The following is a 141135-nucleotide window of genomic DNA, read 5'->3' as shown; positions in this document are numbered from 1 at the left end:
GTCAGTATTAGGACTGTGACTGTCAGTATTAGGGCTGTAGCTGTCAGTAATAGGGCTGTGACTGTCAGTATTAGGGCTGTGTCTGTCAGTATTAGGACTGTGGCTGTCAGTATTAGGGCTGTGGCTGTCAGTATTAGGGCTGTGGCTGTCAGTATTAGGGCTGTGTCAGTATTAGGACTGTGTCAGTATTAGGGCTGTAGCTGTTAGGATTAGGGCTGTAGCTGTTAGGATTAGGACTGTGGCTGTCAGTATTAGGGCTGTGGCTGTCAGTATTAGGACTGTGACTGTCAGTATTAGGGCTGTGGCTGTCAGTATTAGGGCTGTGGCTGTCAGTATTAGGGCTGTGTCAGTATTAGGGCTGTGACTGTCAGTATTAGGGCTGTGTCAGTATTAGGACTGTGTCAGTATTAGGGCTGTGTCAGTATTAGGGCTGTGGCTGTCAGTATTAGGGCTGTGTCAGTATTAGGGCTGTGGCTGTCAGTATTAGGGCTGTAGCTGTCAGTATTAGGGCTGTGTCAGTATTAGGGCTGTGACTGTCAGTATTAGGGCTGTGTCAGTATTAGGGCTGTGTCAGTATTAGGGCTGTGGCTGTCAGTATTAGGGCTGTGTCAGTATTAGGGCTGTAGCTGTCAGTATTAGGGCTGTGTCAGTATTAGGGCTGTGACTGTCAGTATTAGGGCTGTGTCAGTATTAGGGCTGTGTCAGTATTAGGGCTGTGTCAGTATTAGGGCTGTGTCAGTATTAGGGCTGTGTCAGTATTAGGGCTGTGTCAGTATTAGGGCTGTGTCAGTATTAGGGCTGTGTCAGTATTAGGGCTGTAGCTGTCAGTATTAGGGCTGAGGCTGTCAGTATTAGGGCTGTGGCTGTCAGTATTAGGACTGTGGCTGTCAGTATTAGGGCTGTGGCTGTCAGTATTAGGGCTGTGGCTGTCAGTATTAGGGCTGTGGCTGTCAGTATTAGGACTGTGGCTGTCAGTATTAGGGCTGTGTCAGTATTAGGGCTGTAGCTGTCAGTATTAGGGCTGTGTCAGTATTAGGACTGTGTCAGTATTAGGGCTGTGTCAGTATTAGGGCTGTGGCTGTCAGTATTAGGGCTGTGTCAGTATTAGGGCTGTGTCAGTATTAGGGCTGTGGCTTTCAGTATTAGGGCTGTAGCTGTCAGTAATAGGGCTGTGGCTGTCAGTATTAGGGCTGTGGCTGTCAGTATTAGGACTGTGGCTGTCAGTATTAGGACTGTGGCTGTCAGTATTAGGGCTGTGTCAGTATTAGGGCTGTGGCTGTCAGTATTAGGGCTGTGGCAGTATTAGGGCTGTGGCTGTCAGTATTAGGGCTGTGTCAGTATTAGGGCTGTGTCAGTATTAGGGCTGTGTCAGTATTAGGGCTGTGGCTGTCAGTATTAGGGCTGTGTCAGTATTAGGGCTGTGACTGTCAGTATTAGGGCTGTGTCAGTATTAGGGCTGTGTCAGTATTAGGGCTGTGGCTGTCAGTATTAGGGCTGTGGCTGTATTAGGGCTGTGTCAGTATTAGGGCTGTGTCAGTATTAGGGCTGTGGCTGTCAGTATTAGGGCTGTGACTGTCAGTATTAGGGCTGTGTCAGTATTAGGGCTGTGTCAGTATTAGGGCTGTGTCAGTATTAGGGCTGTGGCTGTCAGTATTAGGGCTGTGGCTGTCAGTATTAGGGCTGTGGCAGTATTAGGGCTGTGGTTGTCAGTATTAGGGCTGTGGCTGTCAGTATTAGGGCTATGGCTGTCAGTATTAGGGCTGTGGCTGTCAGTATTAGGGCTGTGGCTGTCAGTATTAGGGCTTTGGCTGTCAGTATTAGGGCTGTGGCTGTTAGTATTAGGGCTGTGGCTGTCAGTATTAGGGCTGTGGCTGTCAGTATTAGGACTGTGGCTGTCAGTATTAGGACTGTGGCTGTCAGTATTAGGGCTGTGTCAGTATTAGGACTGTGACTGTCAGTATTAGGGCTGTAGCTGTCAGTAATAGGGCTGTGACTGTCAGTATTAGGGCTGTGTCTGTCAGTATTAGGGCTGTGGCTGTCAGTATTAGGGCTGTGACTGTCAGTATTAGGGCTGTGGCTGTCAGTATTAGGGCTGTGTCAGTATTAGGACTGTGTCAGTATTAGGGCTGTAGCTGTTAGGATTAGGGCTGTAGCTGTTAGGATTAGGACTGTGGCTGTCAGTATTAGGGCTGTGGCTGTCAGTATTAGGGCTGTGTCAGTATTAGGGCTGTGACTGTCAGTATTAGGACTGTGTCAGTATTAGGGCTGTGTCAGTATTAGGGCTGTGTCAGTATTAGGGCTGTGGCTGTCAGTATTAGGGCTGTAGCTGTCAGTATTAGGGCTGTGTCAGTATTAGGGCTGTGACTGTCGGTATTAGGGCTGTGTCAGTATTAGGACTGTGTCAGTATTAGGGCTGTGTCAGTATTAGGGCTGTGGCTGTCAGTATTAGGGCTGTAGCTGTCAGTATTAGGGCTGTGGCTGTCAGTATTAGGGCTGTGGCTGTCAGTATTAGGACTGTGGCTGTCAGTATTAGGGCTGTGGCTGTCTGTATTAGGGCTGTGACTGTCAGAATTAGGGCTGTGTCAGTATTAGGGCTGTAGCTGTTAGTATTAGGGCTGTGTCAGTATTAGGACTGTGTCAGTATTAGGGCTGTGTCAGTATTAGGGCTGTGGCTGTCAGTATTAGGGCTGTGTCAGTATCAGGGCTGTGTCAGTATTAGGGCTGTGGCTGTCAGTATTAGGGCTGTACCTGTCAGTATTAGGGTTGTGGCTGTCAGTATTAGGGCTGTGGCTGTCAGTATTAGGGCTGTGGCTGTCAGTATTAGGACTGTGGCTGTCAGTATTAGGACTGTGGCTGTTAGTATTAGGGCTGTGTCAGTGTTAGGGCTGTGGCTGTCAGTATTAGGGCTGTGTCAGTATTAGGGCTGTAGGTGTCAGTATTAGGGCTGTGACTGTCAGTAATAGGGCTGTGGCTGTCAGTAATAGGGCTGTGGCTGTCAGTATTAGGACTGTGGCTGTCAGTATTAGGACTGTGGCTGTCAGTATTAGGACTGTGGCTGTCAGTATTAGGGCTGTGGCTGTCAGTATTAGGACTGTGACTGTCAGTATTAGGGCTGTGGCTGTCAGTATTAGGGCTGTGGCTGTCAGTATTAGGGCTGTGTCAGTATTAGGGCTGTGACTGTCAGTATTAGGGCTGTGTCAGTATTAGGACTGTGTCAGTATTAGGGCTGTGTCAGTATTAGGGCTGTGGCTGTCAGTATTAGGGCTGTGTCAGTATTAGGGCTGTGGCTGTCAGTATTAGGGCTGTGGCTGTCAGTATTAGGGCTTTGTCAGTATTAGGGCTGTAGCTGTCAGTATTAGGGCTGTGTCAGTATTAGGGCTGTGACTGTCAGTATTAGGGCTGTGTCAGTATTAGGACTGTGTCAGTATTAGGGCTGTGTCAGTATTAGGGCTGTGGCTGTCAGTATTAGGGCTGTGTCAGTATTAGGGCTGTGTCAGTATTAGGGCTGTGGCTGTCAGTATTAGGGCTGTAGCTGTCAGTATTAGGGCTGTGGCTGTCAGTATTAGGGCTGTGGCTGTCAGTATTAGGACTGTGGCTGTCAGTATTAGGGCTGTGGCTGTCAGTATTAGGGCTGTGGCTGTCAGTATTAGGACTGTGGCTGTCAGTATTAGGGCTGTGTCAGTATTAGGGCTGTAGCTGTCAGTATTAGGGCTGTGTCAGTATTAGGACTGTGTCAGTATTAGGGCTGTGTCAGTATTAGGGCTGTGGCTGTCAGTATTAGGGCTGTGTCAGTATTAGGGCTGTGTCAGTATTAGGGCTGTGGCTGTCAGTATTAGGGCTGTAGCTGTCAGTATTAGGGCTGTGGCTGTCAGTATTAGGGCTGTGGCTGTCAGTATTAGGACTGTGGCTGTCAGTATTAGGACTGTGGCTGTCAGTATTAGGGCTGTGTCAGTATTAGGGCTGTGGCTGTCAGTATTAGGGCTGTGGCAGTATTAGGGCTGTGGCTGTCAGTATTAGGGCTGTGTCAGTATTAGGGCTGTGTCAGTATTAGGGCTGTGTCAGTATTAGGGCTGTGACTGTCAGTATTAGGGCTGTGTCAGTATTAGGGCTCTGTCAGTATTAGGGCTGTGTCAGTATTAGGGCTGTGGCTGTCAGTATTAGGGCTGTGGCTGTATTAGGGCTGTGTCAGTATTAGGGCTGTGTCAGTATTAGGGCTGTGGCTGTCAGTATTAGGGCTGTGACTGTCAGTATTAGGGCTGTGTCAGTATTAGGGCTGTGTCAGTATTAGGGCTGTGGCTGTCAGTATTAGGGCTGTGGCTGTCAGTATTAGGGCTGTGGCAGTATTAGGGCTGTGGTTGTCAGTATTAGGGCTGTGGCTGTCAGTATTCGGGCTATGGCTGTCAGTATTAGGGCTGTGGCTGTCAGTATCAGGGCTGTGGCTGTCAGTATTAGGGCTTTGGCTGTCAGTATTAGGGCTGTGGCTGTCAGTATTAGGGCTGTGGCTGTCAGTATTAGGGCTGTGGCTGTCAGTATTAGGACTGTGGCTGTCAGTATTAGGGCTGTGTCAGTATTAGGACTGTGACTGTCAGTATTAGGGCTGTAGCTGTCAGTAATAGTGCTGTGACTGTCAGTATTAGGGCTGTGTCTGTCAGTATTAGGACTGTGGCTGTCAGTATTAGGGCTGTGGCTGTCAGTATTAGGGCTGTGACTGTCAGTATTTGGGCTGTGGCTGTCAGTATTAGGGCTGTGTCAGTATTAGGACTGTGTCAGTATTAGGGCTGTAGCTGTTAGGATTAGGGCTGTAGCTGTTAGGATTAGGACTGTGGCTGTCAGTATTAGGGCTGTGGCTGTCAGTATTAGGGCTGTGGCTGTCAGTATTAGGGCTGTGTCAGTATTAGGGCTGTGACTGTCAGTATTAGGAATGTGTCAGTATTAGGGCTGTGTCAGTATTAGGGCTGTGGCTGTCAGTATTAGGGCTGTGGCTGTCAGTATTAGGGCTGTAGCTGTCAGTATTAGGGCTGTGTCAGTATTAGGGCTGTGACTGTCGGTATTAGGGCTGTGTCAGTATTAGGACTGTGTCAGTATTAGGGCTGTGTCAGTATTAGGGCTGTGGCTGTCAGTATTAGGGCTGTAGCTGTCAGTATTAGGGCTGTGGCTGTCAGTATTAGGGCTGTGGCTGTCAGTATTAGGACTGTGGCTGTCAGTATTAGGGCTGTGGCTGTCTGTATTAGGGCTGTGACTGTCAGAATTAGGGCTGGGTCAGTATTAGGGCTGTAGCTGTTAGTATTAGGGCTGTGTCAGTATTAGGACTGTGTCAGTATTAGGGCTGTGTCAGTATTAGGGCTGTGGCTGTCAGTATTAGGGCTGTGTCAGTATTAGGGCTGTGTCAGTATTAGGGCTGTGGCTGTCAGTATTAGGGCTGTACCTGTCAGTATTAGGGCTGTGGCTGTCAGTATTAGGGCTGTGGCTGTCAGTATTAGGGCTGTGGCTGTCAGTATTAGGACTGTGGCTGTCAGTATTAGGGCTGTGTCAGTGTTAGGGCTGTGGCTGTCAGTATTAGGGCTGTGTCAGTATTAGGGCTGTAGGTGTCAGTATTAGGGCTGTGACTGTCAGTAATAGGGCTGTGGCTGTCAGTAATAGGGCTGTGGCTGTCAGTATTAGGACTGTGGCTGTCAGTATTAGGACTGTGGCTGTCAGTATTAGGACTGTGGCTGTCAGTATTAGGGCTGTGGCTGTCAGTATTAGGGCTGTGTCAGTATTAGGACTGTGACTGTCAGTATTAGGGCTGTAGCTGTCAGTATTAGGGCTGTGTCTGTATTAGGGCTGTGGCTGTCAGTATTAGGACTGTGACTGTCAGTATTAGGGCTGTGTCAGTAATAGGGCTGTGGCTGTCAGTATTAGGGCTGTGTCAGTATTAGGGCTGTGTCAGTATTAGGACTGTGGCTGTCAGTATTAGGGCTGTGGCTGTCAGTATTATGGCTGTGGCTGTCAGTATTAGGGCTGTGTCAGTATTAGGGCTGTGTCTGTCAGTATTAGGGCTGTGGCTGTCAGTATTAGGGCTGTGACTGTCAGTATTAGGGCTGTGGCTGTCAGTATTAGGGTTGTGGCTGTCAGTATTAGGGCTGTGGCAGTATTAGGGCTGTGGCTGTCAGTATTAGGGCTGTGGCTGTCAGTATTAGGGCTGTGGCTGTCAGTATTAGGGCTGTGGCTGTCAGTATTAGGGCTGTGTCAGTATTAGGGCTGTGACTGTCAGTATTAGGGCTGTGGCTGTCAGTATTAGGGCTGTGACTGTCAGTATTAGGGCTGTGTCAGTATTAGGGCTGTGTCAGTATTAGGGCTGTGTCAGTATTAGGGCTGTGACTGTCAGTATTAGGGCTGTGGCTGTCAGTATTAGGGCTGTGGCTGTCAGTATTAAGGCTGTGTCAGTATTAGGGCTGTGACTGTCAGTATTAGGGCTGTGGCTGTCAGTATTAGGGCTGTGACTGTCAGTATTAGGGCTGTGTCAGTATTAGGGCTGTGTCAGTATTAGGGCTGTGACTGTCAGTATTAGGACTGTGACTGTCAGTATTAGGGCTGTGGCTGTCAGTATTAGGGCTGTGGCTGTCAGTATTAGGGCTGTGACTGTCAGTATTAGGGCTGTGTCAGTATTAGGGCTGAGTCAGTATTAGGGCTGTGTCAGTATTAGGGCTGTGACTGTCAGTATTAGGACTGTGACTGTCAGTATTAGGGCTGTGGCTGTCAGAATTAGGACTGTGACTGTCAGTATTAGGGCTGTGACTGTCAGTATTAGGACTGTGACTGTCAGTATTAGGGCTGTGTCTGTCAGTATTAGGGCTGTGTCTGTCAGTATTAGGACTGCGGCTGTCAGTATTAGGACTGTGGCTGTCAGTATTAGGGCTGTGGCTGTCAGTATTAGGGCTGTGTCAGTATTAGGGCTGTGACTGTCAGTAATAGGGCTGTGGCTGTCAGTATTAGGGCTGTGTCAGTATTAGGACTGTGACTGTCAGTATTAGGGCTGTAGCTGTCAGTAATAGGGCTGTGGCTGTCAGTATTAGGGCTGTGGCTGTCAGTATTAGGACTGTGACTGTCAGTATTAGGGCTGTGTCAGTAATAGGGCTGTGGCTGTCAGTATTAGGGCTGTGGCTGTCAGTATTAGGACTGTGGCTGTCAGTATTAGCGCTGTGGCTGTCAGTATTAGGACTGTGGCTGTCAGTATTAGGGCTGTGGCTGTCAGTATTAGGCCTGTGTCAGTATTAGGGCTGTGGCTGTCAGTATTAGGGCTGTGACTGTCAGTATTAGGGCTATGGCTGTCAGTATTAGGGCTGTGGCTGTCAGTATTAGGGCTGTGTCAGTATTAGGGCTGTGGCTGTCAGTATTAGGGCTGTGACTGTCAGTATTAGGGCTATGGCTGTCAGTATTAGGGCTGTGGCTGTCAGTATTAGGGCTGTGGCGGTCAGTATTAGGGCTGTGGCTGTCAGTATTAGGGCTGTGTCAGTATTAGGGCTGTGGCTGTCAGTATTAGGGCTGTAGCTGTCAGTATTAGGGCTGTTGCTGTCAGTATTAGGGCTGTGGCTGTCAGTATTAGGACTGTGGCTGTAAGTATTAGGGCTGTGTCAGTATTAGGGCTGTGGCTGTCAGTATTAGGGCTGTGGCAGTATTAGGGCTGTGACTGTCAGTATTAGGGCTGTGACTGTCAGTATTAGGGCTGTGTCAGTATTAGGGCTGTGTCAGTATTAGGGCTGTGTCAGTATTAGGGCTGTGGCTGTCAGTATTAGGGCTGTGACTGTCAGTATTAGGGCTATGGCTGTCAGTATTAGGGCTGTGGCTGTCAGTATTAGGGCTGTGGCGGTCAGTATTAGGGCTGTGGCTGTCAGTATTAGGGCTGTGTCAGTATTAGGGCTGTGTCAGTATTAGGGCTTTGGCTGTCAGTATTAGGGCTGTAGCTGTCAGTATTAGGGCTGTTGCTGTCAGTATTAGGGCTGTTGCTGTCAGTATTAGGGCTGTGGCTGTCAGTATTAGGGCTGTGTCAGTATTAGGGCTGTGGCTGTCAGTATTAGGGCTGTGGCAGTATTAGGGCTGTGACTGTCAGTATTAGGGCTGTGACTGTCAGTATTAGGGCTGTGTCAGTGTTAGGGCTGTGTCAGTATTAGGGCTGTGTCAGTATTAGGGCTGGGGCTGTGTCAGTATTAGGGCTGTGGCTGTCAGTATTAGGGCTGTGTCAGTATTAGGGCTGTGACTGTCAGTATTAGGGCTGTGTCAGTATTAGGGCTGTGTCAGTATTAGGGCTGTGTCAGTATTAGGGCTGTGGCTGTCATTATTAGGGCTGTGGCAGTATTAGGGCTGTGGCTGTCAGTATTAGGGCTGTGGCTGTCAGTATTAGGGCTGTGGCTGTCAGTATTAGGGCTGTGGCTGTCAGTATTAGGGCTGTGGCTGTCAGTATTAGGACTGTGGCTGTCAGTATTAGGGCTGTGGCTGTCAGTATTAGGACTGTGTCAGTATTAGGACTGTAGCTGTCAGTATTAGGGCTGTGTCAGTATTAGGGCTGTGGCTGTCAGTATTAGGACTGTGGCTGTCAGTATTAGGACTGTGGCTGTCAGTATTAGGGCTGTGTCAGTATTAGGACTGTGACTGTCAGTATTAGGGCTGTAGCTGTCAGTAATAGGGCTGTGACTGTCAGTATTAGGGCTGTGTCTGTCAGTATTAGGACTGTGGCTGTCAGTATTAGGGCTGTGGCTGTCAGTATTAGGGCTGTGACTGTCAGTATTAGGGCTGTGGCTGTCAGTATTAGGGCTGTGGCTGTCAGTATTAGGACTGTGTCAGTATTAGGGCTGTAGCTGTTAGGATTAGTGCTGTAGCTGTTAGGATTAGGACTGTGGCTGTCAGTATTAGGGCTGTGGCTGTCAGTATTAAGACTGTGGCTGTCAGTATTAGGGCTGTGGCTGTCAGTATTAGGACTGTGACTGTCAGTATTAGGGCTGTGGCTGTCAGTATTAGGGCTGTGGCTGTCAGTATTAGGGCTGTGTCAGTATTAGGGCTGTGTCAGTATTAGGACTGTGTCAGTATTAGGGCTGTGTCAGTATTAGGGCTGTGGCTGTCAGTATTAGGGCTGTAGCTGTCAGTATTAGGGCTGTGGCTGTCAATATTAGGGCTGTGGCTGTCAGTATTAGGGCTGTGTCAGTATTAGGGCTGTAGCTGTCAGTATTAGGGCTGTGTCAGTATTAGGACTGTGTCAGTATTAGGGCTGTGTCAGTATTAGGACTGCGGCTGTCAGTATTAGGGCTGTGGCTGTCAGTATTAGGGCTGTGGCTGTCAGTATTAGGGCTGTGTCAGTATTAGGGCTGTGTCAGTATTAGGGCTGTGGCTGTCAGTATTAGGACTGTGTCAGTATTAGGACTGTGTCAGTATTAGGGCTGTGTCAGTATTAGGGCTGTGGCTGTCAGTATTAGGGCTGTGTCAGTATTAGGACTGTGTCAGTATTAGGGCTGTGTCAGTATTAGGGCTGTGGCTGTCAGTATTAGGGCTGTGTCAGTATTAGGACTGTGTCAGTATTAGGGCTGTGTCAGTATTAGGGCTGTGTCAGTATTAGGGCTGTGGCTGTCAGTATTAGGGCTGTGTCAGTATTAGGGCTGTGTCAGTATTAGGGCTGTGTCAGTATTAGGGCTGTGGCTGTCAGTATTAGGGCTGTGGCTGTCAGTATTAGGGCTGTGTCAGTATTAGGACTGTGTCAGTATTAGGGCTGTGTCAGTATTAGGGCTGTGGCTGTATTAGGGCTGTGGCTGTATTAGGGCTGTGACTGTCAGTATTAGGGCTGTGTCAGTATCAGGACTGTGTCAGTATTAGGGCTGTGTCAGTATTAGGGCTGTGGCTGTCAGTATTAGGGCTGTGTCAGTATTAGGGCTGTAGCTGTCAGTATTAGGGCTGTGTCAGTATTAGGGCTGTGGCTGTCAGTATTAGGGCTGTGTCAGTATTAGGACTGTGTCAGTATTAGGGCTGTGTCAGTATTAGGGCTGTGGCTGTATTAGGGCTGTGACTGTCAGTATTAGGGCTGTGTCAGTATCAGGACTGTGTCAGTATTAGGGCTGTGTCAGTATTAGGGCTGTGGCTGTCAGTATTAGGGCTGTGTCAGTATCAGGACTGTGTCAGTATTAGGGCTGTGTCAGTATTAGGGCTGTGGCTGTCAGTATTAGGGCTGTGGCTGTCAGTATTAGGGCTGTGTCAGTATTAGGGCTGTGGCTGTCAGTATTAGGACTGTGGCTGTCAGTATTAGGGCTGTGTCAGTATTAGGACTGTGTCAGTATTAGGGCTGTGTCAGTATTAGGGCTGTGGCTGTCAGTATTAGGACTGTGGCTGTCAGTATTAGGACTGTGTCAGTATTAGGACTGTGTCAGTATTAGGGCTGTGTCAGTATTAGGGCTGTGGCTGTCAGTATTAGGGCTGTGTCAGTATTAGGACTGTGTCAGTATTAGGGCTGTGTCAGTATTAGGGCTGTGTCAGTATTAGGGCTGTGGCTGTCAGTATTAGGGCTGTGTCAGTATTAGGGCTGTGTCAGTATTAGGGCTGTGGCTGTCAGTATTAGGGCTGTGGCTGTCAGTATTAGGGCTGTGTCAGTATTAGGGCTATGGCTGTCAGTATTAGGGCTGTGGCTGTCAGTATTAGGGCTGTGTCAGTATTAGGACTGTGTCAGTATTAGGGCTGTGTCAGTATTAGGGCTGTGGCTGTATTAGGGCTGTGACTGTCAGTATTAGGGCTGTGTCAGTATCAGGACTGTGTCAGTATTAGGGCTGTGTCAGTATTAGGGCTGTGGCTGTCAGTATTAGGGCTGTGTCAGTATTAGGACTGTGTCAGTATTAGGGCTGTGGCTGTATTAGGGCTGTGGCTGTCAGTATTAGGACTGTGGCTGTCAGTATTAGGGCTGTGTTAGTATTAGGGCTGTAGCTGTCAGTATTAGGGCTGTGGCTGTCAGTATTAGGGCTGTGACTGTCAGTATTAGGGCTGTGACTGTCAGTATTAGGGCTGTGGCTGTCAGTATTAGGGCTGTGGCTGTCAGTATTAGGGCTGTGTCAGTATTAGGGCTGTGGCTGTCAGTATTAGGGCTGTGGCTGTCAGTATTAGGGCTGTGTCAGTATTAGGACTGTGGCTGTCAGTATTAGGGCTGTGTCAGTATTAGGGCTGTGTCAGTATTAGGGCTGTGGCTGTCAGTATTAGGACTGTGGCTGTCAGTATTAGGGCTGTGGCTGTCAGTATTAGGACTGTGTCAGTATTAGGGCTGTGTCAGTATTAGGGCTGTGGCTGTCAGTATTAGGGCTGTGGCTGTCAGTATTAGGGCTGTGGCTGTCAGTATTAGGACTGTGTCAGTATTAGGGCTGTGTCAGTATTAGGGCTGTGGCTGTCAGTATTAGGGCTGTGGCTGTCAGTATTAGGGCTGTGGCTGTCAGTATTAGGACTGTGTCAGTATTAGGGCTGTGTCAGTATTAGGGCTGTGGCTGTCAGTATTAGGGCTGTTGCTGTCAGTATTAGGGCTGTGGCTGTCAGTATTAGGACTGTGTCAGTATTAGGGCTGTGTCAGTATTAGGGCTGTGGCTGTCAGTATTAGGGCTGTGACTGTCAGTATTAGGGCTGTGGCTGTCAGTATTAGGGCTGTGGCTGTCAGTATTAGGACTGTGTCAGTATTAGGGCTGTGTCAGTATTAGGGCTGTGGCTGTCAGTATTAGGGCTGTGTCAGTATTAGGGCTGTGGCTGTCAGTATTAGGGCTGTGTCAGTATTAGGGCTGTGGCTGTCAGTATTAGGACTGTGGCTGTCAGTATTAGGGCTGTGTCAGTATTAGGACTGTGTCAGTATTAGGGCTGTGGCTGTATTAGGGCTGTGGCTGTCAGTATTAGGACTGTGGCTGTCAGTATTAGGGCTGTGTTAGTATTAGGGCTGTAGCTGTCAGTATTAGGGCTGTGGCTGTCAGTATTAGGGCTGTGACTGTCAGTATTAGGGCTGTGACTGTCAGTATTAGGGCTGTGACTGTCAGTATTAGGGCTGTGGCTGTCAGTATTAGGGCTGTGGCTGTCAGTATTAGGGCTGTGTCAGTATTAGGGCTGTGGCTGTCAGTATTAGGGCTGTGGTTGTCAGTATTAGGGCTGTGTCAGTATTAGGACTGTGGCTGTCAGTATTAGGGCTGTGTCAGTATTAGGGCTGTGTCAGTATTAGGACTGTGGCTGTCAGTATTAGGGCTGTGGCTGTCAGTATTAGGACTGTGTCAGTATTAGGGCTGTGTCAGTATTAGGGCTGTGGCTGTCAGTATTAGGGCTGTGGCTGTCAGTATTAGGGCTGTGTCAGTATTAGGACTGTGACAGTATTAGGACTGTGACTGTCAGTATTAGGGCTGTGTCAGTATTAGGACTGTGTCAGTATTAGGGCTGTGACTGTCAGTATTAGGGCTGTGTCAGTATTAGGACTGTGTCAGTATTAGGGCTGTGACTGTCAGTACTGGGGAGGGGGGGGGTGTCTGCCCCTGTTATGTTGCCCTTGTTATGTTGCCCTTGTTATGTTGCCCTTGTTATGTTGCCCTTGTTATGTTGCCCTTGTTATGTTGCCCTTGTTATGTTGCCCCTTATATCCTATTTCCCTTCCACTCCAGCTCAGTAATACACGGATATCTCTCTAACCAATCATGCAGCAGCATCTGAAAACGCACTAAGGCTTAAGACAAAGTCAGGCAAAAAGCAAAAAAGAGAAACCGGAAACGTCACTGAGGTGGAACGCAAGCTACGAGGCGCTGTACCGCAAACCCGGAAGTATGGGCGGAGTTACACGCGCTGACTAGGAAGTGGCGTCGCGTCCTGGGCTCTGCTGCGAAATGTCATAGGAAAGAAGTGTCTGCAGGTTAGTGGGGTCTTCGGAGTGACAGCGATGTGCGGGCACTGCTGTGTGTGACACTGATGTATGGGCACTGCTGTGTGTGACACTGATGTATGGGCACTGCTGTGTGTGACACTGATGTGCGGGCACTGCTGTGTGTGACACTGATGTATGGGCACTGCTGTGTGTGACACTGATGTATGGGCACTGCTGTGTGTGACACTGATGTATGGGCACCCCCTAAAATATTTTTTTTGGTACTATTCCGTTATCGGGCCAGCAGCAGCGCATTTCAGCACCAGCTTTCGGGACAGCAGTTCAGTTCAGCAGCGGGAATTACAATGACATCCGAGGACTGCTGGCCCGATGCTTGTGCCCAGTAGCCAGTACATCAATGACCCCCCCTCCATCTCCTCCTCCTTCCAGTGCTGCCCCCCAGCTCTCCTTACATCTACCCCGTACCCTCTCCCCGCCACATGACTAAGCCGATGCTGGCCCGATGATAGAGGCCGTGCTTGTGTGTAGTAGGCAGTACATCGATCGATGCCCTCATCCTCCTCTTCCTTCCAGTGCTGCCCCCCAGCTCTTCTTACATCTGCCCCGTACCCTCTCCCTGTAATAGGCCTCACCGTAAATCTTGAGCAATGAATGCTACTAGATAGCCGCCGGACGCTGCAGAAAGTTTGTCCCTCCGGCTCGCTGTAGCTCACCGTTCCTATAGTCGGCGTGTTTCTTGTCAGGGCCTGGATTGAGCCCCGGTGTCTTTCCTTTCGGTCTCGGTACTAGCGCTGAGGTGAGGCCTAGTCGTGTGGCGGGGAGAGGGTACGGGGAAGATGTAAGGAGAGCTGGGGGGCAGCACTGGCAGGAGGAGAAGGATGGGGGAGGGGGGTCATCGATGTACTGGTTACTGGGCACAAGCATCGGGCCAGCAGTCCTCGGATGTCATTGTAATTCCCGCTGCTGAACTGCTGTCCCGAAAGCTGCTGCTGAACTGCGCTGCTGCTGGCCCGATAACGGAATAGTACCTTTTTTTTTTTAAAAATAGTAAAACAAAAATTTTTTACAAGTATGTTACAAAAATTACATAAATATAAAGTTCCCCTTTTCCCTCATACAGTATAAAATGCGACATATTTTGTATTGCGGCGTCCGTAGCAAACTGTGCAATAAATCTAATCCATCAAATAATAATCAATCTAATCCATACAATAAACATCCACCGTTCTGCAGAAATCCCGGTTTTCCTTGGTATGCAAATGAGTTCTCTTGCAGCACTGGGGGCGGTCCCTATCACTGAAACAGCACTGGGGGCGTCCCCAATGCAGTGAGAGAAATCTCCAGCGCCGCCTCCATCTTCGTCTAGGACGGCCTCTCCCTGTTGGCTTCAAATTTCTAGGCCTCGGGCAGAGCGGACTGCGCATGCCCGCCTGGTGTAAGCGGCCATTTTCTTGTGGCCACTTACACAGTAAGCGTGTGTGAAATACTTGGAGTACCAAAGTACTCCTGTTAGTGGACGTCTTGGCTATCACGTGGCGTTATTTGGCGGTCAGAGGAAGCCTTCTCCTTCTGGGGTCACCTTAGATAACGACTATATCTGAGAAGGCCACGATCAGAGGTAACGATGGCCGTACATTACAGCAATAAGAAATACCGCCATATATAACGCGCTCGCCCCCTCCGTATATGGTGAGACGTCTCCTGAGTATTGGTTCTGCCTCTCACTATGACTCGATCTTGTTCCCAGATGATCCAGAATGCGGAAGCAGAAGAATGACATTTCCGAAAAGATATTAAGTATCGCCCTGGAGATCATCTCACTGCTGACCGGAGAGGTGAGGGAACCTTACAAGACGTAGGACATGACATGGCAGCGGATCACACTAAACATGACGTAAGGATGTGTCTTTTATCATATAGACCTACGGGCCAGTGAAGGGGTCACCAGCCGGCAGCGGCCATGTTGTTTCAGAAGAACAGAACTCCGTCCCAAAGACTTCGCTTCAGTTACTGATACGGGAGGAAAGAACCAATGAGAAGATCCTGGAGCTCACCAACAAGATCATTGAGCTGCTGGGCGGAGAGGTGAGCGCTGCTGCCGGGGTGTTACATAGAAGTGGACGCCATTGTAGCGCCATTAGTAGGACACGGAGGTCTTCTTTACATGATGTGTATCCTCTCATGTTCTGTAGGACACAAACCAGACAGACGTTCTACAAGAACCTGAAGAAGTTGTGGACACGACTACACTTAGCGCGCGCACAGAGGAGATCGGTGAGTCTGTCGTAGTCTCTTCCTCTTTTGTTCTTCCTGTCACCTCCCTCAGTGTTATTATCTTCTCATTCTCCTGATTTGTGTCTTGTTTTCTTCTCGTCCTCCTTCTCTTATCTTTGCTTTTCCTTCTATGATCTTCTTTCTTCTCTTTCACTTCTTACTTGTTCTCTTTCTCCTTCGGTTTTATTTCCTCGTGCTGATTCTCCTGTTACCTTCCATCTTTCTTCCTCTCGTTGTCACTTTGCTCCCCTTTCATTGTTCTCTTTGCTCTTGTTCTTCCTCTCGGCGTCCTTAGTTTCTTTCTCTGTACGTTTCTCCTTGTCTCTTCTTTCTCCTTACAGTACACTTCTCACCTTTCTTCTTGCTAGACCTTTTCTGCACACCATTATTCATGTCATTCTCCTTGGTATCTTTCTTCTTGTTTTCTTTCTCCTTGGTTCCCTCTTTCTGTTTGTTTTCACTGTTTGGTTTCTTCTTCTGTTTCTCCACTTGTATGATATTCTTCTCCTTCACCTTGTTCCCTTCCTTTGTGTCCTGCTTTTGTCTCATTTTTATATTCCTTGTTTCTCTTCCTTGGCATCCTTCTTCTCTACCTCCTTACTCTCCTCCTTGGTATCCTTCTTCTCCACCTCCTTACTCTCCTCCTTGGTATCCTTCTTCTCCACCTCCTTACTCTCCTCCTTGGTATCCTTCTTCTCCACCTCCTTACTCTCCTCCTTGGTATCCTTCTTCTCCACCTCCTTACTCTCCTCCTTGGTATCCTTCTTCTCTACCTCCTTACTCTCCTCCTTGGTATCCTTCTTCTCTACCTCCTTACTCTCCTCCTTGGTATCCTTCTTCTCCACCTCCTTACTCTCCTCCTTGGTATCCTTCTTCTCTACCTCCTTACTCTCCTCCTTGGTATCCTTCTTCTCCACCTCCTTACTCTCCTCCTTGGTATCCTTCTTCTCCACCTCCTTACTCTCCTCCTTGGTCTCCTTCTTCTCTACCTCCTTACTCTCCTCCTTGGTATCCTTCTTCTCTACCTCCTTACTCTCCTCCTTGGTATCCTTCTTCTCCACCTCCTTACTCTCCTCCTTGGTATCCTTCTTCTCCACCTCCTTACTCTCCTCCTTGGTATCCTTCTTCTCCACCTCCTTACTCTCCTCCTTGGTATCCTTCTTCTCTACCTCCTTACTCTCCTCCTTGGTATCCTTCTTCTCTACCTCCTTACTCTCCTCCTTGGTATCCTTCTTCTCTACCTCCTTACTCTCCTCCTTGGTATCCTTCTTCTCTACCTCCTTACTCTCCTCCTTGGTATCCTTCTTCTCTACCTCCTTACTCTCCTCCTTGGTATCCTTCTTCTCCACCTCCTTGGTATCTTTCTTCTCTACCTCCTTACTCTCCTCCTTGGTATCCTTCTTCTCCACCTCCTTACTCTCCTCCTTGGTATCCTTCTTCTCTACCTCCTTACTCTCCTCCTTGGTATCCTTCTTCTCCACCTCGTTACTCTCCTCCTTGGTATCCTTCTTCTCCACCTCCTTACTCTCCTCCTTGGTATCCTTCTTCTCCACCTCCTTACTCCCCTCCTTGGCATCCTTCTTCTCTACCTCCTTACTCTCCTCCTTGGTATCCTTCTTCTCCACCTCGTTACTCTCCTCCTTGGTATCCTTCTTCTCCACCTCCTTACTCTCCTCCTTGGTATCCTTCTTCTCCACCTCCTTACTCTCCTCCTTGGTATCCTTCTTCTCCACCTCCTTACTCTCCTCCTTGGTATCCTTCTTCTCCACCTCCTTACTCTCCTCCTTGGTATCCTTCTTCTCTACCTCCTTACTCTCCTCCTTGGTATCCTTCTTCTCCACCTCCTTACTCTCCTCCTTGGTATCCTTCTTCTCCACCTCCTTACTCTCCTCCTTGGTATCTTTCTTCTCTACCTCCTTACTCTCCTCCTTGGTATCCTTCTTCTCCTTCTTGGTATCCTTCTTCTCTACCTCCTCACTCTCCTCCTTGGTCTCCTTCTTCTGTACCTCCTTACTCTCCTCCTTGGTATCCTTCTTCTCCACCTCCTTACTCTCCTCCTTGGTATTCTTCTTCTCCACCTCGTTACTCTCCTCCTTTGTATTCTTCTTCTCCACCTCCTTACTCTCCTCCTTGGTATCCTTCTTCTCCACCTCCTTACTCTCCTCCTTGCTATCCTTCTTCTCCACCTCCTTACTCTCCTCCTTGGTCTCCTTCTTCTCTAGCTCCTTACTTTCCTCCTTGGTATCCTTCTTCTCTACCTCCTTACTCTCCTCCTTGGTATCCTTCTTCTCCACCTCCTTACTCTCCTCCTTGGTATCCTTCTTCCCTACCTCCTTACTCTCCTCCTTGGTCTCCTTCTTCTCTACCTCCTTACTCTCCTCCTTGGCATCCTTCTTCCCTACCTCCTTACTCTCCTCCTTGGTCTCCTTCTTCTCTACCTCCTTACTCTCCTCCTTGGTCTCCTTCTTCTCCACCTCCTTACTCTCCTCCTTGATATCCTTCTTTTCTACCTCCTTACTCTCCTCCTTGGTATTCTTCTTCTCTACCTCCTTACTCTCCCCCTTGGTATCCTTCTTCTCTACCTCCTTGGTATCCTTCTTCTCTAGCTCCTTACTCTCCTCCTTGGTATCCTTCTTCTCTAGCTCCTTACTTTCCTCCTTGGTATCTTTCTTCTCCACCTCCTTACTCTCCTCCTTGGTATCCTTCTTCTCCACCTCCTTACTCCCCTCCTTGGTATCCTTCTTCTCTAGCTCCTTACTCTCCTCCATGGTCTCCTTCTTCTCCACCTCCTTACTCTCCTCCTTGGTATCCTTCTTCTCTACCTCCTTACTTTCCTCCTTGGTCTCCTTCTTCCCTACCTCCTTACTCTCCTCCTTGATATCCTTCTTCTCTACCTCCTTACTCTGCTCCTTCTCCCGTCCTACTCCTGCTTCTTTCTTTCTCCTTGTTCTACTCTTTCATCTCCTCTTCATCTTACTTTTCTTATTCTTCTCCTTTTTCGCTCTCCCACTCCTCACCACTTTATACGTTGGATACAAATATATATTATTTCAGGGTTTAGACGGAACTTCTTGTATTTCTGCCATCACATTAGTAGAATACATTGATTGATATTCCTCAAGTTTCTTTTTGTCCTTTGAGCCAAGGTGGCACCGTAATGACATGACACATAAGCTCGACAAGGTTGAGAATCTCTGGGTTACATTGAACCTAAACTGTTACAACTTTTTAAAAATTATTTCATAGATCAGTAATTCAGGCAATAATTGTAAACTTTGCAATAGATTTTTCTGCCATAAAAGCGCCTGTTTCCTTTGTATGAATTTCATCAGCTCAGCAACAGGCAATAGAAGACTATGGAGAGGTGTCGGGGGAGGAGGAGGAGGGCAGCTGGTGGAGACTGAGAGACAGCAGAGGAATAAACAACCCCTCTGTGTGATACAGTGATGGTTTTCTGTCACAGCACAGCAGGATTATATGGTTTTGTTGTGAGAGAAATGTCTCACTAGGTGCTGTAGATGGTCTCATTTCTCCTCTACTTTCCTTCTCCATAGACTTCAATGTACTCTGTACTCTCTAAACCATGTAGTATTCTGTCCATTAGGTTTCAGAGAGAGATTGGAATTTTTTGTCAATTTTCCATATTCTTTGGTCCTTGAATTTTCCAGGCCAACGCTCAGAAGAGAACAACGACACCCCCGAATGTGACCAAATTGTGCAACCTCAACCCAACGACAGCCTTACTTCAGAAGAACCAGCTGTAAATGACAGTGACTGCGCCCGTGCCGGTTCCCCAGAGAACAACGACAACACCGGCTCCGTCTCAAATCCTGAAAGCGCTAAAGTAAATTCTAAGAAAAGAAGGAAGCACACGTGTAGCGAATGCGGCAAAGCTTTTCTGCGCATCGCTCACCTCGTTGTGCACCAGAGAACACACACGGGCGAGAAGCCGTTCTCCTGCTCCTCGTGTGGAAAATCTTTCATCAGCAAATCGCGTCTCGACCGACATTGGAAGACTCACACGGGAGAGAAACGTTACTTCTGTGAAGAGTGCGGGAAAAGTTTTTTCAATAATTCTCATTTCCAAATCCACCAAAGGATCCACAAGGGAGAGAAACCGTTCGTATGTTCCGACTGCGGTAAATCTTTCACCGAGCGCTCCAACTACACCCGTCATCTGAAGATCCACACGGGGGAGAAGCCGTATACGTGTTCTGTGTGCGGCCAAAGCTTCGTGCAACTCGTTCACCTCCTGGTGCACCAAAAAAAACACAAAGTGCAAAACCAGTTTTCGTGCCCGAAGTGTAAAGTGTTCTTTCCTTCCGAAGAAGCCTTCCTCACGCACCAGAAGGTCCTCGACCACAAGCTGTACTCTTGCCCCGAATGCAGAAAGTGTTTTCTGAATGTCGTCAGCTGCCTCAGACATCAAAGACTCCATACGGGCGAGAAGTTGTATACCTGCCCCGACTGCAAGAAGCAGTTCATCAACAAATCCCACCTGAAAACGCACAAGAGAACCCACACCGGGGAGAAACCCTTCGCCTGTTCTGAATGTCAGAAGCATTTCAGCGATAAGTCAGGGTTAACTAAGCATATGGCGACTCACCAGGGGGAAACTCCCTTTAAGTGCAGCGAGTGCCATAAGGGCTTTAAGCAGAAGATCAGCCTTTTCCTACATCAGCAGCTGCATAAAGGCAACAAAGTCTTCTCTTGCGCTCGGTGTCGGAAGTATTTTTCCAATGAGTTTGATCTGGTGACCCATCAGAAGATTCACGAAGGCGACAGCCCGATATCCTGCCCAGAGTGCCAGAAAGTGTTTGCCAGCAGAGTCAGCTTAGTCGCCCATCAGAAGCGTCACATCGGGGAGAAGCCATTCTCTTGCATCGATTGCGGCAAAACCTTTAACAACAAGTCGAGTCTGGTGGCCCATCGGCGAGTCCACACGGGAGAGAAACCATACGCTTGCGCCGACTGCGGCAAAGTGTTTTCCGTCAAGTCCAACATGGTCCGACATCAAAGGCCGGGAGAGGAGTCCTTCATATGCGCCCACTGCGGCGAAAGCTTTAGATCCAAGTCATGTTTTGAGTTCCATGGAAAAAATCATACAGGGGCGAAATATTATTCGTGTTCCAAATGCGAAGAAAAATTCACGAATAGAACAAGCTGGCGGAAGCATCGGCAGGTTCACAGAGAAGAAGAAATCTGCGCCGAACTGCAGAAGCGACCGAACTTGTACGAATGCGCCACTTGCAAAAAGACCTTCAACAAAAAGTCCAACTTGGCGAGACACATGAAGATCCATGACAGGAAGTAGGATTAGGAGAATACCAAATGCAATATGTGGGGGGGCTTATTTACATAAAGTAACGGAACGGCGGGGAGAATCGAAAAAAAGAAGGTGGTAGCGGAAGAGGCTTCATAAACGGTATCCAAGAACCACTGACACCAATGATGGGATCTAAAGATGAGCGAGTATTATTCTCGAAGAGCACGCTCCCATAGGAATGAATGGACGCAGCCGGCGTCCTGCTGCCTAACCCCCTGCACGCAGGCCGCTCCCATTCATTCCTATGGGAGCGTGCTATTCGAGAATAATACTCGCTCATCTCTAATGGAATCCCGTTCTCTTTTCTTTATTCGCGTCATTTTCTTAATCGATCAACATAAACTATTAACCCTTCCATTTCCAAAAGAGTGCCCCCCCCAGGTGATGCATCCTAGAGATCATGTGACTGCTGTAAAGCGTATTCCTGAATGTCGCAGCCCAGACAAGATGGCCGCTGCCATAATCCGATGAGGAAACAAATATGGATCAGGCGATAAAGCCCCTTTAAGGAGGGCAGATTTCCTCACATGGTCTCAGCAACTGTTTTATAGTTTGTGCCTCGCTCTTTAGGGCTTATTTTTTGTGGATTGAGTTGAATTTGATTGAGTTTAGAAATTATTTTGAGTTGGAAATAAGAGTTAATTACAGTTTTTCATAATGTTATTTAAGACGACCTGTCATGTCCGCGGGCACATGCGGGATTATATATATAGCGCTAGAAAGCTGATATTCAGTATATAAGACCGCAGATGCCCAAGGACACATAAACTGGATACAGGACTACCAATGATTGGTGTATACAGATTGGGCGCACGCCCTTGGAGGGTCACCGTCTCTCTAATAACAGATTCTTGGATGGTAGCACATCTCTACTCTTCAGGTTTGGGAAGAAATAATCTCTATGTTTTTTACTATGAAGTAATTTTTCCTTAATAAAAGTTATTTATCTATAAGTGACTCGGAGTCTCTGGGATTGCTGCGGAGCCTAACGCTCCCGGGGGGGGGGGGGGGGGCAACGGTAAGTCCAGGACTACCAGGCGGCCAGGAGAAAGAAATGGAAGGCTGGGAGAATACTCCGGGCGCTGTCATCATGGGCCTCACAAAAGCAATCAGGATCCATTCACATGGAGGATAATGGCGCTTTATTTGGCCAGTTGACCTAAGTGGCGGCCGCTGGTTCTTTTATCCACTAGCAGAGTTGAAGTCAATAAGAGGCTTTTTTTTTTTCAGCGTGGAAAATTTTGCACCATTTTCCTCCGTGTGAATGGACCCCAACCCCTGGTGCACATTATTGATTGTATTCATCAGGAAGGAGTCCGCATGGAGACCCCTGAATGGGATACAAGTGCACAAACCCCATAGACTATAATGGGGTCCGTGTGCTTGCCGCATGCTGCCTGCACGAATCAGGTCCGCTGGGGGGGCCATTATACTGGGGGGAGGGGGCACTGGGGTTCCACTATACTGGGGGGGGGGAATCCATTATACTGGGGGGGGGGGTTTACTGGGGGGTCCATTATACTGTGGGGGGGGGGGGGTCACTGGGTCCATTATACTGTGTGTGTGTGTGGGGGAGTCCATTATACTGTTGGGTGTGGCACTGGGGGGGGTCCATTATACTTTGGGGGGTCACTGGTGGGTCCATTATACTGTGGGCGGTCACTGGTGGGTCCATTATACTGTGGGGGGTCCATTATACTGTGGGGGGGTCACAGGGGGGTCCATTATACTGTCGGGGGTCACTGGGGGGGTCCATTATACTGTGGAGGGGGCACTGAGGGGGACCATTATACTGTGGGGGGGGGCACTGGGGGGTCCATTATACTGTGGGGGGGGGCACTGAGGGGGGCCATTATACTGTGGGGGGGTCACTGGGGGGTCCATTATACTGTGGAGGGGGGGCACTGAGGGTGCCATTATACTACGGGGGGTCACTGGGGGGTCCATTATACTGTGGGGGGTCCATTATACTGTGGGAAGGGTCACTGGGGGGTCCATTATACTGTCGGGGGTCACTGGGGGGTCCATTATAGTGTGTGTGTGGGGGTCCATTATACTGTGGAGGGGGCACTGAGGGGCCATTATAGTGTGTGTGTGGGGGGTCCATTATACTGGGGGGGGCACTTAGGGGGCCATTATAGTACACATGGGGTCACAATAAAGCCTTAGTCTATGAGCAGTCCCCATTGGTCAGCACTTTGGGGTCCCTGTTGGGGTACAGCAGCAGCACATGAGGCCTCACATCACTACCAGTCTGTGAGGACACGGTCACATGATCAAGACACAACCACATGAAGCTCCTCCTACAGCACACAAGCTAGAGCCTGACTCCTCCCACAGGTGACTGATCACATGCTCGTGACGTCAACTAAGGTCCTTTACGTCCTCCCAGAGAACAGTCTGTAGTCTGACTCCTCCCACACATCGCTAATCACATGATCATGACGTCATCTCAGGTCCTTTAGTCCACTAGAATTTCTTGTCTCCGGCAGCCGATCCCTGGATTATGGAACGCAAAGCAATGGAGGACGCGAGTCCCGGCAGTGGCCGCTAGGAGAGGAGGACGTGCGGGTGTGAGGAGTCAGGGGCTGCCGAGGGGGGAGGGAAGGTAAGTGATGGCATTGTGTCCGGGGGCGGCAGCAGCAGCAGCAGCCCTCATATACAGTACTAGGTGTGTATAGAATGTGTATACATGGATCCTCTATCTATAGATAGTGACATCTCCTGATATATATCTATGGACACTGCTGTCCCTATAGATGTATATACAATCCTATATATATACAGCAGGACTGGAGACGTCACTATGGAGGTATATACTGTATATACACTGACTATGGATATATATATATATACTGTATATACACAGCGCTGCAGAATGTTCAGTCTCTCTGATTTCTCTCCATTGCTTTTGTTCTTTTATTCTATAAATTACTGATAACGGCTCTGAGATTCAAAGCGAAAAATTTTGTATTTATTTGCAGCAAATGAGAAATTGTCAAAATAATAAAAAAAAATCTAAAAGCGTCATCGGCCGCCGCGCTGTCAGCCCTGAAATACTGCAGAGAAAACCAGATCATCTTCATGTAGAGACAACAAGACTAATATCTCAGGGAGGTCAGAGATCGGTGTCTGGTGGAAGAACCCGGATTATCAATCCCAGCTCTCCTGCGTCTCGGCTTTCCCCCTAGTCTGTCTCGCGGCGTTCCCCGCCAGTCTGTCTCGCGGCGTTCCCCGCCAGTCTGTCTCGCGGCGTTCCCCGCCAGTCTGTCTCGCGGCGTTCCCCGCCAGTCTGTCTCGCGGCGTTCCCCGCCAGTCTGTCTCGCGGCGTTCCCCGCCAGTCTGTCTCGCGGCGTTCCCCGCCAGTCTGTCTCGCGGCGTTCCCCGCCAGTCTGTCTCGCGGCGTTCCCCGCCAGTCTGTCTCGCGGCGTTCCCCGCCAGTCTGTCTGTCTTTTGGGTGACCTTATGCCACTCCTGCACAAATAATGAAGCAGTTCTTCTTGGTTTGATGGCTTGTGACTTTCCATCTTCCTCCTGATTACGTTCCAGAGGTTTTCCATGCGGTTCCGGTTTGGAGATTGGGCTGCTGTGACCGGCTCCTTAATCCCCACATTGATGGAATTGGGGAAAAATCCAGCATTTCTTACAGGTTTAGTTTTTATGGCATTCACTGTGCAGAAATGGCAATGCTTTCACCTGTAGGTACAAAAGTGCCCCCTCTCCGGGTTAGCACTGCAGCCTTGCAGCGCTGGAGTCCTGGGTTTGCATCCCACCAGGGACAACATCTGCAAGGAGTTTGTATGTTCTCCCCGTGTTTGTGTGGATTTCCTCCCATTCTATCATATATCCCTATACGGGGCTCACAATCTACATAAAAAGTGCCCCCTCTCCTTATATCAGTAGATACAGCCCCCTCCTCCATTTCCCCTTTGCATATGGTCATGCTGCACGTTGTCTCTGAATAGAGATCAGGTATCAGTACAAGGTGAACACCTCGTTGCGTCAGTTCCCCTACAAGAAGTAGGATCATTCCTCATCGCCCCCGTATGTTACATTGGTACTGGCACTTCCCAATAAACTAAAGATCACTGAAAATCGGCTTCTCTCTCACTTCAGGTCTCTAGACTTCTGGTCCCGAGCTGTAGGACCTAAGCTCAGCCTTCAGGATGGACAAGGAGAAGAGTCACGTAACTGAGCAAATCCTAAGCCTGACCCTGGAGATCATCTATCTGCTGACTGGAGAGGTGAGGGCTTTCAGGAACTATGTCACTTGAGATTAGAAAGACAACCCAAGGTGTGTGTCCAAACAAGAAGGTCTCCAGAGTCCACCATAAAGATCATGTTCCTTATTGACCTTCACTTTGTTTAGGATTATGGCCCCTTGAAGAAGACTCCAAGTAGTCAACTTCATGTCTCAGGAAAGTTGGGCAGAACCCTGAGCCCTAAGACGTTGCCTTCATCTCACCCCATACTCAAGATGAACAACGAGCAGAAGATTCTGGACATCACCAACAAGATCATAGAGCTGCTGAGCGGAGAGGTGAGCGCTGCGGGGAAGGCCGGGGCGTCAGACAGGAACACGAGGGGGGATGGGTCTGGGGATGACGGTATCATTGTGTTGTCAGGTTCCTATAAGGTGTCAGGATGTCACCGTCTACTTCTCCATGGAGGAGTGGGAGTATATAGAAGGACACAAGGACCTGTACAAGGAGGTGATGAAGGAGACTCATCAGCGCCTCAAGTCACGGGGTGAAGGTAAGTTTGACAGTCCCCATCATCTCCCCAGCACATATACGCTATATACTCATGCACTGTGTTTATATCCCCAGATGGGTCCAGTAGGAGGAATCCACAGGAGAGATGTCCCAGCCCTCTCGGGTCACTGGATCATACAGAGGAAAACCAAAGTGTCATTCTGGATTGTATCATGGAGCCGAACCAAGACTACAGCAAGAAGCGGAGCGAGGTAACTGGCGGAGCTGTGGTTTAGGAGAACTTGGCCTTACATCAGAGCTTAGGATGCTACTGCTAGGTGGTTAGTCGAAGAGAGACTTCCAAACCCCTGATCTATACCTACCCCAGTAACTAAATACAGACCCCCGACTGGACTCTCTAAATACATGCACAGGGCAGACCCCCGACTGGACTCTCTAAATACATGCACAGGGCAGACCCCCGACCGGACTCTCTAAATACATGCACAGGGCAGACCCCCGACCGGACTCTCTAAATACATGCACAGGGCAGACCCCCGACCGGACTCTAAATACATGCACAGGGCTGACCCCCGACCGGACTCTCTAAATACATGCACAGGGCAGACCCCCGACCGGACTCTCTAAATACATGCCCAGGGCAGACCCCCGAGTCCCTCCAGATGATACAGAGCCTAGACTCCATAGGAACCGATCTAAATAAATCCGGACCCCAGACCCCATACACTTATAGACGGCAGCTCACGGTTTCCTCCTCTCCCTACTTGCTGTCTTGGGGTTCCTCAGAAGCGGGGTGACCCGTTCTGCTCGGGGCGGCTGCTGCGGATCGTTGTACATTATGTCTTGGTTTTTACAGCATTTTCCAGCTAAAACCAAGTTAAAATTGCAATGTGCAAACCTGTTAGCACTTTGTGAGCCCTGGTGGCCGCCCAAACTGGCCATGTTCTCCTAATCTGCCATTGCTAGTGATCCCTCACAATGGCGTCATCCAATGAAGGACAAGTCTCGAGCCCCGATCGATCTTCTCTTCTATTCCTGAGGTCCTTGACCAACCGACCTAATAGGATATTCACGCTGACCTGCGTGTGGTTATATCTGCTCATTTCCACCCAGCAGATGGTAGTATCCATTGTGTTAGTCCCTACAAGTCCCTGACCGAGGATACATACAACAGTCTGGGAAACCCAGTTCCAGAAGGAGATCGATTACGCGGCTTCCATGTTACCCCAAATCGGTAATAAGGTTGGGGCTATTGGGGTTACGGACCTCGGACCTACGTCGTAAAGACTCTTATTTTCTTGCAACGTTTAGGATGAAGACGTAAATATGTGGCGAGTCGAAGTTCTGCCCCAAAAGAAAGGAGAGGGGTTCCATGCTGTAAGTAGACAGCAGCAGATGGAGGCGGTGATAGACCTCACCCCAGGTGAGTACGAGGCAATGAAGAGTGAGCCCCCTTGTACTGACATTGGAAGATCTGCCCCAATTGTAGCCGAACCAACAGAAGCCAAGAATGGTGCACAACCTCATCATTTTCCGTAGTGTTTCTGATCACGTCCATGTACAATGTCGCCTACAGATGTCTCCAGCGACTCCCCAGAAAGATGCCCTAGTCCTCCTTATCCGTCTCCTTATGTACTGAATGAGAAAGCCTTCAAAAAACAGAATGAGGTACGGTAATCCTAGTCACATTGCTTCCATCTTACCCTGAAGGATCGGCCCCAATCTCTGAACGCATCCGATCTACTGTAGTGATGTGTATACACCCGTCAGCCAGAACATTAAAACCAGACAAACGAGACAGGTCACATCGCCAAAATGCAACATTACCAGTGTGCAGGGGTTGTGCCTACCCAACATGGTCCATGGGAAAAGAGAACTGGCCCAGGCTCAGGGACAGGCATTAGGACTGAACGCCAGCTTGTACTGGCTATGGTAGAAAGGTGTCCATACACAGGGACCACTGGGACCCCCACCAATTATAAGAATGGGGTCCCAATGGAACAGAAGCTGCTACTCCATTGTGGCGGCTGCCAGAGATCACTGTAGGAATATGAATGGAGGAACGGCCACATGACACGTGTCAGACACCGATCAGAGGGGTCCCATTGCTGGAGCCCTCCTGGTGCCGCAGTGATAACCATTCAAGTGGGTAGGGGATAAATTGTAACTGCTTTAAAGGGTCTGCGGAAGATGAAGACGTCTTCTGAGACGTAGAGGAGTCCCTGCCCTGATGTGTTAGAGATGTTTGGCTGGAATGAAGGGACCTACACTATATTAGGCAGGTGATTCAGTGTTCTGGCTGATCGGCGTATGTGCCTGAGAATGGACATAACTAAGGTCTGTGGGCCAATCATGTCTTTCTCACACTTATTCTATTTAGGATCAAAACCTGAATATTGTCATAATTGATATTGAAGAAGATGATGAGGAATATGTAGGGGCCGACCAGCAGCACAAGATGGAAGGACAGGACTCTAGCGGGATCAGTACAGGTGAGTTGTGGGTTGTCCTCTGCTATAACCCCTTAATACCCGCACTCTGGGGCCTTTACAGAGTATGGTTCACCATCTCCAACAAGTCCGGCTCTTTCCAGCTGCCGCTCCTCTGCCACAGTTGGAATTTTTTCTCTCTGGCCCCACCATTCCTGAGCCATCACTGCTGTTAGTTTTGTATCCTGATTTTCTATTTAGCACTGTCAGGGGTGTGGCTCTGAGCCCTGACACTGGCTGCTGGAGCTCTCAATCACGCCCCCCTGCCTGACACCGCCCACCTGATATTACAGAGATCAAATAGCACATCAGGCACCAAAACTACCTGTGCACTTGTTACTCAGGAATGGTGAGGACTAAAGAAAAACTGTGCTAAGGCGCTAAGAGCTGGTGGAGACGGTGAAAGGTCCTCTGTAAGGAGAATGGTGCAGTAATGGGTCATACGTTTCATTTCCTCATAGTTTGGAAAGAATGTGCCACGTAATCTACACCCTCATGCTTAACCCCGCCCCCAACCACACCCCTCCCGCCCCCTCCGAGCCATAGAAAAATTGTCTCACTGAAACTGGTCCCTGGTGGAAAAACAGGTTGGGAACTACTGATTTAGCTGAGCCGCGTTCCCAAAGTCCCTTTACCCGGTGTCCTTCTTCAAACTATCTTCTTCTTCTTCCCACAGACCTTGAAGATAGACAGATGTCAGGAATCCATCACTGCCCTACCCCAGAGCACAATGAGATTTACCCAGATTTTCACCCTGGTGGCGTCAACTATAACCCTGAAATGCGTCATTTTCCTCAAAGCCCCATTTTGAACTCTTTCCATTACAAAAACGACCAATATTTTCAAGACCCCAGGGTTAAAATCCCACCAAAAGTGGGAATCAAAGAACACGTATGTACAGAATGCGGGAAATGTTTCCCTCGGAATAACGACCTGGTCATGCACAAGCGATTGCACCGCGGGAAGGTTCCTCTCGTCTGCTCCGTGTGCGGTAAATGCTTCCCCAGTAATTCCCATCTCCTCATCCATATGAGGATCCACGCCGGAGAGAAGCCCTTCACATGTCCAGAATGCGGCAAGAGCTTTAAGAGTAACTCTCACCTGGTCACTCACCTGAGGATCCACCGCGGCGAAAAGCCCTTCGTCTGTCTGGATTGCGGCAAAAGCTTCAACGACAAATCCAACTTTGGAAGACACAAGCGAATCCACACGGGGGAGAAACCGTTCACGTGCAGCGAGTGCGGAAAAGGCTTTAATCGGAAAGCCAATCTTCTGATTCACCAGAGAACCCACACGGGGGAGAAGCCCTTCGCCTGCTGCGACTGCGGGAAGCGATACACCAGCAAAGCCGAACTGGTCCGCCATAAAGTCTTCCACATGGAAGGAAAGCAGTTTTCATGTATGGAGTGCAACGAAAAATTCAACGAGAAATCCAGTCTGGCCATCCACCAAATGATTCACAAAGGAGAGAAACCGTTCTCTTGTGCGGACTGCGGCAAATGTTTCGCCAATAACTCCCAGCTGGTAACGCACGAGCGCATCCACAAAGGAGAGAAGCCATTCGTATGTCCGGAGTGCGGCAAAAGCTTTAACGACAAGTCCAATTTCATCAGGCATAAGAAGATTCACACCGGCGAGAAGCCCTTCGCTTGTTTCGAGTGCGGCAAAGTCTTTAACCGGAGAGCGAATCTCATATTACATCAAAGAACTCACACAGGAGAGAAGCCATATTCCTGTTCGCAGTGCGGCAAGTGTTTCACAAGTAATTCAGGGCTCGTCGTACATCAGAGACTTCACTTTCTGTGATTGTTTTTAGGTAATATTAAAAAAGTAATCAGGAGATTTGCCCGGTGGTGAGAGCGGGGGGCAAGATGGACGTCTTAGCCTGATGTGGGAGGACCTTCCGTAACCATCTCAGGCCTCGAAGAAAACTCTGAATTTGCCTCCAGAAGTGTTCATTGGCGTTACGGGGAAATATTTGAGAATACTTGTAGTCAAAACTGGTTACCCAAAGTAGGTAGATGGGTCCTGGCCGAGAGGGGTCACGTGTCATGTCAGTAGAGTATGGATGCCATGAGTACATTTCTCTTCTATAAAGAATTTTTAAGGGGTACAATATTTTATTTTTTTCTTAAATTTCACTGTGAACATTTCAATTTCACAATTTCGGTCATCCATTGCCATTTCGTTGGGAGAAAGTAAGTTTATAAGAAGCTGTGAATGGGTTCGTCCCGTTCCCGCCTCGTCTCCCTTGTACCCTCCTGTATGTATCTGAAGAGAAATAAAGGGCTTGTGTTGTCTGGAGTTTGGCGCGCCTCGGCTATCGGGTCGGCTACCGGCACAGCCGTCCTACACACGAGTGGTCGTCTTTATTGGGGTGTATTCATGCTGAAGATGACGCCATGCCTTTTCAAAGGTGACTTGCAGGCGGTTTAGGGTTCAGAGCTTTTCACTTGGACTTGCCCCATTTTTAAAGTATTAACCCAGGAGGGGCGAAACTAGACAACCACCATACAGAGAGGTATATGCGAGCGGATACAAGCTTATACAGTTACAGAAAGGTATGTAACAGTACAGTAAGAATAAAAGAATAGAAACTGAAACCTAATACCTGATTGGGTCTTCCGAATTCCACTCACGAAATCTAAGGCACACAGATTGTTGGGAGAGTGACTACCCAATCTCAGATCAGTCCTTAGGCACATGGCACTGCTGCAGCCTGCGCGTGATATCCGTGTCCATGGTAGTGCGACATAAGCCCACCACATAACATATAGCAATACCGGTACATCAATCCATAAGAATTCATCATAGTCCATGATCAGATCAGAGTCCATAAGGCACATGGCTTCTTAGTCCCCGCCCTTCCCCCTCTCCCTCAGGGGAGAGACCAGAGAGCACCAGCCGCTCACATGGTGTGTCCTGATGCAGGGCCAGAGAAGAGAGAGCCATGCCCCATTTTTATAGCACCACCCATTTGGGAGCGCAGTGTTCCCCTTTAATGACATGGGCACGTGCCTGTTTTTTTCATGACGTGACTGCTACATAATATGCCCATGTGGGAACCTTCCCCTGAGTCTGGGAGATTCGCCCGCTCTTCTGGGATGCCGGCAGGTCCCCCCCTGTTTGCCTGAGCCCCCTGAATACAGCAGGAGAGGTGTCAGGTATAACTGACCCTAATACAGAGCAGATGCCCATTGGGACCAAGATGAGGTCCATTGGCCCTAATAATCTCAGACAGGGATGGCTTTATCTTATCGCACCAAAAACAAAAGTTCTGGTCACGTTGCAATCCTCGTTCTTCTCTCCATGACATCTGGCATTGGGGAGGAATGGCACAGCCCTACCAAAATCACTTGGTTCAGCCATTATACTTGGAATACATATGTCAGTTTTAAGAGGCGTTCTCATTTCAGCCTTTCATGGCCAGGCTGAGGATACTCGCGTCTTCAGATGTCTCAGGGGGTCGGGGGGTTTAGCTGTCCCGGAAAGCTAAATATGATCCTCCAAAACAGAAATGGCTACCACAGGTATGTTTGGCTGTCTGTAAGACTCGTGGTCTGGGGACTGGAGTGTAAAGAGCCGTATTCCCATCTCAGCCATGACATAAAGCGTAACCCTGGCCTCAACTCAGCGGGGTCAGGAGTGACGGGGTTCTCAGAATACGACATACATGGCAACCTTACACGTGAGCGGCCATAGGGCGAGTCCGCCAACCAACTGTGTGGAGATTTCATGTTCTTCCGAGTCTCTTTGGGTTTTTTCAAGGTGCTACACACCAATATATATATATACTAGCAGTTACCCGCGACTTCGTCTGCGGGTTGGCGGTGGCGCTGAACTGCTTATATTTCTTGTTCTCCCATGTCTGCCCCCAGTTTCTTGGCCCCCCATCTCTGCCCCTAGTTCCACGCTCCCCCGTCGCTCTCTCCGCTCGCTCGCTGCACATCGGTGTCGGGCGGCTGGCTGTGTGTGACATATAGAAGGCAGAGCAAGGACCGGCGTCAGGTTGCTATGACAGCTGGAGCCTTGCGGTGCCTCCCTGGCCTGTCAGGCGTGCGGTTGTATTGCAGCCTAGGCAGGTAGACTACAATACAGGCGCCGCTATTATACAGTGCATTGCCGAATTCCGGCGCCCTTATTGCAGTGTACGTTGCATACACAGCCAGTCGCCCGACACCTATGTGCAGCGAGCGGAGAGCGTCGGGGGAGCGTGGCAAGGTGAGTCCAACTATGCTGGGGTCAATGAAGGGGGGGGGGACATGAAGCTGGGGTATGTGGTTGATCCCTGGGGACCCCAACGTCGGAACACAGCCCCCCCAGGACACCCCAACCCCCTGTACCCGCTGCACTTACCTGTGGTGTGTCGGGTGCAGCAGCCTCCTCCGTCTGTGTAGGTGGGCTGGGACAGGTGCAGCGCTGGGACCCTGTGGGCTGCCGCCATCTTCCTCAGTGTTTCCCTGCTGAATCGGCACGCCCATCTTCATCCCCCAACCTATGGTGCTGCAGCCCTGGCTCCAGAGCCCGCCCAAAGCCTGCCATGCACCAATAGGAGGTGCGTGTACAGATCAGTGCTGGCGGAATGCCAGCTGCTACAGCCGAGCCGGAAGATTGTTTGAAGGGTCACAGTGGCGATTTGGGGCGAGTGACCCACATTTAAAGTAGCCTATCACCTTTTCCTGGGCAATATGTGTGTGTGTGAGAAATTTCCCCAAAATCCTTTCAGCCGTTTGGCTGTGATTGAGGAACAAACATCCAAACACACAAACCCACATAATATTAGTAGGATTAGGAAATTGTGACCAATGAAATTGACTCTGGGTTTTGTTTTATTTTGTTTTTTTTTTTAATCGTAAAAATAGACTAAGTGCTTTTTACCTTTTTTCTGTGCGTTTTTTGACCACGTTTTTTTGGTATGGTAACACTGGACACCGCTGGGTTTTTAGTGCAGAGAAATACACGAGATTAATGCCTGGAAAAAGGCCATAAAAACAACGCAAAAACAATAGGAAGACGTAAAAACTTTGTAAGGGGCATTATACGACTTAACCCCTTAGCGACCTTTGAAGTAGTATTATGTCATGGGTCGCATGGGGATGTGAGCTGAGCTCGCTCCATACAGGGCAGATGCCGGCTGTATAATACAGCCAAGACCGATCGCTGCTGTTAACCCTTTACAAACTGCGGTCAAATGCGAACGCAGCGTGTAAATTGTGCAGGTGGCACGGGCGCCGCCGATCGCCGTCCTCCTGAACGTCACCAGAGGGCGGCGATCGGTTTCTTTGACAGCCGGAAGCCTATTGAAGGTTTCCAGGCTTGTCATAGCATTGGTTCTATTGCAGGATGCCAGAGGCAGCCTCTAATAGAACTGCTGTGATTTTGCTATTCACTGCCATACTGTAGTATTGTATGAGCGATCAGACCCCCGAGGTTTCAGGGTACCTAAGGGGTCTGATCATAAATGGAAAAGAAGAAAAAAAAAGTTTTTAAAAGTATTAAAAAAAAATTAAAAAAGTTCAAACCTCCTTTCCCTAGATCACATATAAAAGGAAATAAAGAACATTAAACCTATTAGGTCTCCCCGCGCTCCAAAATGCCCGAACTATTAAAATATGAAAACATTTATCCCATACTGCGAACGGCGCAGCGGCAAAAAAAATAAAAATCGCCAAATAGCGTTTTTTTCAACACTTTGACTCCTATAAAAAATGGAATAAAAAGTGATCAAACCATCAGATCTTTCCCCAAATGGTATCAATAAAAACGTCATCTTGTCCCGCATAAAACGACACCGCCCCCAGCTTTATACATGTAAATATGACAAAGTTACAGGTGTCACAACATGGCGACACAAATTTTTTTTCTATTTTGCAAAGTTTTTAATTTTTTATCAAAACATTAAAAATACTCTATAAATTTGGTATCGCCGTGTTCGTACTGACACGTAGAACGCAGGTCACATGTCATTTGTACCAAACAGTGAACGCTGTAAAAATTAAACCCATATGAAAATGGCGCAAATGCATTTTTTCGCCAATCGCACCTCACTCTGAATTTTTTTCCAGCTTCCCAGTACATAGCACAGCCTATTGAATGGCGCCATTACAAAGTACGATTTGTCCCGCAAACAATAAGCCATCATGTGACTCTGTGAACTGAAAAATGAAAAAGTTATGGCTCTTGAAATGTGAGGAGGGGAAAACGAAAATGCGAAACTGAAAAATGGCCTGGTCCTTAAGGGGTTAACATTGCCGGCTGTAGGAAAAAAAGACAATTAAGTGTTAAAAAAAAAATAGCGAAAATGGTGAAAATTATAAAAATTCTCGGCCGCTGGTGTGCGATTACTTAACACCATGTGTGACTACGATCTTCGCGCCGGCCTCGCTGTTTTTCTGATAGTAGTCGGGACCACTGGTGACATAGTCATCGGCATGGGTGCAGATGAAGGCAATATCCAGGCCAGTAGGGTATGGGGTAGATGTGCGCCCAGGTCCAAGGGTGCCAGGAATCCTGAATGAAGCCGTCTCTGGCCTACAATACACTGGTCATAATGAATAGTGACTGCAATCCTGCGCCAAAAATCAGTGGTGAAGGCTCAGCTCGGGGTGCGGGGCTGGTAACAAGTCTTAGTGGTGTTCCCATCTGTGCCAACTCTGTGTGACTCCCTGGTGTACGCCGGGTCGAGAAGGCACAGAATTGGTTAAAAGATGGAGGCATCTTAATAAAGAGGAGGCCAAGCCTGGTGGATGTGATGCCAGTCCTGATGAAACCCCATTACTGTGAGGCCTCACGTTGCAGAAACACTGCTTTTTTTGTTGCAGATTTTGATGTGTTATAGAGCGATCAGCCGGCGGACATTCCCAGTAGACGTCGGTGTCACTCAGGCCTGGTCGGTATAGTGTTCCCGTTATTACGTGTGAAGGTGATGGACCAGTAACAGATCTGTCCCTGATATATCCATTGCAGTCTCAGGCCTTACTATAACTCCTAGGCAGTAGGCCCGCTGCCTCGGGGTCATGTGTGACGCAGACCTTTCCTTCACCCCTCATATTGAATCACTCGCACGTTCATGTCACCTCCACCTCAAAACCATCTCCAGAATACACCCTTTCCTTACCAGAGATACACTCTCTGATTCATTCTCGCCTTGACTACTGTAACTCCTTACTAATCGGTCTTCCCCTCACTAAACTATCTATTCTGAATGCAGCGGCTCATCTATCAGGCTAGACGCTACAGCGATGCCTCGGGTCTGTGCCGGTCACTACAGCGAGGCCTCCGGTCTGTGCCGGTCACTACAGCGAGGCCTCCGGTCTGTGCCGGTCACTACAGCGAGGCCTCGGGTCTGTGCCAGTCACTACAGCGAGGCCTCCGGTCTGTGCGGTCACTACAGCGAGGCCTCGGGTCTGTGCCAGTCACTACAGCGAGGCCTCCGGTCTGTGCCGGTCACTACAGCGAGGCCTCCGGTCTGTGCCGGTCACTACAGCGATGCCTCGGGTCTGTGCCGGTCACTACAGCGAGGCCTCCGGTCTGTGCCGGTCACTACAGCGAGGCCTCCGGTCTGTGCCGGTCACTACAGCGAGGCCTCCGGTCTGTGCCGGTCACTACAGCGAGGCCTCGGGTCTGTGCCGGTCACTACAGCGAGGCCTCGGGTCTGTGCCGGTCACTACAGCGAGGCCTCCGGTCTGTGCCGGTCACTACAGTGAGGCCTCGGGTCTGTGCCGGTCACTACAGCGAGGCCTCCGGTCTGTGCCGGTCACTACAGCGATGCCTCGGGTCTGTGCCAGTCACTACAGCGAGGCCTCCGGTCTGTGCCGGTCACTACAGCGATGCCTCGTGTCTGTGCCGGTCACTACAGCGAGGCCTCCGGTCTGTGCCGGTCACTACAGCGATGCCTCTGGTCTGTGCCAGTCACTACACTGGCTGCCTATTCATTATAGAATAAAATATAAAGTTCTCCCCCTGCCCCACAAGGCTCTCCATAATGCTGCACCTCCCTACATTTCCTCCCTCATCTCTGGCTACCGCCCAACCCGTGCTCTCCGCTCACTCAATGACCTAACACTTACATCCTCTATCAGAACCTCCCCCGCTCGTATACAAGACTTCTCCCGAGCTGCACCACTTCTCTGGAATGCTCTACCCCGGACAATCAGAGTAACTCCCAATTTCTACAGTTTCAAATGCAAACTAAAGACGCATCTTATCAGACCGGCCGATCACAATGTCTAACGTAAACCCTTCCCCCTCCCTTGCCCCCGCCCCCACATTACCCCACATGATATGATGTCATCTCAGGATAACTTTATAGGTCCGAGCTCCATCCACATGTTACAGGACACGACTGGTGACGGCTCATAAAGTCTTATGTTTGTGTAATGACAGTCACCTCTATTACAAAAGTGTCTGACCCCTGTATAAGCAATATCGCCCCTGCTACCTCTTGTGTCACCCCCTCTACCTCATAGATTGTAAGCTCTTGTGTCACCCCCTCTACCTCATAGAGTGTAAGCCCTTGTGAGCAGGGCCCTCAGTCCCATTGTGTGAAATGACGTTCTTTGTAATGTATCTTTCTGTCTGTATCTGAGCCCTACACATTGTACAGCGCTGCGGAATACAGTCCTATGAAAAAGTTTGGGCACCCCTATTAATCTTAATCATTTTTAGTTCTAAATATTTTGGTGTTTGCAGCAGCCATTTCAGTTTGATATATCTAATAACTGATGGACACAGTAATATTTCAGGATTGAAATGAGGTTTATTGTACTAACAGAAAATGTGCAATATGCATTAAACCAAAATTTGACCGGTGCAAAAGTATGGGCACCTCAACAGAAAAGTGACATTAATATTTAGTAGATCCTCCTTTTGCAAAGATAACAGCCTCTAGTCGCTTCCTGTAGCTTTTAATCAGTTCCTGGATCCTGGATAAAGGTATTTTGGACAAACAATTCAAGTTCAGTTAAGTTAGATGGTCGCCGAGCATGGACAGCCCGCTTCAAATCATCCCACAGATGGTCAATGATATTCAGGTCTGGGGACTGGGATGGCCATTCCAGAACATTGTAATTGTTCCTCTGCATGAATGCCTGAGGATTTGGAGCGGTGTTTTGGATCATTGTCTTGCTGAAATATCCATCGCCGGCGTAACTTCAACTTCGTCACTGATTCTTGAACATTATTCTCAAGAATCTGCTGATACTGAGTGGAATCCATGCAACTCTCAACTTTAACAAGATTCCCGATGCCGGCATTGGCCACACAGCCCCAAAGCATGATGGAACCTCCACCAAATCTTACAGTGGGTAGCATGTGTTTTTCTTGGAATGCTGTTTCTTTTTGGACGCCATGCATAACGCCTTTTTTTATAACCAAACAACTCAATTTTTGTTTCCAAAATGAAGCTGCCTTGTCCAAATGCGCTTTTTCATACCTCAGGCAACTCTATTTGTGGCGTACGTGCAGAAACGGCTTCTTTCTCATCACTCTCCCATACAGCTTCTATTTGTGCAAAGTGCGCTGTATAGTTGACCGATGCATAGTGACACCATCTGCAGCAAGATGATGCTGCAGCTCTTTGGAGGTGTCTGTGGATTGTCCTTGACTGTTCTCACCATTCTTCTTCTCTGCCTTTCTGATATTTTTCTTGGCCTGCCACTTCTGGGCTTAACAAGAACTGTCCCTGTGGTCTTCCATTTCCTTACTATGTTCCTCACAGTGGAAACTGACAGGTTAAATCTCTGAGACAACGTTTTGTATCCTTCCCCTGAACAACTATGTTGAACAATCTTTGTTTTCAGATCATTTGAGAGTTGTTTTGAGTAGCCCATGATGCCACTCTTCAGAGGAGATTCAAATAGGAGATCAACTTGCAATTGGCCACCTTAAATACCTTTTCTTATGATTGGATACATCTGGCTATGAAGTTCAAAGCTCACTGAGGTTACAAAACCAATTTTGTGCTTCAGTAAGTCAGTAAAAAGTAGTTAGGGGAATTCAAATCAATAAAATGATAAGGGTGCCCATACTTTTGCACCGGTCAAATTTTGGTTTAATGCATATTGCACATTTTCTGTTAGTACAATAAACCTCATTTCAATCCTGAAATATTACTGTGTCCATCAGTTATTAGATATATCAAACTGAAATGGCTGTTGCAAACACCAAAATATTTAGAACTAAAAATGATTAAGATTAATAGGGGTGCCCAAACTTTTTCATAGGACTGTATGTTGGCGCTATAGAAATAACATTTATTATTATTATTATACGATGAGTCAGGTCTTAACCCCTTCCCGACATGCGCCGTAATAGTACGGCGCATGTCGGGTCTGTAACTATGGCTTTAAGCAGTAGACAACCGGCTCTGATGCCTCCGATCGGTCCCCGGACCGATCGGAGGCATTAACCCCTCCGGCGCTGCTGTCAAAGGCGCCGGAGGCGCCATTTTCCCGGCGGCGCATGGGCGCCGCCATTTTGGCAGGGATCGCCGGCTCCTGGAGCATGCTCCAGGGCCGACCCCCCTTTGCCATGACAGCCGGGAGCCTTGTTAAAGGCTCCCAGCCGGTCTGCAAATCCTCTCTTTTGCAGGCTGGTCTATGCATTAGCATTGTAATGCATTGCATTAGTGATCAGACCCCCTGGGGTTCAACACCCCTAGGGGGTCTAATAAATGCAAAAAAAAAAAAAAAAAAAAAGTTAAAAAAAAATATTAAAAAATATAAAAAGAATTAAAAGTTCAAATCACCCCCCTTTCCCTAGAACACATATAAAAGTAGTTAAAAACTGTGAAACACATACATGTTAGGTATCCCCGCGTCCGAAATCGCCCGCTCTACAAATCTATAACAATATTTTTCCTGTTCGGTAAACGCTGTAGCAGGAAAAATAGTCAAAAGTGCCAAACCGCCGTTTTTTCACTGTTTTAATTCTGATAAAAATTTGAATAAAAACTGATCAAAGCAATAACATTTCCCGAAAATGGTAGAACTAAAAAGTACACCCGGCCCCGCAAAAAAAGACGCCCTATACATCCCCGTACACTTACGTATAAAAAAGTTACGGCCGTCGGAATATGGCGACTTTTAGAAAAAAAATTTTTTAACACCGTTTTGGAATTTTTTTTAGGGGTCAAAATGTAAATAAAACCATATAAATTTGGTATCCCTGGAACCGTACCAAAACACAGAATATAGGGGACACGTCATTTTGGCTGCACAGTGAACACCGTAAAACCAAAGCCCGTAAGAAAGTCGCAGAAATGCATTTTATCTTCAAATCCACCCCATTCTGAATTTTTTTCCTGCTTCCCAGTACATTATATAGAATAATTAATGGTGGTATCATGAAGAAAAAATTGTCCCGCAAAAATTAAGACCTCATATGGCTCTGGGAGCGGAGAAATAAAAAAGTTATGGGGTTTAGAAGGAGGGGAGTCAAAAATGAAAAACGAAAATCAAAAAATGCCATCGGCGGGAAGGGGTTAATGTCCATCAGAGCAGATCTGCGTCAGTTTCATGGCGGATAATACTGGGACGAATGAGACGAATGTTTTACAGTCGGTTAACCCCTTCCCACCCTGTTCTGTTCCATTATGTAGCACTGAACGTGTAGTTAACGCTCCGCTCCGTAATAGGACAGCGCTGTAATGGCGCACGAGCAGAGACCCGGCGCAAATGCCTGCGATTATCCCCTGCACCGATCACGGACGGTAAGGGCATGTCGGTCAGTTTCCCATTTTCCCAGATGTGCCCGGGACAAGATCCAGGGCAGGGGAATGGTCGCCATTACAACTAGGAGCCTATAATGGCGTTTACTTTTATCGCAGGCTGTTCTGTTTCATGTACACGAAAATTTTACGGATGTCAGGATATTGTACAGAATAATTAATGGCGTCATCGTGAAGAACAAATTGTCCCGCAAACATTAACCCCTCCTATGGCTCTGTGAGCGGAAGAATAAAAAAATAACGGGGTTTGGAAGGTGAAGAGTTAAAAATGAAAATCTAAAACTGGTGGGAAGGGGTTAAAAACCACATAAGATAAACAAAAGAATACACGCACACGGGGACACCGCACACGCTTAAGTCCCTGCTATCCAAAAATAGCGTTATTGATCACGTATATAACAAAAAAAAGGTCCCGCAATGCGCCAAATAACGTATGGTATGTTAGTCACCTCGCTGTCCCTGAAAAACAGCAATAAAAGTGACCGGAAAGTCTTAAGTACGAAACATTAGCGCTAATAAGAAGCGCAACGTGTCCGGCAAATACAGAGCCCTGACACGGCGCGTCTGAGCGCCAGAATACGGAGACCCCGGAACATCCTTCGTATTCACAACGCGACGTTTTATTTGTAAGAAAATAATAAAACCGAGATAAATCCGATATCGCAGTGATGGTAACGAGCGGACGGACAAAACCGCCATGTTGTGTATGATGCAGAGGGAACGCCGTGATGACGAAAGGCAAGAAACGCCGTCTGTTCTCTTATGAGGTGATAGTCGGTGCTTGTGGTTGAGTCGTATTCCCTCCCCCTCCAGCAGATGATCAGTGTGCGGCCTCCCTCCCCCTCCTCCTCCCTCCCCCTCCTCCTCCTCCTCTGTAACGCAGGCTCCGGCAGGCGAGGGTCATGTGACCTCCCTCGTGGCTGTGACGTCACCAGAGCAGCTCCATCCTAAACACGGCCATGACGATTGCTGCGCCCTGATGTCCAGGTAAGAGTTCCCCGTCCTTCGCAGCCTGTCATTGTCACGTAACCCGCTGTCTATGATGGCAGAGACCCCGACATCAGGATAGTAATAAAAAGCGCCGACATATCCCGCAGCGCTGTACAAATCCGCTTTCCCTTCTGGACGAGATTTTCCGGTTTGGTTTATTCCAAGATCTCCGTCACACCGGGATGTGCGCTGCGAATCCAACAAGGATCAGTCCCATCTAATGAGGCCATTCCAGGACAGGTTTATCCATAACAGTAACGTGCGCAGGTTTTATTATTTGATGTACGGTAATAGTCTAGGACGTGTGAACAAGGCTGAAGAGAGGTCATGGGACGTCGATGTCTAATGTGTACATGTCCCTATTCTCCCGCTATGAGAGCTGCTGCCCGAGGCGTCCAGAGACGCCCCCTATAGAGAACACGGACAGGAGTGCATGTGTCTGCTATAATCACAAGGAATAGCTAGAGGCAGGCGCAGAATAACAATGGATGCTTTCTCCCCAAAACAGCGCCACACCTATCCTCAGGTTGTATGTGGTATTACACTTCACTTTTAAGGGCTTTTCCGGGATTTGGGATAGGTAAATATTGTGAGGATTTGGGGTCTGACGCCTCAGACTCCTACAAGTCAAGGGGTTGAAGAGAATACAGTCTCCATGTGACTGCTGCAGCCTCGTCACTGAATACAAAGTACAGCGCCGCATATTGTATAGTGGCTGTGCTTGGTATTGCAGCTCAGTCCCATTCAAGTGAATACTGATGACCTGGGCTTCCACTATACATTGTACAGCAGAGTGTTAGGTAGGTACAGGAGAGTCTGCAGCGCCTGTCCAAATATTGGGGTTTTTTCAAACTGATCAGTGGGGGAGCCGGGGGTGATACCGATCTGATAATGAGGACTTAGCCTAAGGTTGGCCCATTGCTATCAGAGTCTTGGATCAGCTCCTTAGGTCCCGTGTATTTCCAGTGACTTCCATTGTATTCTGGGAGCTTCTGATGCCTTCTCTGATGTTTCAGAATGAATCGGGATCCCCCATAGACGTCAGTGTATTACGGGATACACTCGGATGACTCGGAGCGCTCTCTGCCCCGTAGTAGATGCAAACTCTGTCCCGTGCACAGGTCCTTAGTCTGTGGCCACATGGAGCGGAGCAGAATCTGACGCTGACCATACAGTATACTGCCCCCCACATAGTGGCCCCCTCCTATATGTGCGCATCCCCTAATACATATCCAGTCCGTTGTCATCGGTCCTCCAGTCTGGGCCCCTGATCGGTCCCATCATCTACAATCGATTCTCATTCGCCATAACATGTTTTTTCTGTTGCTCTAGATCCCCGGGACTTGTCAGTGAGTCTGTAATGGAGAACGTTGCGTGCAAGCAGGACCCTGACGGAGACCCCAGACAAGGCCTTGCGGTAGATCCTGTCACATCTATACGTCACCTATAGGTTCAGTGTCTTATATATCAGTGAAATTATGTTATACATCCTTCAGGGTAACAGTCCTAGAAAAGTCAAGGTAGAAGAAGAGGAAGAAGTGATTTGTGTGAAGATCAAGGAGGAAGAGGTCGGTGCGGATATCAGCCCAGGTCAGTGGGAACCCCCAAATATGGGGGCTATTCATATGAACTAGGGTCACTATGACCTAACGGGGTCCCCGTACACCCCCTTCCCCATATACCCTCATGTTTCTCGTACATACTAATATAGGGGCTTTGGTTTCTCCAGACCTTGCAGACACCATATTGATATACAGAGATCTGGATGATGAGGGAGCAGATACGTCCATGAATATGTGGGAGGAGGAAGTGTCTGTAACGTCTGTTCCTGGTGAGTATATACAGGACTCCATGTTTGCCATCACCATACAGTCTGGCTTCATCCATGGCTCTGGGATTGCAACTTTTTTTTTCCATTCAGAGCTGAACTGTAATACCAGATCCAGTCTGTGGTCATGAGTGGCGCTGTGTAGGAGGAACACAATGTCAAGGCTTTGCCTTGGCCTCCTGGCGTCACACCACTGCCGAACGGTCATGTGCAATGGGCCTAAACCTGAGCTTCTCCTGACTTTACCTCTCCCCTCTCCATAGACTTCTGTATTCTGAGTTATTTGACCTGCAGTCCATCTCAGCTTAGACAAGGCAGAATTCGCACCACACGAGTGTAAAGTTGTGAGAACGCTTTGTGACTGTAATGAATCTTTATCCTTCCAGAAAAATGGAGGCCAACAAGATGGGGGACCAGGATGCCCAAAGTCTTCAGAGACTCGGACTCTGAGTCCGCTCACCTTGGCCCAGAGCCTTATGAATCTTCTTCTGAGGAGGCAGAGTTCTCCCAGCCTGGCCTGTCCCAGCTGCCCTCCATCGCACGCCCCGCCATGTCCCCCAGGCACGACACAGGACGGGGATCGGAGAGGGGCTCCAAGCGCAGCCGAAAGAGGAGGCGGGAGGAAGCAGAAATTATGGAATCCGTCTTACATCGCCTCAGCGAGATGAATGAAGAAAGAACTCGCCACTTAAAGGAGATGATGTCGCAGCAGGAGATGTTCATGAGGCAGATGCGGGACGACGACGACAGTGACATGCTATTCCTCAAGAGTCTTCTCCCGCTGATGAGAGAGATGCCGTCTTCCAAGAAAATGGAGTGTTGGAAAGCCATGATGGACGTCATGGCCAGATTTATGGCCCCCTCTTGTGCTGCTCATTCAGGATCTCAGCCCCCTTTCCCTCATGTCCCCCCTCCTGAACCTTGGCATGGACAGTCTGGGTATATGGCTGCGCCCAGTACGTCTCGGCACTCTCATAGTCATAGACGGATTGCAGAACGGGAAGAATACCAACATTACCCGGCCTAGACCTGAGCTATGGATCTGATGCCTCACTATTGTAATATATATATATACTGTATATACGATCTAATGGCAGAATGGGTTTTTCTTCCATAATTTAATGTACATGACACCGAAATTCTGAACAGGACATAGCCATGTATGAAACCGTACAGACCAGAGGTTCTCAACCTTTCTATAGCGTGCCGTGGTAAATTTAGCTCCGCCCACTTTTATGTTGACTCCGCCCATTCTCATTCATTTTTCATGCGCTCCCACACAGTATAATCCTCCTATAGTCAACTGTAAATTATATGTCCCCCCTCCATCTGCCCCAGTATCATATAACCTCTTCTGCCCCCAGTTTCATGTCCCGCCCTACATCTCGGTCCCCAGTTTCATGTTTCCCCGTCTCTGCCCACAGTTTCATGCCGTTCTCCCCTCCCTTCATCAGCCCCAGCGTCATGCCGCTCTCCCCCACTTCATCTGCCCCAGTGTCATGCCGTTCTCCCCCCTTTCATCTTCTCCAGTGTCATGCCGTTCTCCCCCCCTTCATCTGCCTCAGTGTCATGCAGTTCTCCCCCCCTTCATCTGCTCCAGTGTCATGCCGTTCTCCCCCCCTTCATCTGCCTCAGTGTCATGCAGTTCTCCCCCCCTTCATCTGCTCCAGTGTCATGCCGTTCTCCACCCCTTCATCTGCCTCAGTGTCATGCCGTTCTCCCCCCCTTCATCTGCCTCAGTGTCATGCAGTTCTCCCCCCCCCTTCATCTGCTCCAGTGTCATGCCGTTCTCCCCCCCTTCATCTGCCTCAGTGTCATGCAGTTCTCCCCCCCTTCATCTGCTCCAGTGTCATGCCGTTCTCCCCCCCTTCATCTGCCTCAGTGTCATGCAGTTCTCCCCCCCTTCATCTGCTCCAGTGTCATGCCGTTCTCTCCCCCTTCATCTGCCTCAGTGTCATGCCGTTCCCCTCCCCCCTTCATCTGCCTCAGTGTCATGCAGTTCTCCCCCCCCTTCATCTGCCTCAGTGTCATGCAGTTCTCCCCCCTCCCTTCATCTGCCCCAGTGTCATGCCGTTCTCCCCCCCCCTTCATCTGCCTCAGTGTCATGCAGTTCTGTAAGGATTGGAGTCAGGGTCAGGCAGTGCAAAGTGACACAGCTGGGAAAGCAACACTGTGCAACTAATGACAAAAGGGGTCGTAGGCCCTGCAGCTATAACTATGCTGTAATATCTGAGATGAGGCAGACCCATGCACTTCCTAATTGAAGTGCGCCTACCACGACTCCCATGCTACTGTCCAGGCGGCTAGGGTCAGGGAAGAGGAGGCCCTGAAAGTCCTAGGGACTGGAGTCACAGGGGTCACACCTAAACAGAAAGCACAGTGTAACTGCAATGCAAAACAAAAGACTAAACAGCATGGAACCAGGGAGGACCACAAGTCCCAGCAAGACACAGAAGAGAAGGCGAGGTCAGACGAGCAAGAGGTCAAGCCAGGAGATATAATAAAGGTACCGAATCAAAAGACAAGGGATAGCCAAAAATACAAGCCGGGTATACAAACCAAGGAACAGACCGAATACAAACAGACAGGGAAACAGACTGAGCAGGGGGACCAGGAAACCCAAAGTGAATGGCTGGCAAGGATCCATGCCTGGGTGGGGATTAAATAGCAGCAGAGAACACACCTGATGGCTAATGACATGGAGACTGAAGGCAAGGAAAAGATTAACCCTTAATGACCTAAGCACACCCAATAGAACTCCTAACACGTCTCCCAGGGAGACGCCGCGCAGCAAGGAGACCGCCGCGACTCCGTATCCTGACAGTACCCCCCCTTTGAGGAGGGGCCTCCGGACCCTCAAGAGGACCCCCTGGCTTAGTAGGGTAAGAACGGTAAAACTTCTCCACCAATCTAGAAGCGTGAAGGTCTCTGGCTGCCACCCAAACACGCTCCTCTGGTCCATACCCCTTCCAGTGTATGAGGAACTGAAGGGAATTCCGCACTCTGCGTGAATCAATGACCCGTTCCACCTCATACTCTAGTTCCCCCTGAACGATCACGGGTTCGGGTGGGGAACGAGTGACCATTGCCGGAACATACTTTTTGAGTAGGGACTTATGAAAAACTGGGTGAATATGGAGGGACCTAGGAAGTGATAATTTGAATGACACAGGGTTGAAATGGGATATGGACCAATAAAACGCGGGGCAAACTTAGAAGATGGAACACGAAGTTGGAGATTTTTAGTGGATAACCAGACCTTGTCACCCACCGCAAAGTCAGGCCCAGGGCGGCGCTTTCTGTTGGCGAAATTTACTTGATTAGCCTGGGCTTTTCTCAGCGATGCCAGGCTTTCAGCCCATACAGTACAGAGAGATTTAGCAACGTCCTCTACTGAGGAAAAGGCAAATTCATTACCTGTTCCTGAGGAGAATCTGGGGTGAAAACCATAGTTAATGTGGAAAGGAGACGACCGAGTCGAGGAGTTGACATGATTATTTAGTGCAAACTCAGCCATGGGCAAATATTCACTCCATTTGTCTTGGCAATCAGACACAAAGCACCTCAAATACTGTTCCAAAGATTGATTCAATCTCTCTGTTTGACCGTTAGTCTCTGGGTGGAAGGCTGAGAAGAAAGAAAGAGAGACTCCCAACCTGTTACAAAAGGCTTTCCAAAACCTGGACAACACAAACTGTACGCCCCTGTCCGACACCACATTAGAAGGAATACCATGCAGACGTAAAATGTGACGGATAAACAACCAGGCCAACAATTTAGCTGAAGGCAATTTTTTCAAGGCAACAAAGTGGGACATCTTAGAAAAACGATCTACTACAACCCAAATTACCGATTTCCCTTTAGAGGACGGGAGATCGGTAATAAAATCCATGGAGATGTGTGACCAGGGTCTATTGGGTAGCGGGAGTGGATGTAAAAGACCCGCTGGAAGTTCATGGGGCACCTTAGATCTGGCACAGGTCTCGCAAGAATGAACAAAATTTTTTACATCCCGTTGCCAAGATAGCCACCAATACGTACGTGATAACAGATTCCCAGTACCAGCAATGCCTGGATGACCCGCCAGAACAGAGGAGTGGATCTCCTCTAAGAGCTCCAAGCGGAGGTGACTAGGGACAAACAATTTACCTGGTGGTAACGCACTAGGGGCCGCATCCTGAGTGTTGAGAATACGGGTTTCAAGATCCGAGGTCAAAACTGCCACTACCACCCCAGGAGCAAGTATATTTTCAGGTTCCCCATCAGAACTACCACTAAGACCAAAACTTCTAGACAAGGCACCTGCTTTAGTATTCTTTGAGCCGGGACAGTAGGTAATTACAAAGTGGAACCTAGTGAAAAATAGATCCCACCTGGCTTGACGGGGATTTAATCTTCTCGCCTTGTCTAAATATAATAAGTTTTTGTGGTCAGTTAGTACAGTAATTTTATGTCTGGCCCCCTCCAGGAAGTGTCTCCACTCTTCAAAGGCCCACTTAATCGCCAGAAGCTCTCTATTGCCAACATCATAATTGGCCTCGGTAGTGGAGAACCTCCTGGAAAAGTAGGCGATAGGTTGGAGGTTGGTAAATGGTTCAGTGCCCTGAGACAGGACGGCTCCTACACCTACTTCTGAAGCATCAACCTCTACAATAAAGGGGCAATTCAGGTTCAGGATGGACCAGGACTGGGGCAGAAGTAAAAAGTTGTTTTAAGGTGGCGAACGCTACCTCCGTCTCCGGTGTCCAGGAGGCAGGATCCGCCCCCTTTTTGGTCAAATCGGTGAGAGGTTTAACAATAGAAGAAAAATTTTGGATAAATTTTCGGTAATAGTTGGCGAAACCTTTGAACTTCTTTTAAGGTAGTAGGTTTCTCCCATTCAAGTACTGCAGATACCTTTCTGGGATCCATACCAATGGTACCAGGAGTAAGGATGTATCCCAAAAAACCTATCTCCTGGACTCCAAATTGACACTTGGATAACTTAGCACAGAGGTGGTTTTGCCGTAGCCTAAGAAGAACCTCTTTTACATGTTGCTGATGTGACTCCCAGTCCGGTGAGAGTATGAGGATGTCATCTAAATAAATTACTAGATATCTACCTAACAGATCCCTAAAAATGTCATTCACAAAACGTTGAAATACCGCCGGAGCATTGCTCAAACCAAAAGGCATAACTAGGTATCCAAAATGACCTTCAGGGGTATTAAATGCGGTTTTCCACTCATCCCCGTCTCTTATCCGAATCAAGTTGTAAGCTCCGCGGAGGTCAATTTTAGAAAACCATCGAGCCCCCACCACCTGCTTAAAAAGATCCGGGATGAGTGGCAGAGGATGTTGGTCTTTGACCGTAATTTTATTCAATTCCCTGTAGTCAATACAAGGTCGGAGGCCACCATCTTTTTTTTCAACAAAGAAAAACCCCGCCCCCACAGGAGAAACTGAAGGTCGGATATGTCCTTTAGATAGGCTCTCTTTAATGTACTGGCGCATGGACTCGCGCTCTGGAGCTGAAAGGTTAAAAATGCGACCTTTGGGTAGTTTAGCTCCAGGAACCAAATCAATTGCGCAGTCATAAGGTCGATGTGGAGGCAAGGCCTCCGCACTGAGCTCGTCAAAGACGTCTTTGAACTCGGTAATAAATTCCGGAATTTTGATATCATTTTTGATAGTACAAACAGTATTAATATGAGAAGTACAGGAATCTCCCCATCTAACCAACTCCGAAGTTTCCCAATCAAACACTGGATTATGTACACGCAACCAGGGTAAACCAAGAATAACATCTGCAGCCAGTTTTTTCATAACAAAAAATGACACTTTTTCAACATGTAAACTGCCGACAAAAAACTGCACCTCAGCAGTACGGGCTAAGATTTTCCCTTCAGACAAAGGGGTTAGATCTGCTCCAGATACCTGAAATGGGTATTTCAAGGGAATTAATTCAATTCCTAGAGCTTGCGCCACCACTTCATGGATGAAGTTCATGGCGGCACCTGAATCCACCATCGCCTGACATGCAAAAGTTTTGTTACCATTAACAAGAATAGCAGGGAGTAAACATTTCTCAATATTATTAGGAGGTACCTGTGTGCCTGAGTGACCCTCCTGGAAATCACTCAGGCATTGGCGTTTTCCCGGCGGTGGTTTAGGTCTGGTTGGACAGTTTCTCAGGATATGTCCAGGTTTGCCGCAATACAGACACAGAGCGTTTTCTAGGCGATACTTTCTCCTGGAGGCGGTTGTGGACCCCAATATCATCGGTTCTTCTTCAGGTATAGGACTAGAGGTAGGGACAGCAGAAGGAGGTATAGGTTCCGAAAGGACAGACCAGGATTTAGCTGAGGACCCAGGTTTGCTTAATTTCTCTCTACGCCTTTCCCTAAGCCTTCTATCAATAGAAATAGCCAAGGACATAAAGTCTCCTAGATTTTCAGGGACTGGATGACTTACTAGAGCATCTTTTACAGAATCAGATAAGCCTTGTCTAAAAAGGGTTAACAAAGGTCTGTCTGTCCACCCTGACTGAGAGCTCCACTGACGAAACTCCGTACAATAGTCCTCGGCAGTTCTAACTCCCTGCTGAATAGACAAGAGATGGGACTCGGCCAAGGCAACTCTATTAGGGTCATCATAAATCTGACCTAATGTTTGAAAAAACGTATTTAACGAATTCCATTCAGGAGCTCCAGCAGGTAGAGCCAAGGCCCAGTCTTGTGGTGACCCTCTTAGAAGGGACACCACCAGCGCCACCTGCTCTGCTTCAGAAGAAAGGAAATTAAAACGAAAAAATAAATGGCAAGATTCCCGAAATGTTCGGAATCTGTCTGGTTTACCGTCAAAACGGTCAGGCAAGAGCATTTTAGGATCCTGACGGGTATTCAATATGGGAAGAACTGGCGTTTGAATAGAAGAACCTGCAGCGGCTGATGCTGGATCAGGCAAAGCCTCCAGACGCTGCGAGACTTGGTTAATTAACCCAGCCATGCCCTGCACCTGCCTTGACAGTTCGTCCAGGCGGTCAGTTACAGAGTGTTCGGCATCCACACTAAACCGCCGGGCGGTCTGCCTAGGGTAAGGGCCAGCCATTATGTAAGGATTGGAGTCAGGGTCAGGCAGTGCAAAGTGACACAGCTGGGAAAGCAACACTGTGCAACTAATGACAAAAGGGGTCGTAGACCCTGCAGCTACAACTATGCTGTAATATCTGAGATGAGGCAGACCCATTCACTTCCTAATTGAAGTGCGCCTACCACGACTCCTTACGCTTCTATCCCGGCGGCTAGGATAAGGGAAGAGGAGGCCCTGAAAGTCCTAGGGACTGGAGTCACGGGGTCACACCTAAACAGAAAGCACAGTGTAACTGCAATGCAAAACAAAAGACTAAACAGCATGGAACCAGGGAGGACCACAAGTCCCAGCAAGACACAGAAGAGAAGGTGAGGTCAGACGAGCAAGAGGTCAAGCCAGGAGATATAATAAAGGTACCGAATCAAAAGACAAGGGATAGTCAAAAATACAAGCCGGGTCTAAAAACCAAGGAACAGACCGAATACAAACAGACAGGGAAACAGACTGAGCAGGGGGACCAGGAAACCCAAAGTGAATGGCTGGCAAGGATCCATGCCTGGGTGGGGTTTAAATAGCAGCAGAGAACACACCTGATGGCTAATGACATGGAGACTGAAGGCAAGGAAAAGATTAACCCTTAATGACCTAAGCACACCCAATAGAACTCCTAACACGTCTCCCAGGGAGGCGCCGCGCAGCAAGGAGACCGCGGCGACTCCGTATCCTGACAAGTTCTCCCCCCCTTCATCTGCTCCAGTGTCATGCCGTTCTCCCCCCTTCATCTGCCCCAGTGTCATGCCGTTCTCCCCCTTCATCTGCTCCAGTGTCATGCTGTTCCCCCTCCCCTTCATCTGCCCCAGTGTCATGCAGTTCTCCCCCCCTTCATCTCCCCCGATGTTATGCTGTTCTCCCCCCTTCATCTGCCCCAATGTCATGCAGTTCTCCCCCCCTTCATCTGCCCCAGTGTCATGCTGTTCTCCCCCCCTTCATCTGCCCCAGTGTCATGCCATTCTCCCCCCCTTCATCTGCCTCAGTGTCATGCTGTTCTCCCCCCCTTCATCTGCCTCAGTGTCATGCAGTTCTCCCCCCCTTCATCTGCCCCAGTGTCATGCTGTTCTCCCCCCCTTCATCTGCCCCAATGTCATGCAGTTCTCCCCCCCTTCATCTGCCCCAGTGTCATGCAGTTCTCCCCCCCTTCATCTGCCCCAATGTCATGCTGTTCTCCCCCCCTTCATCTGCTCCAGTGTCATGCTGTTCCCCCTCCCCTTCATCTGCCCCAGTGTCATGCAGTTCTCCCCCCCTTCATCTGCCCCAATGTCATGCTGTTCTCCCCCCCTTCATCTGCCCCAATGTCATGCAGTTCTCCCCCCCTTCATCTGCCCCAGTGTCATGCAGTTCTCCCCCCTTTCATCTACTCTAGTGTCATGCTGTCCCCCCCCCCTTCATCTGCCCCAGTGTCATGCCGTTCTCCCCCCAGTTTCATGGGCCCCATTTATTATGTTCCGACTTAATTTAACACAAAAAAAACACCACTTATACTCACCTTCCAACGCTCCCTCACCGCTCTCTCCGCAGTCACCGGATGGATGATGCTATCATGTCCGCGCATGCACGCAGGCATTCCGTTTGGAATGCACGTCCATAACGGTGTGCGTTCCAGCTGAAAAGTGCTACTGAAACCATAGTGCGGCTTCTCAGCGGCTAAAGCCATCGGAAATATGTATTTTCCGATGGCTTTAGGCGACCCCTGTGTTTTGGTTGTTCGACCCCCGCCAGTGAGGAGACGCAGGATGGAGCGAGGAGAGGCAGGATGCAGCGAGGAGACTCAGGACACAGCGAGAGGAGACGCAGGACGCAGTGAGGAGACGCAGGACACAGCGTGGAGGCGCAGGACGCAGCGAGGAGAAGCAGGACGCAGGGAGGAGACGCAGGACGCAGCGAGGAGACGCAGGACGCAAAGAGGAGGTGCAGGACCTAGCGAGGAGACGCAGGACGCAGCGAGGAGACGCAGGACGGAGCGAGGAGACGCAGGACACAGCAGGGAGGTGCAGGATGCAACGAGGAGAAGCAGGACGCAGGGAGGAGACGCAGGACGCAGCGAGGAGGCGCAGGATGCAACGAGGAGACGCAGGACACAGCGTGGAGGCGCAGGACGCAGTGAGGAGAAGCAGGACGCAGGGAGGAGGCGCAGGACGCAGCGAGGAGATCCAGGACGCAGTGAGGAGACGCAGGAAGCAGCGAGGAGATGCAAGACGCAGCGAGGAGACGCAGGAGGCAGCGAGGAGGCGCAGGACGCAGCGAGGAGATCCAGGAAGCAGCGAGGAGACGCAGGACGCAGGGAGGAAATGCAGGACGCAGCGAGGAGGCGCAGGACGCAGCGTGGAGGCGCAGGGCGCAGCGAGGAGACGCAGGACACAGCGGGGAGGTGCAGGATGCAGCGAGGAGACGCAGCATGGAGGCGCAGGACGCAGCAAGGAGGCGCAGGGCGCAGCGAGGAGGCGCAGGACACAGCGAGGAGGCGCAGGACACAGCGAGGAGGCGCAGGACGCAGCGAGGAGACACAGGACGCAGGGAGGAGACGCAGGACGCAGCGAGGAGGCACAGGATGCAGCGAGGAGACGCAGGACGCAGCGAGGAGGCACAGGACGCAGCGAGGAGGCGCAGGACGCAGCATGGAGACGCAGGGAGGAGATGCAGGACACAGCGAGGAGGTGCAGGACACAGCGAGGAGACGCAGGATGCAGGGAGGAGACGCAGGACGCAGGGAGGAGACGCAGGACGCAGCGAGGAGGCGCAGGACGCAGCGAGGATACGCAGGACACAGCGAGGAGGCGCAGGACGCAGCGAGGAGGCGCAGGATGCAGTGAGGAGGCGCAGGACGCAACGAGGAGGTGCAGGACGCAGCAGGGAGGTGCAGGATGCAGTGAGGAGGCGCAGGACGCAGCAGGGAAGCGCAGGACGCAGCGAGGACGGGCAGGACGCAGCGAGGAGGCTCAGTTACACATCGAGGAGATGCAGGACGCAGAGTGGAGGCGCAGGACACAGCGAGGAGGCGCAGGACGCAGCGAGGAGACACAGGACGCAGGGAGGAGACGCAGGACGCAGCGAGGAGGCGCAGGATGCAGCGAGGAGACGCAGGGAGGAGGCAGCGAGGAGGCGCAGGAAGCAGCGAGGATACGCAGGACGCAGCGAGGAGGCGCAGGACGAAGCGAGGAGGCGCAGGACGCAGCATGGAGACGCAGGGAGGAGATGCAGGATACAGCGAGGAGGTGCAGGACACAGCGAGGAGACGCAGGATGCAGGGAGGAGACACAGGGAGGAGACGCAGGACGCAGCGAGGATACGCAGGACACAGCGAGGAGGCGCAGGACGCAGCGAGGAGGCAAGGATGCAGTGAGGAGGCGCAGGACGCAGCGAGGAGGTGCAGGACGCAGCAGGGAGGTGCAGGATGCAGTGAGGAGGCGCAGGACGCAGCAGGGAAGCGCAGGACGCAGCGAGGACGGGCAGGACGCAGCGAGGAGGCTCAGGACACATCGAGGAGATGCAGGACGCAGAGTGGAGGAGCAGGACATACGAGGAGACGCAGGACGCAGCGAGGACGGGCAGGACGCAGCGAGGAGGTGCAGGACACAGCGAGGAGACGCAGGACGCAGAGTGGAGGCGCAGGATGCACCGAGGAGACGCAGGAAGCAGCGGGGAGGCGCAGGACACAGCGAGGAGGTGCAGGACGCAGCAGGGAGGCGCAGGACGCAGCGAGGAGATGCAGGATGCAGTGAGGAGGCGCAGGATGGAGCGAGGAGACGCAGGACGCAGCAGGCAGCGAGGAGGCACAGGACGCAGTGAGGAGAAGCAGCAGGCAGCTAGGAGTCACAGGATGCAGCGAGGAGACGCAGGATGCAGCGAGGAGGCGCAGGACGCAGCGAGGAGACGCAGGACGCAACGAGGAGAAGCAGGACACAGCGAGGCGGCGCAGGATGCAGCGAGGAGACGCGGGACGCAGAGTGGAGGCGCAGGATGCAGCGAGGAGGCGCAGGACGCAGAGAGGAGGCTCAGGACACAGCGAGGAGACGCAGGACGCAGAGTGGAGGTGCAGGACATACGAGGAGACACAGGACGCAGCGAGGAGACGCAGGACACAGTGAGGAGACGCAGGACGCAGAGTGGAGGCGCAGGATGCACCGAGGAGACGCAGGACGCAGCGAGGAGACGCAGGACGCAGCGAGGACGGGCAGGACGCAGCGAGGAGGTGCAGGACACAGCGAGGAGACGCAGGACGCAGAGTGGAGGCGCAGGACATACGAGGAGACGCAGGACGCAGCGAGGAGACGCAGGACACAGTGAGGAGACGCAGAGTGGAGGCGCAGGATGCACCGAGGAGACGCAGGACGCAGCGAGGACGGGCAGGACGCAGCGAGGAGGTGCAGGACACAGCGAGGAGACGCAGGATGCAGAGTGGAGGCGCAGGACGGAGCAGGGAGGTGCAGGACGCAGAGTGGAGGCGCAGGACACAGCGAGGAGACGCAGGACGCAGAGTGGAGGCGCAGGACGGAGCAGGGAGGTGCAGGAGGCAGCGAGGAGGCCCAGAACAGACAACAGAAGGGGAGTATAAATGACTTTGTCTCTTGCTTAGGATTCCTAGTATAGCAGGTACGTTCTGTGAGACGCTGCACACCATAAGGAAGTCTAGCTAAGGAGCTATAGCAGCCAAACCAGTACACTGAGGGGGGGCAATAACCTCAGAACAGCAAGCAGCAGGGGGCGCCGCTTCTGTTTGGGGGACATGTTCCAGTCTGGCTTTACAATGGGGCAGATTTATGAAGACTTGTGTCCTCATAGCTGAATATACCGCCATACAACATAACCCTGCCCCAATAGCTCCAGCTGTTATAGGGGGATCCACAAGGTGGCGCTAGAGGTTTCCTTTTTTCCACCCAGTATTACTATACACACAATCACACACGTATATATACATCATAGCCTTCCTTTATTATTCTTATTAGTCACATGACCGGGCAGCAGCCAATCAGACACCTCAGATAAGCGCATCTCCCAAAGCACCCCGCGGATCCGGGCCCCGCCCCCAGCACGTGATTGGCCACGTGCCCGACATGTCGCCGCCTATGTTTTCCCGTTTCTCGTTCCCGCCCACAGTGATGCACGTGATACCCTGACGTCACGCTCCCGTCAATCTAACATCATGTCGCTCCTCGAGACCGCGCCTTCCGCCCGAACCCTTCTATAGAGACAAGCGATAATGTGCAGGAAGTAGAGCGGCGCCATTTTCTTGTAGCCTTCGGCTGCTCTGGGGGTGACGGGAGTGCTGTCACGTGAGCGCCAGTTCTTGGCTCTTGGTTTCCTGTCACATGACCAGGTGCAGGTCCTCAGTGTCTCCTGGAAGAGGTAACAGTATATAACTGCCTGTTCTATGTGAGCAGTGCATGTGGCCCCCCCTAGCTGTGCACACGTGTAATAGCACATCAGCCATTGAATATCCTCCGGTGCATGTTCTGAGGGCGCACGTTGTGGGTCACTAGTATATATGGGGTCGATGTCTGAGCCACCGCACTAGTGCCACGTGCCGCATGTGGGGGACAGGACAAAGCGGAGTAAGAGTGGAGCATGCTGGGACTTGTAGTCCTCATAGCGGTGCTGGGGAATACTGAACAGGACCTGACCGGAGGGGTAACATCAGGTATCCAGTAGGGGGCGCCACCTCTTGTTAAACCACGCTGTATCCGCGTCACAGCAGGCGGGTTGGGGTTACACCTAGGAGAGGCCCAGGCAGCACCCGAATATGCCGAGACTCCAGGTCGCGCCGCTATGATGGGCAGAGCCCGCCGGACCCCACGAGACTGATCCCCAATGTCAGAGGAAGAACCTTTCCATCTATTGCACAGCCTTGGCCCGCAGTCACACTATTGATGGATCCGTCAATACAATCCTGCGACCGCACAGCACACGGCTCAGCCCCGCTCTCTGTCTATAGTATATATATATATATATAGTGTATAGTAACGTCTCCTCTGTCTCTGCAGAATCCTCTCCTCATGGCCGGATTGTCTGCAAGAAGATTCTGCGACTGATGAAGAATGGACAAGAAAAGCCGCCGCCTGGATGACGAGATCTTAAGTCTGACCTTAGAGATCATCTACATACTGACGGGCGAGGTAACGCTATAGAGTCATTCATTGCTGCATTCACGTTGTCGGCACTTACATCGGTCCCGGCCCCCATTAGGACCCCCAATCGATTCTCATGGTGGTTTATACAGTCCAGGGCAGGGGTCGGCAACCTTCGGCACTCCAGCTGTTGCAAAACTACAACTCCCAGCATGCACACTGGCTCTGCTGTACTTGGAACGCCCATAGAAGTGAGTGGAGCATGCTGGGAGTTGTAGTTTCACAGCAGCTGGAGCGCTGAAGGTTACTGATCCCTGGTCTAGGGCGACACACTGTAGGAAACTCTCTCAGACATGAGGACATACATGGGGACATACATGAGGACATATATCAGGATATACATGAGGACATACATGAGGACATATATCAGGACATACATGAGGACATACATGAGGACATATATCAGGATATACATGAGGACATACATGAGGACATATATCAGGATATACATGAGGACATACATGAGGACATATATCAGGATATACATGAGGACATACATGAGGACATATATCAGGATATACATGAGGACATACATGAGGACATATATCAGGATATACATGAGGACATACATGAGGACATATATCAGGACATACATGAGGATATACATGAGGACATACAACCTCTATGTGATTGCCCTGCTTTGCATGTAAATTTCGGATCCCATCGCTGAGTAACCCCAGAGCATTGTGTATGGGTATCAGGACATAATGACCCTTCTTGTCGGTCACCTTACATAGGACTATGGACCATTGAAGACGTTTGACCACCATGTTACCTCTACCAACCATCAAGTCTCGGGAAAACCGAGCAAGACCCAAAGCCCGGCCATGATTCCTCCATCTCTGTTCTTGCTACATGAGAGGAGCAGTGATCAAAAGATCCTGGAGCTGACCAACAAGATCACTGAGCTGCTGAGCGGAGAGGTGAGCGCTGCTGCCGGGGGTATTAGACAGTAACACGAGGGGTGACGTGTCGGGGGATGACGGTATCATTGTGTTGTCAGGTTCCTATAAGGTGTCAGGACGTCTCCGTCTATTTCTCCATGGTGGAGTGGGAGTATATAGAAGGACACAAGGATCTGTACAAGGAGGTGATGATGGACGACCACCAGCCCCTCCCATCACCAGGTAAGAGACCTGACTATATACAGTGTCCGCTCCCTTGTATACACCATGTATTCAGTGAATGTTTCTACAGACAGGTTTACTACCAGGAATACACCAGAGAGACGGCCGAGTCCTCTCCTAGAAAACCTCGAGGTCCCACTAGATGACCAAGTAGGTAAAAATACTCAGTCCTTACCTTTACGTCGGGTCCAGACGGATACCCCGCCCTGTCATTCCTATTCCTTATCTCTTATTCTTAGGATGATTTCCCGATCGTGGTCAAAGCTGAGGTTATAGCGGGAGAAGTCGGCGCGCCGTATGACTGCGGCGACCGGAGGTGTAAGGAGGAGGAATGTCCTACAGATATCGGCCCACGTGAGTAAGCGCTGCGGAGGTTATTCCCACTGTCCAATAATACTGATCTATAGCAGGGGTAGGAGACCTCATGGGGTCATCGTACCGATTATTGTATGACCTTTCCTGCAGCTCTCATAGTCACTTCCACCAGTTCTCTTAGGAGCCGTTTCCATCATCTTTTTTTGTGTCCATTGAAGTTATGTGTCGCTCGTCGTCTCCATAGACTTCTGTTGGTAAAGTGCACAAGTTTGACTTGTTTTCCCTCCATGACGTCATCATCTGCTGCATGTCCGGGACAGAGAGGTGTAGCACACACTCTCTATATGTTTAGTAGTGACCAGATCCCACCTCCCTCTTTCCATCCGTGGACTACTCCAGTTATTTTTATTTTTTCCATACCAATTTTTTTTGACTTTTTTATCCAAATTTTCGGCAGATATTCGATATTCATTTCGAATAGCCCCTCAATATTGGACTATTGGAACGAATATGGAACCCCATTATAGTCTATGGGAGAAAATGCTGCGTTTCAGGGGATCCCACCATTCACCTCAGGAGAGTCACCAAGTCCACTATGACACCCCAGGAAATGATGCCGACACCTCTGCAATGTAACTGGGCCAGCAGGGGAAGCATGTCTGGGGGCATCTAACACACCAAAGTCCCTGTATTACATTGGGATCCCTGTCAGCTTGTGATATGCCGGAGCTGACTTTTTCCCATAGGAATGCATTGACCAGCGTTGATTGGCCGAATGCCATACAGAGAACAGCATTCGACCAATCAACGCTGGTTCTGGCAGAGGAGGCAGAGTCTTTTATCGGACCAGAATGGAGACTGCTGTGGACCGATCTTAGACTCCGCCTCCACCAGCAGTACCAGTGTTGATTGGCTGAATGCTGTACTCTGTATGGCATTCGACCAATCAACGCTGGTCAATGCATTCCTATGCCGAAGATGCAGCCAAGCTGAGCGAATGGCCATCACTGCTACATCTCCGCAGTGCTGCGTTGAACCCTGCTGCACACTCAGCTCTGCTGCATCTCTGTGTGTGCTGAGCTCTGCCGCTTCTGCGGTGTCAGCACTGCTACATCTGAGATCAGACCACAATGGAAACTGCTGTGGACAAATCTTAGACTCCGCCTCCTCTAGCAGAACCAGTGTTGATTGGCCGAATGCTGTACTCTATGTGACATTCAGCCAATCAACGCTGGCCAATGCATTCCTATGGGAAAAAGTCAGCTCCCGCATATCACAAGCTGACAGGGATCCCGACCAGATCGAGCCCCAAAGAGCTGGGTGAGTGACATCCCCCCTAAATAAAGGTAATCCTCATCTCTACAGATAAGCTTCGTGTGTGGAGAGATGTTCTTTATGGCAGATCTGGGTACAGGGTCACCATCAGACCTATGGTTGATATTGTGGAACCAACCCTTTAACCTCTTATTGACCAATGTTTTTTTTCAACACTTTCTATTCTTGACCACGGTTTTTCCCGTTGCGTGGTGGAAGTAGCAGGCGATGGTTATCATGACAGGGCAACAAAATTGTCAACCAAAAATTGACCGTAATTTCTGATTTCTTGTATCCTACAGATGGCAGCTCTAGAATCTCACCCAATGACTCTCACTGTTGCGAAATGGGGGAAACAGACAGTACGCGACCTGTCCCATCCGACATGATCCCAGCTCCACATCCTGAACGAGGAGCGTATTCTTCTGGTCATCCCGGCATCGGCGCTCTTGGTCCGTCCCCAGAGGAGGATACAAGCTTATCATGTTCAGATTGTGGGAAGCGTTTCTCCCATAAATCATCTCTTATTGATCACCAGAAGAGTCACAGCGGGGCGAAGCCATTCTCGTGTTCGCAATGCGGGAAGCGGTTTACGCGAAGATGGACGCTTGCCGAACATAAGAAGACTCACGCGGGCTTGAAGCCGTTTCATTGCTCCGATTGCGGGAAATCCTTCTCGGTAAAATCTTCTCTGACCGAACATCGGAGGATACACACGGGGGAGAAGCCATTTGCTTGTTCGTACTGCGGCAAATGCTTTTCCCATAAGTCCACGCTGAATCAGCACCAGAGAATCCACACCGGGGAGAAACCCTTCCCGTGTCTGGAGTGCGGCAAGTCCTTTAAGCATCGGTCTGCCCTTGTAGAACATCAGAGAATTCACACAGGACTGAAACCATTCACGTGCCCGGACTGCGGGAAGTGTTTTGCCTATAAATCGGGGCTGGTGGAGCATCGGAGGAACCACACGGGCACCAAACCGTTCTCGTGCGCCGACTGTGGCAAGTGCTTTACCTTTAAGTCGACGTTTATCAGTCACCAGAGAATCCACACGGGTGAGAAGCCGTTTTCGTGCCCAGAGTGTGGAAAACGTTTCCGCCAGAGATCAAACCTTGTGGACCATCGGCGCCGTCACACGGGGGAGAAGCCGTTCTCCTGCTCGGAGTGCGGGAAAGGTTTCTCCAAAAGGACGAGCCTTGTAGAGCATCAGAGAATGCACACAGGCGAGCGGCCATTTTCGTGTTCCGAATGTGGCAAAACGTTTACCCACAAGTCTACTCTGTATGAGCACAGGATGAGCCACCGCGCCGTCAAGATGTTCCCGTGCTCGCAGTGTGACAAATCTTTCACCAACAAGTCAGGTCTCATCCGACATTGGAGAACTCACACGGACGATAAACCGTTCCCGTGTCCGGAATGCGGTAAAAGCTTCAAACTGAAGTCGGATCTGGCCCGGCACCAGAAGATCCACAACAATGGCCGCTCTTTCCTTTGTGCGGACTGCGGCGAGCGCTTCACGGAGAAATCTGCTCTTTTCCAGCATCAGATATTGCACCGAATCGAGAACCCCGTCGTCTGCGCCGAGTGCGGAAAGTGTTTTGCAGCCAGCTCGAATCTGGCGAAACACCGCAGGGTGCACACGGGCGAGAAGCCCTTCTCCTGTACAGAATGCGGGAGGCGTTTCACCAATAAGTCCAACCTGGTGACGCATTACAGGATCCACACGGGCGAGGAGCCGTATCAATGCGCTGACTGCGGGAGGCGCTTCAAGCAGAAGAAGAATCTAGTCAAACATCAGGGGGTTCACACGAAGGCCTTGATGTTACCCCCCCCTCCCACATCTCAGGAACAGGTTTAGGAGTGATGGTGATGTCTCTGCAGGCGGCAATCAGGACAATAAAGATCCCATTCTCCTTGGACTGTGTCTTGTGTCCTGCTTCCTCACCTTAGGGTAGACTTCGCTAGGGGACGGGTGAATATCATCATGTAATAGGATAACGGGGTATAGGCCCGGCCGCTGGAGCCTGACACTAGGAAATAAAGTGTTGGCTCCGCCCAGATGGCCAATACTTAATTTTCGTTCCTTCTTTTCTCTTTCAGATTATGGGGGGTCCTCAGTGTGCACCCCCATATTTAGTCAGGTAATTAGGGTTCCCCTGCAGCCGCAGTGTTGGTAATCTCACTATGAGGGTGAGTTTACTGAAGGGGTGACCCCGCTCGCACTTGTAGACATTGGATCGGTGAATAAGCAGACCCCTCCTCTGCTAGGCCCCGCCTTCTCTCTGCTGCCACCTAATGTCCCTCCGAGTACACAGCAGCATTCTGCAATACTGTGACCCTTCCAAGCTCCCATATACTGCAGCACGGTTAGTTTCTGCCATGTTCCTATGGTAGGTTCCCTTACTGTGTCACTTCTGGGGTGTCCCGGGCTCCTCTCCGATGAGGGTGAGATTTCCAGGCCCTTCTCACCTCTTACATATTTTGGTGCAGGGTCCTTCCTGCTGCGGCAGGCCTAAGCTGATTTAGTCCCTGGCTTTTTCCAGGCCTAGGCCGCACTCAGCCCTCCCTCTAGTGTGGTGACGCTTCTTCCCTGCAGTCCAGGCTTCTTCGTCTGCCTGTAGGTGGAGGTTTTGTCTCCTCTGTCATAGTGGTTGCTGGATTTTTAGGGGGTTGGAGGGGCTTTCTCTAACCGCTCTGACCTCTGCACTTCCAGGCCTTGGGGGGCCCATGCATCCCATACCTTAGCAGGTTTCTGGTGACAGCCTCCATGTTTATACCCTGTCTTCTCATATTGGATGGTGTATACTAGCCAGGAGTTTATCAGCCATCTAATCGCTGTCCACTTCCTGCTCCTTTCTTTGTGTATCAGCTGCTGGTCGTGGGGATGATGGCGGACAGACCCCAACCCAATCTGATATTACTATAATTAATCTATCAATAACCCAAGAAAACCCTTTATGTGAAGACATCGTACAGCACTTGCAGAAAATGACATATATATATATACATACACACACACACACATATACACACATGCATACATACACACTCATACATACATGCTTGTACATATATAGAAGCACACACACACACATACAGTAAATTTTTGGAGAAGTCCTCAGTAGTTGATGCCTTTATTAATGGCTAACTTAAAAAATGATGACATATTGCGAGCCTTCGGGATACTAAAGCCGTTCCTTCATACCGGCCTGATGAAGGGATAGCTGTAGTATCCCGAAAGCTCGCAATACGTAAACATTTTTATTTCATATCCACTGGCTAATACGGTACAAAGATATTTTTCCTTATACATACACATGCACACTAACTATATATATATATATATATATATATATATATATACGCAAACACACATACATACTTGCACATATATACAAGCATGCACGCACATACATAGACGCATACACACATGCATCTATACACGAATACATACATGCACACACATATTCACGCACGCATACACAAATATACACTCATACACATTAATATATATATATATATATATATATATATATATAGTAATATAGTATATGTAGTTGGACTCACCTTGCCACGCTCCCCCGCCGCTCTCTCCACATCGGTGTCGGGCGGCTGGCTGCGTGTGGCATATAGGAGGCAGAGCGGGGTCTGGCGTCAGGTTGCTGTGACAGCTGGAAGCCTTGCGCTGCCTTCCTGGCCTGTCAGTCTTTCACTTCTATTGCAGCCTAGGCAGGTAGACTGCAATATACCGTGCATTGGCAAATACTGGCACCTGTATTGCAGTCTACCTGCCATACGCAGCCCGGCATCTATGTGCAGCGAGTGAGCGGAGGGGGAGCGTGGCAAGGTGAGTCCAACTACAATACAACTACACTGGGGCCGATGTAGGGGGGGAGGGGACGGACATGAAGCTGGGGAATGTGGTTGATCCCTAGGGACACCCCCTCCCCAACCCCCTGTACCCGCTGCACTTACCTATTATGTGGTGTGTCGGGTGCAGCAGCCTCCTCCTTAGCCGTCCGTGTAGGTGGCCTGGCATAGCTGCAGCACCATGTGGGCTGCTGCCATCTTGCTCACTGTGTCCCTGCTGAATCGGCACGCCCACCTTCAGCCCCCAACCTATGGTGCCGCAGCCCTCACTCCAGAGCCCGCCCACAGCCTGCCATGCACCAATAGGAGGTGCGTGCACAGACCAGCGCTGGCGGAATGCCAGCCTCTACAGCCATTCTGGAGGGTTCTTTGGAGGGTGACTGTGGTGATTTGGGGTGAGTGACCCACATTTAAAGTAGCCTATAACCTTTTTCTGGGCAATATGTTGGTGTGTGTGAAATTTCCCCAAAATCCATTCAGCCGTTTGGCTGTGATTGAGGAACAAACATCCAAACTCACAAACTTTCACCTTTATAATATTAATAGGATATATATGCATGCACACACCCATAAACACACGCAGTTATACACGTACACACATACATGTAAAGCAATAGCTATAATTTGTAAATCCGGTTCTATTTCTCACTGTATAATTCTACATCTTTACAATTCATAAAAAAGAAAATTGAAAAACTATACATATATAAAACAAATGCTGGAGTCTTTGATGTGAAGTCCGCGGCAGGGTCTCCTCCATCCAGTAAACTCCGCCGTCATTTCTATGAGGTCCGAGGTAAAGCGTCCGGTTCCACCGTAACTAAACTTTTTGTTATTTGTCCTGAATCCGTAGTTGCGGTGACGATAAAACCTTCCATACACTTCACATGTTCTCTCTGTTTCTTCACTTCTGTTTTCTCCTCCTGCCACTGATCGAATTTGTACAAAAGAAGTCTATGGAGAGGGAAGGAGGGAGAAGGAGACTACAGCCAGCTCTTCCCCGTCCCCTCTCCATAGACCCCACTCTATACTGATCAGGACACACTCAGATCAGAAGTACAGATAGAAGAAATCCTCAGAGCCGCCTCTTCTCCTCAGCGAAGCATCTTGTGAGGTTTCTTCCCTTCATCCGGGCGACAGATTTATCAGAAAATAAATAAAAGTTTCCTTCTGCTTTATATAAACCAGGCATGATGGAACTGGGGGGCGATTGGGGTCACACGCGCCATGTGTAACACACGGAGGATGTCTAGGCCGCGCGTATCAACATCCTAGAAGAGAAGAGGAAAGGGTTAACAGAAAACCCCCCCATAAAAGACCAATCCAGCTGCACACACTGATCTGACACAATGGAACAGAACCGCCCCAGGGCTCACACCAGGCCACAGCAGGACATGGAGAAGCGGGATATGTGGGGCCTCATACAGGGGGAGATCCCAACCCGAGAGATCAGGAATGCCAACAGGAGCGGGACCTCAGCGTGACAAGGTGGGCAGGGGCAGGACTTCAGCGTGACAAGGTAGGCAGGGGCAGAACTTCAGCGTGACAAGGCAGGCAGGGGCGGGACCTCAGCGTGACAAGGCGGGCAGGGGCGGGACCTCAGCGTGACAAGGCGGGCAGGAGCAGGATATGCGGTGCCTCATACAGGGGAAAATCCCGACCTGAGAGAGCAGGAGCGAGACCTCAGCGCGACAAGGCGGGCAGAAGCAGACCCTGAGTGGGACAAGGTGGGCCGGGGGGCTCAGCACGACAAGGCGGGCAGGGGTGGGACCTCAGCATGACAAGGCAGGCAGGGGTGGGACCTCAGCATGACAAGGCAGGCAGGGGTGGGACCTCAGCGTGACAAGGCAGGCAGAAGCAGACCCTGAGTGGGACAAGGTGGGCCGGGGGGCTCAGCACAAGGCGGGCAGGGGTGGGACCTCAGTGTAACAAGGCAGGGGTGGGACCTCAGCGTGACAAGGCGGGCAGGGGTGGGACCTCAGTGTAACAAGGCAGGCAGGGGCGGGACCTCAGCAGGACAAGGTGGGCAGGGGCGGGACCTCACTGGGACAAGGCAGCAGCAGTCTACTTGTACAATGTCCACATCTACACCATTCTTGGCCATGGAGGGTTCTCACCTGGTCCCCACTCCGGATCGTTCTGGAAGCACTGCGGGTTGTAATCTTCAGACTCCTTCACCATTTTCCGTAACCTATTCAAGAGAACTTGCAGGTCCTAGAGAAAAACAACGAATGTATTCAGGAGACGTCTTACATCATCGCTCACATGCACAGCCAATGGCCGACAAACATTGGTCTGTAAAGGGGGTTTCCAACCCCAAATCAAATTTTCATATTGACCTCCGAGGAGCCGAGTAGAAGCCAACCCTCCCCTGCTCTCGTGTCCGGGGCCAGTAGGTGCAATGTAGTGACGTCACTTATAGAACGCCTGGAGCGCCCTGACACTGCCGGACACAGAGACAGAGCAGGGGGAAGGAAAGTTTGTTCTCTTTTCTTAATTTAATATATACTAAAGGGGACGAGACTGTGCGGGCAACTGGAGAAGAACCTTACTATATAAAGTCTGAGGGGCCAGTGGAGAAGGGGCAGATAAATGTGCAATGTCACTGCAGGAGTATGTGGGGGCCACTGAGGGGGCATTATACTATGTGGGGGCCACTGAGGGGGCATTATACTATGTGGGGGCCACTGAGGGGGCATTATACTATGTGGGGGAGACTGAGGGGGCATTATACTATGTGGGGGCCACTGAGGGGGCATTATACTATGTGGGGGCCACTGAGGGGGCATTATACTATGTGGGGGCCACTGAGGGGGCATTATACTATGTGGGGACCACTGAGGGGGCATTATACTATGAGGGGGCATTATACTATGTGGGGGCATTATACTATGTGGGGGCCACTGAGGGGGCAATTATACTATGTGGGGGCCACTGAGGGGGCATTATACTATGTGGGGGCATTATACTATGTGGGGGCCACTGAGGGGGCAATTATACTATGTGGGGGCCACTGAGGGGGCATTATACTATGTGGGGGCCACTGAGGGGGCAATTATACTATGTGGGGGCCACTGAGGGGGCAATTATACTATGTGGGGACCACTGAGGGGGCATTATACTATGAGGGGGCATTATACTATGTGGGGGCATTATACTATGTGGGGGCATTATACTATGTGGGGGCCACTGAGGGGGCATTATACTATGTGGGGGCATTATACTATGTGGGGGCCACTGAGGGGGCATTATACTATGTGGGGGCATTATACTATGTGGGGGCCACTGAGGGGGGCATTATACTATGTGGGGGCCACTGAGGGGGGCATTATACTATGTGGGGGCCACTGAGGGGGGCATTATACTATGTGGGGGCATTATACTATGTGGGGGCCACTGAGGGGGGCATTATACTATGTGGGGGCCACTGAGGGGGGCATTATACTATGTGGGGGCCACTGAGGGGGCATTATACTATGTGGGGGCCACACCCTCCCCCTACTTGGGGGCTATGATGACGTGTGTAAGTAACAGCAGTCTCCATGAATCTGCCGCACCGTTTTCCTGCCGCGTTTCGCTTCGTGGCTCCTTGGCCTTGGGTTGATCCTCAGGCCACTGACTCGGAGGTGAAGCAGATGTCAGTACCTGGCACAGTCTATGTGATGCCTGCAGGACACATAAGACCAGGGTGTACAATGTCACTCTTAGTGAGCGCCCCCTTGTGTTTATACAACGTACCGGGTCATTTATTTTCGACAAGGGAACTTCATCTTCAGTCTCAGTTTCGGACAGGCTCTCATCGTCTTCATAGTCTTCACTATCAGACACCGTCTGGTTAAACCAAAAGAGCAGGTAAATCTCCTGAACCGACCAAATCACAGAAACCCCTTCAAACCGCCCAACAAATAAGACAAAACCAGTCAGGCGTCTGCTAAGTGAAGGATCCCCTTACCTCCTCGGAGTCGGAGAAGTCGGTGTCGCCCTGAGGTGTGTTCTGTGGTGGCTGAAAAACCAAACAGTGAGAATGAAGTGAAGTCTCCAAAGGTTCTGCATCAAATCATTGCTAAATATTCTCAGCTTAGAAGACACAAGAGCGGACGAGACGTCTTAGAAAGCTTAAGGTGGAGGAGATGGAGGAGAAGATTGTCACCACTGACTGCTCGGGCCAGAAGTGCCAGGACTCAGGTGACCTCGGCAGTAAATCATTGGGATCAGTGAGGCCATTGCTGAGACATCATTAGTATCCAACATGTGACTGCAGAGACCAATGAGCGGCCGCTGGGGTCACCGGAGCCAGTGCATGGCCAGCCAAAGCCAAGGAATGGGGGGGGGGGGAGGGGGTTGGCGACTATCAAGTGAGAAAGTCACAGTCAGATACACTGATGAGATGGAGACCCTGGAATGAAGCGGCCTCAACAACAATACTGTATGTATACGTGTGCGCATGTGAGCAAGTGTGCACGTATCTGAGTGTGTGCATGTGAGCGAGTGTGCACGTATCTGAGGGTGTGCATGTGAGCGAGTGTGCACGTATCTGAGGGTGTGCATGTGAGTGCACGTATCTGAGGGTGTGCATGTGAGCGAGTGTGCACGTATCTGAGGGTGTGCATGTGAGCGAGTGTGCACGTATCTGAGGGTGTGCATGTGAGTGTGCACGTATCTGAGGGTGTGCATGTGAGTGTGCACGTATCTGAGGGTGTGCATGTGAGCGAGTGTGCACGTATCTGAGGGTGTGCATGTGAGCGTGCACGTATCTGAGGGTGTGCATGTGAGCGTGCACGTATCTGAGGGTGTGCATGTGAGCGAGTGTGCACGTATCTGAGGGTGTGCATGTGAGTGTGCACGTATCTGAGGGTGTGCATGTGAGTGTGCACGTATCTGAGGGTGTGCATGTGAGTGTGCACGTATCTGAGGGTGTGCATGTGAGTGTGCACGTATCTGAGGGTGTGCATGTGAGCGAGTACGTATCTGAGGGTGTGCATGTGAGCGAGTGTGCACGTATCTGAGGGTGTGCATGTGAGCGAGTGTGCACGTATCTGAGGGTGTGCATGTGAGCGAGTGTGCACGTATCTGAGGGTGTGCATGTGAGCGAGTGTGCACGTATCTGAGGGTGTGCATGTGAGCGAGTGTGCACGTATCCGAGGGTGTGCATGTGAGCGAGTGTGCACGTATCCGAGGGTGTGCATGTGAGCGAGTGTGCACGTATCCGAGTGTATACATGTGAGCGAGTGTGCACGTATCCGAGTGTATGCATGTGAGTGTGCACGTATCCGAGTGTATGCATGTGAGCGAGTGTGCACGTATCTGAGGGTGTGCATGTGAGCGAGTGTGCACGTATCTGAGTGTGTGCATGTGAGCGAGTGTGCACGTATCTGAGTGTATACATGTGAGCTAGTGTGCACGTATCTGAGGGTGTGCATGTGAGGGAGTGTGCACGTATCTGAGGGTGTGCATGTGAGCGAGTGTGCACGTATCTGAGTGTGTGCATGTGAGGGAGTGTGCACGTATCTGAGTGTGTGCATGTGAGCGAGTGTGCACGTATCTGAGTGTGTGCATGTGAGCGAGTGTGCACGTATCTGAGGGTGTGCATGTGAGCGAGTGTGCACGTATCTGAGGGTGTGCATGTGAGCGAGTGTGCACGTATCTGAGGGTGTGCATGTGAGCGAGTGTGCACGTATCCGAGGGTGTGCATGTGAGCGAGTGTGCACGTATCCGAGTGTATGCATGTGAGTGTGCACGTATCCGAGTGTATGCATGTGAGCGAGTGTGCACGTATCTGAGGGTGTGCATGTGAGCGAGTGTGCACGTATCTGAGTGTGTGCATGTGAGCGAGTGTGCACGTATCTGAGTGTATACATGTGAGCTAGTGTGCACGTATCTGAGGGTGTGCATGTGAGGGAGTGTGCACGTATCTGAGGGTGTGCATGTGAGCGAGTGTGCACGTATCTGAGTGTGTGCATGTGAGGGAGTGTGCACGTATCTGAGTGTGTGCATGTGAGCGAGTGTGCACGTATCTGAGTGTGTGCATGTGAGCGAGTGTGCACGTATCTGAGTGTATGCATGTGAGCGAGTGTGCACGTATCCGAGTGTATACATGTGAACGAGTGTGCACGTATCTGAGGGTGTGCATGTGAGGGAGTGTGCACGTATCTGAGGGTGTGCATGTGAGCGAGTGTGCACGTATCTGAGGGTGTGCATGTGAGCGAGTGTGCACGTATCCGAGTGTATGCATGTGAGCGAGTGTGCACGTATCTGAGGGTGTGCATGTGAGCGAGTGTGCACGTATCTGAGTGTGTGCATGTGAGCGAGTGTGCACGTATCTGAGTGTATACATGTGAGCTAGTGTGCACGTATCTGAGGGTGTGCATGTGAGCGAGTGTGCACGTATCCGAGTGTATGCATGTGAGTGTGCACGTATCCGAGTGTATGCATGTGAGCGAGTGTGCACGTATCTGAGGGTGTGCATGTGAGCGAGTGTGCACGTATCTGAGGGTGTGCATGTGAGCGAGTGTGCACGTATCTGAGTGTATGCATGTGAGTGTGCACGTATCTGAGGGTGTGCATGTGAGCGAGTGTGCACGTATCTGAGTGTGTGCGCACGTATCTGAGTGTGTGCATGTGAGCGAGTGTGCACGTATCTGAGTGTATACATGTGAGCTAGTGTGCACGTATCCGAGTGTATGCATGTGAGCGAGTGTGCACGTATCCGAGTGTATACATGTGAGGGAGTGTGCACGTATCCGAGGGTGTGCATGTGAGGGAGTGTGCACGTATCTGAGTGTGTGCATGTGAGCGAGTGTGCACGTATCTGAGGGTGTGCATGTGAGGGAGTGTGCACGTATCTGAGGGTGTGCATGTGAGCGAGTGTGCACGTATCTGAGTGTGTGCATGTGAGGGAGTGTGCACGTATCTGAGTGTGTGCATGTGAGCGAGTGTGCACGTATCTGAGGGTGTGCATGTGAGCGAGTGTGCACGTATCTGAGTGTATGCATGTGAGTGTGCACGTATCTGAGGGTGTGCATGTGAGCGAGTGTGCACGTATCTGAGGGTGTGCATGTGAGCGAGTGTGCACGTATCTGGGTGTGTGCGCACGTATCTGAGTGTGTGCATGTGAGCGAGTGTGCACGTATCTGAGTGTATACATGTGAGCTAGTGTGCACGTATCCGAGTGTATGCATGTGAGCGAGTGTGCACGTATCCGAGTGTATACATGTGAGGGAGTGTGCACGTATCCGAGGGTGTGCATGTGAGGGAGTGTGCACGTATCTGAGTGTGTGCATGTGAGCGAGTGTGCACGTATCTGAGGGTGTGCATGTGAGGGAGTGTGCACGTATCTGAGGGTGTGCATGTGAGCGAGTGTGCACGTATCTGAGGGTGTGCATGTGAGCGAGTGTGCACGTATCCGAGTGTATACATGTGAGCTAGTGTGCACGTATCTGAGGGTGTGCATGTGAGCGAGTGTGCACGTATCTGAGTGTGTGCATGTGAGGGAGTGTGCACGTATCTGAGTGTGTGCATGTGAGCGAGTGTGCACGTATCCGAGTGTATACATGTGAGCTAGTGTGCACGTATCCGAGTGTGTGCATGTGAGCGAGTGTGCACGTATCTGAGTGTGTGCATGTGAGTGGGTGTTGTGCATGAGCTGCTTTTCTAAAAATGTACATGTAAAAATATCCAAGTCCAAGGATGCCGGAGCTCAGAATTTTGTGCTGTGGTCTTGGCATTGTTGTGTCCTCGCTCAGGTATTGCAGGAGGGATGAGACGGTACTAACATTTCTAGCGGGCACGGCGTCTTTTTTCACAAAACCTTGACTCGTGCGATAACCTGAGACAGAAAGAAAACATGGAAGTTAGAAAAACCACATAACATTCTCTTCTATAAGCCCCCTGACCATGTCAAGCCAGCGGTCACCCGACTGCCTGCACGCCACACCTAGCGGTCACCCGACTGCCTGCACGCCACACCCAGCGGTCACCCGACTGCCTGCACCCTACGCCCGGCAGTCAGATTTCAGATTTCTTATGCAATCCAAAACTCCTTGCACAGACATATGACATACATAACATATATACCGCCATACACATAACATAGCATATACCGCCATACACATAACAAGGCCTCCTTCAGGTCCACTTTGTTGAGCCGCCCCCTGACAGATCACGACAAGCCAACCCTAAATCCTAGACATGCACACTGGGGTCTCCCTCTTACATGGCGATGTCGTGCGCTTCATGTACAGATCCTTGTGCTGTGTGAAATACTCCCACTCCTCCACGGTGAAGTAGACGGTGACATCCTGACACCTCATGGGGACCTGACAACACAAGGACACCGTCATCACCCCGACACACCCTCCCTTGTGTCCCTGTAGTGTCCCGGCCCTCCCCGCAGCGCTCACCTCTCCGGTCAGCAGCTCGTTCAGCTTGTTGGCCACTTCCAGGATCTTCTGGTCGTTCTGCAGGTCGTGGTTCATGGACTTGGACAGGACCGAGGGGCTGTGAGCGCTGCTCGGAGAGGTCGCTGTGCAGTGGACGGAGCTGTTGGGGATCACGTGGTCACCGGATGACTTTAGTATGACATAGTCCTAAGGGTTGGGAGAAAGTAAAGATGGCGCTCTCATTAGCACTGGGGGCTCCACCGAAAACGGCAGAGAAGAAAGTTCTGCACAGAGGACTTCTTTCTCCGCTGCTTTCGGCTTTGAACAGGCAGACCCCATTATAGTCAGTGAGTGGGGCCGGCTGTGTGACCACTGGGGTAGCCGGCCAAATGTCAGTCCTTCAGGTCCTCTGACAGAGCACCCGGAGGTAGCGTGAACCTGGCCTAACAATGGCGGGTCCCTCACCCCTTTCGAAAGCAAGTGGATGATCTCCTTGGTGAGCTCCAAGATCCTGTCGTTCATGCGGCTCCTTTCCGTGTACGTCGTCAGGTCTCTGAACATGGACTCCGGTCTCGGCGGGTGCTGGTGACTTGGAGAGGACGTCTAAAAGGGATATGAGACAAGTATTAAAGGCAATGGACACCTCTGACAGAGAGAGAATTACCTTCACCTATGTTAGCGGTTTCCAGCGTTGCAGACAAGCACAGCGCCATACATTGTGTTGTGGCTGTGCTTGGTATTGCAGCTCAGCCCATTTACTTGAATGGGACTGAGCTGCAAACAGTGGAAGCAACGCTCACTCCACACCACAGATTTGATCAGATTGATTACAGATGGATGACGTATCCTGGCCAGTGACATCATGTTCACTTCCCCCATGGCACCATCCTATTCAAGTTTAGTTGCAATACCAAGCACAACCACTAGACAGTGAGGAGCGCTGTTCTGGGTATTCAGTGAAGAGGCCGCAGCACTCAACCAAACAGCTGATCTGTGGGGGTTCTGGGTAAGAGACCCTCACTGACCACAAGCTGATGATAAAGGTCAGAACATCTCTTTAGAAGTCTTAATATATATCCCCTCCCCCTTGTCCATTACATGAGTAATGCCACGAGGTGAGAGCGTGCGCCCCTCCCCCCCCCCGGCGTAACCCAAATCCTACCTGGTTATAGTCTGTATCCGCCTCGGCCTTGCACACCACAGACGGACTCACGGCGTACCCTGCAGATGGATGTCTGCTGCCGCCACTGCTGGAGGTCTCTGCAGGACACACACAGTCAGACTGAACGCAATGACCACATGACAGCGCCGCCGATATCCCATTAACCCATTAATGCCAGGGGCCGCCTACTCACCTGGGCAGATAGCCGTAGGGACTTCTTCCTCCTTACATGGATGGGGGGGACCGGTCTGATAGGAATCTTCTACTTCTACTTTTATACGTTTTAGGACTCCATCCTGAACAGGAGACAGGTATTTAGACCTCAATGGTGTCAGTCCCTGCGGACGTCCATGACACACGGTGACAAAACTGATGGGCTGAGCAGCAGGGAGCCGGAGAACCGTCTATTTGTATATCTGCCATCTTCTCCTGTGTATAGGTCCTGTTATATACAGTGTAGCACAGCTCGGCGCTCTCATGTCAGTGCATTGCCGGGATCTTACCCCATTGCAGAGACATCAGAGGGGCCGAGCTCATATCAGCGCCATCACTGGGTGTGTCAAGACGGGACCAGCAGGGACAAAGGAAACATTAGGACAGTGACGGAAAATTCTCACCATTAGCACCACCTGTCGGTCCTGCGCGCCATTGTGGTTCTCCTTTTTAGCCTGCTGATGATAATGAGGAAGACTAGGATGTGTCTGCGCGTCCGTCCTTCTCCTGCCGGAACCTCCTGTAGTGTAATTATACACAATGACGCCATGACGGGTGTTATACAGGGGACACCAGAGGGTCTCACCAAAGTACCCACAAAGTAGTGATCTCTTCTAAATGACATGTAACATAATGCCGCCTACAGTACACTCACATGTAACAATGCTTCTATGCAAAAAATAACATATGGACTCCCTCCACACCCCCACGTGTAACATGCAGAGCCCTGGGAGAGAGCGGTGAATGGCGGGTATCCAGGATGCCAGTAAGTACAATGAGCGGCCATCTTTCCTGAGCCGTGCACTATGTAATACAGACCATGTACTGCAAGTAGACCAACGTCCTCTCACCCAGGGGCTGCTGATCCTCCATCACGACGTCCCTGTACAGATCCTTGTGTCCTTCTATATACTCCCACTCCTCCATGGAGAAATAGACTGTGACGTCCTGACACCTTATAGGAACCTGACAACACAATGACACCGTCATCACCCCGACCCATCACTAGACGTGTAATACTGCAGCCCCCCCCAGCAGCGCTCACCTCTCTGGTCAGCAGCGCGATGATCTTTTTGATAAGTTTTAGGATTTTTTCATTGTTGTTCTTCTCATTAGTGTTTGGGTTCGGTGAAGGCACCATAAGGGTGTTCTGGTCCAGGTTCCAGCCTTCTGACACGTGAGGGACGCCGCCTGACTTTGTTCTCTCTCCAAGCTTTTTGATAATGATGTAAACCTACATGGTAAAGAGCACAGCATGATGTCTGTATACTAGAAGACTGTGTGTGTGTGTATATATATATATATATATATATATATATATATATATATATATACACACACGTCTAGTATTCAGACTTTGCAGAATCTCGGCCTATGATCTATCCACAGGACCGGCGAGAGGTGTCTGCTCACAAATCCCGAGGACCGGTGTCTTGTATCCTCCATTTAAATGCAGCAATGGTCGCACATGTAAGAATAGAGCAGGAGCAGCGTCCATGTCTGACCATCACTCTGTTCTCGTGATCTGTGAGGGGACCCCCATTCTCGTATGCTAAGCTGTAAAGAGCGGTGTCGTGTTCCTTGAAGCCTCACCTCTCCCGTCAGCAGGTACATGATCTCCAGGGCCAGCTTTAATGCGCTTTCACTTAAGTGACCGCTGTCCACGTCCATCCTGCAGACCCTGAGCCGTGGTCCTGGTGGTCGGGGGTGGAAGTCACCTCTGTGAGAAGAGATAGAGTCAGTCAGTCATACAGAGGTGGTGACATGTTACATACATGACTTCTCTATTCTATCTCGCTCCAGAAAACTGCTCTGACTAATACAGGAGAGCGGAGTCTGTTCCTGACTGGGATAATGGTGAATAGGGGAGCCCCGGATTGAGTCTGATAGAAGGTCGGAGCCCTTCCATATTCAAGCTGTGTCCTAGGCCAGGTGGGTACTACAATAAGACCCCTGATGCCCATTGTGCAGCACCAGTCATGTGACGGGCCTGGCAGAGAGATGCCAGTCTGCAGGGGGGACACAAGAGCTGAGGAGGTGTAACCTATCAGAATTAGACTGCTCCATTCTATGGGACCCCAGCACCCCGATATCTCTGGTGACCCCACTGATGTGAGGGCCGCACGTCTTTCTGTTGAGGTCTGTTTGCCTGTAGAATATCCCTTTAAGCGGTTAACCCTTACAGTTCCCAGAACCTCAGACTGAGTGGAGGCATCTAATTACAACTATAGCCCTATAGCCAATCCCTATAGCGCCCCCTGCTGACACAATGACTGAACATGCTCATACCCACCAGCGAGTGAGGACCCCTGCACCGGGAGACTCTGCAGCACAACCAGCCTCAGCCTCTGCTTACAGACAAACGTGCAGGAAGTCCCTCTACTCGCCGCCTCGATCACTTCCGGGTGCTGCGTGCCACTGCGCTCGCCGTTCTGCGTTCCAATCCGCTGCTTTTGTCTGGCGGGGCCTCGGCGCGCTGCCTTAGAGCCTGCCTACCATGTCACGTGCGTGGTGTTGTCGGATCACGTGATGAGATTGGCGCGATATTGAAAGAGTCAGCCGGTGTGTGGTCACGTGACCTGGGTTATGCCCCTGTTATTATGGAGACAGGGCAGCTAGAGGTCATGTGAAGGCCCTATTAACCCCTTAAGGGAAAGACCTTTTTTTTTTCTAACCTCTCAACCGCCCAAAATTCAACCGGACAGTCCCCTCCCACTACCAGGACCCCTGCAGATCAGCTGTACGAGACACTGCACGACCTACAACCCCCGCTACCCTCTGTACCATTAGCAGTAGCCACACCTTGGAATAGCTGATCTGCAGCGGCCCCCGGCTGTCGGACCCCACAGGTGTATCCTAAGGACTCGCCCTCAGTATGAGAAAGAAGGATAAACCCTTTAACCCCTTCCCGCCGATGGCATTTTTTGATTTTCGTTTTTGACTCCCCTCCTTCTAAACCCCATAACTTTTGTATTTCTCCGCTCCCAGAGCCATATGAGGTCTTAATCTTTGCGGGACAAATTTTTCTTCATGATGCCGCCATTAATTATTCTGTACAATGTACTGGGAAGCAGGAAAAAATTCAGAATGGGGTGGATTTGAAGAAAAAATGCATTTCTGCGACTTTCTTACGGGCTTTGGTTTTACGGCGTTCACTGTGCAGCCACAATGACCTGTCCCCTGTATTCTGTGTTTCGTTACGATTACGGGGATACCAAATTTATATGGTTTTATTTACATTTTAACCCCTTAAAAAAAATCCAAAACTGTGTTAAAAAATTTTTTTTCTAAAAGTCGCCATATTCCGACAGTCGTAACTTTTTTATACGTGCGTGTACGGGGATGCATAGGGCGTCTTTTTTTGCGGGGCCGGGTGTACTCTTTAGTTCTACCATTTTCGGGAAATGTTATTGCTTTGATCACTTTTTATTCAAATTTTTATCAGAATTAAAACAGTGAAAAAACAGCGGTTTGGCACTTTTGACTATTTTTCCCGCTACGGCGTTTACCGAACAGGAAAAATATTTGTATAGATTTGTAGAGCGGGCGATTTCGGACACGGGGAGACCTAACATGTATGTGTTTCACAGTATTTAACTACTTTTATATGTGTTCTAGGGACGGGGGGGGTGATTTGAATTTTTAATACTTTTTAAAAAAAATTATATATTTTTTTAACTTTTTTATAATTTTTTTTTTTTTGCATTTATTAGACCCCCTAGGTGTGTTGAACCCCAGGGGGTCTGATCACTAATGCAATGCATTACAATACATTGCAAAAAATCATCCTTTCTTTTGCAGGCTGCATAGACCAGCCTGCAAAAGAAAGAGATTGCAGATCGGCCGGGAGCCTTTAACAAGGCTCCCGGCTGTCATGGCAACGTGACGTCGGCCCTGAAGCTTGCTCCAGGCGCCAGTGATCACCGACAAAATGGCGGCGCCCATGCGCTGCCGGGAAATGCTTGAAGCAGTAGACACCCGGCGGCTATGGTGGCCGTCCGCTATAGTTACACACCCAGCATGCGCCGTACTATTACGGTGGATGTTGGGAAGGGGTTAAAGAGGCTGTCCAGGAATTGGAGCAACCCATGTGGAAGGCGGGAAAAAAACAAAAACAAAACATACTCACCTGTCCCCAGCCCTCCATTGTCCGCTGCCAGTGTCCATTCAGTCTCATGTCCGCGCCTTCTTTTTGGGAGTCCTACGCAGTTGGATCCGGTAGGGCTCCATAAAGGAAAGGGCCCACTGGAGGATTCAAAGGTCCCCCGATGGGCCAGTCCTGCACGGACCACCCATAGCCGTGGGCTATTCTTAATAAATTGGTGTCCTGCTCCACTGCTTTAGTAGGCACTAGAGATGAGCGAGTACTGTTCAGATCAGCCGATCCGAACAGCACGCTCGCATAGAAATGAATGGACGTAGCCGGCACGCGGGGGGTTAAGCGGCCGGCCGGCGTCAAAGCGGAAGTACCAGGTGCATCCATTCATTTCTATGGAGCGTGCTGTTCGGATCGGCTGATCCGAACAGTACTCGCTCATCTCTAGTAGGCACCACAGACATCCCATAACAGCGACTCCTGAGCTGAAAAGGGTTGCAAAGGCATCAGAAGACCGGCAGCCATTACCAAAGGGATCTCCTGTCATTGCAATCCTGCCTGCCATGTTAAAGGGATCATAAGTAGAGATGAGCTAGTACTGTTCGGATCAGCCGATCCGAACAGCACGCATGCATTGAAATGAATGGATGCACCTGGTACTTCCGCTTTGACGCCGGCCGGCCGCTTAAGCCCCCGCGTGTCGGCTACGTCCATTCATTTCAATGCGTGCGTGCTGTTCGGATCGGCTGATCCCTACAGTACTCGCTCATCTCTAATCATAAGGATTCTAACATTGATAGCCATCAATATCAGATCTGCGGGGGGTCTGACACCCGGGACCCAGACAGTGCGGCTCTTGGTATTGTTTGCTCACTGGCAGTACAAACCGCAGCGGTGAATTTGGCTATTGTAACGCTGCCCTATTGAAATCCATGTAATAATACTACAATACCCACGGTCAGCGCCACAGTCTATATGTCCAGTGAGCAGCGCCGACCCCAGAAAGTAAACAATACCGGGAGCTGTGCTGTTTCACTACAGCTGATCTGCGGGGGTCCCTAAGAATAGGCCATCAGAAGACAACCCCATTAACCTTCAGACAGATTTGTAGTGATGAGGATCTGTAGACATGACATGGGAATAGTTATCGGATATTAATGTCCCGCTGTCATTCTATGGGGTTATGGTATTAACAAAGTTTGGATTTATTTTTTATGATTTTTTTTATGTGAACATTGGTCATTGCCTAAGTGCGAATATGTATAAGTTATATAGGTTATATCCTGATATGTATAGATTAGCTAGGTCATATATATATATATACTAGCAGGAGGACGCGGCTTCGCACGGGTATATTACATTTTGTGTGTATGTAATGGCCCCATAAGAATTGTCCAGTTTTGCACTGGTGTATTTTGTATGTTGTTTGTGTGTATGTCCATAAGCGTCATGTGATCATGTGTATCTCATTTCGAATATCAGTGAAAAACCTGCGATCGGTTGTTATGGAGACCTGGAGTAAAGCTGTGTGTATGTGACCTTGTGTAACAGTGTCATTCACAGCGCCCTGCCCCTTTAAGGCTGACATAAAGTAGAGAAGAAAAATGGCAGGGTTGCTATGGAAACCTGTGGTACTCTGTTAAGAGCCATGTATCTAATCCTCCGGCGTGTGGTACTGTGTGCTGATGCACATACTGTATCTATTCTACTGGCATGTGGTACTGTGTGGAGTGGTGCATATCTAATCCTCTAGCGTGTGGTACTGTGTGCAGTGGTGCGTATCTAATCCTCTAGCGTGTGGTACTGTGTGCAGTGGCACGTATCTAATCCTCCCTTGTGTGGTATTGTGTGCATATCTAATCCTCTGGCGAGTGGTATTGTGTGCAGTGGTGCATATCTAATCCTCTGGCGTGTGGATTTGTGAGAAGACACGTGTATCTAATCCTCTGGCGCTTGGTACTGTGTGCAATTGCACGTATCTAATCCTCCGGCTTGTTGTACTGTGTGAAGACATGCGTATTTAATCCTCCAGTGTGTGGCACTGTGTGAAGACACGCGTATCTAATCCTCTGGTATTGTGTAAAGACGTGCGTATCTAATCCTCCGGCATGTGGAACTATGCGCAAACATGTGTATCTAATGCTGCGGCATGTGGAACTGTGTATAGACGCACGTATCTAATCCTCTGGTGTGTGGAACTGTGTTCAGATGTGCGTATCTAATCCTCTGGCATGTGGTACTGTGTGCTGACTTGTGTATCTAATCCTCTGGTGTGTGGTACTTTGTGCAGACGTGTGTATCTAATCCTCTGGCATGTGGTACTGTGTACTGACATGCATATCTAATCCTCTGGTGTGTGGTACTGTGTGCAGACGCGTGTATCTAATCTTCCCTGTGTGGTATTGTGTGCAGTAGTTTGTATCTAACCCTCCGCTGTGTGGTATTGTGTGTAGTGGTGCGTATCTAATCCTCCATTGTGTGGTATATTGTAAAGACGTGCGTATCTAATCCGCTGGCGTGTGGAACTGTGTGCAGATGCGCGTATCTAATCCTGTGGCATGTGGAACTGCTTATAGACACATGTGTCTAATCTTCTGGAATGTGGAACTGTGTGAAGACGCATGTATCTAATCCTCTGGCGTGTGTTATTGTGTGAAGACTCACGTATCTAATCCTCTGGAATGTGGAATTGTGTGTATATGCGCGTATCTAATCCTGTGGCGTGTGTAACTGGGTGCATTGGCGCGTATCCAACCCTCTGGTGTGTGGTATTGTTTGCCGTAGCGCGCGTATCTAATCCTGTGATGTGTGGAACTGTGGGCAGAGTTGCGTATCTAATCCTCTGGCGTGTGGTACTGTGTGAAGACGCGCGTATCTAATGCTTTGGCATGTGGAACTGTGTGCAGATGCGTGTATCTAATCCTATGTTGTGTGATACTGTGTGCTGACCTGTGTATCTAATCCTCGAGTGTGTGGTACATTGTGCAGGTGTGCGTATCTAATCCCGTGGCATGTGGAACTGTGTGTAAATGCACGTATCTAATCCTTCAGTGTGTGGGACTGTGTGCAGAAGCGCGTATTTAATCCTCTGGTGTGTGATACTGTGTGCAGACGTGTGTATCTAATCCTCTGGCGTGTGATACTGTGTACTGATCTGTGTATCTAATCCTCTGATGCGTGTATCTCAGTTTGGATATCAGTGTTGGGTTGTGTATGTGGAGTGACCATGTGTATTGCAGTTGGAATATGAGTGAAAGACTTGCAGATTTGTATTGGCTAAGGTGGGGGGGGGGGGCATTGTGTTTGGAATACTGTATCTCAGCAACGGTACGTCCGAGCGAGTTGGAGTCTCGTCTTAAACCTTCCCGGATACCTGAAGTATCTCTGTGCCAAATTTGGTGAAGATCGGTCCAGTTGTTTGGTTTGCATTAGAGAACAGACAGACAGACAAGAATTCATTTTTATAATATAGAGAGATATGTATAGGTTACATTCTTATATGTTTGGTCCCCATATTAATTATTATCAAGGCCAGTTTCTAACAGTTACCACCTTTCCTTAATATAAGCCATCAATATCAGCTCTTGGGGGGTCCGACACCTGGAACCCCACAAATCACAGGTACCCAGACAATAGGTGTACCCAATCAGTGGCTATGGCAAACACAAGTGAATAGCGCTGAACTGCAATACCAAGCACAACCAGCATACAATGTTTGATCCTGTCTTGGTATTCAGTGAAGAGACTGCAGAGACTCAGTAGAGCGGTCTGGGGTCCTGGACCCCCCCCCCCCCCCCAGATTCCACTGTGTGAACTACCTCTTATATATCCCTGTTCTCCTGGGGTCTCACAATCTCTGTACAGCGACACAGTATATGCCGCCAATGAGCGCTCTTACACAATCTGTATTCAGTGCTGCTATAATAGGTAACGTCCAGCCAGAAATATAGAAAAATAGAAGTTTATTAGACAAGTCATGGGAAATATAAATGATATACTCGGATATATATATATCCACTCAGATAACACTGATATAAAAGAGGAATCCTAATAGCATGCCCAGATGAGCACAGCAGACAAAGCACAACCCCTGTCAGGTATACAAAGGCTACACGGCACAACTAGAGATGAGAGAACAGTGAAATATTCGATATTCGTTTCGAGTAGTCGTTCAATATTGGACTATTGGAACAAATATCGAACCCCATTTTAGTCTATGGGGGAAAATGCTTCGTTTCAGGGGATCCCACCATTCACCTCAGGAGAGTCACCAAGTCCACTATGACACCCCAGGAAATGATGGCAACACCTCTGCAATGTAACTGGGACAGCAGGGGAAACATGTCTGGGGGCATCTAACAAGCCCAAGTCACTGTATTACGTCGGGATCCCTGTCAGCTTGTGATATGCGGGAGCTGACTTTTTCCCATAGGAATGCATTGACCAGCGTTGATTGGCCAAATGCCATACAGAGTACAGCATTCAGCCAATCAACACTAGTTCTGCCGGAGGCTTGTCTGTGAGGAGGTGGAGTCTAAGATTGACCAGAATGGAGACTGCTGTGGACCGATCTTACACACCGCCTCCACCGGCAGAACTAGCATTGATTAGCCGAATGCTATAGCATTCGGCCAATCAACGCTGGTCAATGCATTCCTATGCCGAGATGTAGCAGTGCTGGCACTGCTACACCGGAAATTTAGCAGAGCTGAGTGCGCGCTAAACCCTGCTGCAAATTCAGCTCTGCTGCATCGGACACTGCTACATCGGCCAGCACTGCTACATAGGGCCGTGCGTTCAGCTGGGCTACTCCGGAGATGCAGCCAAGCAGAGCGCACGCCCAGCACTGCTACATCGGAGATGAAGCAGAGCTGGCCGTTGGCTGAGCTCGGCTACTCCGGAGTGGCCAAGCTGAGTGCACGGCCCGATGTAGCAGAGCTGAGTGTGCAGCAGGGTTCAGCTGAACCTGCTGCACACTCAGCTCTGCTGCATCTCTGTGTGTGCTGAGCTCTGCCACTTCTCTGTGTAGCAGTGCTGTGTCAGCACTGCTACATCTGAGATCAGACCACAATGGTAACTGCTGTGGACCGATCTTAGACTCCGCCTCCTCCGGCAGAACCAGTGTTCATTGGTCGAATGCTGTACTTCTGTATGCACAGTTATTGGTGCAAAAAAACATACCAGGGAAGGTGGGAGGGGATACGAATTTTTACTGCGTTTGCCTCGTGGTGTTCAGTTGGAATTAAATACCTCGTACGGCCCGATATCCGATCGAATGGTGTTCGCTCATCTGTAGTTACAACCAAAAATAAACCCAAAGGATCCGACATTAAAAAGTGCAGAAATTCTAAGAAAAAGTCTCATTATGGGGTAAAAACTCCCCGCAAAGTAGTGATAAATATAAGAAGGATATTTCGCCATTTCATTTGTTGTCAATAACTACCTTGCTCAAAAATACCGAGCCTTGCAAAAGTAATTGACCCCTAAAAACTTTGCAGAACTACTTGGATTCTAGCTCTGGAGGTCTCTGGATTGTACTGATGGATGGTTCTCGTAGTCTCAAGACCATACTGTAAGATGGCTCTAGTGGTCTCAAGACCGTACTGAAGGATGGCTCTAGTGGTCTCAAGACCGTACTGAAGGATGGCTCTAGTGGTCTCAAGACTATACTGAAGGATGGCTCTAGTGGTCTCAAGACTATACTGAAGGATGGCTCTAGTGGTCTCAAGACTGTACTGAAGGATGGCTCTAGTGGTCTCAAGACCGTACCGAAGGATGGCTCTAGTGGTCTCAAGACCGTACTGACGGATGGCTCTAGTGGTCTCAAGAGTATACTGAAGGATGGTTCTAGTGGTCTCAAGACCGTACTGAAGGATGGCTCTAGTGGTCTCAAGACTATACTGAAGGATGGCTCTAGTGGTCTCAAGACCGTACTGAAGGATGGCTCTAGTGGTCTCAAGACTATACTGAAGGATGGCTCTAGTGGTCTCAAGACCGTACTGAAGGATGGCTCTAGTGGTCTCAAGACTGTACTGAAGGATGGCTCTAGTGGTCTCAAGACCCTACTGTAGGATGGCTCTAGTGGTCTCAAGACCCTACTGTAGGATTGCTCTAGTGGTCTCAAGACTATACTGAAGGATGGCTCTAGTGGTCTCAAGACCCTACTGTAGGATGGCTCTAGTGGTCTCAAGACCCTACTGTAGGATTGCTCTAGTGGTCTCAAGACTATACTGAAGGATGGCTCTAGTGGTCTCAAGACCCTACTGTAGGATGGCTTTAGTGGTCTCAAGACTGTACTGAAGGATGGCTCTAGTGGTCTCAAGACCGTACTGAAGGATGGCTCTAGTGGTCTCAAGACCGTACTGAAGGATGGCTCTAGTGGTCTTAAGACTGTACTGACGGATGGCTCTGGTAATCCTCTGACAGTACTTATTGATGGATTCGGAGGCCTCATGGATTCTAGAGCTGTCACTCGCTCAGAGAGCACAGAGGATTGACTGGGGACTGTTCAGTGTAGACAGACCAGGAACCTCCATAAGAACAACCCCCTGCTGGGCACTTGCATTTGTGGCCCCAGGGGTATTAACTCTGAGTGATCTGCTCATGTTTTAGGGTTCTGGAGTCTTTACGTCAAACCACTGACTCTTGACCCCTCTATTTTTCCACAGACTGATTCCCTCTCCTTCATAAATGGCTGACACCCCCCCGGCAAACATTGTAAAATTTCAGTGGAAAGTCTCTATAAAATACTGATTTTTGGTGCGCTTCTCTGCGGTAAGGACGCACACGAGCCTAGAGGTACAGAGCCAGAAGCGGACGGCTCCATACACTGAGCAGCGGCCATGTTGGGATACTGATGGCTAACTCTTATGGAAGGCTCTGCCCTTACACTACGTCCTCGTGTCCTTTTCTCTGTTCTTCTCATCCATCAGTGCATTAGAGAGATACCATCGGATCCATTCCATAACAATCATGAGTGACATGGATTTTAGTGGGGTCCTTCAGGTCACCTGGTACAGACTGGAGGAAATTGGATTTTGTCCGATGAACGGGACCGATATTCCTATAATCTTGTGGTCGGGGCTAGTGGCCGCCTCCATCTCCATAGATCGCTGAATATCCTCCTATAATCTTGTGGTCGGGCTAGTGGCCGCCTCCATCTCCATAGATCCTGAATATCGTCCTATAATCTTGTGGTCGGGCTAGTGGCCGCCTCCATCTCCATAGATCCTGAATATCGTCCTATAATCTTGTGGTCGGGCTAGTGGCCGCCTCCATCTCCATAGACCCTGAATATCGTCCTATAATCTTGTGGTCGGGCTAGTGGCCGCCTCCATCTCCATAGACCCTGAATATCATCCTATAATCCTGTGGTCGGGCTAGTGGCCGCCTCCATCTCCATAGATCCTGAATATCCTCCTATAATCTTGTGGTCGGGCTAGTGGCCGCCTCCATCTCCATAGACCCTGAATATCGTCCTATAATCTTGTGGTCGGGCTAGTGGCCGCCTCCATCTCCATAGACCCTGAATATCGTCCTATAATCTTGTGGTCGGGCTAGTGGCCGCCTCCATCTCCATAGATCCTGAATATCCTCCTATAATCCTGTGGTCGGGCTAGTGGCAGCCTCCATCTCCATAGATCGCTGAGTATCCTCCTATAATCTTGTGGTCGGGCTAGTGGCCGCCTCCATCTCCATAGCTCCTGAATATCGTCCTATAATCTTGTGGTCGGGCTAGTGGCCGCCTCCATCTCCATAGACACTGAATATCATCCTATAATCCTGTGGTCGGGCTAGTGGCAGCCTCCATCTCCATAGATCGCTGAGTATCCTCCTATAATCTTGTGGTCGGGCTAGTGGCCGCCTCCATCTCCATAGCTCCTGAATATCGTCCTATAATCTTGTGGTCGGACTAGTGGCCGCCTCCATCTCCATAGACCCTGAATATCATCCTATAATCCTGTGGTCGGGCAAGTGGCCGCCTCCATCTCCTTACATCTTGAATATCCTCCTATAATCTTGTGGTCGGACTAGTGGCCGCCTCCATCTCCATAGATCGCTGAATATCCTATAATCTCGTGGTCGGGCTAGTGGCCGCCTCCATCTCCATAGATCGCTGAATATCCTATAATCTCGTGGTCGGGCTAGTGGCCGCCTCCATCTCCACAGATCGCTGAATATCCTCCTATAATCTTGTGGTTGGACTAGTGGCCGCCTCCATCTCCATAGATCGCTGAATATCGTCCTATAATCTTGTGGTCGGACTAGTGGCCGCCTCCATCTCCATAGATCGCTGAATATCCTCCTATAATCTTGTGGTCGGACTAGTGGCCGCCTCCATCTCCACAGATCGCTGAATATCCTCCTATAATCTTGTGGTTGGACTAGTGGCCGCCTCCATCTCCATAGATCGCTGAGTATCCTCCTATAATCTTGTGGTCGGGCTAGTGGCCGCCTCCATCTCCATAGATCGCTGAGTATCCTCCTATAATCTTGTGGTCGGGCTAGTGGCCGCCTCCATCTCCATAGATCGCTGAGTATCCTCCTATAATCTTGTGGTCGGGCAAGTGGCCGCCTCCATCTCCATAGATCGCTGAGTATCCTCCTATAATCTTGTGGTCGGGCTAGTGGCCGCCTCCATCTCCATAGATCGCTGAGTATCCTCCTATAATCTTGTGGTCGGGCTAGTGGCCACCTCCATCTCCATAGCTCCTGAATATCGTCCTATAATCTTGTGGTCGGACTAGTGGCCGCCTCCATCTCCATAGACCCTGAATATCATCCTATAATCCTGTGGTCGGGCAAGTGGCCGCCTCCATCTCCTTACATCTTGAATATCCTCCTATAATCTTGTGGTCGGACTAGTGGCCGCCTCCATCTCCATAGATCGCTGAATATCCTATAATCTCGTGGTCGGGCTAGTGGCCGCCTCCATCTCCACAGATCGCTGAATATCCTCCTATAATCTTGTGGTTGGACTAGTGGCCGCCTCCATCTCCATAGATCGCTGAGTATCCTCCTATAATCTTGTGGTCGGGCTAGTGGCCGCCTCCATCTCCATAGATCGCTGAGTATCCTCCTATAATCTTGTGGTCGGGCTAGTGGCCACCTCCATCTCCATAGATCCTGAATATCATCCTATAATCTTGTGGTCGGGCTAGTGGCCACCTCCATCTCCATAGATCCTGAATATCGTCCTATAATCCTGTGGTCGGGCTAGTGGCCACCTCCATCCTCCTTTATTGCTATTTTACTTCCCACCATACACAGTGTGATTTATTTTGCACCGACTTGCTTCCTACGTTCCCTTCTCCACCCTGTGCACTTTGTGGTGTTGGACCAGATAAGCCTTACACAAGAACTGTTTCCCGCACGTGGTACACGAATACGGTTTATCTCCTAGGTGGATTTTGGCGTGGCGAACCAGGTCTGATTTCTGGGTGAATCTCTTCCCGCATTCTGCACAGGAAAATGGCTTCTCTCCCGTGTGGATTCTTTGGTGGATGACAAGATGGGAGTTGCTAATAAAACACTTTCCACATTCTGCGCACCCGAAGGGTTTCTCTCCGGTGTGGACCACTTGGTGTTTGACCAGATGGGATTTCTGCGTAAAGCGTTTGTCGCATAGAGAACAACCGAACGGTTTCTCTCCGGTGTGGACGCGTATGTGGGCGACCAACCTGGCGTTGTTACTGAAGCTCTTCCCACACTCGGGACAGTTGAATCTTTTCTCGCCGGTGTGGATGATCTGGTGGATGGCGAGGTGGGATTTTTGGGTGAAGCACTTCCCGCACAGCGAGCACATGAAGGGTTTATCGCCGGTGTGGGTTTTCTGGTGCTTGAAGAGATTGGAGCTCTGATTGAAACACTTGCCGCACTCGGAGCAGGCGAACGGCTTCTCCCCCGTGTGACTGCGCTGGTGCTTGACCAGGTAGGAATTACAGGAGAAGCTTTTCCCACATTCGGAGCACACGTACGGCTTCTCCCCCGTGTGAATTCTCCGATGGATGGTGAAATGTGAGAGGCGTGAAAAATATTTCCCACAGTCCGGACAAATATATTGCTTAAGGTTCTGCAGATCTGGATCTGACTGAGCGATGGAGAGATCTGAAGGGTCCATATGGCTCACAGCGGCCGATCCATCTTGGAAGCTCCGAGCTTGACTTTCATATAAGACTCTGTCTCCTGGGGAAAGAAAACGGCTTGTCAGGATTCAATATATGGAAGTGAAGCCAAAAATTACTACAAGACCATACATTAACCCCTTATACGTCAACCATTACAGTCATGTAGAATTGGTGGCGGAGGATTGCCCCAGCTCCTGATCTAAGAGTCTATTCACATGAGTGCTGATGATGATGATGAGTGCATGTCCTAGAATATCAGGAAGGTTTTCAGGGACCCGTGAAAAAAAACTAAACATAGACTCTGCTAAATACACATGGGAGTCGTGTCTTGGTCCTGTGAATGAGGAGATATGAGTAGTGACTAATCCTTGTTCTTTAAGGCTTTGATCACAGTAGTCAGGAGTCACCGCCGCTTGCTCACAAGGGACAAGCGCCCATTAATTGGGTCATCCGGGTTCCCCGTGACACAGACAGGGACTGGGGAACTAGAAAGGCCTCAGTGCGATATTGTCCCGAGTATCATCCCTATAGATAGATCCCGCTCACCATATTCCAGGCCATCGAGCGTATCCTCCTCTTTAATCTTCAGCTTCTCCTCCTCTTCAGATTTTGGGACGACATCGACGACTATAATATTCAAGTTCTCCTCCTGATAAAGACAAAGTGACATCTCGATTTTACATGACTGTGACTTTTCTCGTCCTCTCCCGTATTTCTGCAGCAGAACTATATGACTTGACTCTTGTGTCTTAGCACCTTTAAGGCATGTTCACATGGAGTTTTTTTGCAGAAGGAACCTACATCAGAATCCACCTGCTGACTCTCAGTCATTGCAATGGCAGCGGAAACTAGAGGGGAAAAAAATAAAAAATTTGCTACACCCCCAATGAAATGAATGGGAAAGTCGGGAGGTGGAGTCTGATGTAGGTTCCCACTACCCTTAGGGGTCACTTACACCGCCAAGTTCTGTCCAGAGCCGGCCGTGTGTCCCAGACTGAAGGCTATGTCAAGGGAACTCACTGCATCATAGTGAAGTGTAAGGCAATGGCCAAAGCCCCACTATACTGAAGTGATATAAAGCTGGGAGTAGGGCGGGGAGAGTCATCGGAAAATAACCAAAAACATTGGACCTGGACAGGGTCGGACTGGCCTTCCGGGGAACCAGGGAATCCCCCGGTGGGCCCCGAGCCTTTACTATCAGTCCTCGTTTTCCCAATGCAGATGCAGTGACCAGGGGCCTGATTGGGATGTCAGGGGCCGGTTCGGGCCCCTGGCCAATGCATTTGCATTGACAAACTGAGGATTGATAGTGATCCGGGGCCGGATCTGTAACCTCGGGGCCCCAGGCTACCGGCAGCCGGGCATCTTTAATCATTACAGTGCTGTTTCCCAGGGCCCCGACACTTACACAGGGGCCTCCTACACATGGTATACTTTCCCTATTAATACAGGGAACGTATACACCGAGGACTGAGGACCCCCTGTGCAGCAGCTGCAGCTTCCCCTATCGCTATCATCTCTCTGTGCAGCCCGGACTCCCCCCTCCCCCTCCCAGCAGGGAGTCATCGCTTATCCCTCACATCATACAGTGTGGGGACAGGAGCAGTCTATGGCCGGTGTGGGGACAGGAGCAGTCTATAGCCAGTGTGGGGACAGGAGCAGTCTATGGCCGGTGTGGGGACAGGAGCAGTCTATGGCCGGTGTGGGGACAGGAGCAGTCTATGGCCGGTGTGGGGACAGGAGCTGTCTATGGCCGGTGTGGGGACAGGAGCAGTCTATAGCCAGTGTGGGGACAGGAGCTGTCTATAGCCGGTGTGGGGACAGGAGCTGTCTATGGCCGGTGTGGGGACAGGAGCAGTCTATGGCCGGTGTGGGGACAGGAGCTGTCTATGGCCGGTGTGGGGACAGGAGCAGTCTATAGCCAGTGTGGGGACAGGAGCAGTCTATGGCCGGTGTGGGGACAGGAGCTGTCTATGGCCAGTGTGGGGACAGGAGCAGTCTATGGCCAGTGTGGGGACAGGAGCAGTCTATGGCCAGTGTGGGGACAGGAGCTGTCTATGGCCGGTGTGGGGACAGGAGCAGTCTATAGCCAGTGTGGGGACAGGAGCAGTCTATGGCCGGTGTGGGGACAGGAGCTGTCTATGGCCAGTGTGGGGACAGGAGCAGTCTATGGCCAGTGTGGGGACAGGAGCAGTCGATGGCCAGTGTGGGGACAGGAGCAGTCGATGGCCGGTGTGGGGACAGGAGCAGTCTATAGCCAGTGTGGGGACAGGAGCTGTCTATGGCCGGTGTGGGGACAGGAGCTGTCTATGGCCAGTGTGGGGACAGGAGCTGTCTATGGCCAGTGTGGGGACAGGAGCTGTCTATGGCCGGTGTGGGGACAGGTGCAGTCTATAGCCAGTGTGGGGACAGGAGCAGTCGATGGCCGGTGTGGGGACAGGAGCAGTCTATAGCCAGTGTGGGGACAGGAGCAGTCTATGGCCGGTGTGGGGACAGGAGCAGTCTATGGCCGGTGTGGGGACAGGAGCAGTCTATAGCCAGTGTGGGGACAGGAGCAGTCTATGGCCAGTGTGGGGACAGGAGCAGTCTATGGCCGGTGTGGGGACAGGAGCTGTCTATGGCCGGTGTGGGGACAGGAGCAGTCTATAGCCAGTGTGGGGACAGGAGCAGTCTATGGCCGGTGTGGGGACAGGAGCAGTCTATGGCCGGTGTGGGGACAGGAGCAGTCTATGGCCGGTGTGGGGACAGGAGCAGTCTATGGCCGGTGTGGGGACAGGAGCTGTCTATGGCCGGTGTGGGGACAGGAGCAGTCTATGGCCAGTGTGGGGACAGGAGCAGTCTATGGCCGGTGTGGGGACAGGAGCAGTCTATGGCCGGTGTGGGGACAGGAGCTGTCTATGGCCGGTGTGGGGACAGGAGCAGTCTATAGCCAGTGTGGGGACAGGAGCAGTCTATGGCCGGTGTGGGGACAGGAGCTGTCTATGGCCGGTGTGGGGACAGGAGCAGTCTATAGCCAGTGTGGGGACAGGAGCAGTCTATGGCCGGTGTGGGGACAGGAGCAGTCTATAGCCAGTGTGGGGACAGGAGCAGTCTATGGCCGGTGTGGGGACAGGAGCTGTCTATGGCCGGTGTGGGGACAGGAGCTGTCTATGGCCAGTGTGGGGACAGGAGCAGTCTATGGCCGGTGTGGGGACAGGAGCAGTCTATGGCCGGTGTGTGGGGACAGGAGCTGTCTATGGCCGGTGTGGGGACAGGAGCTGTCTATGGCCGGTGTGGGGACAGGAGCAGTCTATAGCCAGTGTGGGGACAGGAGCTGTCTATAGCCAGTGTGGGGACAGGAGCTGTCTATAGCCAGTGTGGGGACAGGAGCTGTCTATGGCCGGTGTGGGGACAGGAGCAGTCTATGGCCGGTGTGGGGACAGGAGCAGTCTATGGCCGGTGTGGGGACAGGAGCAGTCTATGGCCGGTGTGGGGACAGGAGCAGTCTATGGCCGGTGTGGGGACAGGAGCAGTCTATGGCCAGTGTGGGGACAGGAGCAGTCTATAGCCAGTGTGGGGACAGGAGCAGTCTATGGCCGGTGTGGGGACAGGAGCAGTCTATGGCCGGTGTGGGGACAGGAGCAGTCTATAGCCAGTGTGGGGACAGGAGCAGTCTATGGCCGGTGTGGGGACAGGAGCAGTCTATGGCCAGTGTGGGGACAGGAGCAGTCTATGGCCGGTGTGGGGACAGGAGCAGTCTATAGCCAGTGTGGGGACAGGAGCAGTCTATGGCCAGTGTGGGGACAGGAGCAGTCTATGGCCGGTGTGGGGACAGGAGCAGTCTATGGCCGGTGTGGGGACAGGAGCAGTCTATGGCCGGTGTGGGGACAGGAGCAGTCTATGGCCGGTGTGGGGACAGGAGCAGTCTATGGCCGGTGTGGGGACAGGAGCAGTCTATGGCCGGTGTGGGGACAGGAGCTGTCTATGGCCGGTGTGGGGACAGGAGCAGTCTATGGCCAGTGTGGGGACAGGAGCAGTCTATGGCCGGTGTGGGGACAGGAGCAGTCTATGGCCAGTGTGGGGACAGGAGCAGTCTATGGCCGGTGTGGGGACAGGAGCAGTCTATGGCCGGTGTGGGGACAGGAGCTGTCTATGGCCGGTGTGGGGACAGGAGCAGTCTATGGCCGGTGTGGGGACAGGAGCAGTCTATGGCCGGTGTGGGGACAGGAGCTGTCTATGGCCGGTGTGGGGACAGGAGCAGTCTATAGCCAGTGTGGGGACAGGAGCAGTCTATGGCCGGTGTGGGGACAGGAGCAGTCTATAGCCAGTGTGGGGACAGGAGCAGTCTATGGCCGGTGTGGGGACAGGAGCTGTCTATGGCCGGTGTGGGGACAGGAGCTGTCTATGGCCAGTGTGGGGACAGGAGCAGTCTATGGCCGGTGTGGGGACAGGAGCAGTCTATGGCCGGTGTGTGGGGACAGGAGCTGTCTATGGCCGGTGTGGGGACAGGAGCAGTCTATGGCCGGTGTGGGGACAGGAGCTGTCTATGGCCGGTGTGGGGACAGGAGCAGTCTATGGCCGGTGTGGGGACAGGAGCAGTCTATAGCCAGTGTGGGGACAGGAGCAGTCTATGGCCGGTGTGGGGACAGGAGCTGTCTATGGCCGGTGTGGGGACAGGAGCTGTCTATGGCCAGTGTGGGGACAGGAGCAGTCTATGGCCGGTGTGGGGACAGGAGCAGTCTATGGCCGGTGTGTGGGGACAGGAGCAGTCTATGGCCGGTGTGGGGACAGGAGCAGTCTATGGCCGGTGTGGGGACAGGAGCAGTCTATGGCCGGTGTGGGGACAGGAGCAGTCTATGGCCGGTGTGGGGACAGGAGCTGTCTATGGCCGGTGTGGGGACAGGAGCAGTCTATGGCCAGTGTGGGGACAGGAGCAGTCTATGGCCGGTGTGGGGACAGGAGCAGTCTATGGCCAGTGTGGGGACAGGAGCAGTCTATGGCCGGTGTGGGGACAGGAGCAGTCTATGGCCGGTGTGGGGACAGGAGCTGTCTATGGCCGGTGTGGGGACAGGAGCAGTCTATAGCCAGTGTGGGGACAGGAGCAGTCTATGGCCGGTGTGGGGACAGGAGCTGTCTATGGCCGGTGTGGGGACAGGAGCAGTCTATAGCCAGTGTGGGGACAGGAGCAGTCTATGGCCGGTGTGGGGACAGGAGCAGTCTATAGCCAGTGTGGGGACAGGAGCAGTCTATGGCCGGTGTGGGGACAGGAGCAGTCTATGGCCGGTGTGGGGACAGGAGCAGTCTATGGCCGGTGTGGGGACAGGAGCTGTCTATGGCCGGTGTGGGGACAGGAGCAGTCTATAGCCAGTGTGGGGACAGGAGCAGTCTATGGCCGGTGTGGGGACAGGAGCTGTCTATGGCCGGTGTGGGGACAGGAGCAGTCTATAGCCAGTGTGGGGACAGGAGCAGTCTATGGCCGGTGTGGGGACAGGAGCAGTCTATGGCCGGTGTGGGGACAGGAGCAGTCTATGGCCGGTGTGGGGACAGGAGCAGTCTATGGCCGGTGTGGGGACAGGAGCAGTCTATAGCCAGTGTGGGGACAGGAGCAGTCTATGGCCGGTGTGGGGACAGGAGCTGTCTATGGCCGGTGTGGGGACAGGAGCTGTCTATGGCCAGTGTGGGGACAGGAGCAGTCTATGGCCGGTGTGGGGACAGGAGCAGTCTATGGCCGGTGTGTGGGGACAGGAGCTGTCTATGGCCGGTGTGGGGACAGGAGCTGTCTATGGCCGGTGTGGGGACAGGAGCAGTCTATAGCCAGTGTGGGGACAGGAGCTGTCTATAGCCAGTGTGGGGACAGGAGCTGTCTATGGCCGGTGTGGGGACAGGAGCAGTCTATGGCCGGTGTGGGGACAGGAGCAGTCTATGGCCGGTGTGGGGACAGGAGCAGTCTATGGCCGGTGTGGGGACAGGAGCTGTCTATGGCCGGTGTGGGGACAGGAGCAGTCTATAGCCAGTGTGGGGACAGGAGCAGTCTATAGCCAGTGTGGGGACAGGAGCAGTCTATGGCCGGTGTGGGGACAGGAGCTGTCTATGGCCAGTGTGGGGACAGGAGCAGTCTATAGCCAGTGTGGGGACAGGAGCAGTCTATGGCCGGTGTGGGGACAGGAGCTGTCTATGGCCGGTGTGGGGACAGGAGCAGTCTATAGCCAGTGTGGGGACAGGAGCAGTCTATGGCCAGTGTGGGGACAGGAGCAGTCTATGGCCGGTGTGGGGACAGGAGCTGTCTATGGCCGGTGTGGGGACAGGAGCAGTCTATGGCCGGTGTGGGGACAGGAGCTGTCTATGGCCGGTGTGGGGACAGGAGCAGTCTATAGCCAGTGTGGGGACAGGAGCTGTCTATAGCCAGTGTGGGGACAGGAGCAGTCTATGGCCGGTGTGGGGACAGGAGCAGTCTATGGCCGGTGTGGGGACAGGAGCAGTCTATGGCCGGTGTGGGGACAGGAGCTGTCTATGGCCGGTGTGGGGACAGGAGCAGTCTATGGCCGGTGTGGGGACAGGAGCAGTCTATGGCCGGTGTGGGGACAGGAGCTGTCTATGGCCGGTGTGGGGACAGGAGCTGTCTATGGCCGGTGTGGGGACAGGAGCAGTCTATAGCCAGTGTGGGGACAGGAGCTGTCTATAGCCAGTGTGGGGACAGGAGCTGTCTATAGCCAGTGTGGGGACAGGAGCAGTCTATGGCCGGTGTGGGGACAGGAGCAGTCTATGGCCGGTGTGGGGACAGGAGCAGTCTATGGCCGGTGTGGGGACAGGAGCTGTCTATGGCCGGTGTGGGGACAGGAGCAGTCTATGGCCGGTGTGGGGACAGGAGCAGTCTATGGCCGGTGTGGGGACAGGAGCAGTCTATGGCCAGTGTGGGGACAGGAGCAGTCTATAGCCAGTGTGGGGACAGGAGCAGTCTATGGCCGGTGTGGGGACAGGAGCTGTCTATGGCCGGTGTGGGGACAGGAGCAGTCTATGGCCAGTGTGGGGACAGGAGCAGTCTATAGCCAGTGTGGGGACAGGAGCAGTCTATGGCCGGTGTGTGGGGACAGGAGCTGTCTATGGCCGGTGTGGGGACAGGAGCTGTCTATGGCCGGTGTGGGGACAGGAGCAGTCTATAGCCAGTGTGGGGACAGGAGCAGTCTATGGCCGGTGTGGGGACAGGAGCTGTCTATGGCCGGTGTGGGGACAGGAGCAGTCTATGGCCAGTGTGGGGACAGGAGCAGTCTATAGCCAGTGTGGGGACAGGAGCAGTCTATGGCCGGTGTGGGGACAGGAGCAGTCTATGGCCGGTGTGGGGACAGGAGCAGTCTATAGCCAGTGTGGGGACAGGAGCAGTCTATGGCCGGTGTGGGGACAGGAGCAGTCTATGGCCAGTGTGGGGACAGGAGCAGTCTATGGCCGGTGTGGGGACAGGAGCAGTCTATGGCCAGTGTGGGGACAGGAGCAGTCTATGGCCAGTGTGGGGACAGGAGCAGTCTATGGCCAGTGTGGGGACAGGAGCAGTCTATGGCCGGTGTGGGGACAGGAGCAGTCTATGGCCGTGCTGCACTTCCTTTTTCATAAATGTAAGTATATTCTTTTTTTTTCTTTTGGTAAATGTAATTAATAAGTATATGTTTATATTTGTCTAACCCTTAAGTCCTACCATGGTGTCTATCATACACCACTACCATATACATATCATTATGATAGACACCATGATAGGACTTAAGGGTTAAAGTATGTGACTTGTATACTGTGTGCGGACTGTATGGTTGTATACAAGTATGTATACAATACCTGTATGTGTGAGTGAATTTATATAAATGTATATATGTTATGTTATTAAGATCAATGGAAGCCGGTTAGTTCTTTTTTCCGGGAGCTGGAAAAAGAAGCGAGATGCTCATTCTTACAGGCAGATTCGCCTCACGACATCCGCCTGAAGACACTGCCTCCCTACTAGGCCCATTCATTTGGGCTTAATTCGGAGCACCAGCATCCAGTCGCAGCTACCCATATTTTGGTTCCGGTCCAGAAAACCCCGTGTGAACTTACCCTAGGAGTTTTTTGGTCAGGATTTCGAGGCCGTATTTGCCTCAAAATCCTGACCAAAAAGACGGCTCCCATTGAAATCAATGGGAGCCGCTCAGGAGCTTTTTCCGGGAGCTGGCTTGTGCCTGGCGATTCGGCCTGAAGACACTCCCTCCTCCGGACTAGGCTCATTCATTTGGGCCTAATCCGGAGCAGAGAGCATGGCTGGATACCGGCAGTGCATCGGCTTTCAGTTGTGACTCCCCGGTTTTTGGATTGGAACCTGAGGTGGCCTCCGCCTCGGGTTCAGACCCAAAAAACCCCGTATGAACTTACCCTCAAGGATTTATCCATCTTTCTAATATTGATGGTCTGTCCTTAGGATAAGGACTGATGATACAACAGCCAGGACCTCTGCAGATCAGCTCTTCCAGGACAGCGTGGCTACAGGTAATGGTAAGGGCTAGTACATATGTGGGGGCGGTATAGTGGGTTTTGGCACTGAGAGTGACGTGGTGAGCCGCGTCACTCTTGGGTCAAAACCTGCCTGCCACAAGTGTCGCGGTCGCGGCTTCCCCCCCTAGAATCGGCTCAAAGGAATGGGCCAACTCCGGAGGTTGCTGCCACCAGGTGTGAACGGGCCCTTACATTCTAGGAGCCACGCTGCTCACATTCCATACAGTGTGTCGAAGTGGGTTTAGGTACTGTGGTGGGTGAGCAGCATGGCTCCCGCCCTGTCTCAGTAACGCTGGTCTGCAGGGGTCCTGATGGTGGGCCCCTAGAAACAATTCCACTGGTGGGCCCTAGACACCCCAGTCTGACACTGGACCTGGATAAGATTGGAGGCCCAGGGGAGGTGACAAACATAACAGTATTACTCAACTCTCCTGGGCTCCAGCATGACATCAGGGAGCGCCGAGGCCCTGACCTCAGTCAGAAGCATTGAAGTGACCGCTGAAGTGCGCCGGAGCCCAGGAGAGGTGAGTATCACTGTTTGATGTATTTGATCACCTCCCCTGAATACTTCCTTAACGCCTCTCCTAGGTCATTTGCCTTGTGTAGATGATATTACCGGATAGTCCTGCGACATACTGTCTTCTTCCACATAGTCCTGTAGATGCAGGTGACGGGGACCTCTCTGCGGAGTGCTCCTCTTACTGGACCCATCTGTAAGATCACCCATAGAGCAGCTGAACACACGATTTATATAGGATATATCGGGATATTTCTGTGTACAGTGAGTCTTACCTGGTGATGTGAGGGTCTGGTGGTCGTCCATCATCACCTCCTTGTACAGATCCTTGTGTCCTTCTATATACTCCCACTCCTCCATGGTGAAATAGACGGTGACATCCTGACACCTTATAGGAACCTGACAACACAATGATACAGTCACATCACCCCTTGTGTTACTGTCTAATGCCCCCGGCCCCCCGGCAGCGCTCACCTCTCCGCTCAGCAGCTCTAGGATCTTGTTGGTCAGCTCCAGGATCTTCTCATCTTTGTAGCCCTCACGCGCCAGTGATGGAGGACGGTGCCCTGCGAGGAGGTTCGGCGTCTTGCTTTGTTCTTGGGATTTCTTCACAGGCCCGTAATCCTAATACGAGGAACCTCAATAGTCATTTCTGGCGAACCCAATACGTGACACACGAATAACAATGGAGACACGACGTGGCCCCCTCACCTCTCCGGTAAGCAGGTAGATGATCTCCAAGGTGAGTCGCAGAATCTTCTCAGTCACATGACCCTGCGCCATGGCTCCTTCTGTTACGAGGGAAGTTCACTCAGACATGAGCTCGGACACCGGAACAGCAAGAAGCCCTGAGAAGATAACAAACGTCACCTCGACCACGACAAAACAAAACACAGCGCTCTGGTCACGACGCGGCTTTTACCCTCTCCCGTCTGCACAAAATTAGGCTATAGGGTTACGGTGTGGAAACAGCGCCACGCTTGTCCACAGGCTGCGCACGGTATTTCAGAACAGCCACATTCATGTCAAAGGGGCTGAACTACAATGCCGTCCATAACTTGTGATCAGGAGAAGGCGGCCATGTGCATACCTCCCAACCGTCCCGATTTCCGCAGGACATTAACGATTTGGGTGACATGTCCCGCGGTCCCGGTTGGAGGGAGGTATGTCCCGATTTCAACTCAGATCTGCGTCCAGAGGACGCAGATCTGAGTTGAACACATATGCGGCTGAAGCGAGGAGCTGACCTGTGTCAGCTTCTTGCTTCGCCGCTGCCGCCGGCTACTGGCTTGTAGACACGATGTGCATCACATCGCGTCTAAAAGCCAGTAGCCGGCGGCAGCGGCGAAGCGAGGAGATGACACAGGTCAGCTCCTCGCTTCAGCCGCATATGTGTCAGCGAGAGAGGTGCGCAGAGAGCAGCGAGGGAGCAGAGGAGAAGGTAAGTGTAATGTGGAGGTGGAACGTGAAACTGGGGGCAGATGAAGGAGAGGACAGCATGACACTGGGGGCAGAGATGGAGGGACATGAATCTGGGGGCAGAGATGGGGGACATGAATCTGGGGGCAGAGATGGAGAGGACGGCATGACACTGGGGGCAGAGATGGAGAGGACGTCATGACACTGGGGGCAGATGAAGGAGGGGACGGCATGACACTGGGGGGCAGAGATGTGGGGACATGAATCTGGGGGCAGAGATGGAGGGACATGAATCTGGGGGCAGAGATGGAGGGGACATGAATCTGGGGGCAGAGATAGAGGGGACATGAATCTGGGGGCAGAGATGGGGGGACATGAATCTGGGGGCAGAGATGGAGGGGACATGAATCTGGGGACAGAGATGGAGGGGACATAAATCTGGGGGCAGAGATGGAGGGGACATGAATCTGGGGGCAGAGATGGAGGGGACATGAATCTGGGGCAGAGATGGAGGGACATGACTCTGGGGTAGAGATGGAGGGGACATGAATCTGGGGGCAGAGATGGGGGGACATGAATCTGGGGGCAGAGATGGAGGAACATGAATCTGGGGGCAGAGATGGGGGGACATGAATCTGGGGGCAGAGATGGAGGAGACATGAATCTGGGGGCAGAGATGGAAGGGACATGAATCTGGGGGCAGAGAAGAAGGGGGGGCATGAATCTGGGGGCAGAGATGTGGGGACATGAATCTGGGGGCAGAGATGGGGGGACATGAATCTGGGGGCAGAGATGGAAGGGGATATGAATCTGGGGGCAGAGATGGAGAGGACGGCATGACACTGGGGGCAGAGATGGAGAGGACGTCATGACACTGGGGGCAGATGAAGGAGGGGACAGCATGACACTGGGGGGCAGAGATGTGGGGACATGAATCTGGGGGCAGAGATGGAGGGACATGAATCTGGGGGCAGAGATGGAGGGGACATGAATCTGGGGGCAGAGATGGAGGGGACATGAATCTGGGGGCAGAGATGGAGGGGACATGAATCTGGGGGCAGAGATGGAGGGGACATGAATCTGGGGCAGAGATGGAGGGACATGACTCTGGGGGTAGAGATGGAGGGGACATGAATCTGGGGGCAGAGATGGAGGGGACATGAATCTGGGGGCAGAGATGGAGAGGACATAAATCTGGGGGCAGAGATGGAGGGACATGAATCTGGGGGCAGAGATGGGGGGACATGAATCTGGGGCAGAGATAGAGGGGACATGAATCTGGGGGCAGAGATGGAGGGGACATGAATCTGGGGGCAGAGATGGAGGGGGGGCATGAATCTGGGGGCAGAGATGTGGGGACATGAATCTGGGGGCAGAGATGGGGGGACATGAATCTGGGGGAAGAGATGAAAGGGGATATGAATCTGGGGGCAGAGATGGAGGGGGGCATGAAACTGGGGGCAGAGATGGAGAGACATGAATCTGGGGGCAGAGATGGAGGGGACATGAATCTGGGGGCAGAGATGGAGAGGACATGAATCTGGGGGCAGAGATGGAGGGGACATGAATCTGGGGGCAGAGATGGAGGGGACATGAATCTGGGGGCAGAGATGGAGAGGACGGCATGACACTGGGGGCAGAGATGGAGAGGACGTCATGACACTGGGGGCAGATGAAGGAGGGGACGGCATAACACTGGGGGGCAGAGATGTGGGGACATAAATCTGGGGGCAGAGATGGAGGGGACATGAATCTGGGGGCAGAGATGGAGGGGACATGAATCTGGGGCAGAGATGGAGGGACATGACTCTGGGGGTAGAGATGGAGGGGACATGAATCTGGGGGCAGAGATGGAGGGGACATGAATCTGGGGGCAGAGATGGAGAGGACATAAATCTGGGGGCAGAGATGGAGGGACATGAATCTGGGGGCAGAGATGGAGGAACATGAATCTGGGGGCAGAGATGAGGGGACATGAATCTGGGGGCAGAGATGGAGGGGACATGAATCTGGGGGCAGAGATGGAGGGGACATGAATCTGGGGGCAGAGATGGAGGGGACATGAATCTGGGGGCAGAGATGGAGAGGACGGCATGACACTGGGGGCAGAGATGGAGAGGACGTCATGACACTGGGGACAGATGAAAGAGGGGACGGCATAACACTGGGGGGCAGAGATGTGGGGACATGAATCTGGGGGCAGAGATGGAGGGACATGAATCTGGGGGCAGAGATGGAGGGGACATGAATCTGGGGGCAGAGATGGAGGGGACATGAATCTGGGGGCAGAGATGGAGTGGACATGAATCTGGGGGCAGAGATGGAGGGGACATGAATCTGGGGGCAGAGATGGAGGGGACATGAATCTGGGGACAGAGATGGAGGGGACATAAATCTGGGGGCAGAGATGGAGGGGACATGAATCTGGGGGCAGAGATGGAGGGGACATGAATCTGGGGCAGAGATGGAGGGACATGACTCTGGGGGTAGAGATGGAGGGGACATGAATCTGGGGGCAGAGATGGAGGGGACATGAATCTGGGGGCAGAGATGGAGAGGACATAAATCTGGGGGCAGAGATGGAGGGACATGAATCTGGGGGCAGAGATGGAGGAACATGAATCTGGGGGCAGAGATGGGGGGACATGAATCTGGGGGCAGAGATGGAGGGGACATGAATCTGGGGGCAGAGATGGAGGGGACATGAATCTGGGGGCAGAGATGGAGGGGGGGCATGAATCTGGGGGCAGAGATGTGGGGACATGAATCTGGGGGCAGAGATGGGGGGACATGAATCTGGGTGCAGAAATGGAAGGGGATATGAATCTGGGGGCAAAGATGGAGGGGGGCATGAAACTGGGGGCAGAGATGGAGGGTACATGAATCTGGGGGCAGAGATGGAGAGGACATGAATCTGGGGGCAGAAATGAAGGGGACATGAATCTGGGGCAGAGATAGAGGGACATGACTCTGGGGGTAGAGATGGAGGGGACATGAATCTGGGGGCAGAGATGGAGGGGACATGAATCTGGGGGAAGAGATGGAGAGGACATGAATCTGGGGGAAGAGATGGAGAGGACATGAATCTGGGGGCAGAGATGGAGGGGACATGAATCTGGGGGCAGAGATGGAGGGGACATGAATCTGAGGGAAGAGATGGAGAGGACATGAATCTGGGGGCAGAGATGGAGGGACATGAATCTGGGGGCAGAGATGGAGGAACATGAATCTGGGGGCAGAGATGGGGGGACATGAATCTGGGGGCAGAGATGGAGGGGACATGAATCTGGGGGCAGAGATGGAGGGGACATGAATCTGGGGGCAGAGATGGAGGGGGGGCATAAATCTGGGGGCAGAGATGTGGGGACATGAATCTGGGGGCAGAGATGGGGGGACATGAATCTGGGGGCAGAGATGGGGGGACATGAATCTGGGGGCAGAGATGGAAGGGGATATGAATCTGGGGGCAGAGATGGAGGGGGGCATGAAACTGGGGGCAGAGATGGAGAGACATGAATCTGGGGGCAGAGATGGAGGGGACATGAATCTGGGGGCAGAGATGGAGAGGACATGAATCTGGGGGCAGAGATGGAGGGACATGAATCTGGGGGCAGAGATGGAGGGACATGAATCTGGGGGCAGAGATGGGGGACATGAATCTGGGGGCAGAGATGGGGGACATGAATCTGGGGGCAGAGATGGAGGGGACATGAATCTGGGGGCAGAGATGGAGAGGACATGAATTTGGGGGCAGAGATGGAGTGGGGGCATGAATCTGGGGGCAGAGATGTGGGGACATGAATCTGGGGGCAGAGATGGAGGGACATGAAATTGGGGGCAGAGATGGAGAGGACATGAATCTGGGGGCAGAGATGGAGGGACATGAATCTGGGGGCAGAGATGGAGGGACATGAAATTGGGGGCAGAGATGGAGAGGACATGAATCTGGGGGCAGAGATGGAGAGGACATGAATCTGGGGGCAGAGATGGAGAGGGACATGAATCTGGGGGCAGAGATGGAGGGGACATGAATCTGGGGGCAGAGATGGAGGGGACATGAATCTGGGGGCAGAGATGGAGGGGACATGAATCTGGGGGCAGAGATGGAGGAGACATGAATCTGGGGGCAGAGATGGAAGGGACATGAATCTGGGGGCAGAGATGGAGGGGGGGGCATGAATCTGGGGGCAGAGATGTGGGGACATGAATCTGGGGGCAGAGATGGGGGGACATGAATCTGGGGGCAGAGATGGAAGGGGATATGAATCTGGGGGCAGAGATGGAGAGGACGGCATGACACTGGGGGCAGAGATGGAGAGGACGTCATGACACTGGGGGCAGATGAAGGAGGGGACGGCATGACACTGGGGGGCAGAGATGTGGGGACATGAATCTGGGGGCAGAGATGGAGGGACATGAATCTGGGGGCAGAGATGGAGGGGACATGAATCTGGGGGCAGAGATAGAGGGGACATGAATCTGGGGGCAGAGATGGGGGGACATGAATCTGGGGGCAGAGATGGAGGGGACATGAATCTGGGGACAGAGATGGAGGGGACATAAATCTGGGGGCAGAGATGGAGGGGACATGAATCTGGGGGCAGAGATGGAGGGGACATGAATCTGGGGCAGAGATGGAGGGACATGACTCTGGGGTAGAGATGGAGGGGACATGAATCTGGGGGCAGAGATGGGGGGACATGAATCTGGGGGCAGAGATGGAGGAACATGAATCTGGGGGCAGAGATGGGGGGACATGAATCTGGGGGCAGAGATGGAGGAGACATGAATCTGGGGGCAGAGATGGAAGGGACATGAATATGGGGGCAGAGATGGAGGGGGGGCATGAATCTGGGGGCAGAGATGTGGGGACATGAATCTGGGGGCAGAGATGGGGGGACATGAATCTGGGGGCAGAGATGGAAGGGGATATGAATCTGGGGGCAGAGATGGAGAGGACGGCATGACACTGGGGGCAGAGATGGAGAGGACGTCATGACACTGGGGGCAGATGAAGGAGGGGACAGCATGACACTGGGGGGCAGAGATGTGGGGACATGAATCTGGGGGCAGAGATGGAGGGACATGAATCTGGGGGCAGAGATGGAGGGGACATGAATCTGGGGGCAGAGATGGAGGGGACATGAATATGGGGGCAGAGATGGAGGGGACATGAATCTGGGGGCAGAGATGGAGGGGACATGAATCTGGGGCAGAGATGGAGGGACATGACTCTGGGGGTAGAGATGGAGGGGACATGAATCTGGGGGCAGAGATGGAGGGGACATGAATCTGGGGGCAGAGATGGAGAGGACATAAATCTGGGGGCAGAGATGGAGGGACATGAATCTGGGGGCAGAGATGGGGGGACATGAATCTGGGGCAGAGATAGAGGGGACATGAATCTGGGGGCAGAGATGGAGGGGACATGAATCTGGGGGCAGAGATGGAGGGGGGGCATGAATCTGGGGGCAGAGATGTGGGGACATGAATCTGGGGGCAGAGATGGGGGGACATGAATCTGGGGGCAGAGATGGAAGGGGATATGAATCTGGGGGCAGAGATGGAGGGGGGCATGAAACTGGGGGCAGAGATGGAGAGACATGAATCTGGGGGCAGAGATGGAGGGGACATGAATCTGGGGGCAGAGATGGAGAGGACATGAATCTGGGGGCAGAGATGGAGGGGACATGAATCTGGGGGCAGAGATGGAGGGGACATGAATCTGGGGGCAGAGATGGAGAGGACGGCATGACACTGGGGGCAGAGATGGAGAGGACGTCATGACACTGGGGGCAGATGAAGGAGGGGACGGCATAACACTGGGGGGCAGAGATGTGGGGACATGAATCTGGGGGCAGAGATGTGGGGACATGAATCTGGGGGCAGAGATGGAGGGACATGACTCTGGGGGCAGAGATGGAGGGGACATGAATCTGGGGGCAGAGATGGAGGGGACATGAATCTGGGGGCAGAGATGGAGAGGACATAAATCTGGGGGCAGAGATGGAGGGACATGAATCTGGGGGCAGAGATGGAGGAACATGAATCTGGGGGCAGAGATGGGGGGACATGAATCTGGGGGCAGAGATGGAGGGGACATGAATCTGGGGGCAGAGATGGAGGGGACATGAATCTGGGGGCAGAGATGGAGGGGACATGAATCTGGGGGCAGAGATGGAGAGGACGGCATGACACTGGGGGCAGAGATGGAGAGGACGTCATGACACTGGGGGCAGATGAAGGAGGGGACGGCATAACACTGGGGGGCAGAGATGTGGGGACATGAATCTGGGGGCAGAGATGGAGGGACATGAATCTGGGGGCAGAGATGGAGGGGACATGAATCTGGGGGCAGAGATGGAGGGGACATGAATCTGGGGGCAGAGATGGAGTGGACATGAATCTGGGGGCAGAGATGGAGGGGACATGAATCTGGGGGCAGAGATGGAGGGGACATGAATCTGGGGACAGAGATGGAGGGGACATAAATCTGGGGGCAGAGATGGAGGGGACATGAATCTGGGGGCAGAGATGGAGGGGACATGAATCTGGGGCAGAGATGGAGGGACATGACTCTGGGGGTAGAGATGGAGGGGACATGAATCTGGGGGCAGAGATGGAGGGGACATGAATCTGGGGGCAGAGATGGAGAGGACATAAATCTGGGGGCAGAGATGGAGGGACATGAATCTGGGGGCAGAGATGGAGGAACATGAATCTGGGGGCAGAGATGGGGGGACATGAATCTGGGGGCAGAGATGGAGGGGACATGAATCTGGGGGCAGAGATGGAGGGGACATGAATCTGGGGGCAGAGATGGAGGGGGGGCATGAATCTGGGGGCAGAGATGTGGGGACATGAATCTGGGGGCAGAGATGGGGGGACATGAATCTGGGTGCAGAAATGGAAGGGGATATGAATCTGGGGGCAAAGATGGAGGGGGGCATGAAACTGGGGGCAGAGATGGAGGGTACATGAATCTGGGGGCAGAGATGGAGAGGACATGAATCTGGGGGCAGAAATAAAGGGGACATGAATCTGGGGCAGAGATAGAGGGACATGACTCTGGGGGTAGAGATGGAGGGGACATGAATCTGGGGGCAGAGATGGAGGGGACATGAATCTGGGGGAAGAGATGGAGAGGACATGAATCTGGGGGAAGAGATGGAGAGGACATGAATCTGGGGGCAGAGATGGAGGGGACATGAATCTGGGGGCAGAGATGGAGGGGACATGAATCTGGGGGAAGAGATGGAGAGGACATGAATCTGGGGGCAGAGATGGAGGGACATGAATCTGGGGGCAGAGATGGAGGAACATGAATCTGGGGGCAGAGATGGGGGGACATGAATCTGGGGGCAGAGATGGAGGGGACATGAATCTGGGGGCAGAGATGGAGGGGACATGAATCTGGGGGCAGAGATGGAGGGGGGGCATAAATCTGGGGGCAGAGATGTGGGGACATGAATCTGGGGGCAGAGATGGGGGGACATGAATCTGGGGGCAGAGATGGGGGGACATGAATCTGGGGGCAGAGATGGAAGGGGATATGAATCTGGGGGCAGAGATGGAGGGGGGCATGAAACTGGGGGCAGAGATGGAGAGACATGAATCTGGGGGCAGAGATGGAGGGGACATGAATCTGGGGGCAGAGATGGAGAGGACATGAATCTGGGGGCAGAGATGGAGGGACATGAATCTGGGGGCAGAGATGGAGGGACATGAATCTGGGGGCAGAGATGGGGGACATGAATCTGGGGGCAGAGATGGGGGACATGAATCTGGGGGCAGAGATGGAGGGGACATGAATCTGGGGGCAGAGATGGAGAGGACATGAATTTGGGGGCAGAGATGGAGTGGGGGCATGAATCTGGGGGCAGAGATGTGGGGACATGAATCTGGGGGCAGAGATGGAGGGACATGAAATTGGGGGCAGAGATGGAGAGGACATGAATCTGGGGGCAGAGATGGAGGGACATGAATCTGGGGGCAGAGATGGAGGGACATGAAATTGGGGGCAGAGATGGAGAGGACATGAATCTGGGGGCAGAGATGGAGAGGACATGAATCTGGGGGCAGAGATGGAGAGGGACATGAATCTGGGGGCAGAGATGGAGGGGACATGAATCTGGGGGCAGAGATGGAGGGGACATGAATCTGGGGGCAGAGATGGAGGGGACATGAATCTGGGGGCAGAGATGGAGGAGACATGAATCTGGGGGCAGAGATGGAAGGGACATGAATCTGGGGGCAGAGATGGAGGGGGGGGCATGAATCTGGGGGCAGAGATGTGGGGACATGAATCTGGGGGCAGAGATGGGGGGACATGAATCTGGGGGCAGAGATGGAAGGGGATATGAATCTGGGGGCAGAGATGGAGAGGACGGCATGACACTGGGGGCAGAGATGGAGAGGACGTCATGACACTGGGGGCAGATGAAGGAGGGGACGGCATGACACTGGGGGGCAGAGATGTGGGGACATGAATCTGGGGGCAGAGATGGAGGGACATGAATCTGGGGGCAGAGATGGAGGGGACATGAATCTGGGGCAGAGATGGAGGGGAAATGAATCTGGGGGCAGAGATGGGGGGACATGAATCTGGGGGCAGAGATGGAGGGGACATGAATCTGGGGACAGAGATGGAGGGGACATAAATCTGGGGGCAGAGATGGAGGGGACATGAATCTGGGGGCAGAGATGGAGGGGACATGAATCTGGGGCAGAGATGGAGGGACATGACTCTGGGGGTAGAGATGGAGGGGACATGAATCTGGGGGCAGAGATGGAGGGGACATGAATCTGGGGGCAGAGATGGAGAGGACATAAATCTGGGGGCAGAGATGGAGGGACATGAATCTGGGGGCAGAGATGGGGGGACATGAATCTGGGGCAGAGATAGAGGGGACATGAATCTGGGGGCAGAGATGGAGGGGACATGAATCTGGGGGCAGAGATGGAGGGGGGGCATGAATCTGGGGGCAGAGATGTGGGGACATGAATCTGGGGGCAGAGATGAGGGGACATGAATCTGGGGGCAGAGATGGAAGGGGATATGAATCTGGGGGCAGAGATGGAGGGACATGAATCTGGGGGCAGAGATGGAGGGGGGCATGAAACTGGGGGCAGAGATGGAGAGACATGAATCTGGGGGCAGAGATGGAGGGGACATGAATCTGGGGGCAGAGATGGAGGGGACATGAATCTGGGGGCAGAGATGGAGGGGACATGAATCTGGGGGAAGAGATGAAGAGGACATGAATCTGGGGGCAGAGATGGAGGGGACATGAATCTGGGGGCAGAGATGGAGGGGGGCATGAAACTGGGGGCAGAGATGGAGAGACATGAATCTGGGGGCAGAGATGGAGGGGACATGAATCTGGGGGCAGAGATGGAGGGGGGGCATGAATCTGGGGGCAGAGATGTGGGGACATGAATCTGGGGGCAGAGATGGGGGGACATGAATCTGGGGGCAGAGATGGAGGGGACATGAATCTGGGGCAGAGATGGAGGGGACATGAATCTGGGGGCAGAGATGGAGGGGACATGAATCTGGGGGAAGAGATGAAGAGGACATGAATCTGGGGGCAGAGATGGAGGGACATGAATCTGGGGGCAGAGATGGAGGAACATGAATCTGGGGGCAGAGATGGGGGGACATGAATCTGGGGGCAGAGATGGAGGGGACATGAATCTGGGGGCAGAGATGGAGGGGGGCATGAATCTGGGGGCAGAGATGTGGGGACATGAATCTGGGGGCAGAGATGGGGGGACATGAATCTGGGGGCAGAGATGGAGGGGGGGCATGAATCTGGGGGCAGAGATGGAGGGGGGCATGAAACTGGGGGCAGAGATGGAGAGACATGAATCTGGGGGCAGAGATGGAGGGGACATGAATCTGGGGGCAGAGATGGAGGGGGGGCATGAATCTGGGGGCAGAGATGTGGGGACATGAATCTGGGGGCAGAGATGGGGGGACATGAATCTGGGGGCAGAGATGGAGGGGACATGAATCTGGGGCAGAGATGGAGGGGACATGAATCTGGGGGCAGAGATGGAGGGGACATGAATCTGGGGGAAGAGATGAAGAGGACATGAATCTGGGGGCAGAGATGGAGGGACATGAATCTGGGGGCAGAGATGGAGGAACATGAATCTGGGGGCAGAGATGGGGGGACATGAATCTGGGGGCAGAGATGGAGGGGACATGAATCTGGGGGCAGAGATGGAGGGGGGCATGAATCTGGGGGCAGAGATGTGGGGACATGAATCTGGGGGCAGAGATGGGGGGACATGAATCTGGGGGCAGAGATGGAAGGGGATATGAATCTGGGGGCAGAGATGGAGGGGGGCATGAAACTGGGGGCAGAGATGGAGAGACATGAATCTGGGGGCAGAGATGGAGGGGACATGAATCTGGGGGCAGAGATGGAGAGGACATGAATCTGGGGGCAGAGATGGAGGGACATGAATCTGGGGGCAGAGATGGAGGAACATGAATCTGGGGGCAGAGATGGGGGGACATGAACCTGAAGGCAGAGATGGAGGGGACATGAATCTGGGGGCAGAGATGGAGGGGACATAAATCTGGGGGCAGAGATGGAGGGGGGGGGGCATGAATCTGGGGGCAGAGATGTGGGGACACGAATCTGGGGGCAGAGATGGGGGGACATGAATCTGGGGGCAGAGATGGAAGGGGATATGAATCTGGGGGCAGAGATGGAGAGGACGGCATGACACTGGGGGCAGAGATGGAGAGGACGTCATGACACTGGGGGCAGATGAAGGAGGGGACGGCATAACACTGGGGGGCAGAGATGTGGGGACATGAATCTTGGGGCAGAGATGGAGGGACATGAATCTGGGGGCAGAGATGGAGGGGACATGAATCTGGGGGCAGAGATGGAGGGGACATGAATCTGGGGGCAGAGATGGGGGGACATGAATCTGGGGGCAGAGATGGAGGGGACATGAATCTGGGGACAGAGATGGAGGGGACATAAATCTGGGGGCAGAGATGGAGGGGACATGAATCTGGGGGCAGAGATGGAGGGGACATGAATCTGGGGCAGAGATGGAGGGACATGACTCTGGGGGTAGAGATGGAGGGGACATGAATCTGGGGGCAGAGATGGAGGGGACATGAATCTGGGGGCAGAGATGGAGAGGACATAAATCTGGGGGCAGAGATGGAGGGACATGAATCTGGGGGCAGAGATGGAGGAACATGAATCTGGGGGCAGAGATGGGGGGACATGAATCTGGGGGCAGAGATGGAGGGGACATGAATCTGGGGGCAGAGATGGAGGGGACATGAATCTGGGGGCAGAGATGGAGGGGACATGAATCTGGGGGCAGAGATCGAGGGGGGGCATGAATCTGGGGGCAGAGATGTGGGGACATGAATCTGGGGGCAGAGATGGGGGGACATGAATCTGGGGGCAGAGATGGAAGGGGATATGAATCTGGGGCAGAGATGGAGGGGGGCATGAAACTGGGGGCAGAGATGGAGAGACATGAATCTGGGGGCAGAGATGGAGGGGACATGAATCTGGGGGCAGAGATGGAGAGGACATGAATCTGGGGGCAGAGATGGAGGGGACATGAATCTGGGGCAGAGATGGAGGGACATGACTCTGGGGGTAGAGATGGAGGGCACATGAATCTGGGGGCAGAGATGGAGGGGACATGAATCTGGGGGAAGAGATGGAGAGGACATGAATCTGGGGGAAGAGATGGAGAGGACATGAATCTGGGGGCAGAGATGGAGGGGACATGAATCTGGGGGCAGAGATGGAGGGGACATGAATCTGGGGGCAGAGATGTGGGGACATGAATCTGGGGGTAGAGATGGAGGGGACATGAATCTGGGGTCAGAGATGGGGGACATGAATCCGGGGGCAGAGATAGAAGGGGATATGAATCTGGGGGCAGAGATGGAGGGGGGGCATGAAACTGGGGGCAGAGATGGAGAGACATGAATCTGGGGGCAGAGATGGAGAGGACATGAATCTGGGGGCAGAGATGGAGGGACATGAATCTGGGGGCAGAGATGGAGGGACATGAATCTGGGGGCAGAGATGGAGGGACATGAAATTGGGGGCAGAGATGGAGAGGACATGAATCTGGGGGAAGAGATGGAGAGGACATGAATCTGGAGGCAGAGATGGAGGGACATGAATCTGGGGGCAGAGATGGAGGGACATGAAACTGGGGGCAGAGATGGAGAGGACATGAATCTGGGGGCAGAGTTGGAGAGGACATGAATCTGGGGGCAGAGATGGAGGGACATGAAACTGGGGGCAGAGATGGAGAGGGACATGAATCTGGGGGCAGAGATGGAGGGGACATGAATCTGGGGAAAGAGATGGAGGGGACATGAATCTGGGGGCAGAGATGGAGGGCACATTAATCTGGGGACAGAGATGGAGGGGACATGAATCTGGGGGCAGAGATGGAGGGGACATGAATCTGGGGGCAGAGATGGAGGGGACATGAATCTGGGGGCAGAGATGGAGGGCACATGAATCTGGGGACAGAGATGGAGGGGACATGAATCTGGGGACAGAGATGGAGGGGACATGAATCTGGGGGCAGAGATGGAGGGGACATGAATCTGGGGGCAGAGATGGGGGGGACATGAATTGGGGCAGAGATGGAGGGGACATGAATCTGGGGGCAGAGATGGGGGGGACATGAATTGGGGCAGAGATGGAGGGGACATGAAACTGGGGGCAGAGATGGAGAGGGACATGAATTGGGGCAGAGATGGAGGGGACATGAATCTGGGGGCAGAGATGGGGGGGACATGAATTGGGGCAGAGATGGAGGGGACATGAAACTGGGGGCAGAGATGGAGGGGACATGAATCTGGGGGCAGAGATGGGGGGGGACATGAATTGGGGCAGAGATGGAGGGGACATGAAACTGGGGGCAGAGATGGAGAGGGACATGAATTGGGGCAGAGATGGAGGGGACATGAATCTGGGGGCAGAGATGGGGGGGACATGAATTGGGGCAGAGATGGAGGGGACATGAAACTGGGGGCAGAGATGGAGTGGGGGCATGAATCTGGGGGCAGAGATGTGGGGACATGAATCTGGGGGTAGAGATGGAGGGGACATGAATCTGGGGGCAGAGATGGGGGGACATGAATCTGGGGGCAGAGATGGAAGGGGATATGAATCTGGGGGGAGGAATGGAGGGGGGGGGGCATGAAACTGGGAGCAGAGATGGAGAGACATGAATCCGGGGGCAGAGATGGAGGGGACATGAATCTGGGGGCAGAGATGGAGAGGACATGAATCTGGGGGAAGAGATGGAGAGGACATGAATCTGGAGGCAGAGATGGAGGGACATGAATCTGGGGGCAGAGATGGAGGGACAAGAAACTGGGGGCAGAGATGGAGAGGACATGAATCTGGGGGCAGAGATGGAGAGGACATGAATCTGGGGGCAGAGATGGAGGGACATGAAACTGGGGGCAGAGATGGAGAGGGACATGAATCTGGGGGCAGAGATGGAGGGGACATGAATCTGGGGGCAGAGATGGAGGGGACATGAATCTGGGGGCAGAGATGGAGGGGACATGAATCTGGGGGCAGAGATGGAGGGGACATGAATCTGGGGGCAGAGATGGAGGGGACATGAATCTGGGGGCAGAGATGGAGGGGACATGAATCTGGGGAAGAGATGGGGGACATGAATCTGGTGGCAGAGATGGGGGACATGAATCTGGGGGCAGAGATGGGGGACATGAATCTGGGGGCAGAGATGGAGAGGACATGAATCTGGGGGCAGAGATGGAGGGACATGAATCTGGGGGCAGAGATGGAGGGACATGAAATTGGGGGCAGAGATGGAGAGGACATGAATCTGGGGGAAGAGATGGAGAGGACATGAATCTGGAGGCAGAGATGGAGGGACATGAATCTGGGGGCAGAGATGGAGGGACATGAAACTGGGGGCAGAGATGGAGAGGACATGAATCTGGGGGCAGAGATGGAGAGGACATGAATCTGGGGAAAGAGATGGAGGGACATGAAACTGGGGGCAGAGATGGAGAGGGACATGAATCTGGGGGCAGAGATGGAGGGGACATGAATCTGGGGGCAGAGATGGAGGGGACATGAATCTGGGGGCAGACATGGAGGGGACATGAATCTGGGGGCAGAGATGGAGGGGACATGAATCTGGGGGCAGAGATGGAGGGGACATGAATCTGGGAGCAGAGATGGAGGGGACATGAATCTGGGGAAGAGATGGGGGACATGAATCTGGTGGCAGAGATGGGGGACATGAATCTGGGGGCAGAGATGGGGGACATGAATCTGGGGGCAGAGATGGAGGGGACATGAATCTGGGGGAAGAGATGGGGGACATAAATTGGGGCAGAGATGGAGGGGACATGAATCTGGGGGCAGAGATGGAGGGGACATGAATCTGGGGGTAGAGATGGAGAGGACATGAATCTGGGGGCAGAGATGTGGGGACCTGAATCTGGGGGCAGAGATGGAGGGACATGAATCTGGGGGCAGAGATGGAGGGACATGAATCTGGGGGCAGAGATGGAGGAATATGAAACTGGGGGCAGAGATGGAGAGGGACATGAATCTGGGGGCAGAGATGGAGAGAACATGAATATGGGGGCAGAGATGGAGGGGGGGCATGAATCTGGGGGCAGAGATGTGGGGACATGAATCTGGGGGCAGAGATGGGGGGACATGAATCTGGGGGCAGAGATGGAAGGGGATATGAATCTGGGGGCAGAGATGGAGGGGGGCATGAAACTGGGGGCAGAGATGGAGAGACATGAATCTGGGGGCAGAGATGGAGGGACATGAATCTGGGGGCAGAGATGGGGGGGACATGAATTGGGGCAGAGATGGAGGGGATATGAAACTGGGGGCAGAGATGGAGAGGGACATGAATTGGGGCAGAGATGGAGGGGACATGAATCTGGGGGTAGAGATGGGGTGACATGAATTGGGGCAGAGATGGAGGGGACATGAAACTGGGGGCAGAGATGGAGGGGACATGAATCTGGGGGCAGAGATGGGGGGGACATGAATTGGGGCAGAGATGGAGGGGACATGAAACTGGGGGCAGAGATGGAGAGGGACATGAATTGGGGCAGAGATGGAGGGGACATGAATCTGGGGGCAGAGATGGGGGGACATGAATTGGGGCAGAAATGGAGGGGACATGAAACTGGGGGCAGAGATGGAGTGGGGGCATGAATCTGGGGGCAGAGATGTGGGGACATGAATCTGGGGGTAGAGATGGAGGGACATGAATCTGGGGGCAGAGATGGGGGGACATGAATCTGGGGGCAGAGATGGAAGGGGATATGAATCTGGGGGCAGAGATGGAGGGGGGGGCATGAAACTGGGAGCAGAGATGGAGAGACATGAATCCGGGGGCAGAGATGGAGAGGACATGAATCTGGGGGCAGAGATGGAGGGACATGAATCTGGGGGCAGAGATGGAGGGACATGAAAATGGGGGCAGAGATGGAGGGACATGAAAATGGGGGCAGAGATGGAGAGGACATGAATCTGGGGGAAGAGATGGAGAGGACATGAATCTGGAGGCAGAGATGGAGGGACATGAATCTGGGGGCAGAGATGGAGGGACAAGAAACTGGGGGCAGAGATGGAGAGGACATGAATCTGGGGGCAGAGATGGAGAGGACATGAATCTGGGGGCAGAGATGGAGGGACATGAAACTGGGGGCAGAGATGGAGGGGACATGAATCTGGGGGCAGAGATGAAGGGAACATGAATCTGGGGGCAGAGATGGAGGGGACATGAATCTGGGGGCAGAGATGGAGGGGACATGAATCTGGGGGAAGAGATGGAGGGGACATGAATCTGGGGGCAGAGATGGGGGACATGAATCTGGTGGCAGAGATGGGGGACATGAATCTGGGGGCAGAGATGGGGGACATGAATCTGGGGGCAGAGATGGAGGGGACATGAATCTGGGGGCAGAGATGGGGGACATGAATCTGGGGGCAGAGATGGAGGGGACATGAATCTGGGGGAAGAGATGGGGGGACATAAATTGGGGCAGAGATGGAGGGGATATGAATCTGGGGGGAGAGATGGAGGGGACATGAATCTGGGGGTAGAGATGGAGAGGACATGAATCTGGGGCAGAGATGTGGGGACCTGAATCTGGGGGCAGAGATGGAGGGACATGAATCTGGGGGCAGAGATGGAGGGACATGAATCTGGGGGCAGAGATGGAGGGATATGAAACTGGGGGCAGAGATGGAGAGGGACATGAATCTGGGGGCAGAGATGGAGGGGACATGAATCTGGGGGCAGAGATGGAGGGGATATGAATCTGGGGGCAGAGATGGAGGGGACATGAATCTGGGGGCAGAGATGGAGAGGACATGAATCTGGGGGCAGAGATAGAGAGGACATGAATCTGGGGGCAGAGATGGAGGGACATGAAACTGGGGGCAGAGATGGAGAGGGACATGAATCTGGGGGCAGAGATGGAGGGGACATGAATCTGGGGGCAGAGATGGAGGGGACATGAATCTGGGGGCAGAGATGGAGGGGACATGAATCTGGGGGCAGAGATGGAGGGACATGAATCTGGGGACAGAGATGGAGGGGACATGAATCTGGGGACAGAGATGGAGGGGACATGAATCTGGGGGCAGAGATGGAGAGGACATGAATCTGGGGGCAGAGATGGAGGGGACATGAATCTGGGGCAGAGATGGAGGGGACATGAATCTGGGGGCAGAGATGGAGGGGACATGAATCTGGGGGCAGAGATGGAGGGCACATGAATCTGGGGGCAGAGATGGAGGGGACATGAATCTGGGGGCAGAGATGGAGGGGACATGAATCTGGGGGCAGAGATGGAGGGGACATGAATCTGGGGGCAGAGATGGAGAGGACATGAATCTGGGGGCAGAGATGTGGGGACCTGAATTTGGGGGCAGAGATGGAGGGGACATGAATCTGGGGGCAGAGATGGAGGGGACATGAATCTGGGGGCAGAGATGGAGGGGACATGAATCTGGGGGCAGAGATGAAGGGACATGAATCTGGGGGCAGAGATAGAGAGGACATGAATCTGGGGGCAGAGATGGAGGGGACATGAATCTGGGGGCAGAGATGGAGGGGACATGAATCTGGGGGCAGAGATGGAGGGGACATGAATCTGGGGGCAGAGATGGAGGGGACATGAATCTGGGGGCAGAGATGGAGGGGACATGAATCTGGGGGCAGAGATGAATGGACATGAATCTGGGGGCAGAGATAGAGAGGACATGAATCTGGGGGCAGAGATGGAGGGGACATGAATCTGGGGGCAGAGATGGAGGGGACATGAATCTGGGGGCAGAGATGAAGGGACATGAATCTGGGGGCAGAGATGGAGGGGACATGAATCTGGGGGCAGAGATGGAGGGGACATGAATCTGGGGGCAGAGATGGAGGGGACATGAATCTGGGGGCAGAGATGGAGGGGACATGAATCTGGGGACAGAGATGGAGGGGACATGAATCTGGGGACAGAGATGGAGGGGACATGAATCTGGGGGCAGAGATGGGGGACATGAATCTGGGGGAAGAGATGGAGGGGACATGAATCTGGGGGCAGAGATGGAGGGCACATGAATCTGGGAACAGAGATGGAGGGCACATGAATCTGGGGACAGAGATGGAGGGCACATGAATCTGGGAACAGAGATGGAGGGGACATGAATCTGGGGGCAGAGATGGAGGGCACATGAATCTGGGAACAGAGATGGAGGGCACATGAATCTGGGGGCAGAGATGGAGGGACATGAATCTGGGGACAGAGATGGAGGGGACATGAATCTGGGGGCAGAGATGGAGGGGACATGAATCTGGGGGCAGAGATGGAGGGGACATGAATCTGGGGGCAGAGATGGAGAGACATGAATCTGGGGACAGAGATGGAGGGGACATGAATCTGCGGACAGAGATGGAGGGGACATGAATCTGGGGGCAGAGATGGAGGGACATGAATCTGGGGACAGAGATGGAGGGGACATGAATCTGGGGGCAGAGATGGAGGGGACATGAATCTGGGGGCAGAGATGGAGGGGACATGAATCTGGGGGCAGAGATGGAGGGGACATGAATCTAGGGGCAGAGATGGAGGGCACATGAATCTGGGGACAGAGATGGAGGGGACATGAATCTGGGGACAGAGATGGAGGGGACATGAATTGGGGCAGAGATGGAGGGGACATGAATCTGGGGGCAGAGATGGGAGGACATGAATCTGGGGGCAGAGATGGGAGGACATGAATCTGGGGGCAGAGATGGGAGGACATGAATCTGGGGGCAGAGATGGGAGGACATGAATCTGGGGGCAGAGATGGGAGGACATGAATCTGGGGGCAGAGATGGAGGTACATGAAACTGGGGGCAGATGAAGGGTGTATTTGAAACTGGGGGAGAGATAGAGGGGGACATATAATTTACGGGTGACTGTAGGAGGATTATACTGTGTGCGGGCACATGAAAAATTAACGAGCGGGCGGAGTCAACACATGAGTGGGTGGGGCTAAATTTGCTACGCGCGCCGCACATTTTGTCCCTCTTTCGGTTCTTCAAAAGTTGGGAGGTATGCATGTGTATTAACCCCGTACAATTCCTTCCATTAGCAATAAGTGTTGTCCAATCAGAGGCTGCCATAGTTCTGTTAACCATACGAGCGCTGACATAACGGCTCGCTGTCACCTGGACTCATTCCTTTCTGTACAGATGGAAGGTGCAGTCATGTGACCCTTATACGCGCTTGTGATTGGCTGATGTCCAGGGATCCATTATTTGCTACACTTTGATGCTGAGGGGTGCACAGGCCCTAAATCCACCCCCTATAACAGGGCACCCTTGTTAGCACCACTAGGAGGCAGTGTCACCTCTCCATCTAGTGATGTATCGCAGCTCCTAACCTTACCTCAGCTCCAGCCTTCACCACTCTCTTTGTAGCCCCCTAAGGTCGGCTCTGCGATGACGTCACTAGCACACGACGGAAGGGGGGGGGGCATGAATCCTGGGAAATGTAGTCATGCATTGCCCACTACACTGAATGACCGGCTTATCAGTATTGGCTTAGAAAATGCCTAGTCATTAAGGTGTCCGCAGTTTGTGGCGGCGGCCATTTTGCCTGAGACCAAAAGTCATGTTACGCTGCTGCTCCACCTGATTGAGTGCGGGAATGTCGACATTGGACACTGCGCCCTCTAGTGTCGGAATGTTCCGGTTATAGGATACAGTATATACAGTACATAGGTGGTAAATAACAGGACCCGCCGCCATTATAACTGCTGAAACGCAAAGTACGGTGGAACGCAAGAAAATGAAATCATGACGTCATCACGCTGCAGCTCCTTGGAACGCAGAACTGCGAGAGCCAATGGAACGCAACACCTGGAAGTAAAAGCGGCGACTCGTCACAAATGCCGATATTTCCAGTTCCGGTGATTTAGTCAACAAGAGCAACGAAGCTTGTGTGTGTAAGTACGGCCGGTGCCGGTGAGAGGCGCTGCGGGAGGTGGCGGCCATTCCTGTCAGCCCTGTGAAGAGCCGCCATGTCCGTGTGATGCGGCTGTGAGAGGATTTCCCTGCAGTCATTCCCAGGCTGGGACATTGTAGTGAGAGGAGACTCTGCAGTGTAAGGAATGGAGTCAGCTGTGCAGAGGGTAGGGGGGCAGTGTGTGAGCATTGGGGTACAGAGGGTAGGGGGGCAGTGTGTGAGTATTGGGGTACAGAGGGTAGGGGGGCAGTGTGTGAGTATTGGGGTACAGAGGGTAGGGGGGCAGTGTGTGAGCATTGGGGTACAGAGGGTAGGGGGGCAGTGTGTGAGCATTGGGGTACAGAGGGTAGGGGGGCAGTGTGTGAGTATTGGGGTACAGAGGGTAGGGGGGCAGTGTGTGAGCATTGGGGTACAGAGGGTAGGGGGGCAGTGTGTGAGTATTGGGGTACAGAGGGTAGGGGGGCAGTGTGTGAGTATTGGGGTACAGAGGGTAGGGGGGCAGTGTGTGAGTATTGGGGTACAGAGGGTAGGGGGGCAGTGTGTGAGCATTGGGGTACAGAGGGTAGGGGGGCAGTGTGTGAGTATTGGGGTACAGAGGGTAGGGGGGCAGTGTGTGAGCATTGGGGTACAGAGGGTAGGGGGGCAGTGTGTGAGTATTGGGGTACAGAGGGTAGGGGGGCAGTGTGTGAGTATTGGGGTACAGAGGGTAGGGGGGCAGTGTGTGAGTATTGGGGTACAGAGGGTAGGGGGGCAGTGTGTGAGTATTGGGGTACAGAGGGTAGGGGGGCAGTGTGTGAGTATTGGGGTACAGGCAGTACAGAGGGTAGGGGGCAGTGTGAGTATTGGGGTACAGAGGGTAGGGGGGCAGTGTGTGAGCATTGGGGTACAGAGGGTAGGGGGGCAGTGTGTGAGCATTGGGGTACAGAGGGTAGGGGGCAGTGTGTGAGTATTGGGGTACAGAGGGTAGGGGGGCAGTGTGTGAGTATTGGGGTACAGGCAGTACAGAGGGTAGGGGGCAGTGTGTGAGTATTGGGGTACAGAGGGTAGGGGGGCAGTGTGTGAGCATTGGGGTACAGAGGGTAGGGGGGCAGTGTGTGAGTATTGGGGTACAGAGGGTAGGGGGGCAGTGTGTGAGCATTGGGGTACAGAGGGTAGGGGGGCAGTGTGTGAGTATTGGGGTACAGAGGGTAGGGGGGCAGTGTGTGAGTATTGGGGTACAGAGGGTAGGGGGGCAGTGTGTGAGTATTGGGGTACAGAGGGTAGGGGGGCAGTGTGTGAGTATTGGGGTACAGAGGGTAGGGGGGCAGTGTGTGAGTATTGGGGTACAGGCAGTACAGAGGGTAGGGGGCAGTGTGTGAGTATTGGGGTACAGAGGGTAGGGGGGCAGTGTGTGAGTATTGGGGTACAGAGGGTAGGGGGGCAGTGTGTGAGTATTGGGGTACAGAGGGTAGGGGGCAGTGTGTGAGTATTGGGATACAGAGGGTAAGGGGGCAGTGTGTGAGTATTGGGGTACAGGCTGTACAGAGGGTAGGGGGCAGTGTGTGAGTATTGGGGTACAGAGGGTAGGGGGCAGTGTGTGAGTATTGGGGTACAGAGGGTAGGGGGCAGTGTGTGAGTATTGGGGTACAGAGGGTAGGGGGGCAGTGTGTGAGTATTGGGGTACAGGCAGTACAGAGGGTAGGGGGGGCAGTGTGTGAGTATTGGGGTACAGGCAGTGCAGAGGGTAGGGGGGCAGTGTGTGAGTATTGGGGTACAGGCAGTGCAGAGGGTAGGGGGGCAGTGTGTGAGTATTGGGGTACAGGCTGTACAGAGGGTAGGGGGCAGTGTGTGAGTATTGGGGTACAGGCTGTACAGAGGGTAGGGGGGCAGTGTGTGAGTATTGGGGTACAGAGGGTAGGGGGCAGTGTGTGAGTATTGGGGTACAGAGGGTAGGGGGGCAGTGTGTGAGTATTGGGGTACAGGCTGTACAGAGGGTAGGGGGGCAGTTTGTGAGTATTGGGGTACAGAGGGTAGGGGGGCAGTGTGTGAGTATTGGGGTACTGAGGGTAGGGGGGCTGTGTGAGTATTGGGGTACTGAGGGTAGGGGGGCTGTGTGAGTATTGGGGTACAGAGGGTAGGGGGGCAGTGTGTGAGTATTGGGGTACTGAGGCTGTGTGAGTATTGGGGTACTGAGGGTAGGGGGGCTGTGTGAGTATTGGGGTACTGAGGGTAGGGGCAGTGTGTGAGTATTGGGGTACAGAGGGTAGGGGGCCGTGTGTGAGTATTGGGGTACAGGCTGTACAGAGGATAGGGGGGCAGTGTGTGAGTATTGGGGTGCAGAGGGAAGGGGGCAGTGTGTGAGCATTGGGGTACAGAGGGTAGGGGGGCAGTGTGTGAGCATTGGGGTACAAGCACCCCCTCCCCTCCTGTGCCCTCCATATGACTGAAGCTATGGGGCAGGGTCCGCCATGTCCGCCCCTCGGTCCTGCCCATAGTAGCCATGTCTGACCTGCTCCGTTCAGGTGGGGCCCCCGATCTTGTCGCCTTTTGTGGGCTCTTAAGCAGTAAGAAATGTATCAAGGACCCCATAGAAATGGCAGACGGTCCGACACCCGGGATCCCTGCTGAGCAGCCATTCATGTGAGCTCTGCACAGCGCGTGACTGCTCTCCGTCCCTTTCACTTGGATGGGACTGAACTGCAGACAGGCCATGTGACATGAATGTGATATCCCAGGGCTCTCATCAAACAGCTGATCTGTGGGGGTCCTGGGTTGGTGACCTAGCCTAACTTTCTGACACGTTTGCTGTATATTATGGGCACATTTGCACCCCCTTTGATCGGTGTATTTCCCCGTGTTCACAGCTCTGAGGGTACGACTGTTGTTAGTCATGTGACCTCTCCCCAAATGACGCGTCACAATTTTTATTGATCAAACCCAATGAAGACCTCCAACATTTCCTAAACTGTGGTCCCCTCTGCCGGAACAGGGTAGCCTGCATAGTGGCCAAGACTCCTGGGAAGTCTCATCTTCATTCTCTGATCAGGGTGGGGGCCGGGTCCCGTAAAAGGTTTTTGGATTTTTAAGGAGTTGACTCTTCACGGCCTATTTGTAGGATTGAAGGGGGGATCTAACGCCCAGAACCCCCAGAGATGAGCTGTTCAAGGCAGCAGTAGTGTTGGGTGATGTCGGCTTCAGCTTCACACATGACGGCGCGTTCATTAGTCACATGGCTTGTTTGCAGCTCAGTCTCGTGTGCGAGAGTCCTCTGTGACCAGCAGAGAAGATGCAGAGACTTCAGAGACAATTCCTACCACACCAAGGATCGCTCTGTGTACTCAGTGGATGTGAGACTGAGCATGCGTGTCCACTCTGGCACATGTACCGAGACGGACACAGTGGCTATACACAGGAGCAGCAGCAGGTGGCGCTATCCTAATACTGTTCATGCAGTATCTGCCGAGACTGTACAGAATAATGGGCGGGACATTAATTAAAATATTCTTTACTAGCAATACCCGCAACTTTGTCCGCGATCCCCTCCCTCCTTGCGCGACCCACCTGCAGTGCAGCTCTGGCCTCTCCCCTATTGCCTTGTGGCTGCTGCTACCCCGGCCTCCCCTGCCGCGAAACCCTGGCCTCCCCTCCCACTTCCCCTACCACGCCTGTACCCGGGATCCTGTGCTCCTCACCCCGGTCCCCCCCCCCAACTCGTACCGCAACTGAGGCCTCCCCATGCCTCCCAGCTGCGACCCTGATGGCCCCCCCCATCCCAAACCCCAGTCCCCTGGCTCCATTTCCCCCCCCCCCTTGGGCATCCCCGGTCTCCCCCACACCACACTGCCGCAACCCCGGCTTCACCCCCTTCCCCTGCCGTGACCCCGGCTTACCCCCAGACTGTGTGTGCATAGGATATGCTGCACAGCAGCTACGGCCATGCACGGGGCGCCACGGGTAGCCGGTGCTTTGGAGAGGTATGTGGCAGTTCCTGGGACCCCGGCCGGACATACCGATGGTCTCCGGCCTCCTCCAATGCCTGCATATGCAACGCCATGTTGGTCGTGTCGTGCGGTGCCCCGGGTGAGCAGATACAGCTCCGTCCGCTGTATCGGCCACTCCAATCCCAGATTGGCGTGAAGGGTCGGCCTGCGCTTCCACAGCACCGCCCCCTCCGTCGCATGGTCCAATGGGAGTAACAGCACGCATGGCTGCGACGACGTCATCGCAGGTTCTTCAGCCTCTGCTGTCCGTGCGTTCGGGGCTCGCGGTTGGAACACCCGGCATCCGACGGTGATGTAAGTGCAACGATCTTTCTTTCCGGGTGCCATTGGAGGTGTCAAACTTCACTGTAATCCGTTGGGGCCCTTCGGCGTGAAGTAGGATGGGACACCCCAATGTTTTCCCATCCTCCGCTGTGCTATTACTCGGGTCTCTGCCGATCGCGGGAATTAACCCCCCTCTAACACCGCGATCAAAGACTGACCAAGACACCAACCCCGGGAGTGCGAGTGAAAACTGCCAGCCATATCAATGATACTAGCCAACCTGCACCACATGTACTATACTATCATTGGTATCACCAGATTCATTCCCATCCAAAGGATACCGGGGATGTGTCGTTTTGGCTGTACGGAGAACGCCATAAAAGCGAAGCCCGTAAGAAAGCAGAACTTCTCCAATTCCGCCCCATTCCTAGTGTTTTCCCGGCACATTATATGGATTACTAAATGGTTTCGTTACAAACAATCCTCATGTGGCTCCTGAACGGGAAACTAAAAAAGTTCTGCATTTTGGAAGCCGGAGCGTAAAAAAAACGAAAATGGGAAAATGTCTGGCGCAGGAAGGGGTTAAACACCCGGACGAGACCTTGGGCTGTTTTGTTTTTTCTTCCTTTCCACTCTTTTGCAAATTTCTTTCTGGCCATGAAATCCCAATGTGATGAGGGTTGTAAAGAGTTGCACTTTTTTCTTCTATTTGCAGCATCTCGCCTTATGACACTGCTGCACTGACCAGATATGGAGGATACGAAACCCAACAAGGAGGAAGCGAATCTCCCCCTCCAGCAAACCCAGGTAAGTGGTACTTAGTGCGGCGTTGCCCTTTGACCTCTTGCTCCGAGCCTCTGATAACTCCCAGCAATGTGACCTTGCGTTTTTAGGGGGAATTTCTTACACTTGTGAAGATCAAAGAAGAGGAAGAACCGACAGATATCAGCACAGGTGAGTGTTCACACTACACAGCCATGTGGTCTGTTAGCACATTTACTCCAGCAATGTCTGATTCTGTACCCGCTCTGTATTATACAGCCAGCAGGGGGCAGCACTATTAGACAAATGCCCTTCACTAGAGATGAGCGAACAGTGAAATCTTCGAATCAAGTAGTCGCTCAATACTCAACTGTTCAATCAAATATTGAACCCCATTATAGTCTATGGGAGAAAATGCTTCGTTTCAGGGGATCCCACCATTCCACTCAGGAGAGTCACCAAGTCCACTAAGACACCCCAGGAAATGATGCAACACCTCTGCAATGTAACTGGGACAGCAGGGGGAGCATGTCTGGGGCATCAAGTACCTTTATTATATCCGGATCCCTGTCAGCTTGTGATATGCCGGAGCTGACTTTTTCCCATAGGAATGCATCGACCAGCGTAGATTGGCCGAATGTCATACAGAGCATTTGGCCAATCAACGCTGGTTCTCCCGGAGGAGGCGGAGTCTAAGATCAGTCCACAGCAGTCTCCATTCTGGTCTGATCTTAGACTCCGCCTCCTCACAGACAAGCCTCCGGCAGAACCAGCGTTGATTGGCTGAATGCTGTACTCTGTATGGCATTCGGCCAATCAACGCTGGTCAATGCATTCCTATGGGAAAAAGTCATCTCCCGCATATCACAAGCTGACAGGGATCCCGACCAGATAGAGCCCCAAAGAGCTGGGTGAGTCACATTCCCCCCTAAATACAGGTAATCCCTAGCTAACCCTCCTGTACAGCTATCCCTGTCTCACAGTCACATAGTTCAGTCTCATATGAACCGGATATTAAATCCCCCATTCATATACATTGGAGGTCACCTGATTTCGGCAGCCAATTACTCTTTCCAATTTTTTTTCGATGCCTCCGTTGTAGTTTCTGTCCCACCTCCCCTGCGCAGTTATTGGTGCAAAAAACGCGCCAGGGAAGGTGGGAGGGGTTACGAATTTTTTGCGAGTTTGCCACTTGGTGTTCGACTCGAATCGAACAGCCTGATATCCAATCGAAAATGTACTCAATCGAAAGCTGTTCGCTCTTCTCTACTCTCCAGCTCTCCTATACTCTGTTTAGGAGGCATCACACGTACCGTCTGGTGTAGGAGACCTGCAATGTCTTCTCTTATACAGACTCCTGGGTGGGTCATCACATCCATTGGCGGGGACCTGAGCAGACAGGCTCTCTGGTGGGAATCCTGTAAGGGAGACTATGGAGGTGTAGAGGGCACATTCATTGCAAACAAAGCTGGGTGTTCAGTTTTTACCAAGTGTTTCTTATGCCCTGTTCACATTAGCGTCTGGCTTCCATCCAGAAAGAGTCCGCAGGAGGAACCCCCCCCTCCCCACACACACACTGAACGGAATACCAATGCAACTGCAAGCGCTGTGCAGTTAAGCACATGGACCCCATAGACTATAATGGGGTTCATGTGCTTGTCGCTTACTGCCCGTACACTTGTAGGCAGTGCGCGACAAGCACACGGATCCCATTATAGTCTGTGGGGTCCGTGTGCGTAACTGCACAGCGCTTGCAGTTGCATTGGTATTCCGTTCGGGGGGGGGGGGGGGGGGTCGGGTCCTCATGCGGACTCCTTCTGGACGGAAGCCAGACGCTAATGTGAACCGACACTAAGAGTGTAAGTGAATAGACATATAAGGTCCTTGTGGATTGTCAGACAGACATTGTGTTCAGTCATTGTGTGTATTTCCTACAGATTGCTCGAGTAACCGAAATTCACCAGAAAGATGTCCAACTCCTCACTGTCCACAGAATCAGACAGAGGAACCTATTCCAGCTGATAAACCTATTAAGGTATCCACAAGTATACATACAAATATAGTCCTAAAACTAATATAAATATACTGCCCCCTATGTACAAGAATATAACTACTATAATACTACTCCTATGTACAAGAATATAACTACTATAATACTGCTCCTATGTACAAGAATATAACTACTATAATACTACTCCTATGTACAAGAATATAACTACTATAATACTGCCTCCTATGTACAAGAATATAACTACTATAATACTACTCCTATGTACAAGAATATAACTACTATAATACTACTCCTATGTACAAGAATATAACTACTATAATACTACTCCTATGTACAAGAATATAACTACTATAATACTGCCTCCTATGTACAAGAATATAACTACTATAATACTTCTCCTATGTACAAGAATATAACTACTATAATACTACTCCTATGTATAAGAATATAACTACTATAATACTACTCCTATGTACAAGAATATAACTACTATAATACTACTCCTATGTACAAGAATATAACTACTATAATACTACTCCTATGTACAAGAACATAACTACTATAATACTACTCCTATGTACAAGAATATAACTACTATAATACTACTCCTATGTACAAGAATATAACTACTATAATACTGCCTCCTATGTACAAGAATATAACTACTATAATACTGCCTCCTATGTACAAGAATATAACTACTATAATACTTCTCCTATGTACAAGAATATAACTACTATAATACTACTCCTATGTATAAGAATATAACTACTATAATACTACTCCTATGTACAAGAATATAACTACTATAATACTACTCCTATGTACAAGAATATAACTACTATAATACTACTCCTATGTACAAGAACATAACTACTATAATACTACTCCTATGTACAAGAATATAACTACTATAATACTACTCCTATGTACAAGAATATAACTACTATAATACTACTCCTATGTACAAGAATATAACTACTATAATACTGCTCCTATGTACAAGAATATAACTACTATAATACTACCTCCTATGTACAAGAATATAACTACTATAATACTACTCCTATGTACAAGAATATAACTACTATAATACTACTCCTATGTATAAGAATATAACTACTATAATACTACCTCCTATGTACAAGAATATAACTACTATAATACTACTCCTATGTATAAGAATATAACTACTATAATACTACCTCCTATGTACAAGAATATAACTACTATAATACTGCCCCTATGTACAAGAATATAACTACTATAATACTTCTCCTATGTACAAGAATATAACTACTATAATACTACTCCTATGTATAAGAATATAACTACTATAATACTACTCCTATGTACAAGAATATAACTACTATAATACTACTCCTATGTATAAGAATATAACTACTATAATACTACCTCCTATGTACAAGAATATAACTACTATAATACTACTCCTATGTACAAGAATATAACTACTATAATACTACCTCCTATGTACAAGAATATAACTACTATAATACTGCCCCCTATATGTGACAATATAACTACTATAATACTACTCCTATGTATAACAGTTGTTTGTCTTGTTTTTAGGAAGAGAACCTGAATATTGTGGTAGTTGATATCGGTCCAGAGTATAAACGAGTAAGCGAGAGTAGTGTGAAGATTAAGGAGGAAGAGATTCCTTCCGATATCAGCCCGGGTGAGTATTTGCCGCCATGGTAGGGGCAGGTTTATTAGGGGGTAATACCCCCCAGGGCAGCAGGGACTGGACAGAGGTTTATTACATCTATTGCTTTGTATTTCAGTGCATCTGAACACGAGGCGAAGTTCCCTTCGGAATCCGTACAAGAAATGGTGGTCTCCGGCTAAAAGCAACCGTGCGGGGGCCCATAAGGTAAATAATATAAATGGGGGGGGGGGGGGGGGCTCTGCCTCGAAATAGCGGGGTGCATGTAGGCAGTAGTTGTGGGTGGGGGGGGGCTCTGTAAGTTCATATGGTAGATTCTGCAGCAGAAGGGGCAGAATCCACTTAAGAATTGGGCAGGGCCCGTCTTTTTCGGGTGAGCGCCTGTATGACCCGTCTGCCCGCCCTTGTCCTGATTCTTGGGGCAGATTCTGCTGCAGACTTTCTGTTGTGTGACCCTGCCCTTAGAGGCCGCGGCCTGTGTCAGTAGCTCCTAGAAGGAGCGGGGCTGTTATCTTTGCCCCAGGGGGTTGTTCTTGTATTTCCGGGTTGCGATGGCTGCCCGCCTAAGCCTAATAATTTTGTTGACTTTTCCTTTTGCCGTTTCTGACGCCCAGAAGTGATAAATGTTTTCTCACTAGATGGATCACTCAAAAAAGAAAACTTATTCCGAGTATCTCATGAATCCACAGTTCCTGAAGGAATTCATCGACATGTATCGCTCCTTCCCCTGCCTGTGGAACGTCAAGATCTCCGACTACTCCAACAAACAGAAGAGGCTGAAGGCCTACGAGAGCATGGTCAACCTCTGCCGCTCCGTCTGCCCCAGCGCCAACATCCAATTTGTCAAACATAAGATTGCCAATTTAAGAACGGTCTTCAAGAAGGAATTCAACAAAGTGCAGGTGTCCAAAAAGACTGCCACCTCTGACGAAGACGTCTATGTGCCCCGTCTGTGGTACTTTGACCTTCTTAAGTTCACAATTGGTCAGGAGTTTCCAAAGGTGGGATCGTCCAACTCTGAGTCCCAGGAATGCCGAGCGGATGAGGAGCCGATGGACGAGACCATGGAGATTCTGGAGGACTCCACCAACGTGTCTCAGGTAATCCGTCCTTTACCGTCTGGACTTCCACCCTTCTCTCCATTTACGGCTAGGTTTGGTTGTATGGCACTTTGAGGGTAACTTAGTGGGCGCCGTCGCGGGGTCGTAGGCTGAACTGCGTAGACGTGTGGGATCTGATCTAGGCTACAGGGAACTACCAGGTTATTCCCTCCAGGAGGAGTCCCCATACAGAAGGGGCAGTGCCAGGTCTGGGCAGGCAGAGTATGGTCAGGCTTGGGCAGGTGGCGTAGGTTCAGAGACAGTATCCAGACACAGGTCAGGGGCGGGAGGCGCAGAGTCAGGAACCAGGCCCAAGGTCAGAGAACTTGTAAATGGACCCAGTAACAAGCTAAGAACCTTTTTGCTCAAGCATCTTAATGTATGGAAAGTTGTGTTAGATGGCTCATGTGTGCTAGAGACTGTCTGGGGAAAGACTACAGTGGAAGGAGCAGCAGCACAGAGTATTTCTGGGGAGTTGCGAACTCCTTGTGTCATTTAGGGACCCTGATATACCTCAGTAGACCCCCTCCTCCTACAGAAAGGACCCTGACATACCTCAGTAGACCCCCTCCTCCTACAGAAAGGACCCGGATATACCTCAATAGACCCCCCCTCCTCCTACAGAAAGGACCCGGATATACCTCAGTAGACCTCCTCCTCCTACAGAAAGGACCCGGATATACCTCAGTAGACCCCCTCCTCCTACAGAAAGGACCCTGATGTACCTCAGTAGACCCCCCTCCTCCTACAGAAAGGACCCTGATATACCTCAATAGACCCCCCCTCCTCCTACAGAAAGGACCCTGATGTACCTCAATAGACCCCCCCTCCTCCTACAGAAAGGACCCTGATGTACCTCAATAGACCCCCTCCTCCTCCTACAGAAAGGACCCTGATGTACCTCAGTAGACCCCCCCCCCCCTTTCCTCCTACAGAAAGGACCCTGATGTACCTCAGTAGACCCCCCCTCCTCCTACAGAAAGGACCCTGATGTACCTCAGTAGACCCCCCCCTCCTACAGAAAGGACCCTGATGTACCTCAGTAGACCCCCTCCTCCTCCTACAGAAAGGACCCTGATGTACCTCAGTAGACCCCCCTCCTCCTACAGAAAGGACCCTGATGTACCTCAGTAGACCCCCTCCTCCTCCTACAGAAAGGACCCTGATGTACCTCAGTAGACCCCCCCTCCTCCTACAGAAAGGACCCTGATATACCTCAGTAGACCCCCCCCTCCTCCTACAGAAAGGACCCTGATGTACCTCAGTAGACCCCCTCCTCCTCCTACAGAAAGGACCCTGATATACCTCAGTAGACCCCCTCCTCCTCCTACAGAAAGGACCCTGATGTACCTCAGTAGACCCCCCTCCTCCTACAGAAAGGACCCTGATATACCTCAATAGACCCCCCCTCCTCCTACAGAAAGGACCCTGATGTACCTCAATAGACCCCCCCTCCTCCTACAGAAAGGACCCTGATGTACCTCAATAGACCCCCTCCTCCTCCTACAGAAAGGACCCTGATGTACCTCAGTAGACCCCCCTCCTCCTACAGAAAGGACCCTGATATACCTCAGTAGACCCCCCTCCTCCTACAGAAAGGACCCTGATATACCTCAGTAGACCCCCCTCCTCCTACAGAAAGGACCCTGATGTACCTCAGTAGACCCCCCCCTCCTCCTACAGAAAGGACCCTGATGTACCTCAGTAGACCCCCTCCTCCTCCTACAGAAAGGACCCCGATATACCTCAGTAGACCCCCTCCTCCTCCTACAGAAAGGACCCTGATATACCTCAGTAGACCCCCTTCTCCTCCTACAGAAAGGACCCTGATATACCTCAGTAGACCCCCCTCCTCCTACAGAAAGGACCCTGATGTACCTCAGTAGACCCCCTCCTCCTACAGAAAGGACCCTGATGTACCTCAGTAGACCCCCCCTCCTCCTACAGAAAGGACCCTGATGTACCTCAGTAGACCCCCCTCCTCCTACAGAAAGGACCCTGATGTACCTCAGTAGACCCCCCCCTCCTCCTACAGAAAGGACCCTGATGTACCTCAGTAGACCCCCTCCTCCTCCTACAGAAAGGACCCTGATATACCTCAGTAGACCCCCTCCTCCTACAGAAAGGACCCTGATATACCTCAGTAGACCCCCTCCTCCTACAGAAGGGACCCTGATATACCTCAGTAGACCTCCTCCTCCTACAGAAAGGGCCCTGATATACCTCAGTAGACCCCCTCCTCCTACAGAAAGGACCCTGATGTACCTCAGTAGACCCCCTCCTCCTACAGAAGGGACCCGGATATACCTCAGTAGACCCCCTCCTCCTACAGAAAGGACCCTGATATACCTCAGTAGACCCCCCTCCTCCTACAGAAAGGGCCCTGATATACCTCAGTAGACCCCCCCCCCCCTCCTCCTACAGAAAGGACCCTGATATACCTCAGTAGACCCCCTCCTCCTACAGAAAGGGCCCTGATATACCTCAGTAGACCCCCCCTCCTCCTACAGAAAGGACCCTGATATACCTCAGTAGACCCCCTCCTCCTACAGAAAGGACCCTGCTTTACCCCAGCAGAGATTCTATTATCACATTGATGCAGAAGGATTTGCCGTTCACTTCCAGGTAACCAGTAACAGCCAGTCAGAAGACGTGGACTACGACCCCCAGGAGGACGTTCCCTTCGTAAGGAAGAGAAAGAAAGCGAAACTGTACAATGAAGACGACCTGAGCAATGAGCTGCTTTCTCAGGCCGCCGCCATCCTCTCCAAAAACAATGACGAGTATGACGCCTTTGGTATAACAGTGGCATCGAAACTGCGGAGGATGGATGAGAAGCAGAGACTTGTGGCGGAGGTCCTCATCATGGACGTGTTATACAAGGGCATGCTCAACCAGCTAAGTGAAGAGTCCTACATTGCCGACTACCCCATTCACTATTACTCCTCCAACGCCATGAGCTGACCGCCTCCTCCATGTTATCTCACACCTATCCTCACCAAATGGCCAGGTGACTGTGACTCTGCGCCTGTGTGACACGTCTGATAGTTGGGGCTCCTCATCCTGTTTAAAGGGCAACTCCACGTACTACAGTAGTTCAGTTCTTTCCTATTTGCCTTATGTAAATACTACAGTGTTGGCCAAAAGTATTGGCCCCCCTGCAGTCCTGTCAGATAATCCTCGGTGTCCCCCAGATAATGATTACAAGCACAAACTCTTTGGTAATATCTTCATTTATTTTGTTTGCAATGAAAAAACACAAAAGAGAATGAAAAAAAAGTCACATCATTGATCATTTTACACAAAACTCCAAAACTGGTGTGGACAGAAGTATTGGCGTCCTCAGCCTAATACTTGGTAGCACAACCTTTAGACACAATAACTGCGCACAACCGCTTCCGCTAACCAGCAATGAGTTTCTTACAAGGCTCTGCTGGAATCTTAGACCCTTCTTCTTTGGCAAACTGCTCCAGGTCCCCCCTGAGATGTGAAGGGGGCCTTCTCCAAACTGCCACCAAGAGATCTCTCCCCCTCCCCCACAGGTGTTCTATGGGATTCAGGGCTGGATTCATTGCTGCCACTTTACAAGTCTCCAGGGCTTTCCGTCCACATCTAGGGAGGTTAGCCACAGTGCCATGGGCTTTACACTTCTTGATGACACTGCGCACGGTAGACACAGGAACATTCAGGTCTTTGGAGATGGACTTGTAGCCTTGAGATTGCTCATACTTCCTCACAATTTTGCTTCTCAAGTCCTCAGACAGTTCTTTGGTCTTCTTTCTTTTCTCCATGCTCAATGTGGTCACACAAGGACACAGGACAGAGGTGGAGTCAACTTTAATCCATTTCAACTGGCTGCAAGTGTGATTTAGTTATCGCCACCACCTGTTAGGTGCCTCAGGTAAGTAACAGGTGCTGTTAATTACACAAATTAGAGAAGCATCACATGATTTTTCAAACAGTGCCAATACTTTTGTCCACCCCCTTTTTATGTTTGCTGTGGAATTATATCCAATTTGGCTTTTTGACAATTCTTTTTGTGGTTTTCCATTGAAGACAAATTAAATGAAGAAAATACCAAAGAATTTGTGATTGCAATCATTATCTGGAAGAACACGAGTATTATCTGATGGAATTGCAGGAGTGCCAATACTTTTGGCCAACACTGTATGTGATGGCGGTATACACAGCAGACTGCTGATGGGCGATGATTTCTCTGCTTGGGGTTGTCGTGTCGCACCATTGTGTAAATTTCCATTGGCTCCCTCTGTTACCCCCCCCCCCCCCCATTTTTTGATTTGTTTTTGACCGAGGCGCCAAAGGGGTTAATGCCCACGATCAGGAATCAGTGCGTGCACTGATTGTGGGCGTTAGCGCTGGGTGTCTACTGTATAAAACAGTAGACACCCGCCATCTATGGTGGCTACCCGGCTCTCGCGTGGCCGCCATGCTTAAACACCCAGCCTCTGCCGTACTAGTACAGTGGATGTCGGGAAGGGGTTAAAAAGATGAGGTCAGCCTGTAAGTGACATCATAGGTCGACCTCAACTAGGAGAGACGAAATGAGAAAACAAATCCAGAAAATCCCATTGTCTGATGTGGAAACAATTTATTTGCAAATTGGTGGAAAATAAGTATTAGGTCCCTCCAAACAGGTGAGACTGTGACTGTGTGAGGTTGTGGACAGGGGTCTGTTATACACAGGAGCCATTACTACAGGTAAGGAGGGGAGGACGGAGCTCTAGTGACGGAGGCCGAGCGCCGCTCCCAAATAATACGGCCTCCAGCGGACGGGGCCTCGCGTGTTTCTACTGCAGTGATTCCCATCATTTTCACGTTTTGCTGTGTTTTTGCAGAAATTGGTACAAGGTCTACCTGCAGCACCCGGCATTGCTTATATTACGTTGTCTCATATATGAGCCGTGGCCACGAAGCGTCCCACAATGGCCCGTGCCCAGGAGCTGAGGCCGCATCCTTGATGATGGCTAGTTTAACCCCTTAGATGCTGTGTGATTGCACGGGGTGCTAATGGATTATGGTCCCGGCTGCCATCTTTGTACACTTTTCCTCTAATAGGATACCTGTCAGTATTATGTAGACAGGCATATCATGCCGCAGTACAGAGTATTTCAGTGTCTTATACCACTTGGTACAGTCTCAAGTCTTCTAGCGGGAAAAATTTCTCTAAAAATAAAATAAAATAGTTCTATTTTTAAAGCAAATTTTTTTTGTACCACCTCAAAACCATGAGACTTTGCCGTGTATCGTTGTAACAATAAAAACATCAGCTCGTCCTGCAAAAGACAGACTTGGCGCATCTACCGTCTTACTATTGCGCAAAAGTCATCGAGCATTGAAAAATGGTGAATGCCCAAACATTTCAGAATAAAAATTAAATTAAGTTTTGCAAAACACGACCTGTAGATGTCCCTAAATGCCGCCGTGTATCGTGCGCAGGAAAATCGTCTGACGATGGGGATTGAAACACAAAATTGTCCTATCGTGTTGGGGGTAATGAAGATATTGGCGTGTCCACGTGAGCGAAAAATAAGAACTTCACGTCGGGTGTAAGGCTGGGAAATTAATGGAAAAATCACCGAAACCGACCGTCAGTCCGTAAAACCGCTGTGATTCTGTGCGGGTCGGCCATTACGTTATTCTTGAGCCTTTGTCTGCAGTTTCGTTCGGATCCAGAGCTGCTGCTATTATTAGTCTTCAGACCCTGAGGAGGTGAGCAAACCTAAAACCAGTGTTACTCCCCTCTCCTGGGCTCCGGTGCTGCCCTTGGTCCTCTCAGGCCTCCTGAATGACGTCAGGGACCCAATCACAGGCCTCAGTGGTGACATGGTGTAGTGACACACGTGTGACCGGCTTCATCACGCCTTTGTGTCACGTGACCGCTGAGGCCCAATAGACCTTTGCACGAAGAATTGTTAAGCTCTAGAAGAAATGGTTGGTATGGCTTCTGATGTCACGTGTGGGAACGGTGCGGTTCCTCTTTATGGTAGCATGCTGTGTTATTTACATGGGGCTTTTTAGACAGCATGTTTTGGCTTGGGGTGTGAATCCCCCTCTTAGTAAGAGACCTACCTTGTATAAAGTTACCTGGACACATTACAATGGCGCCACCTAACCTGTAGTCCAGCCTTGTACAGGGCGCGTACATGAGGAGCGACACCATTTCTGGTCATTATATGACTTCTATTCTGCTAGTTTTAGCAGTTTTCTGCTCTGCGGGTGTTGTCTGTAGTTTGCAGTTCTCCCTGAACTGATGGGTGGAGACCAGTCACCATACACTGCACACAGTAAGTAGAGGAGAATCTGCGGCTCAAAAGCAATCCTAGGATCATCGTGCAGATTCTATATTTCACTAGTGACCTGTATTGATGTGAATAAAAGACTTTGCTTATGATGAAAGCTCCGTTTTAGCTGCAGCAGACGAGTAATCCTGACCATGGTCTTATCTCCTGCTTATAGACGTCGTTAATCGGACTCGTGTGACTCATCGTCTGCCTTGAGACGGATAAATCACAATTTCCAGAATTTAAGTCTGGGGGAGGGGGGAAACAGCCCGTTCGGAAGAGAAAGGAGCAAAGTTTCTTGACGTGTTAGGCCTGGTTCACATCCGCGTTCGGTAATCCATTTAGGGGGTTCAGACTACCGAACGTAATGGTGAGCTGGGTAGACCATTCAGAAGCCAGTTTGAGGGGAACCTTCATAGATGACTAAATAGCCCATCAGTCGCGACCGTCTCAGTGCAATGGTTTCCTGGCCTCGCAGATCACTTCCTCCCATACCCTCGAGAACATAAATTTCCATGAAAGTGAGCGATCGAAACGAGACCCCATTGCATTACCCATCGGCTTCGGTCTTTGTAATATTTATCTTCATTTTTCCTCCAAGAAACCTAAATCCAGGTGTCTCCTGACTACTTTGGATAAACTAGACTGGAGACAAGGAGACTTAAAGGGAGTCCATCACAAGTCATTACAGATAGTTTAGGGTCTCCTCAGTGTGTTTCCCCCTTTTGATTCACTAGACACCACTGTGTTGCATTTCACGTCTTTGGCACCTCCTTAGTTGCTCCAAAAAGCTAATTTGCACAAAAATGGCGATATGTCATCAATGGAGGCCACGATTTACAAGGGGTCACCTGAATCCATCTGCAGGGCTGGGTCCTGCTGAGTTTCTGTTCCTCATAACAATACTCGGAACTCTAAAATGGCGTCCTAGTCCAGAGAACGTCTCAATCGTCGGTAAAGTTGGGTTAATTTATTGTATCGTTTTGCAATCTTGCAACAAATGGAGGACAAGAAAATATAAGGAACCTCTGAGACCTTTGGCATCACCTTTTGCAGTCAGATAAGATGATCTCGCCATTGCATCGGCTCTTATGGTTTTAGTGAAGGGTATTTTACGCCATTTTTGATGTTTCGGATATATCCAGAAAGCAGAAAGACCATGGCTAGCTGTAAGGGTCGGCCATGACTGGGACTGCACAGAACCCTGACACATCCACACCTCTGTCACTGTCATGGTGGCGGGCCGGTTTGCTTGGGTACCTCTGTTGCTGCCATCACGGCGGGCCAGTTTCCTTGGGCACCTGTCACTGTCGTGGTGGGCCAGTTTGCTTGGGTACCTCTGTTGCTGCCATCACGGCGGGCCAGTTTCCTTGGGCACCTGTCACTGTCATGGCGGCGGGCCGGTTTCCTTGGGCACCTGTCACTGTCATGGCGGCGGGCCGGTTTGCTTGGGCAACTGTAACTGCCATGTCGGCGTGCCGGTTTCCTTGGGCACCTGTCACTGTCATGGTGGCGGGCCGGTTTGCTTGGGTACCTCTGTTGCTGCCATCACGGCGGGCCAGTTTCCTTGGGCACCTGTCACTGTCGTGGTGGGCCAGTTTGCTTGGGTACCTCTGTCACTGTCATGGCGGCGGGCCGGTTTCCTTGGGCACCTGTCACTGTCATGGCGGCGGGCCGGTTTCCTTGGGCACCTGTCACTGTCATGGCGGCGGGCCGGTTTGCTTGGGCACCTGTAACTGCCATGGCGGCGGGCCGGTTTGCTTGGGCACCTGTCACTGTCATGTCGGCGTGCCGGTTTCCTTGGGCACCTGTCACTGTCATGGCGGCGGGCCGGTTTGCTTGGGCACCTGTCACTGTCATGTCGGCGTGCCGGTTTCCTTGGGCACCTGTCACTGTCATGGCGGCGGGCCGGTTTGCTTGGGTACCTCGGTCGCTGTCATGGTGGTGGGCCGGTTTCCTTGGGTACCTGTCACTGCCATTACGGCAGGCCGGTTTCCTTGGGCACCTGTCACTGTCATGGCGGCGGGCCGGTTTCCTTGGGCACCTGTCACTGTCATGGCGGCGGGCCGGTTTGCTTGGGCACCTGTAACTGCCATGGCGGCGGGCCGGTTTGCTTGGGCACCTGTAACTGCCATGGCGGCGGGCCGGTTTGCTTGGGCACCTGTCACTGTCATGTCGGCGTGCCGGTTTCCTTGGGCACCTGTCACTGTCATGGCGGCGGGCCGGTTTGCTTGGGTACCTCGGTCGCTGTCATGGTGGTGGGCCGGTTTCCTTGGATACCTCTGTCGCTGCCATGACGGTGGGCCGGTTTCCTTGGGTTTTGCATGGCGTCCATTGGTCAGGTAAGACGTAGGTACTATGCAAATACAAGTAGAGAACAAGCAGTGTCTTTGTGTTTCTTATTACCGCCATATGTCTGAGTTTAGCAGATGGATGAGCCCGCGCACATTTCATAGCGGTAGTTTTTGCGCTGTAAACTAGAGGACGTTGCCGCTATTAACCCTTGTTTTATTCTCAGAAGAGAATGGTTACGCCCGACTGTAAGCGAAACGTTTTCCACAAGTCTTCTATATAATGTCGCTATGAAGGTCGTTGTAAAATATATTGAAATAATAAAACCTGCCTGATTTCACAAGTCTTTATTTTAGACGTTTTCTTGCGTTTCAGACGGCGCAGTCGCCTAACCTTGTCTTATTTAGCGGACCAACAACTAACCGAGATCCGCTCCTAGAAATCCGACCCCAAAACCAGTCATCGGAAATCACAAAAAAAGTTCTCCAGCAGTTGAGTGACCTTAGGGTAGGTCCTCAAGATCTGTTTGGTGGGGGTCTGGAACTCTCCAGCGCCGCCTCCATCTTAGTCAGCAGCGTTCCCTTCTTCCGGCGGTGGCTTGTAACTTCTAGGCCTCGGGCAGAGCCGACTGCACATGCTCACAGGCTACGAGAAAATGGCCGCTTACAATACTGTGCATGCAGCTATTTTCTTATGGCCTGTGGGCATGCGCAGTCTGCTCTGCATTTGCCGCAGACCTAGATATTCACTAGGAAGGAAACATAGGCTACTTTTTAGGACCCACACTCACCCGGAATCCCGACCGCGACCAGCGAAAGTGCTCTCCGGCTCCGCTGCAGGACCTGAGATGACGTCACAGGTCTTTCAGCGGGGCTACGATTGCTTGGCTGCAGTTTGGGGGCGGGTCGCAGGGGAAGCCGAGCGGCCTGATACGTTGGTGGCCTTGCGTGGGCAGCACCACTGAGAAAGTCTCTGCCCGAGAAAATGGCGGCTGTTCCCGGCTCTGAGCGATGCTGCCATGCCGGCCGGCATAGATTGCGGCCGCCTCACCCCACATTCTGCAGACAGCTGCAACAGTACCAGTGACTGCCGGTCGTAACAAACAGGGCTGAAGGACCTGAGCTCACGTCACCACGTCATGTGCGGGGCTCTGATTAGACCTGGCAACTGCATGGGCGGAGCTATAGACCCACAAGCCGGCCGCACACTCACAGGAAGAAAATGCCGGCATCCGAGAGCCGCACCTACTGGCATCGTTGGAGACCGGCGCGTGACGTGGAGTGGTGAGTCTGCCGGGACCCTGGGGGTCGGAAGGGGTACAGGGAACTGTGCCGCATTCCCACAGATCGCCGTCTACTTCTGCCGCGCGCCGTGCATGGCCGCAGCAGCTACGCTGCACGGTCTGCCAACCCCATGCACCCCTGTAACCTCAGCGCACGGGGAACCCGGGGTGGGGTGGAGCCGGGGTCACAGGTGCGGGTGGGAGGGTGGTTAGAGATAGCAAAAATGGGGCACAGGGTGGGTGGGGGGGAAAGAGGGCACGGGTGAGGTAGGAAAGGGGCCCAGGGTTGTGGAGGGAGAATGTTGAAGCGGATAGGGAAAAAAGTGGGGGTCAGGGGACAAAGAAATGGAAGGGGACCAGCGGGGCACAAGGTGGCGGTCCATGGGTGCACTGGGGTTGGAAGGGCCACTGTGGCCACAAGGCAGGGGTGGGGCACGCAGGGGGTGGTGGGGGGGCCGCGAACGAAGTCGCAGGTAATGCTAGTGTGTAATCAGAGGCAGGGACTCCTACTATCCTACATGGCTGCACTGCTAGGAGTCGCCTCCTCCCATGACGTTGCGGCCGCACTCATGTCCTGAGCTTTGCAGGTCAGTCTTGGTGTGTGAATTAGTCACTACTGTGCTGGGTGTACCCTGTTGGACCCCTTGGCTAATAGACCAGGTGTGTGTGTGGGGGGGGGGGGTTTATGAGCCCCCTAGTGCTCCGGGGCCTGGGTGTACCCTGTTGGACCCCTTGGTTAATAGTCCAGGTGGTGGGGGGAGGGCTTATGGGCCCCCTAGTGCTCCGGGGTCCAGGTGTAACTTGTTGGGCCCCTTGGCTAATAGACCAGGTGGTGGAGGGCTTATGGGCTCCCTAGTGCTCCGGGGCCTGGCTGTAACCTGTCGGGCCTCTTGGCTAATAGACCGGGTGGTGGGGGGCTAATGGGCCTCCTAGTGCTCCGGGGCCCAGGTGTAACTTGTTGGGCCCCTTGGCTAATAGACCAGGTGGTGGAGGGCTTATGGGCTCCCTAGTGCTCCGGGGCCTGGCTGTAACCTGTCGGGCCCCTTGGCTAATAGACCGGGTGGTGGGGGGCTAATGGGGCTCCTAGTGCTCTGGGTGTAACTTGTTGGGCCCCTTGGCTAATAGACCGGGTGGTAGGGGGGGCTTATGGGCTCCCTAGTGCTCCGGGGCCCAGGTGTCACTGCAGCATCTGAACCCCCTCATGTTACACCCCCATCCATTAGTCTGATGGTTTGGGGGCTTCCACATGTGAGATATTCTGCGCTGTGTGACCTCCATTGTACATGGGAGGTAACAGCGCTAGCCTTAGTCGCACTGGCTACCTGCCCACTACTGAGGAGTATCTGCAGCCATGTCACATAGTAGGACCCCCTCCCCTCCCCCTCACAATACACTCAGGAATAACCAAAAACTCCAGCCTATAAGCAGCACTTGGCATTACCAAGACCTACTTCCGGGAGTCCCCCTCTGACTCCGCCTCCTTAGCAGACACCGGAAGCCACTATCCCCACTTCCGGCGTTTGCTTTCTTCAGGAGCCCGCCCCTCGCTGTTCATTGGTCAGAGCGGCAGCCTATCCCCAAGCTCCTATTCTAATATGGTTATCAGGTGACGTCACCGTTACTAGAGCGTCCACTGTTGAATGCTATCAGCAGCTGCCCAGCACTGGGTGTCCTCAGCAATGGAGGTCGGCGGCCATTTTGTTGTGGTCCATCAGATGACCCGTGAGAAGTGTGTCCCTGCTGCTGGATTGCTCCCTGGTTGCAGCCCTGTCCCTCCCATCACTGAGCAGATGTGCAGAGCTGGCAGAGGTAGTGTCTCCTATTTCCTTCACATATTGTTGTCATTTTGCATGGAGATTTGCTGCAGTCCTGGCATCTGTCTGCGGCGCCCCCTGAGGTGATGCCGTGTATGTGGGCGTTGCGTGGGCGCTCATTCTATAGGGTCTGTGATGTAAGAGATACACTAATGCACTACGACGCTCCGATATATGACTCCGTAAGGGTTAATCGCCCCCGACCCCTCTTGTTTTGGCTTTTTTTTACTTAAAAGTCCCAATTTTTTTAGTTTATTAGGTTTATGCCGATCCTTCGTACCGTTTGAGATTTTGGCGCTCCTGGGTTTCTATACGGATCTGAGTTTGGGGTGATGGCGCCCGTGCCCGTCGCCTTCTCTTGTCCTGTCCGCTTGCCTTTAAATGAATGTAATATTCTTAAAAACAGATAAAAATATATAATTTCCTTCCAGTCAGTTTTGTTACGTTTTTTATTTTCTGTCCATGGTGACGGGGGCGGCCATCTTTCCTGAGCTTCTCCTCTTCACTGTTCACAGCATTTAGTGATACGCTTTACAGCAGTCTCATGGCCCTAGGCAGTAATAGGCTGCAGCCGATTCGTTGAGGCCTATAGAAAGTTATTAGACGAGGTCTCTGTCGGGCGGGGGACGAGATAAGCTGCGACATCATCTACCATTGGTGGTGGAGGTAATGGTGGCTCAGTGGTGTTATCTATGGAGGCGTTATCTTCTATTGTAACTTTGCTGGGAAAAAAAAAATTGGTCTCAGGTTATTATTAGGCTTAGTGGCCAGAAATAAATTACAGGAAAGGCAGGAGCCGGGATCGGTGAAGATCTAGAATCGGAGAAGATGAACGACAGACAAACTGCAGCGGCCATGCCAGTAAGGTCAGCCCAAGGGGGGGACGCAAGACGCTAAATGGTCACTGAGGAGCCCGAAGTATCATCACAGGTCCTAGAAGTATCTCTGATGTCACCATGAGCGAGAAGCTGACCATATTAGATCCACACGAGAGAGGAAACCTTCCTCGGTTCCTTGTTGTTCTTGTTTATCCTTGAAAATTCAATAAAGATTTATTGCACAAAAATCATAAAACACAAAAAAATAACCACAATGCACATGGACCTACGGTGAGATGGGAGGGCTCCGATGCTCCCGCACATTTATGCACATAGTGGAGGTCTATAAAGAGGAACTTTCACCACCTGCAACAAGTCCAGCTCTTTACACCATATCATAGTCTTTGCTCCACTGATTGTTTCTCTAGCCCCCACCGTCCCTGAGCAATCAGTGCTGTTAGGTTTGGTTCCTGACATACAATTTAGGCATTGTACTGTCGGGGGGTGGAGTCAGACAGGAGAAGACAAGGGGGTGTGACTCTGAGCTCTGACACTGGCTGCCTCTGATTGAAGCCCCTGCCTGACACCGCCCACCTGACATTACAGAGCTAGTATAACACATCAGGCACTAAAACTACCTGCGCTTGTTGTTCAGGAACGGCGGGGGCTAGAGAGAAAATTCCAACTGTGCTGGAATCAGCGGAGCAGCGACTATTAACAAATGCTGAGAACTACAATCATTCGAGGTGGTGTAAAGTCCTCTATAAGATGAAACTACAATTCATTTTGGAATTTAAAGCCTAGAAGTTGGGGCTGGAATATGCAGGACATACAAAGAGCCAGCGGGGCCCTCACCAGGGTGTGACAGAGACCGCAAAGAGAGAATACCAGCTATGTCCTGCCGCTGTTTTTTACTACTTTACACCCACCCCGGGGTTCCCTGGTTTTTTAACATTCTCTTGAAGACCCCCCTCCCCTGTAAGGCCAAGGAGTTACACTAAGATCTTGGTCATGACATTGGTCGTGTGACCAAAGGACGCTGTAATATCATGTAGTCACATCACACTAATGTGGGAAAGCCCTTTAAGGAAACATGATGACATCACAAAAGTTCCATCTAAGGTTAGGTTCCCATCTGTCCTTGTTTACTGTTTGGGGACACCATCCCCCATTCCGCTTGAATAACGTGGAGAGCAAATTTCTGCATTTTCCGGGTGGAAACCCATCAGACCTCTTCATAGTCTATGGGCTCTGTGGATTTCGGGTGTAACCATTTCTTAAGTGGATTGGGTTTCCATTTTTCGGGTCTCCAAGCAGACAAGAACAGAATCCTGGACGCTACTGTGAACCTAACAAAATCCATTCTGTGATTGTGCTCCACGTGTAAGATAGTCTTATCACACAGCCAGGGCCGGCTCCAGGTTTTTATGGGCCCTTGGGCGACAGAGACTCAGTGGGCCCCCTTGTGAAGGCGGCGGGAGTCGGGACACTGCGCGCTGCTGTGGGCGGACGAAGCGAATGACGTCACGCAGGAGTGCTGCGTCACCTACGCCATACCTCCCAACTTTTGAAGAGTAGAAAGGGACAAAATGTGCAGCGTGCTCCGTGCGTTGCGGCAAATTTAGCTCCGCCCATTTTTATGTTAACTCCGCCAATTCTCATTCATTTTTCATGTGCTCCCACACAGTATAATCCTCCTACAGTCACCCATAAATTATATGCCCCCCTCTATCTCTCCCCCAGTTTCATATACACCCTTCCTCTGCCCCCAGTTTCATGTCCCCCCCTTCATTTGCCCCAGTGTCATGCTGTTCTCCCCCCTTCATCTGCCCCAGTGTCATGCCGTTCTCCCCCCCTTCATCTGCCCCAGTCTCATGCCGTTCTCCCCCTTTCATCTGCCCCAGTGTCATGCCGTTCTCCCCCCCTTCATCTGCCCCAGTGCCATGCCGTTCTCCCCCCCTTCATCTGCCCCAGTGTCATGACGTTCTCCCTCCCCCTTCATCTGCCCCAGTGTCATTCCGTTATCCCCCCCTTCATCTGCCCCAGTCTCATGCCGTTCTCCCCCCTTCATCTGCCCCAGTGTCATGCCATTCTCCCCCCCTTCATCTGCCCCAGTGTCATGCCGTTATCCCCCCCTTCATCTGCCCCAGTCTCATGCCATTCTCCCCCCTCTTCATCTGCCCCAGTGTCATGCCGTTCTCCCCCACATTCATCTGCCCCAGTGTCATGCCGTTCTCCCCCCCCTCTTCATTTGCCCCAGTGTCATGACGTTCTCCCCCACATTCATCTTCCCCAGTGTCATTGCGTTCTCCCCCCCTTCATTTGCCCCAGTGTCATGACGTTCTCCCTCCCCCTTCATCTGCCCCAGTGTCATTCCGTTATCCCCTCTTCATCTGCCCCAGTCTCATGCCATTCTCCCCTCTCTTCATCTGCCCCAGTGTCATGCCGTTCTCCCCCACATTCATCTGCCCCAGTGTCATGCTGTCGTCCCCCCTTCATTTGCCCCCAGTTTCATGGGCTCCCTACATTATGTTCCACCTTAATGTTTAACACAAGACAAACACTTACACTCACCTACATTCCGACGGATGCCGATGAGCAGAAACCGGGACGGGCAAGTGCCGGGGGTCCCCAGAGACTCTGTGGGCTCCGGCACTTGCCTGACTATGCCGTGTGCTGACGCCGGCCCTTCACCCAGCGGTATATTATACGTGGTGTTGACCATATTATTTCATTGTTTTACGGTATTATTTTATTATATTATTGTTCTAGCTAAGTCCTTGCCCCGACAACCGAAGGACAAAG

The 141135-nt window shown here is 51.6% G+C and overlaps 6 protein-coding genes across 10 annotated transcripts; 5 read left to right on the top strand and 1 right to left on the bottom strand.

Moving 5' to 3' along the window:
- The first annotated feature begins 12810 nt into the window (after positions 1–12810).
- Positions 12811–21336, top strand: LOC142219335 (uncharacterized). Of its 2 annotated transcripts, XM_075288312.1 has the most exons (5): positions 12811–12871; positions 14592–14679; positions 14765–14929; positions 15037–15118; positions 18787–21336. In XM_075288312.1, the coding sequence occupies exons 2-5, from the start codon at positions 14602–14604 to the stop codon at positions 20430–20432; spliced, it is 1971 nt and encodes a 656-aa protein (XP_075144413.1). In that variant the 5' UTR covers positions 12811–12871; positions 14592–14601; the 3' UTR covers positions 20433–21336. The 2 variants fall into 2 exon arrangements, with proteins under 2 accessions (XP_075144413.1, XP_075144414.1); XM_075288313.1 differs by lacking the exons at positions 12811–12871; positions 14765–14929 and having other exon boundaries at positions 14595–14738.
- Positions 21337–22896: 1560 nt separating this feature from the next.
- On the top strand, positions 22897–29947 carry LOC142219336 (uncharacterized). The gene is made up of 9 exons (XM_075288314.1): positions 22897–23052; positions 24561–24688; positions 24814–24984; positions 25070–25199; positions 25274–25410; positions 26471–26582; positions 26736–26827; positions 27540–27651; positions 28325–29947. The coding sequence occupies exons 2-9, from the start codon at positions 24611–24613 to the stop codon at positions 29452–29454; spliced, it is 1962 nt and encodes a 653-aa protein (XP_075144415.1). The 5' UTR covers positions 22897–23052; positions 24561–24610; the 3' UTR covers positions 29455–29947.
- A 10157-nt stretch (positions 29948–40104) lies between these two features.
- On the top strand, positions 40105–43271 carry LOC142219242 (uncharacterized). Its single transcript, XM_075288188.1, has 6 exons — positions 40105–40143; positions 40260–40363; positions 41699–41783; positions 41863–41956; positions 42096–42197; positions 42581–43271. The coding sequence occupies exons 1-6, from the start codon at positions 40105–40107 to the stop codon at positions 43219–43221; spliced, it is 1065 nt and encodes a 354-aa protein (XP_075144289.1). The 3' UTR covers positions 43222–43271.
- Positions 43272–54615: 11344 nt separating this feature from the next.
- LOC142219334 (uncharacterized) lies at positions 54616–60090 on the top strand. Its single transcript, XM_075288310.1, has 7 exons — positions 54616–54665; positions 55301–55432; positions 56182–56367; positions 56448–56571; positions 56642–56721; positions 56811–56925; positions 58503–60090. The coding sequence occupies exons 2-7, from the start codon at positions 55355–55357 to the stop codon at positions 60056–60058; spliced, it is 2139 nt and encodes a 712-aa protein (XP_075144411.1). The 5' UTR covers positions 54616–54665; positions 55301–55354; the 3' UTR covers positions 60059–60090.
- Positions 60091–62715: 2625 nt separating this feature from the next.
- On the bottom strand, positions 62716–115478 carry LOC142219352 (uncharacterized). Of its 2 annotated transcripts, XM_075288345.1 has the most exons (15): positions 74117–74237; positions 73417–73543; positions 72869–73057; positions 72675–72789; positions 72228–72343; positions 71804–71906; positions 71611–71708; positions 70914–71051; positions 70470–70655; positions 70283–70385; positions 69843–69895; positions 66023–66073; positions 65809–65901; positions 64188–64284; positions 62716–63341 (listed from the first exon to the last, which is right to left on the bottom strand). In XM_075288345.1, the coding sequence occupies exons 2-15, from the start codon at positions 73492–73494 to the stop codon at positions 63334–63336; spliced, it is 1428 nt and encodes a 475-aa protein (XP_075144446.1). In that variant the 5' UTR covers positions 73495–73543; positions 74117–74237; the 3' UTR covers positions 62716–63333. The 2 variants fall into 2 exon arrangements, with proteins under 2 accessions (XP_075144446.1, XP_075144445.1); XM_075288344.1 differs by lacking the exons at positions 62716–63341; positions 64188–64284; positions 65809–65901; ... (10 more) ...; positions 73417–73543; positions 74117–74237 and adding exons at positions 84531–86104; positions 86593–86695; positions 95153–95247; ... (2 more) ...; positions 95765–95901; positions 115437–115478.
- Positions 115479–115935: 457 nt separating this feature from the next.
- Positions 115936–129895, top strand: LOC142219355 (uncharacterized). 3 transcript variants are annotated; one of them, XM_075288352.1, is made up of 8 exons: positions 115936–115995; positions 120975–121066; positions 121153–121213; positions 122959–123056; positions 124626–124734; positions 124841–124929; positions 125412–125822; positions 128448–129895. In XM_075288352.1, the coding sequence occupies exons 2-8, from the start codon at positions 121010–121012 to the stop codon at positions 128784–128786; spliced, it is 1164 nt and encodes a 387-aa protein (XP_075144453.1). In that variant the 5' UTR covers positions 115936–115995; positions 120975–121009; the 3' UTR covers positions 128787–129895. The 3 variants fall into 3 exon arrangements, with proteins under 3 accessions (XP_075144453.1, XP_075144451.1, XP_075144452.1); XM_075288350.1 differs by having other exon boundaries at positions 125361–125822; XM_075288351.1 differs by lacking the exon at positions 115936–115995 and adding an exon at positions 116025–116153 and having other exon boundaries at positions 125361–125822.
- Positions 129896–141135: the final 11240 nt, after the last annotated feature.

The sequence above is a fragment of the Leptodactylus fuscus genome, chromosome 10 (assembly GCF_031893055.1).
Source record: "Leptodactylus fuscus isolate aLepFus1 chromosome 10, aLepFus1.hap2, whole genome shotgun sequence".
NCBI classification, from domain to species: domain Eukaryota; kingdom Metazoa; phylum Chordata; class Amphibia; order Anura; family Leptodactylidae; genus Leptodactylus; species Leptodactylus fuscus.
Note: the sequence above shows the minus strand (reverse complement) of the source record. Positions and strands in the feature narration are given on the sequence as shown.

Bases quoted from the DNA above. Each gene is read 5' to 3' on its own strand.
- LOC142219335 (XM_075288312.1), top strand. From the start codon at position 14,602: ATGCGGAAGCAGAAGAATGACATTTCCGAAAAGATATTAAGTATCGCC. The intron at 14,680-14,764 runs GTGAGGGAACCT...TTTATCATATAG, and splicing joins TCTCACTGCTGACCGGAGAG to ACCTACGGGCCAGTGAAGGG. The intron at 14,930-15,036 runs GTGAGCGCTGCT...CATGTTCTGTAG, and splicing joins TTGAGCTGCTGGGCGGAGAG to GACACAAACCAGACAGACGT.
- LOC142219336 (XM_075288314.1), top strand. From the start codon at position 24,611: ATGGACAAGGAGAAGAGTCACGTAACTGAGCAAATCCTAAGCCTGACC. The intron at 24,985-25,069 runs GTGAGCGCTGCG...TTGTGTTGTCAG, and splicing joins TAGAGCTGCTGAGCGGAGAG to GTTCCTATAAGGTGTCAGGA. The intron at 27,652-28,324 runs GTGAGTTGTGGG...TTCTTCCCACAG, and splicing joins CTCTAGCGGGATCAGTACAG to ACCTTGAAGATAGACAGATG.
- LOC142219242 (XM_075288188.1), top strand. From the start codon at position 40,105: ATGACGAAAGGCAAGAAACGCCGTCTGTTCTCTTATGAG. The intron at 41,784-41,862 runs GTAGATCCTGTC...TACATCCTTCAG, and splicing joins ACCCCAGACAAGGCCTTGCG to GGTAACAGTCCTAGAAAAGT. The intron at 42,198-42,580 runs GTGAGTATATAC...TTATCCTTCCAG, and splicing joins GTCTGTAACGTCTGTTCCTG to AAAAATGGAGGCCAACAAGA.
- LOC142219334 (XM_075288310.1), top strand. From the start codon at position 55,355: ATGGACAAGAAAAGCCGCCGCCTGGATGACGAGATCTTAAGTCTGACC. The intron at 55,433-56,181 runs GTAACGCTATAG...CACCTTACATAG, and splicing joins TCTACATACTGACGGGCGAG to GACTATGGACCATTGAAGAC. The intron at 56,368-56,447 runs GTGAGCGCTGCT...TTGTGTTGTCAG, and splicing joins CTGAGCTGCTGAGCGGAGAG to GTTCCTATAAGGTGTCAGGA.
- LOC142219352 (XM_075288344.1), bottom strand. From the start codon at position 95,836: ATGGCGCAGGGTCATGTGACTGAGAAGATTCTGCGACTCACCTTGGAG. The intron at 95,678-95,764 runs GTGAGGGGGCCA...TCCTCGTATTAG, and splicing joins TCTACCTGCTTACCGGAGAG to GATTACGGGCCTGTGAAGAA. The intron at 95,453-95,527 runs GTGAGCGCTGCC...TTGTGTTGTCAG, and splicing joins TAGAGCTGCTGAGCGGAGAG to GTTCCTATAAGGTGTCAGGA.
- LOC142219355 (XM_075288350.1), top strand. From the start codon at position 121,010: ATGGAGGATACGAAACCCAACAAGGAGGAAGCGAATCTCCCCCTCCAG. The intron at 121,067-121,152 runs GTAAGTGGTACT...TTGCGTTTTTAG, and splicing joins TCCCCCTCCAGCAAACCCAG to GGGGAATTTCTTACACTTGT. The intron at 124,930-125,360 runs GTAAATAATATA...TTTTCTCACTAG, and splicing joins ACCGTGCGGGGGCCCATAAG to ATGGATCACTCAAAAAAGAA.